At 41.4% G+C, this 133,125-nt stretch overlaps 1 protein-coding gene across 1 annotated transcript; it reads left to right on the top strand.

Annotated features, from left to right (window-relative positions):
* The first annotated feature begins 66,124 nt into the window (after positions 1 to 66,124).
* Positions 66,125 to 131,320, top strand: KLHL14 (kelch like family member 14). Its single transcript, XM_040550305.1, is given in 10 exon segments — positions 66,125 to 66,229; positions 67,801 to 68,524; positions 68,527 to 68,779; positions 84,100 to 84,221; positions 111,333 to 111,422; positions 115,872 to 115,950; positions 124,254 to 124,444; positions 124,575 to 124,733; positions 127,515 to 127,672; positions 128,169 to 131,320. Coding segments are annotated over 9 exon segments (1,872 nt in total). The 5' UTR covers positions 66,125 to 66,229; positions 67,801 to 67,845; the 3' UTR covers positions 128,310 to 131,320.
* Positions 131,321 to 133,125: the final 1,805 nt, after the last annotated feature.

The raw sequence follows: 133,125 nt of genomic DNA, 5'->3' as shown, positions 1-133,125 counted from the left end.
TTTTTTTTTTTTTTTTGAGATATCACTGTATCAACTCAAGGATAATGGTTGTCATTCTGAGCTAAGGTTGCCAGTCTCTACTAAGTAAAAACCAAATGTAAATGAGTACAGATTACTCCCAAGGACAGATTTTTGAATACAGAAAATGTTATATAATTCCCCAAATGTTTTGGAAAATCCCATTCTCAATTCTTTTTGGATCTCTAAGCAGATGATGGCACAATTTTTGAAAGACTAAGTTTTTGTTGAAGTTACCAAGACCATAATTTTTCCCAGAGCATGACAATTTAAATGAATGTGGATCAGGCCCCACAGTAAACTTCTGGAAATACATTAAACTCCCTTTATTTCATTAAGTGATAACTTATTTATTCAGGAAAAAATATATTGTCATGAGATGGAAGAATTACTTACATAACAGTTTGGATCCCTTTTGTAGTGATTTGGATCTAAACTGCATTTCATGGAGGTTTTCAACAGAAAAGAGAAGGTAAGAACAGAACCATCTATAGAAAATTAAACAGGTTCACCCATTTCCTGGTTATGGTCATTAACAGTGGTATAATTGTGCATAATCAGTGGTCCTATTCTTAGTGTACATTGCTAGAGGCTGACTATACTTTGCATCTGCATAGAAATTAAGATGCAAATATGAGTTGTGTTCATTGGTATGACTAGCGTAAAGTAAACAAAGGGTATTTCCATTGTATATTTAAGGTTGAGAAACCTATTTCATGAACAGCATGCTATCAGCAAAGACTTCACAGTTAATAAGTAACTGCAAAAAGACGTGGTCAGGTCAATGATGGGTAAGGAAAAATGAATATGTAAAGAGCACAGTGGTGTCAGGATACTGGTGGGCACTTGTAGTAGTCTCCATGTGGGAAAACTGCAATAATTCTCTGTGTATTACTGTGTTTTAAAAAAAAACAGAAAGTGTTGGGAGGGGAGGAAAGAGGTGGTGAATGCCAAGCAGTAATTTTAGGATGAAGAATGCAGAAAAGTCAAAGCAAAATGGATGATTTAATTTCTCATCATTATTCTACTGAAGAATTAAATTTCCAAGGTCATGTTGAGGCTTATTCAGTCAGAGGCATATCAGTGAAGGTAACGGGATTCAGATGAGTTCCCATCCAAGAGATATTTAAAGAAGCGACTGTTCTCTAAATATATGTACAAATCAGTGTTGTCTAGACTCATGTTGCATGTTAAATCAAAGCCTGGTTTCCTGCAGTTAAAGGACCTTATTTTAGGTTCTTATAAAAAAAAATAAAATTTAAATAACCCAAGTTCTGAAAACCACCTTCCCACATTTACTTTGTAAGATATCACTGTATTATATTTGCTATGGCTTGCATGTACTTCATTCCTTCAGTTCTTTTTAAAATTCTCTACCAATACCTGTAACAGCAGAAATATGCTTTATATAATTCCCATGCTTCACTAATCAATAATCATGGTAGAATGGACATGAAAAATATTGGTTACCTGTATCAGGCTTATGCATTTACTGAACATATTAGATGAGTACTTTCTCTAATTCACATATTTAATATATAGTTGTATTTCAGGTGTGCTTGCAATTGAATATGGAAATGAAAATTTTGAACATGGAAGAAAGGAAAGAAGGAGAATGGAATTACTATAGAAAAACAGGATAATTTTTGAAAATTCTATACTGTAAATTATTTCAGGTGCTAAAATTTTTTCTCTTTTAACATACACCTTTTTATTTTATTAACTTTCTTTAATTCTGCACTGAATTTCAGAGAAAGATATCATTTTAGATATTTTGAACTACTTTAGAAATGTCTGACAGCTGTTTTTGATTGAATTCATTATTAACAGCTGACAGCCTTCCTTTTAGAAATCCAACTGTGATATGTAAAAATGATATCTAAGTTGTTTGCGGGGGGGGTGGTATTGTGTTTGTTTTTTGTTTTTATCAAACACTTAATTTGCAGAGTCTTAAATGATTCGGTTCCTCCTTTTTTTTTTTATTATTTTTCTTTTTGTTTTGCAATATATAGAGCACACCCAGACTTTTTCTTCTTTATCTTCCTTCACTGGAAAAGTTTTTCAAAACAATTCAGATTGGCCTCTGAATGAAAAGCAAAATCTGTGTAACACTGAAATAGGTAAAAGGGGAGGTATCCATAAAGGTTGTTCCCTTGTAACATCTCCTACTATGCCCTCATATGGTTAAAAATATATACACCTTTGGGATGTTTTGTAGAAAATAATAATGAATAGACATGACAGCAAAAATGTCGCTATTTCTGTAACAGGAAGAAAAGCTCCCCCCTTTTCTTACCCATGATTCAGCAATTCAAATATTTGTAAACCTCTGGTTTGATCATTGAGGAAACATCTGGGAAAAAAACCTGCATTCTCCAGCATGAACTCTTTCAAGTCCTGTAAGCTTCAAGAGCTTCTTAAATTTTTATTTAAAAGAGGTAAACTACCCTGTCCACTACATAGCTCCCTTCCCCTCAAACTGTTGCCACTACATCAATGTTCAGAAATAGTTGGCTACTTCTGGAAAGTGACTTGATCAAACAGTCAATCTGAAGTTTTTATAGAAAACATATTAGGCAATAACTCCAGTTCTACAAAATCCATGCTTGTCTGTGAAGAAGTCATATGAGAACTGCCCTCCCTTTCTCCTGAAACTGCTCCTTAAATCCCATGTGCCTTAATTCTAAGGACCCTTTGTGGCTCACTTTTTTCACATATGTAACATATTTCATCTACTGCATCTCTACATGTTAATCTCTTTAAGACAGAGGCTCAGTCCTTTGCCTTATTTCTCTTTTTGTATGTTGTAGCACATGTGAAGGACACACTGCAAATTAAAAATCGTAAGAAACATACTGAACAAAATTAAGACCTTGTGAAAGCCATAAACCACTGGAGTGGCTTATTAGAGGCTGGCTCAGCACCCAAAATGCAATTTTAATACAAAAACTTAAACACCATGCTGGTATTTTTTTTTATCAGCTAGATCATTTTATTCTAAAAATACCACTTTTAGAAAATCAAGAGAAAACAGAGGGGAAAGAGGAATTCTCTTTTGGTATGTAAGTTGAACCCCAAGAACAGAGGAAATATTTATGACACTAAAATGTGGGAAAAAAATAAAATAAATCACTGTGCCTGTGAAAAAAGACTGTCTGACAGCAGTATCCCAGCTTAAGGGGTGTAGGACTTTCCCTTGTCAAGGTCAGATAAACATTTAGCAAATAGTTTTGAAAAATAAGCAGTTGTGAAGGATACAGAAAAGAGAATGATTCCACTCCTTCTGATGCCATGTGCATCATGAAATTTAGCTTGGAAATGGTGAGGGGTCAATTTTATAAAATTAAACAATGTAAAAAAAATTTAATCTTAAAAATGCTATGCCTATTTTGTCTCGTATATGGGGCAATCTGGCTTTTTATTTCTTTTAAAGAAAAATGAAAACATGGAAGTAGGGTTATAACAGCTTCTTTAATTTTTTCTGTATTCTAAATTATGCTTATTCACCCATACATTCCCTCTCCGAGTATTCATTTAGAAGGAAGGTTTTGCAATAGTCACATTTAATTTATCAGGGTGCAATAATTTGTGTTTCCCAATCATCTTGCAGACTTTGGTTCATTATACTATTGTTTCACATGAGTAAGTTAGCAAAGTTTGGATTGATTGACTCTAATTAACTAAAACTGGTTCCAGGCTGTGCATCTATTGTCATGGTAGCTAGCCACAAAGCCCCAAACTGTTCAGTAATGGCAATATAACGTACTATCGATATGAAAACTCCAGCAAATATTTAATGTTGGGCTTGTCAGCAAATGAAAAAAGCAATAGCGGAGGAGGGAGAAAGGGACATTAGGACAAATATGTCTCAGAAGGCTTTGGGGAAATGCAGCCTTCCAGAGCTGCTGGTGCCCTGATCTTTTTACTTATTGTCATCTGGGCCTCCAACATGGAAAGAAATGCACACGAAGCCAGAGATGTGCACACTGTTCTGTGAAAGAAAATTCCACATATTTTGATGTTTAAAAAACCTTGAAACGTACCCCAAACTCTAGGCTAAACTAAGATCTTCTAGAATAATATATGTGGACTTCTTCCTCTGTATTTTTTATACTCATATTATTCAAAAAAAAATTTTTTTTTTGTTAGTTCACTTGCATGAAGTCTGCATCAATTCTCTGTTTATTGTCATCAAGAGAATCTAACCACTAGTTAAAGCATCCCCTCACACGTCACGTTGGAGAATCAGCTGCATTGAAAGCAGAGGATGACAAACAAATCTTTCATCTCTTGGCCTGTTATTTGAAGTCATTCTGAAATAAAGAAAAGTGATGAGGACCTCAGAGGACAAGCTGCCTCTGCTGCCAGTGGTGTGCAGCACCTTGGCACATCCAAAACATGCAAATCTGGAAGTGTAAAAGCTTTATACCATAGGCTATGTGCTCTCCAGAGCACTCTGTACACATTACATGTGAAAGTACAGCTAGGAGAACTCCCCTTGAAGTGCCAGTGTCAAGCAAAAAACTGGGAAATGCCAGGACCACTTTCCTTTGCTTGACCTGCCCATGTAACTGCACTGCTGCCATCCCCAACGCCTTTCTCAGGAGTTACTGTAAGACAAGACCTGTCAGTGGCTTGGACCAATTCACCCAAGGACCATTTCCTTAGGGTGGCGCTTAGTCCTTTCTATGCAGCATGGGTCTGCCTCTATTTTTAATGCATGTGATTCGGATCATGATTCAAAAACAGTTACATCATTCATTTCTATGTTGTCTATGTCCTGTAATTACAGGACATGTCGTAGCTCTGCTCTTCAATGTGGGGAGTGCAGTCTCCTTTTATGGGCACACATTAACCAAACTTTGCACTAATTGCAGCACGAAACCTCAAACGCAGCCAGTTTCACCCTGAGGCACCTAGCACCTGGGGGCAGTGCAGAAGAATCACCCTGTCGCCCCTCTCCCCGGTGTCCAGGGCTGGGGTGCCCAAGCATCCCAGCAAGGGCAGCCTGGCTGCCTCCTGTTTTCAGCCTTTATTCAGGCAAATACCTTCTGGGTTTTCCAAATCGGCATGACTCTTCATGGGCTGTTTCCAAGGAGATCTTTGTAGTTTCATTTCTTCCCCAGCCTGGACGGAGGGATTCAGAACAAGGCTCGCAGGTAGGAGCCGTGGGGGGCTCTTCGGTCCCATCGGGTGTGTGCACAAAGCTCCCATCAACTTTGGTGCAATTTACATTCCTGGGAGTGATGGAATTGGGTCCTGGAGCCTGGTGCTGGCCCTGCTCTGACTCACTGTGTGCCTCTGGGCAAGTCATTTAACACCAGGCTGTGATACTTCTCATTGAACTACACATTACACCAAAAAGGGTCTCATGGAAGTCAATGGAGCTACTTGTGGAGCACTTGCACTTAGTAAGTGTGTCACAATCTGGCCTTCGCTTAAGTTTCCCCTTTTATAGGAAATTACAGGCTCATTTCCAAGGTTGTGGGGCTTAATTAGTTTATGTTTGCAAAACACATCTTATTGCTGGTGAAAGGGAATAACCATTATTATTATGATGATGTGTTCAGTGCATGGCAAGGTCTTGGGTCTGTTTAGGCTTTGCTTCATTTATTCTGTATTAAAAAAAAAAAAAAAAAAAAAAGTTCTTCCTTTGCAATCATTTGAAAACCTATTTCAAGGAATGGTGTACTCATTCTTCTGTCAGAAGCATTAGGAAAAAAAAGTACGCAAATGCTTCTTGGACAAAGTTCCCTGGTGCCTGAACCCACGGCACTCATCCTGTAGCTACGGCAGGACAGTGGGGCCCGACCAATGTCAGTAAATCTGTGATGTGAGTGCAGTTCTGATCAACTTGTTGGGTAACATCTTCCAAACACAAATGTAATTTCCCTCCCCAAGCTCAACATATGTTCTTCTTTAACCCAAGCATGTATCATACCTTTAAAACCTGGCATTAGCAAACAATTTGTTTTTTTACCAGCTGTAATCAGTTTCTTGAATTTTGTTTTTTGTTGGGGCTTTTTGTTTTTTTAATCCAAGTATGGTTCTCATGGTGTAGTAAATGACATTAGGCTTTTGTAAATTCTTGCAGAATATAACAGATCATTGGTTTTATAACACAGTCACTGCTTTTGCATTCTGATGAGATTATTAGTAGCAGCCTAGAATACAACATCCTTGCATACTGTTAGTTAAAAAAAATAAAAGTTTACTAAATGGTCTCTTGTCAACTGTATCTGAAAATCATTATAGTTCCTTTGGTTTCCTTTAGTTGGAGGGGTTCTTCAGTGAGCTGGTGGGTTACGTCAGTCTGAAGTTACAGAATTATTGTAGAGATGCTGTTTATTTCTCCCTAGCACTGTTTGTTTTTCTACAGAAAACCATTTTTTAAGTATTTATAAATTGATTGTAAAAATTGTTCACATGCTCCAGACATGCAATATGGCATCTGAGCTCAGTAAATGTATTCTTCCTTTCATATTTTAACTGCAATTACATTAGACATTTTTATCTCATGTCAAAGCAAATACAAATCGAGCAGTTTTCTGATCTTTTCACACATCCTGTCTTACAGCCCTAAGGCAGTTTCATTTGCCGATGAAGACACGAACCATCTGATCCTTTCAGGCCAAGCTCCCTCTCCTCCGCCCTGCATTGCAGCTCCCTGCTGTACATCTCGTGTGCACAGGGCTGCTGACCCACACACAACCTCGACCCGGGGACATGCCTCACCCCAGCTCACAAGGCAGATGGGAAGGAAGAATTTTAGCTTTAATATATTTTTAAAAGGTGAAAAATGCTGGAATTAAGGGCTGGATACTAACATGCAGCATTGTCTCTACTCCCATACTGTTATTAACATACATCTGTATTAGCACCATGACAGTCCACCCTACAAATTGATACAATACCAAATAAAGAGCCTGCACTCTGCACCGTAACAACACTACAGGAGCCATTACATCTGATATAGTCAATATTATACATTTTTTAAAAATGTATAAACGCATATTTTACTGAGAGATCCGATCTGCTCCAGCAGTTCTGGTCTATCAGAAACATAATATGCATTTTAAAAAACTGCTGGCATACATTTTACATTTTTACCTGAGAAGCAGAACACTAGGTCACATACAAACATTTTCTTTTCTATATCTGCTCAGGGCAGATATGTTGTTTGTTTCAAAACAACAAAAATAAGAGGGAAAACTGGTGAAGTGCTGGCTGTCTTGTCTGGCCATGCAGCCACCAGCTTTCTTGTCCCCCCAGAGCCCAAACCAGCACCCCCTCACTTTGCACCTACCTCCTGCAGATTTTGTTTCACGTCCTTAGCACGGTGAGTGGGTGCATTTGCTTTCAGTACAGCTGCAAGGATTGCCCCACCTGCATCCCAGCAGAGCATAAGGAACATCGCAGGGCCTCTGCTGATTTACACTACTGCAGCTCACAGCCGTGCCACCAGATGCACGCACCCACAAACATGCTAAGAAATCCAGGGCGAGGAGGAACAAGATGCCACCTACACTCACAGGCTACCTGAGCTTTGCTGGGAGGGAAAGAGAGAGGAGAATTCAGCTGTAAAATACCAGAGGCTTTATTTCTCTTTTGAATGGGATCATAACCAGTGGTTTTCACAGCATGGGGCATGTTGGAACAGGAGCAGCTCATCTGGGGACCTGATTTTGGGATGCCACAAATAGCCTCACCCCAGACTTGAGCATGGGGCAGCTGGAGTTTTTCCCACAGTTTTTCATACTTTGCTGGTGGGAGATATTAAGCAGTCTCAAGCACCCCCAGCTCCTCCTGAAGGTGCTGCTGTCCATCCCGTTGTGGCTGCTGGCCTGACCAACATTTTTCGAGTGTGGTGAGCAGAAGGCACGCAAGTTCAGCCATCCTCATCAGGAGAGGTGGGTCGAAAAGAAGGGCTGTGGTAAAACATCACCCACAATATGAAGCAGGCCACAGTTAAATTTTGGAAAGTTACCAACATTGCCAGATGTTGCCAGCCCTATCACAAATTTTACCCTTTGATTTTCTCTTAAAGCACTAATTCCTGGAGTCAGGTGATTATATGAGCAGCTTGGGTTTCTAAACAAAAATGGGCTTCTGTGACACGCCATTGTGTGAAAACATGTAACATAAAGGCTCTAGTCTCACAATATTAAGAATCAGATATGCTTAGCCGTGACTATATGGAGCAACATGAAGAGGGGTGCGTGTGCACATCTTATGGGGCGCATAGAGGTAATATGTATATTCAGTCAGCAATGTAGGCTGGTGTAAGGTATGCCACATCAGCCCTTTGAACATATACGAAGGCATATTTCAGAACAGCCTAGTTGGAGACTACAGCTGTAACTGTTTCAGGGACTGTGGGTAAGTGTGAATTGCAGAGAAGTAATTAGTGACCATGGGAGCAGTTTTGGATGGAGGTGCAATTTCTTGTACCCTGCATTTCTTCTGCTTCCTAGGCGAGAAGGTCTAGGTGCAATTGCTATTGGGGTATATCCTCTTTTAGTAAACTATAATAAACTACTAATGAAAGAGCTGAGTGTTTGCTCAGTGCTGTGAAAGGCCAAAAGGTGACTGTCCTTCGCTGATAGAGCTGGCCACCAGTTTAAAACAGTGAGCAACTCAGGACAACAGAGAAGAAAGCAGTTTTAAAAACAGTCCCTGATCTTACAGTTATCTCCTGTTCTCATATCAGACGAGCGATTCAGTGTGCAAATATTATTAAAGAAGAAATGTATGAAATAATGAAGAACCATTTCTGTCAAATGGATATAAGATGCTAATTGGTGATGTACTGAATCCCAGAGATGCTTGACATTCAAAAAGTGAGTGAAGTACGGCAGAGCATTTGTATAGGCCATCTGGAGATGTACACCATACTCTACACTTGATGAGAAAGTGGCATTAAACTGAAATTTCTGATTCCAAGACCTAAATATGCATCACTCCAGGCTTCAAATTTCATAGATTGCTGAGAAGATCGCAGATAAGCAGCAATCTGGCACATCTCCGACTAGAGGGAGATGTATGCCACTGAGAGAAATGCTTCGTGCTCCATTCCTTACAAAATTATTAATGATTTGAAGAACTTCCATAAACTTAAGAAGCAAAAACTTCAAAGCTCACATTCCTATTTATGTACAGTTCTGGCTCCTGGGTTAATTAGACTGCAAAATCTCTGTGCAGACAGGGATATCCAAGTTTCATACTAGCAAACTCTGGTACTGTTACAGAGGGAACAGCATGCAAAGCATGGCCAGAGACACCATATAAAACTGCCCTCTATTTTTTCATGAATTCAGGATTTCCCTGGTAAGAGAACAAAAATGTTGTAAAAGCAGGTAGTAGCAGTAGCTATTCAACATCCTCTTTTTCTAGTTTCCAGGTATCTGTAACTTATACCACTGTAGAATTTCTGTTCTCCCTAAAGGTCTCTCTTATTAAACATCTATACAACATTTTAAACCTTAAAGTGATCCACTTATCAGTGTTGAAGACATTACGCCACAACTGTACACACTGCTACTTCGTACATTACCATCAAAAGAAAATATTACCATCATAGAAAACCAAAATTGTCTGGCCAGGGGAGACAAACAGGAGAAGAAGAGAGATGAGGCAGGGAACAAAGATAACCTTTTGTAGGCACCTCTGGATAGTATCTGAAAGAAATGAGAGAGCAAAAGTGAAGGAGGGGGTAACAGGAAGAGGAGCTGAGGTACATTTCAGAAAAGTGGAAACTGTCGATGGTCCTGGGACATGGGGCCTATGGGCTAGTTATACTTTAGCCAAAACAATCTGCTGTTTCCCTACAGTCAGGGGGAAGGCATGCTGGCTGGGAGTCGTTGGGCACTTTTACCCTTCTTGCATGCTTGCTGCAGTCACTGTGCCACCTCAGTTCACTGGGGTGAGCTGCAGTCACTGTGCCACCTCAGTTCACTGGGGTGAGGAGTGGGGACATAGCATAAGGGAGAAGAGAAAGAACTGACCCTAAACAACTTAATCAAATTACCTGTTCCCTCAGATGTTGTAACTGTAAGAGGAAAGGTTCATCAGCCAGTCAATCTAGATTGCACAGAAACAACCCAGTGACCGCACAGTAAGCAATATAAGTAGATAATAGTTTTAAAGCAGATAATGTAAAGGCTGCTTTCAAGTTCGTAGCTGCTCTGATGTGTCCCTGCTTAGCCAACTACCTTTTCACTGTCCTCTCTGATTGTATTGCAAGCTTCCTGGCTGAGGTTCACATCTTCAATGTGTTCTGCAGCCTGGCTTGTAAAATGGCTTCATATGGGGACAAAGATATAAAATATACTTTGCACTGTCTACACTGATTGCCAGAGACAGAAATCCTTCAATCTAGAAAGACATTCTTAAATAAACATAATAAAAGCATGGCATGAAGCATTGCTAATCTATGCTAATCTTCTGAAAAAAAGTGAATGCAGAAAGGACAAAGTGTGTTTCTTAAAGGATAGTCCAAGGTCAAGGACAAAGTGCTCAGAGCATTGTGCTGGTGTTGGATGTAGGCAAGTTGGGGCTCTCTGACTCAGAGGCTAGAGAAAAGTATTCTGGAAAGTATTTGGATATATGCTGGATAAACACCACAACACAAAAAGGCTGCACAGTCCTTCTCATCTTCGCTATACTTGTAGAAAGCTGAACTCAGGTAAGAATTAACTATACTATACAGCAAAGCAACAATTTCCAAGGAACTAGTCATAAAGGTGATGTTACATTTCATCAGCCTGCTACCAGTAGTGTGTGAGTGATGTGGTCTCCAAGTTGCACTCAGTTCCTCATCCCTCTTGATTACCCAGGTGGCCTAAAGTTTCCAGACAACTGGCTCATGCCTGTCCTAGGCAGCAACACGGCAATGACTGATGTAGTCCAAAATACTTCACCACACCTGCAACATGTGCAGCAAAAGGAGTCCCTCCTTTTATCAGGGTCCGCCCTCAAGGGTATTCTGGGTGGCTTCCAATCAATTTAACCTTTCTGCTTGACAATATTTGCCTGGTTACCTACATCTGAAGTGATGTGGTGTTCATAATTACATTTTATTCCTACCTTTACGTCAAACCCCCATTTGCAATGGCCACGTTTCTTGGTGAAAGCCAGTGCAGAGCAAGCAGTGTTTGGATGCAGGGTATTCTTGGTGGTAGGTCTGTCAATCTGACAGTGGTATTGCTGTAGTTACAGTGATCGAAAGAAATTAGTAGATCAAGATCAAGTAGATCTTAGACCAGCTGATATATTCTGAATAAACAGCCTCCAAGGTACACAAACCAGCTCATTCTCATTAGCCCTTCCTGGAACAAATCGTCAAGTGTCTTCTCATGCAGCTCCTGGCATGTTGTAGGGGATCGGTATCAAAAGAGTGAGAGATATTTTACTTCTCCAAACTGTTATGGTGATTGTTTATCCTGATGAAGCAGTTTCACATCTGGTTCCAAAGTATTTAGAGCCACAACATACCCTCCATGATACAACATACTCAGCCAGCTAAAGCTCATTCAGTTGCTTCACATTTGTTCAAAAATATTGAACACAGATTGACAAAATCTAGATCCTGTTGGATCAGGTACTTGCATATTGCTCTAATTTTATGCTGGATCAAGCAATGTTTGTCTTCATGCACAAAGCTGGTATAAACATTGTGTTGTGCTTTCAGACCAGGTCTACAAGAATGTAGTTGTGGGCTTTGCCTGCTTCACATCTGATCTGTGCAGTTTGGGGATCTGCTCCTGAATGGATCTAGGGTTAATTAATGTGAAACTGCACTCTGGCAGCAAGGACACCACACTAATAACTCAAAAACATGCCAGGTGAGAGAGCTGCAGAGATCACCTTGTCTGCTCCTCTGCCACAAGGCAGAGGATTGAAATGAGGGAAAAAAAAAAAAAAGGAAAATTTGCCTAACTTCTTCTTAAAAGTCCCCAGTGGTGGCAACTCCTCAATTTCCCTGAAGAATTTGTGACAAAGCTTCATTGCTTTTGTTTTCCCAATGTCCGAATGTAGTCTTCATTAATACCTATTGAATTTATCACTTCCTGTCCTACCAAGTAAGCTATATTCTTTAGAATTAGGTTTTGATCACTTATTGTTAACACAGATTCCAATAGATTTATAGAGTTGTCAGACACGGTTTTTGTGAACAACTTTCAATTGGGTAATTAATCATTGCGTCTGTTTTCTGTTATTGTGATTACAATTCTGCATGTGTATACATGATTGATTTTTAGGCACACAAATGGTCCTATTAAACGCAATGACACTTGTGGGTTTACAGCTGAGCGCATACTTACAGGTTTGTAGAATCAGGATTACGGTAGTAATTGTGTTGTTGTATAAAAATCCTCTTATTTCAGCCCTGAATTTCAGTTATCCCAGATCATAGGTAGTCTGTCAAACCAAAAGTACCAAAAAGTCATTAATGACATTCAAGAACTTTGAAAGTCAATAAATGTTTTATGGTTACACAGCAAAATGATTATGGCACTGTCACAGCCAAGGGGTCCTTTGACAGGCAGTGTATGTAAGTATAACTCACCAAGTATTTGAACCCTTAAAATAATATTTATAAAGATCAGCTACTAGAGATACTCAGCATCCCCCCATAATAATTGCTAATGACATTAAAACTTTTGGAAAATAAATACATTATTAAGGACTAACTTAACAAAGACACAATAATACTAGGTGATGACCTCAAATTAATAATTTTAAGCATCTGACTTCAGGAAATGGTTATAAAATATGTATTATTTTGCCCATTATGTGGATGTTGATTAAAAAGTATTCAGACTACTTAGGAAAGTTGCTGGAAGAAATTCTTAAAAAACATTTTAGCTTGATTTGAATGAAGAATACAATTCGACAGTAAAAATGCACCAACTGAACTGTCTGATCATTATGCTTTGTTAAAAACTGATAATAAAGTCTGAATATCCTGAGAATCCTAAGTTTTTAATGCTGCTGAAATTTGTCCAACTAATAATTTTGTAACAAATAATAAAATGCTTACAAGATGAAGATCCCTTGTTCACAGCACAAGGAAGTAGTAATTAAACTCCATGGGGAAAAATGAAATCCTGGAGAAGAGAAGGGGTGCACCTCAGAGCACCCCTAGTTAACCTTGTAGTGAGCTCGGTGACTCCTCAGGAAGTGCACACCCTTAAATGGGAGAATTGTTAGAAAAAAAAAAAAAAAAAAAAAAAAAAAAAAAAGAACAGTCAATTTAAAGACTGACTTATTCAGGACTTAGAATATAACCAAGAGGTTCAACGCATTAGAGGTATCTGCCAACACACACAGGAGAAGATGCAAACATTTGTATTTCTGCTATTTTTCACTTCTCCTGTTTCAGATGTACACCGGATCCTTGCCAACAGGGAAGGACAACACTACAGTATGTAGCAAGGAGCCAAGTCTCTCCTAACCCATCCCTGTGTAGCATTCAACAGGAGAACACAGCTGGGCAGTGCTGTTTTCTCCATGTTAAGGACAGGTGGCTGCAGGGGCTCTCTCACTGGGGAGCTGCCCCACTTTCCCCAACCTCAGCCAGCAAAGGGCACCAGGCAAAAGAGAAAGTCCATTTTCCTGAGTTTCAGCATGCATTTCTGTCAGCAAACAAAGATGTTTGTGCCTGTCTCTGCAATGAGCTTCAGAGAGCATGTGAACAGCATAGGCCCCCTCTCAGTGCCCTGGAGCACAGCAGCATTTTATAACACAAGGGCAACTTGCACCTCTTCTGCAGATCCAGGATATGCCCACCAGGCAAAAATGCAACATTTCTTTGCTATGAATGGGGTGAAGGATACCTCTGAAGCTAAGGAACTAGCAGGACTAGCTGCTGTTCTCCTTTTCTGGTAGCACTGACGGTGGCAGCAAGACATGCTGAAACTGGTGTAGTGGAGCTTTGGGCTGAGCTCTTCGCTTTCCTGTCAATTAGTCTGGAAACCATCCTATCATCTGCTGATCACCTGCTCCTCTTATTAACTCACTGCAGGATAAAGCCGAGGGGAGGGGAAGCAAGGAGCAAATTGTTGTTTATCTGTGGCTCTCCCCTACTACTGCCCCTTGGGAGCCCCAGGACTTTCTTTTTCCAAGCAGAGCTTAGCTGTTGGCAGGAAGGAGGGCAAATACTGTGGTGCCAAGATGACTAACCCACATAAAATACCAAATCAATATCTTGTTTGCTTTTGTAGAATGCTCTTATTCTGGTCGTGTATGACTTTGCTCACATAGGTCTCAGATGTTACCTGAACACTGCAGCTCCTCAGGTTTCTCTCTGGGCTTAGCAGAACCACAAGGGTCCTTCAAGCCCAAATGAGGCTGAAAGAGGAACATGACCCTCCATGGGCTTGGGATAGAAGCTCATGGACACACACACGTAGCCACAGGCAGTACAGGACATGTCCTGATGAAGCGGCCTCAATTCTTAATCTCTTGGTGGAGACCTCACAGTACGTCAGCTGGTCTGCAGGCATCTGCATCCCCACCAAAATGGCTGCAAAAAGGCCCACAGGAGACTTTCAGCCCCAAGCTACAGCAGCTGTGTGTCTTCTGAATATATCTCCCTGCTTTAGGTAGGGCTGGGGAATGGTACTAAACCAGCCCTTTGAAATCACTGCTGGCTCCCTGTGGCTGGGACTTCGCTGCCTGTCTGTCTGGCACTTTGCACCTTCATGTCTTCACAGGCAGAATTTGAGTCCTAATGTAAAAAAGATAAAGCTGTAGCCATTTCCCCAGCAATGTGCTCTCAGCTTTCCACAGTCCTCTGCTGAGTTAACATCACCCCCTCCGAAAGGGGAGAAGTTTGAGAAAAGAGAGTCCTGGGAGGCCAAAAAGAGAAGAGAGGGTGAAAGGGGGAAAGAAAACCAGTGTTCCCTGTTAAAACAAACAACTTAGAAAAACTATGTGAATATGACATTGAAGGTGTGAATGCAAAAGGCCAGGTAATAGAGAAGTTAGGCCTCTCACTTTTATCAAACAATAAATAATGTATTAAATTGCAAAGTAGCAATATTAAACACTGTCTGATGTGACCTTTATTCATGGATTACTTTGGAAAAAGGTCTTGGAAATTTCTGTCAACTTTTCTTCTCTCACAACCACTCTTTCTGACTTTTATGTTTTCTTCTTGGTAATAGTGGCAGGGCATTCATGTGAGGTACAAAACCAAGCAGTTTACCAGCTTTAGATACCTGAGCTCACTAATGAATGTCTAAGGTTTTTAAGTGAGTTGCACAGTGTTGTCTGTTTCACTTGGATATTTTGGTTAAAGAGGTATTTAATTAAAAAGACAAAATCTTAACAATTCTGTAAATATCACATTAATTTCAAAAGGTTTAATTACTAAATATGTATTAATAAAAGAGTTGTAAACTATATTCATAGTCGTTATTTAAGAAATTGCTTACGTCTTAAGAATAATTATACAGTTTATTTTGTTTTGTTAATATTTCAACTATTTTACAGTGAGCTCCCTGTTCATCACCAGTGATCACATTGCAGCATCTGGCACATGGCAGTCCCTCCATTCTAGTTGCCTTCTAAAGCTTTGCAATAACAAGTGCTGCTGTAACATCAACATTATCCGTCACACTGCCTGCCCACCTGCAGGACCTGCTGTAGTGCATCAGACATTCTTGGTGCTCCCAGTAGCACTGCATGGGTCTGTTATGAACAGCAATAATGACTGCTGGGTTAGGACAGGATTGTGGAGGCGTTAGTGCACCTATCCTGCTCACAAGTACAAAAAAAAAAAAAAAAAAAAAAAGACAACTGTGGCATCATAGCAAGAGTAAGGTAGTTGTATATGGGTTTCTTAATGCTACTCTGATGTGCAATCTGACACAGCGATGTCTTTTTCCAGAGGACATTTACATCACTCTATATTATATTAGAATTGTGCAATATGAATGCTGCTTGGTTCGATAGGTTAGCTTTTCAGTTCTTCAGAATTTAAGTACTTCTCTAGTAAATCTCATCTGTTATTCAGAGAAAATTCTACTGATTCCCATTGGTTTCAACCCTATTATCTTCTCCAGGTTCCACTGCTCACAGTGAGTCAGCATGGTCTAAAAGGCTGAGTGCGAAGAGCCAGAAATGAGACGTTTTTCCAGGAGGAAAAGTACATAAGCAGGTTGTCCTTTCCAGGTGCTGAGTTAGGGAATTTCATTTCGCTTAGTTAAATTCCCCTTGACGTTTCTGGTAGGTGCAAAATTCTTCTTTATGTGCTGCCATAAACTTCTCTTCTGCTGTGCACTGCTGAATACTTACATCCAGCTGTAGGTTGCATTTCAATGGTAAGCAGTGTCATATTTGTTTCTCTTTCTTTTTGTTTGTAAATGTTTTGGAGGCCATCTCCATAAAAGATGTTGCACAAAGTATAAAATGTATTTTAGTATTATGAGCACCATCACTTGCAAGAGAAGCTCTAAATATATTTTACTCTCATCTTAGTCTATCCAATTAATGTAATAATGAACATTAAGGCCTTTTACAAATCAGCTGAAGGATGCAAATATTTTTCTATCCAAATCATATAGAATTGAATGAACTGCAATGCAGAGGTGGTACACAAAGCCTCATCTTAATCAACTTGCATTTCTCTGGAGAGGTGTCCAGAGATATCTATTGGGAAAGCAGTGCAAGTGACCCCTGCACTCCTGGTCTGCCTCAGTATTCGGTGAATGGGAGAAAGAATTTTAGGTCCAAGACTAGGATTTCACCCATCTGCCCATATGGTCTATTCATCTTCCAAGTGATTTTTGTCTCTGATTCTGTGGAAGGAGTCAGGCCATTCTGTTCTCGCATCTCTGTAGCCTTGGAAAAGTCATAGCGTTCCCTTATATTTCAAAAATACAATGACCTTCAGATCATCTCACCCTGGGCCATAGTTTCAAAAAACATGTTTCAGTTTTCTCCTTCTGCAAAGTGCCTCTAATGTTTACCCTCTTCCTCACTTTTCACCTTTTTTAAACAGGTGTTGTGAATCATGAATCAAAACCAGACACACTTGCTTCTTGACAAACCACGCTGAGCATGCACTAGGGTTATTCAGGTGAGGAGCAGAGGGTAATGTTGGTGTTGGAGTTATTTGAGTAACTAGCGAGTGACTTCCTTTAGTTGTGCACTGCACCATTATGCACATATACACGGAATGTATATGCATATATATAATACCATTATAATGACCCTACCTCCTCTGTATTGCATTTAACATTCATTTTTGTTTTTTCTTTTTTCTTTTTTTTTCTTTTAATGGAAAATTCTTATGATTTTTATTGCTCTTGTTCTTTTTCTTACAAAATTATGGAAAGACAGGCAGTAGTAGTAGGTTTATGGAGTGGCTAATAAGATGGCAAAAAAAGTCACCTCTGGAATTCTTCAGTACAATCCTCAAGCACGAAGAGATTGGTTTTTTTTGTCTGGCTTGTTGTTTTGTGGGATTTATTTTGTTTTGTTTCTTTGTTGTTGTTGTTTTTAATTGTATATGTTCCATTCTATTTGATTTGAAGAGAAAAAAAACTCATCACCCATGTTTACAGCTGGCTGATGATGCATGAGTGTGTCTTTGTGCTCTAGCAATTTTCATATTCTACCAAATCTCCTGTAAGCAAATAGGAGCAACCCTCTCATGAGAGGTTGTTAGAGAATGTACAGTTCTTAGAGACAGCAGAGATTATGTTGGAGTTAGTGGATGTCCCCGGAGTGTTTCTGAGGGCCATATAACAAGTATTCTGTACCCCTCAAGCTCAACTCCATGTTATTTGCTCTGGGGCCGCATTTGTCATTGTTGAACTTGATGCACAGTAAGGTGTAGGGTTGGTTTATAACAGTAAGAGGCAGAAGAAAGCCTTAAGAGCTGTTTGGACAATATAAAGGAGGCAGCTGGGACTCAGTAGGAGCGCAAAAAAATTGTATTCTAAATAAAATATGCCATGGACTGTTCTCCAGTCCTAGGCCATCCAGCATCACACAGCTCAAACCTGCATGCCTGAGCTCTTTCTGCTCCCTTGTCCACTTAGGACAATGTAGCTACCACGAGGAACGGTCTCTAGCTCATGATGACACTTTGGGAGCTGGGGGGCTATGTGGGACAGCACTAGCTGACACTGCTCTCATGCCAGGGAGCAAGAAAAAGTGTGGACAGGAGTGGATAATGCTTGAGCCAACACCCTGGCTCTGTTTTAGTCACTGGTACAGGCATGGCTGAAGTGGCACTGTTGGAGCCCTCCTTGGTCTCCATACAGTAGCAACAGATGGTTTAGATTAGCAAAGCTAACAACGTCTGAGGTGTAAGATGGTCAGAGCTCATGGCAATGGCATAAAGAGGCAACAAACCTCTGGCAAGACTTGAGGTAAAAGTGATCATGGCAAAATAGTGGACTGGAAACAACAGGCATAAGTTGAAACAAGACATGTTCACGTTGGATATAAGGAGAAAACTTTTCCTGGGAATAGCGTGAGGCAGTGGCACAGGCTGCCCATAGAGGCTGTCCAGTTACCATCCTTGGAGCTCTTCAAGACCACACCAGAAAAACTCATGACATAGCCAGGTTGGAGAAGGCTGGACTAGAGATGTGCTGAGGTCCCTTCTGATTTATCCTGTGATCCTGTAAATTGTGTAGAAAACTTCTTCCTGGCAGAAGCAGTAACACAACTGGGTCAATAACTGTTGACAGCCACATCATGTTTATAAAAAATGGTGTCCAGTATCGAGAAGGTTTCAGAATAATTTTCTTTCTAAAGCCCATTTTTTTGACTTCTCCAAAGTTTCTAAGAAACAGTTCTCCTATGGGATGAAATGCAAACTGTTAGGAAATTGGTTTGCATAGGAAGAGGGGGACAGTTAGAAGAAAATCAAGCACCGGGTGCTCAGCAGGCACTAATTGGGTGGTTAGTTGTGAAGAAACTGCTTCCCCCAGGTGCTAGGATAACGCAGCACAGAAATGACTTGAAATATGGATGTGACCCAATACCTCCCTTTTAATTCAATCTTTTTCCAGCCCATCGCTGGAATTTACACAACGTTTTATTGACTATGGTATCAGAAGCTATCAATTTGCTGCAGCCTCATAAAAATAAAATAGTGATACAGAAGAGAAACTGCTGTGTCAGACACACTTCAGCTATTCCCAGCTTTCCTCGACCCCTTCATCTACCCTCTCATCATAAACATCACTATTCTGTTTGCCTCTTGCTTCTCCTAACCATCAAAACAGGGAGACAAAACACATAGCCCGGAAGCTACACATACAAGACCCAGGAATGTGTCAAATATTTGGACTCTGACATATTTGTTGGTATCAACCAGTAGGAAGGAGCATACAAGCAAGCATACAGCACAGAATCAGGTATATCTGTGGGTAAGAGAGACATAGAAGCAAGGCTATATATTTATGATGGAGAAAGAGTGTTGTATCATACCAAGATTGCTGTGGTAATTACCCATTTTAACACATATTAGTGCAAACAGCTGTGCAAAGTTCATACAAATAGTGAAACATAAGTAATATGCTTTAATTAAAAAAATACAATGTTGTTTTTCAGAAAGGGTAAGTGTATTTTGCTCGTATTGCTCAAACTCTTATGACATGAATATCTCCCAAGGAACACTAACAGGGGTGCACAGCAACCATTTAGCTCTTGGTTGAATTACACATTCATACGTTAATACAAGGTATTAAAAATACCTTTATTTGAGGGGGTTCGGTGGTGTGCTTTGGAACAATACTTTCCTTTTGGCCCTGACAAGCATGGGCCTTCCGGAAGGCGTATGCTGTTTATCATACTTTATGCATGGCCACCCATGAAAACACTTAACAGAACATAAAATATCTTGGTTTGGGGGAAGCTATAATGCTTCTGTTGTGACCGTGAAAAGTGGATCTGGTAAAGTATATTGGTAGCTACAGGTATTCAGGCTGAAACTGTCGCTCTGGGTGATTTAAAGCCATGAAGAACCATGACACATAATTTTCTGTAAAGAGACAAAAAATGTTTAGGACAAACCATAAGATCAGATCCTAATGTGTGTGATCCCATGCCTGCTAACAGCTCAAGGGGAGGCCCTGGAGTGTGGAACCCCTGTCAACCTCATCACCCAGACACTGGAGCTTGCAAACTTTGCCAGGAAGTTTCAAGTGCTTTAGTGCATGCATTTGCTGATGAGAATTGTTCCCTTAAGTATGTGCCCAAAGAGAGAAACTTTATGCTGTATGCCAACTTTATGACGTGATAAAAGTTTGTGTTTGAGGTACCTTACTGATTATCTATTAGGTGGAAGAAAAAGAATAAAACAACCAATTAAACAGTAGCTCTTGTATCTACATCTTAGCTAACCTGGTAATTGAAAAATGGCCCCCATTTTTCCCTCCCCCATCCATTTCCACGTAGCATTTCAAGAACTCTGTCCAAGAATATCACTATATGAAAAAAAAAAAAAAAGAAAGAAAAAAAAAACATCATCTCAAAATTATTAAAATCTCTGTGGGAATTCATGATTAATTTTAAGGCCTGGCAGATTAAAATACATTATTATGTACACTCTAGTGCATCCTTTCAGATATTTTCAGAATCTGATTTTGCTCTCTTGATACACACCAATGATTCTACATGTATCTAGTAGATTGCAAGGAATAGATTAGCATTAAAGAGGCAGTATTGTGTTGTTAGGTTGTTATGTGTAACTTGTGCTCATACATTAAGAAAAATGTAGCTGGCATTCCCTTGGACATGACCAGACCCCTTAAAAAAAGAGAGAATTATTAATAGTTGGTTGTAATGCATTTGTAGAGCACTTCTGAAATTTTGACCTTTAGTACATTAACTAGCTGTTTTTATCCAGCTCCCAGGCAGAGTAAGATCTACAGTAGCCCGCCTAGGAAACAGAAGTAATGGGCTTGTTAGCTGGACTTGTTAAACCTTCAGTTCCTGAATAGAATGTCTCTTCTACCTATACGACTGGACGTAGCTTTGCAATGAATCTGCTGCTCTAGACAGCAAAATTAATAGCATTCAACATCAAGAAGGCAGGAAAAATGGTGTGGCTTTTTTCTGTTTGTTTTTGTTGTTGTTGTTCTTGTTGTTGGTTTTTTTTTGTGGTGAGAGTGGGAGGGGTACAGACTGACCAAATTGATCATTACTGCAAAGTCATCCATTCACAGTTTAATTTCATAAATGTTAAGGCTCTAGCTCCAGCCCCAGCAGTTGGTGCCTATTGCATTTCTGACCAGAAGACAGAGGACACATCTAGCATCAGTTTTCCATCCTCTGGAAACGCATCCTATATCCTAACAAGGGAATTAAATACAGCTCCTTAAGCTTTTTTTTTTTTTTTTAATTAAATAATTGATTTTCTTATTTATTACGCTGTTTTCTAATGTAATACTGATGTGATTATCTTTGACACTCTTTTGTAGTCCACTTACAGCTTGGTATCAACCTGTCTGAACTGTGGGTACAAAAACAAGATACAGGATCATGACAGCACTGACATAACCAAATCTCTCTGTTACTACATAGTCTCCTGTTTATACTCTCAGAGATCACATCAGATGCAGGGTCAGACTGGAGCTCATGCTCAGTTGAACATCCTTTTATATGTCTTCGTTATGAAGATGTCTCCTCTTTTTCAAATATTTTCCCCCATATACTGCACAAACTGAAGTTATACTTTTTGTGCCCATTGTCCTAGTAATCAGACCCCTCTGTTGCAGAGATCTCTCCAGTTCATTATTTAACATGGCCCCAAATGTCATGTCATCTACAAACTTTATCATAATGATTTTATGTTTTCTTCCATGTCACTGATAACGTTAAATGATATACAGCCAAGAACCAATCCCTGCAGAACCCCACTAGCAACAAACACAGTCAGTGGCAATTGGTGTTTATAATTACATTTTGAGGCATATCATTTAACAGACTTTAATGTATATAATGTGGGCCACATTGTTTTTGTATTGTTGTAGTATTTTAATCAAAGTACTTTGAAGTACAATGTAAAATACTTTACAAAAAAAAAGTATACTCTATCAATATAGGTATCAACCAAATTAATAATTTCATTAAAATGTTAGGAAGTTAGATTTGCAATACTTATTTTCTATAACACCATGTTATTTTTCACTAATTACATTATATTCTCTATTATCAGATCTTCTACCAATGATCCCATTTCAAAACTCTGGACTGACATCAGACTAAGAGGCCTGGATCAAATTTTTATTATTATCATCAAATCAATTTTTTTATTTTTATCATATTTATTCTTGTTTTAATAATGGCACAAAACTGACTTTCTGTTCCTCCTCTGCAACATCCAGATTGTTTTAAAAAATATTGAAAAGCAATGTTAGCAATTTAAAGAGCTCCTTGGATAGCTCTAATTAAAACATGTATTTGACATGATGATTTTAAATATCTAACCTTAGTCAGGTTAACGCCTGCCTTGCATACTGTTGGGAATGCTGGGAAATATTTAATCAGCAGTTTCATACCATCTAAATGTATAGCTAATTTTTTCCTCAAAAGCAGAAGAGAGAAATTTCTTGAATGCTTTTGTTAATAAATGTTTACTCTATTTCATTCATCTTCTTCTTTAACAGCACCCTTCAGCTAGGACCCTTTTCATTCTTCAAAGCCTAAAAAGAACCTATTATTATTTTTCCTTTAACTCTCTTACTGTAAATTTCTTCTGCGTGTCCACTAGCTTTATAATTCAGCTTTCTGTTTTTCCTTGCTTTTAATATATGTTCATTGCTATTGGGGTCCCATTCATTTAACTCTTTTTTTTTCCCCTTTGGTATTTATAAGTGTATATGTTTCCATGCTTTCTTAACTCATGCAGCCTTTCTTCTAGACTTATGTGAATTTGGGGACGTAACTATTTCTCAAGCAATTTACAGTTATCATTCATATTTTTCTGCTTACATTATGTGACCCAGATATTTTAAGCTATGTAAAATACAGCCCTTCTAAAGCACCAGATAGATGTATTGGGGGTTCAGGCTGTATTCTGTTTTCACATCATAACAAACACAGCCAATTTACAATCCTGAGTGGCTGTCAGACATAAATGACTTCATACATAAATTTTTAAATTACTTCAGACATAAATTTCTCTTCTTTTGTTAGATGAGCTCCGATATAACTTTTCCTATGTTGGACGCAATATATGTGGGTTTTGTATTTTTCTGAAACTTATGAAATTGTCATCTACTCTTTAAAAAAAATCCAAGGACATTTTAGTTCTGCCAGCCAGAGACTTCCTGTTTATGTCAATCAGACAGACGTTTGCTTCTCCAATATAGCATTTCCCCCCCTACATCTTATATATAGAAAGATGTTTAAAGGACTGGTTGTCCTGTTTTCTTGTGTGATTTGGTAGACCAGAGAAGATGTGGATTGTTACTTCATCTTGTTCCTTATCTGTTATACCTTTGATAATAAGCAATTGAACTCATATCCTTTGGAGCTGTCAATGACTCAGAAGCAAGTACTGGCATCATTTATACAGTGTTCTTCTTTCTACTCTTTTGCTCATCTGATTCTTCCTTAAAAATAAATAAATAAATAAATAGATAAATAAATAAATGAATAAATACATAAATGCATAAATAAGCGTGCCATTTGTGAAGTTCTTTCTATCTCATAATAACCACTGGGTCAAATAAAGAGTTAAATCTGTAATTTGGTGAGATGACTGGTGTTTAAAATCATGGGTTCTCTCACTGTTGATTCACAGAAACATTTGCTCCACATCTTTACTACTTGTGGATTCGGGACATTCCCAGTTCAGGGGGACTGTCCAACATGTGCTTTGGTCTTCTTGCACAAAGACATAAGCAATAGTAAAGTGCAAGACAATGCAGATCCGGGTTAAGTGAGAGTAGGTCACACAGTGTTTTATTTTCAAAAGTAGTGTCCCTCTGAGAGTGCCTCAGCCCCTGGTATCTGACTGCAGCAGCAAAGTATCTGCACACAAAGGCACTGTACATCCTGTCCCCAGTGTAACTTATTAAGATCTCTGAAGTGAAAACTCGGGCTGGACTTCACTACCCCCTCTCCCAACTTTAAATGTCTTCAGGGTAGAAATTAAACATTGGCCACGTGAACTCCACCTCCAGCGCCTACTCACAAACCCTAACAAGAGACCCAAATAAGAGCCTGTTTTTGTTACTGTGGCTATTTTTTATTTACTCCCTATATTTCAGTGCATTGGCTTCTATGAGGCAGAAATGGGTATAATAGCGGGCACGTAGAGACAATACTACGAGGGCTCTGGCATCCAAAGGGGTGAGCACTAAAGTATGGTTATGGGACATGCTCCCACAGCTTCAGCAGTGCCTTCTGAAAAATGTATAATGTCATCACCTGTTATGAAGGCCAGGAGAGCTGATGACACTTAGCATCTTGCAGGAACTGACATATTGTCACCCCCATTTTTTTTTTCTCTCTTTTTTTTTCTATTACCTTGGGGATAAGCTATATCTGTGTCTTACCTATGGCAGCTCTGAAGAAAATCTGTATTTCCTCTGCCTTTCTAATACTCTGAATCTTGGAGTAGCCCTAGAATTTTGGATGATTCCTACAGCTCTGCAAATATAAGGGGTAGGGCAGCTTTATATCCTGTGCCCCCCCCCCCCCCCCCCCCCCAGTGATTAGGTTGACTGCACAGGCAAAATGAGGGAAATAGCCTGCACCTCTTCAATAAGAGAAATAATGTTAGAACAAAATCATGACAACCTGCTCACTACCCAGACCTGAGACTTGCATCCTTACCGCAGTTGTTAAATGAAAGGCTGAACAGCAGGGCGGTGTGCAGATGCAGTATCCCGAGCCACAGGGCTCATCTCATCACCTGCAACCACGGGAGAACTAGAGAGATGGGGAAAAGGCTGAAATGGTGGGGCAGTGATAGAAGGTTAGTTTAGACACAGGAGGGAATACAGAATAAAGTCCATGAACAGATTTAGTGGTCACTTCTTGGGACACATCCAAAGATCTGCTTTCAAACTATACTGTAAACTGAAAAACTCCCTACATTCTTTTTCTGCTCCTGGTTATGTGGGAGAGAAGTGGGTCAGACACTGAGGAAATTTTTGCAAGAATGTAAGAGGGAAAACTGAACACAATCAGTCATGAAATGGAAATGAACATTTGTAAGAGAATCACGTGAGAATCTGCCAATAAAGCTCTTTGATTTATAAAAATAAATAAATAAATAAGAACAGACATTGGTGTATATTTTGTTGTCTTTGATATATTTTATAGATTTTTTTTTCTTTTCTTTCAAAAAGAAAACTAGAAATCCAAATGTTTTAGTAGTGAGAACCCAAACGGTTTGCAGTCTGGATTCTTTCCTCCACCATTAAAACGTCTGAATTTTTTTTCTGTGTAGGAAAACCCAAACCAAAATACTGCACCTTCAGTCTGCTGCAAGTTCAGGACTCTCTCCACTTTGAACAGACCTCCTCTTCTTGCCAAACCTGTGAGACGTCATCTTCTCCACCAACCTGTCTATGCCAAGGTGGGAGGTACCATCATTTTGTACTGTTGCTCTGCACAAAATCTGAACCTCAGTTTCACCAGACGGGTGGGAAGAAAGAAGTTTAAATATACAACATCTGCAGTGACTCAATAGGTGCCTTTAGTGTTTAGCATTTTAAATATCTCCACAAGGAGTTTCATCCCGGGTACTTATCCGTCAATGACCCAAATGGACTAGAGAGGTGGGATTTGAGTATGGAAGAGGTCAGGGGGTGGAAGTTATAGTACTCGTGTCAGGAGGTGATCAGAAAGCTGATGCTGTGCACTTTCCTGCTCCTCAGTGAACTGATTCACTTTGAATGGTTCATTTATTTATGTGACCATCTAGGGGGAAAAAGTCTTTAATTGCAGGCTCCATAATGTGTTCTTCACATTAAATTCCAAAGTGCTGATTTCAGTTGATTCTGTTTAGAGGTCCATATAGTTTCGTTGGTGAGCTGTTCTCGTGCTTTAACTCTTCTGGTTTTGGTGACATTATATTCTTTATAAGAATACAAATCACCTTTGGAAGGTAGCTAAGTACTGCTAACCCCTTTGAACAGGGGAAAAAAAGAAGTTGTAAAGTTGTTTTTTGTTTTTGTTTTTTTTTAAAAAAAAAACTAATGTAGATTTACACCAGTACGACCAGTGTGGTATGTAGGGATAAAATATAACTAAATATAGGAATTCTTTATTTTGGAGTAGAGATCACCTTCTTAAGCCCTAGTGCTCATGGAGGAAAATCCATATTTATGCAAATGGAGATATATATTTCCTTCTCTTTTCATGAGCCCAGCTTGGACACAGTACACAAGATTTGCTTCTCAAAGGCAGTCTAAGTTAGTTGCTACAAAATTCCTCCTATGAAAAAGCTTGAATATCCAGAGACCATGCAACACCATTTTCTCACCTGTCTTTTCACCCTACAGCAAACTGTTTTTTGGACTTCTGAAGGTATTGTTTTTCCATGTCTTTCCACTGCTCTTGCAGCAGTTCTTACAACAACCAGAAACACCTGTGCAAAAAGGCTATCCAAACACGTTTTTTTTTTTTTTTTTTTTTTCTCTGTAGTCAGAGATCAGTTTCCAAAATGAAAAGAGACCTCCATGAGGAATAAAAAAAAAAAAAAAAGTCCAGTCTTTTCGCAGCATTAGAGGTAGGTTCTTCAGGAAAGAAAAACCTACAAAGGATTGTTTTGAAACAAGACTTTTTATTAATGAGCAGACTCACCCACATGTCTTTTCCAGAAACCCAAACATTATATATGACACGTGACCCATCTTCTAGGTTGTGAATTACTTTTAACCCTCTTTCCAAGGTGTTAAACTCAAGGGAGAGAGAGAGGAAAAAAAAAAAAAAAAAAAAAAAAAAACCCACACACAAAAAGACCAAAGCAATCTTGCCATGCAGCTCAAGATTTTAAAAGCATAACAACTGTACTTTTTAGATAGTCAGGACTTAGTGAACCATTGAAAGTGACCCAGTTCATTGAGCGGAGCTGAACAGATGGAATTCCAGCCTTGCCATGCTTGGGTGACCCTCTGAACAATACAAAATCTTCTTTCAAAACCCTCCCCACCAAGCTTCCTGTTTCATGCACGTAACATTTGGGGATGTTCTGGTCGCTTTTCAGTTCAGTTCACTGTGTTTTGGGGTAGAATAAATAACCAACTCTTAGCGTTGGGCTATTGCTTGGGGGGGGTTATTAGGGCTTTTAAAACTACTGCTGTTTTGTTTCAGACTTGAAAAAAAAATCCTATAGAATGGTCTTTGTTTATTGGAAAATGTTTCACCACACTCTAGCCACAGAAATACGTTATTTTCCTCTTTCCTTTTGACTTGCCTACCACCAAACTTTGTCAAAACATACTCAATGCATTTTTGTCATTTTCAGTAAGCCTCCCCCATGCACCTTTTCACAGGCTAAACAAATTACAAACACCTCATGTTTTTCTTAACCTTTTAATTGGCTTTTAGTCTACAAAACTTCATCAGTTTCTACAAGGCTTTTTTAATTTAGGGAATAACAAAGAAAAAAATGTCATTTATAACATAAAGCATTTCATTTAAAATATCTTTATGAATAGTTTTTATATTTTAAATAATATTCTTACACGTTTACCTAAATTTGTTATCAGTTTAGATTGCCTCACCAAAAACTGAGTTCCTTGAATTTAATATTTGTCCTTCCCTTGTCTCTTGTTCTGATTAAAATTTTGATAAATGCCTCTAGAATTGCAAAATAGTGCATGAGAGGGTTTTTAAAATAAGTTTAATATTTGTTTGCTAAAAAGATAACTCTTAAGGAGCAGCTCAGCCTTTCCATATCGTGTGTGTGTGTGTGTGTGTGTGAAATCCAATAATTTTTTTTTATTTGCTTTAAAAATTTTCTTTCATAAATGCAAACTTGCATAAAAAATAGGAAAGGAAATATAAAAGGAAATTAAAGAGGTGCAAACGATATAAAAAACATCCTGGTTTTATTGTCACTGTTTCTAGTAAATTAGAAACAAGTTTTTCTGCTCAGTCAGGAAAAATAAAATAAAAAATAAAAAAAAAAAAGATTTTCTCACAGTCCTAATTTAGAAATCTGAAACAAAGGTTAAGAAAGGAGTATGTATTATACCTTTTCTCTTTTTCTATGAATGTATATGAAAAGACTTTGTAGCAGTCAGGGTAATGTGGATCTAAAGTTGAAAACACAGATGTGTTGAGACAAGGAACGGTTGTTCACACTCATGTAAAGAGCATATAAGTTGCTATATAATTAAAATGCAAGTGTAAGGTAAATCACAGATCCAGAATCTTTTATGAGAAACCATACCAAAGGTCAAAAAAATCACATAAAGGTTCAAAAAACTTCACTGATTTCTATATCTAAATGTGCCTTTAAAGGGATAGCTTTTCAGAGTTTTCAGAATTCTCTACTAAATCATCCCATAAAACAATATAAAAACAGTAGTATCTTAGCAAAAGGCAGCAAAACAAAATATTTGTTTCCTTTGACCTAAGCTACTCAATTCAATTATAATGGTGCTGAATCTACCTTTCTCGGCTGCCAACTGAACAGGGGCTCGCCCCAGCCCTTGCATGGCTTGCCTTGCTCCCTCACTTGACATCCCTCAGGTCAGCATCTCCAAGGGATGTGGCAACCCCATGGCTACCAGACAAAAACCACCAGCATCACCTGTGAGCTGCCTGCTACAGTGGGGAGACAAGGGGGAAGATAAAGTAATTATGGGGAAAGTAAGAATAAATGTGACCAGAAAGCTGCCATCGCTTCCTGTGGGATGAGAACAGAGAAAGAAGATAGATGGAAGGCTTTAGGTGAGGTATTGATTTGCTAAATGAGTGCTGAGCTGTTTCAGACAGAGACCTCCTCTTGGAGCTGTTACATTGCAAGTCCTCCTAATAGCAAACCACCCAGGGCCCTGGTGATCATGGACTGACAAGAAGAAGCGAGCTTGGATGAGGCAGGCTTCAAGCTAAAAGCGGGAAGGTGTGCACAGAAAGACTATAAGGATTTAATCTTCTTGCATGCCTGAATAACTTAGAAAACTGGCTCTATTTCAGATTCATTTTTAAGTGCCCTTAGCAACCTCTTCACTTGTCTTGGTTAGAAAAGTCTTGGTGTTTGTTTCTTTTATAGTGAACTGGGAGCTTGTTGATTAGAGATAACTTGGTAAGAGAAGGACCTGAACGTACCAGTACACCAGAGGGTGACTATGAAAAAACAAAATGCTAAAGCCAGGCAGCCTGGAACATATCAGGTCAGCCAGCTGTGGCACAGATAGGGAAATATTCATACCACTGTGCTAGACAAAGGTCATCTGAAAGCATCTGAAATAGTGAGGTGATTGAATGCCAGAAAAGGAGCATGGACTGGGCAGGTGCAGAAAAGGATTGTGAGGCTGATCAGGGGAATTAAGATCTTTTTGAACAGGAGACCAGAAAGTATTTGTTTGCGTAAAAACCAAAGCCTCTGACGAGATATGTTTTCTCTGTGTGTATGTATCCACAAAGCAAGAAAAAATATAAACATGGGGGTGAAGAGCTGTTTAATCTAAAGGAGTCTGTAGGCATAAGCACAGCCTGATCACGAGGGTTGCTGGCCTCTGGAAGCTGATTCTGAATCACGGAAGGAAGGCCACCGTCTTAGTGCTCAACGAGGGCAAGCAGGGCCAGCTTGAGCTCCGTGGGTATATCTGGCATGGCTTCACACAAGGAGAGACGGCCTGACCCAGGAGACCTTCCACTCCAGCCCTTGAATAAAGACACACACCCACCAGTACCTAGCACTTGGTATTTCTCCTAGTGGAAAGATGTAGAAGTGAGACAAAATCTTCCCTCTTTTCCAAATTGGCTTGACGGCCCACCAGAGAGGCAATGCAGACCAGGTTTTGTCACTGCTTCTGCTATAGCCTTTCACCAGATGAAGAGTTGTTACTCAAAGGCTTCTCACCTGCACCAAATTCACTGACTTTTTTTATAAGAACAGGTCCCTAAAGTCTGTCTCTGTGGTAATAAGAGACAGTAGAGGTACCTGTAATCAAATTAACTCCTGAACCAATAACAGTTGCTAATAACCTCGACTAAGTCCTTGACATACGGGCAAGCTCCTAGCCTCCTGGAAAGGTTTTAATCAGCTTGTGTGTGTCTCCTTCTCCTGTTCCACTCTGTGCATACAGCTAGGTTGCAGCTAGCTCTGCTATGTGCAAACGGCTGCAGCCACATCTGTAACTGCACTGATCACACAGACTTGGTCAGCAGCCCCTCCTCGAACAAGCACTCAGTGCTGAGTCATGAGCACATCTTCTATTTTTGGGGTGTTGGCAGAGATACCTTCTGTATTACCTCCTGTCTTAACCAAAAAGGGAAATTAAATGTAATGAACTTATAAATCATCAAAAACTAACTCATAGGAAAGGAATCTCCTCTGGTAGCCGCAAACACTGAAGGATACTCCAGTGCCTGGATGAGATTTATATTCATACCCTGAACCCACAAAGTACTCCTGTTTGGAGCGCTCCCGGATTTATAAGCACTTAGGTGAGCCACACCACAGCCCTATACCAGGTAAGGCTCATAAGGGTTTGTTAGCATACACTGCTCCGTGGTAACTGCTCTTTGGACAGACCCAGCAGGGATGTCCAAAGGCTGGAGTAGCCTGACTATCCCCTTGGAGCCCTGTTTTCTCTCCTGTCTCAACCAGGACACTGGACATCAGGTTGTCCTTGCTACACAGTTCCCTTCATCCCCTGAACCTTGCAGCACGCACCCTGTGGTCTGAGGGGTCAGGCATCACCTGTCCCCCACCACAGGCATGGGTGGTGTTCAACCCACTAGCTCATAGCACTTCAGATGTGCTTTACTTGCTGGACAGAGAGAGGGGTGCATTGCAGACCACCCCTGTCCAGACCACCTATCCCTCTTGGAAGCTGCAAATTCTCTTCTGGAGGAAAATAATCTTTGCTAAGCCTCTGCCCCAGACACAACTGACAGAAAGATGCAAAAAGCAAGCACCTCACTTGATGCAGTGGAAAGTTGGATAAGGAGAAACTATCCCCAGTATATTAATGCCTGGCATGAGCCTAGTATGTGTTATAATTAGGTGGCATTAATTAGTGCTGGAAAAGACTGTCATGTTTTATACCAAGCCTTTGGTTAAAAGACAGGAGCAGAATACTTTCCTTGAAAAAATTCCATGTATATTTTCTTGTTTTACTAGTAGGGATTTTTAATCAGTTGAATGAACTTGTATGTACTAGTTAACTTTGCTGGAGTTTAGTGGTTGTATTTAAAGCAGATTTTATCCTAGAATGATATTAATTTGATAGGATCCCTGATCTGTAAAACCATTGGTTATCTTGGTCTCTCCTGATAAGAAAAAAAAAGTGCCGAGGGTTTCCAGTTGGTGAGCACATTTGGGCAGAATCTTTCACACGTCACAAATTGCAGATGGGAGGCAGTGATCTCGAACATGCAGTCACATTGCGTGACCATCTGACACCTTCCATTTAGAAAAATAATACTTTCCTCACAGCATACGCTCCCTGCTGCAACCAGCACCAAAAATTATGCCTGGGAGAGCTGTTCCTCCTAGACTAAGGTCTTAAATATTTCTTAGGCTGCTTTTAAAAGATTCATGCAGCAGCACCACCTCACTCACATCTTGCTAAACCACAGAAAATACTGAAATTCTTCCCCAGACAGTGTTAATCACAAAACAGCTGAAAAGAACAAAAGGGGGAAAAAGACAGCAGGAAAATTATATACTCGCACTAGCGAGGTGAACAATGGAAGGCTCCTGTTCTATGTGTAATTCAAACATGCCCATGTAAAACATTGAACGGAGTTATTTCCTATTGCCACCAGCTCCTCAGCTGCAGAAAATCCCACAACTGTGGGGAAGTTCAGCTTTCAAGAGCCCTGTTTTGTGTATAATTCCTTTTGACAATGTGGTGTACTGACATGTGTTCATTTGAAATAGTAATGACCATTTCAGGGTGTCCTTTGCTATATATCGAGGTGTCAGTAGTGATAGAAAAAAATCTTTACTGTTTAAGGACAAAGCCATGTGAATTTAAAGGCTGACATCTCACGCCAACCTATTGTGTCCTGCCTGTTACCATGTCCCAGGAAATAATAAAAATTAACCTGCGTGCTTTCTTTCTACCCAAATTACAAGATCGTCTCAGCTGACATTTTTTAACCCATGAAATTATCAGCAGTAGGGTGGTGTGACCCGAAACCAGAGGCAGCCCCTGCTGTCCTATCTGACTTTACCAAGTGTAGCTATCTTAAAGACCGGTCCATGTTTTCCCATTTGTCTGCTGAGCAGTTGTGCCCCAGCAGCCAGGCCAGCCAAGCGCTTAATTTCTGCAGAGTTCCTTCCTCCCCACCTCACAGCATCATCACTTTGGGTCTGCTGTCACCTGGGAGCTTACTGCAGCAGGCACCGTGCCCCAGGGCTGGAAAATCCCTTTGCAGTGGAAGCAAGGGAGGTTTTTGGTGCTTGTGATCTGGTGGGAGCTGGACAGACTGGTGTCAGGATTAGTTATCCTGAGTGGTTGTGAAGGGTGCTGCCATGGGTGCGACGTGAGTGGAGGCAGGGTCTCACACACCACCCTGGAGGTCTGGGCCAGGCCCCGGAGCACATCTGCTCCCAGCACCCCAGCAGACCTCACCAGCCTCCAGGGATTTTAATGAGAGTTTCATCTGACTGCAGATTTCTGGCCGTCAGGGCTTGCCGGAGCCCATTAAGCAGTGTTACAGGTGCCCGTTATGCAGAAATAGCAATTAGTGCTTGCCACCAAGGGCCAAGCTTGAGCTCACGGACCAGATGAGAGAGGCTCTGTCTTCTCCATCCTGACATGGCCTTTCAATGCCCTGAGACCTGAAATGTCCTTCAGCCTCTTTGAAAGCCGAATTCCTCTAAGCTCCCATCCCAGCGCAGGCCTCCATATACTTGTAAGAGAAGCAATGGCTCACGGAAGACAGACAAAACCAAATTGAGGAAGCTGCACAGCTGCTTAACAGCTCCTCTAGCCCCGGCTGTGGACATGCACACCTCTGTGGCTGGTGTCAGCACGTCTCTGTGCAGGCAGGTCCCATTCTTCTGCCCCTTCTACCAACCCCCATGCCACATATGCAGCTTCTTCCTAACCCCATAATTATCTCCCCCATCTACTTACATGTTCACAGGACTGATCAAAGGGTCCACATGGTGAGCCAAGACAATATTTCTTCCCTTGGGGCCCAAAGTGTCAGACAATGGTCAGACACTGATGTATCTCCCTTCTGGAACAACTTAAGCAGAATATGGACTTCAACATTTTGTTTTAACACTTTGTGGGTACCTATTGAGATCACCGCAGCCCATGACTGTTGCCTAGCAAGGATTACAAGCCTCAGGTTTAGTTCCCAAAAGCAAAGGAGATCAGGAATTCCTCTGGTAGTCCTAATGCATGTCAGAGGAAAAGAAGACCTGATGACTCCCCAGAATGAGCCTTCCTCGCCCCCAGTGGCACCCCTTGCAGGAAGGAGCATGGGGAGGCTCAAAATGTGACCTGAATCTTCCCTGTGGCTCAGGGCAGCCTAAGTTATTCTGGGGCAGATAACTGGATACCTGAAAACTCAACTTTGCCCTCCTGAAACCCAATTTTCTGACCTGTTAGCTTAAAAGTTGCAACCTGCTGCTTATATCTCATCTTTCTGTCTGCCAGGAGTCATCGCTGTGTCTGGATCAGCAAGACTGGTGAACTTGTCTCATTATCTCCTTGCCGAAAACTTACAAGCGTTACTTATTCTTGGATACTTGTAGTATTTATGTTTTTCCTACCCAGAAGATTAGCTCAGGCATAGCAGAGCTCAGAACACAAACCCATCTTTTGGCATTAACATAGCCTGGGCTGGCTGTCATTTTACAGTAGCTGCACAAAAAGAGTAACTATCAACAGCACTTACAAATCACAGATTATATTGTATTGGTTTAGCTCATATTGTTTGCTTTAAATTTATATTGTGCTTTAAATGCCAGCCGTTAAAATTATTAGGGCAAGGTTTGCCCTCAGTTTACAGCCCCTCTCCCCAGCAGCTCATAAGAGAAGCTGCCGCACAGTTGTCCTGATCTCTGTTTAGTTGTGCAGTAGAAGTCACAGAGAGTGTCCAGAGACTCATAACACAGCCTGGAGCTGTTTCGCTTCCAGGCAAGATTTTCATCTGGAAGTCCAGGTACAGAACCAAATGAAGGGTTATAGCAAGCTGCATTTCATTTTCTCCTCTTGTTCACCCCACCCTAAATCCATGGCATCTCTCTGGGTGCAATGATACAAAAGGGAATAGGGACTAGGCAGCCCCACCTTGTCTTTGTCAATAGATTATTCTGGGTTTCTTTCTAAGCCTAAGGAAGACCTTTCATTTTTCTAGGAGACTGCTTTATTAATGTATTCTTTTTGACTGTCGTTATTCTCTCTCATGTGTTGCTTTGCATTTTTCTAGTCTGTCCTCACACTTCCTGTAAAACATAGTTTTTAAATAACTTCAGTCGTGCATACAGAACTTTCAGTGGATGTTCTTAATCTGTGAAAACAAGATTTGTAGCATAGAAACTAATGCAGTCCTAAGCACAGAGATGAAAGTTACACTTCTTCAGGGCCTTAAACTGATGAATACAATAATATTTTGACTTGTGACAAATCCCAGCAATGTGTCAGCAGAAGTCTATCTATCATGGGCAGTGCAAAATTAACCCTCTCCAGCACCACTGCCAGGACAGAACACAGCTATTGTGTCCTTCTGCAAGCATCAAACAGGCAGAAAAGAAGGAAAATGGGAGGAGAATTACTTCCAAACACCTACCTGGAGAGCAGAGACCCTGTGAAGCTGACCACACTCTGTAGGGTGCGACAAACTAAACAAGACATGACTTGCTTGACAGTTGTCCTAGGCAGAGTTTTCCAGACATGCCTGGTGAGGGCAATTACAATTTGTCCAGAATTCCTTAATGGAAGCTTGAACCAGAATCACAGCAATCTTCTAGGCTCAATTATTTCTAGGCATTACATGTGATGCCTAGATCTCTCAGCTTCCATAGGATAGTTTTTGTCTTAGATGAAGTTGTGTAACATTTCAGTGGGAAACTTGAAATATACCTTGCTATGTAATTCCCTGAGTGTTCATTAACAGTGCACTTGGTTATCCAGGGACACAACAGCAAGACATAGCCCACTGTTGGGAGTGTGTTGCCCGAGCTGCCTGAGCCAGTGGGTGGCGAGACAGCAAGGAGACATGAGTGGTAGAAAAACATTAACATGTACCTTAGGAAGAAGCATGGCAAAAAGATCTGGAGATTCAGTGGTAAGAGAAACACTGGAGGTGTCTAAATGAAGAGAGCTGAAGGCGTCTGCAGGAAGCAAAGCAGTAGGTAGCAGGTCCATTGGTTTTCTACATGAGGTTAAGATAAAGAGGCAAGGAGGAGAGGGAACAAGTAAGATGTTTTACGGAAATGCAGGTGAGAACTTTTTGTAACTGTGAGCACAGAAAAAGCATATTGAGGAAAGAACTGGTTTGGGGGAGTATCAGAAGGGATGAAGGAGTGGAACTGGTCCCTGCATAGAGAGAGCAGAGAGAGGACACCAGAGGTTTGTACAGTGGGGATACACAGGGTGATGGCAGCAGCCCAGGTATGCTGAATAAAATTTCCTCTGTTCTCTCATGCCTTTTACAGGGGATGGAGATGGAGCTCTGGCAGTAGCTTCAGCTGGAAACTCTGCTGGAAAATCACAGAGCTGCTCCCGCACTGCAGCAAGAGCAGCTTGTGAAGTGTGTCACCCTGAGGTCAGGCGGCAATGGGAGCAGGGGATGCCTTGCACAAAGCAGGGAAACTTTGGGAGGCAGGAAGCCTTGTGCAACCCTGACATTTTATTCTTGCTAACTTAATTAGCTATAAAGCTGAATTGTAAAAACAGGCCAGTTTAGAGATTATTTAGCAATACATATATGTGCTTATAGGTTTTGCTGCTTTTTTGTAGGCTTTGTTTGGGACAATGGGGATTGTCCAACCTAGCTATGCTCAGGAAGCCATGGTGTTCACTGCACTGGTCAGGGAGGAAAGGTGTTTATGAGGAAAAATTGCTTAGAAATTCAGAGTTACTATCCTGTCTTTTTCAGAGACTTTATTACAGCATCACCATCTTTCTTCTTCCAGTTGTGCTGAGCAATTCCAGTTCCTGTGGAAGTTTAGGGTAGGTGCAGGCATCTTTGAAAATCATGCAGTATTATACTCCCCATGTGTGCTCTGTCCCCTAATGCTGTATGGACACAACTCCTATATGCCATTTGAAATGCAAGCTGAATCAAACACAACCATTAAAGGCAGTTTAAGTATGGCCTCTGTGTCTCAGCACATGCTTTAGCAAAATGCAGATATGCTCTTTACACCAACAAGTCAGATAAGGCATGCATAAAGCTTCATACCCAATGTAAGACAAAAAGCCAAAAAATAGCAAAAAGAAAGAGAGAAATTGCAATAGGAGGGCTGACAAAAAAATGGATACGGAAAGTAGAATGAGTATATTGGAAAAGAGATCACCTGAAGTGGGGTGGAGGAGAGGCACAGATAAGGGGCAATATGGTGCCAACAGGATCTGGCTGATATCTCTCATACACTTTCCCCTCCACTGCAGCTCCTCCAGTGAGCAGAGTGGGTGACATGGGGCTGAAGTATGTGGCCGAGGGGCAGAATGGGATCACCGTGGGGAGCCACGGACCCCAGCTTCACCTGCTGGCTGCTGCATGAGCAGAGCTTCCCAACGGAGTTGGGTCAGGTGATAACTCACTCTCATGGGTTCATTATATTGTGTGGTTGCATATATCAAAAACATGCAACAGATCCAGTTAGTGTTCTTCATACTGCATGACGTCACAGGGAAAAAAAAAAAATATGAAAATAAATGTGTTATACTGGGCACGGGAGGGGTCTGGATGTTTCCTTCCTGACACATTTTGCCTCTTTAGGTTTCAAGTACCCTTTATATAGAGAGAAACTGTAGTCCTGTTCCTTAGGCTTTTGGGTATCCAGACTTCCCTCTCCTTGCATTTTGGTCATTGGCTGTGCTCCTCAGAGGCCATTTTGTCATGTTGTAAGGTAAGACAAGGATGTGACCCAGATTCTGGTCTCTTGGGTGCTGTGGCTCAGCTGCATATACTAATGTTGCTTGGAGTTTCACTGTTTCTACCCTTCCTACTGTTCTTGTAAATTTGATTTCCCACTGCAACACATAAAAAGCAACAATACATGCTCCAAGGCATCGTCTCTCACCTCTTCATCCTCATCCATGAGAAAAAGTCCCTCTTAAAAGCACTTTGCTTGCATTCATTTGGCTTCTGCTCTTTTTCATATTATTTGATATTTTCACTGCATTTCTTCTGTGATTCTTTCCCTAAAACCTTAGATAAAGCACAGAACACTAAACAGAGCTGTAGCTGCCTCCCAGGACAATAAAAGCAAAGGGTCAAATGAAGAAGAAAACATCACTTCAAGGTGGCCCTATAAAATGTGCATTTCAGGGGCAGTGCGGGAGTCTATGGTGCACATTTCTGACTAACAGCTGGTTGCCATGTCCTACAAATGCTTTTCCTGCTGCAAGCACATTGGAAGGCATTTTAAGGCCAGTGCTGGCTGAGGAGAATTGGCCCAAAAGGCAGCACTGAAAGATCGCAGGAATTCTGCATGCAGAATAATTCCCAGAGAAGGAGTCTTTTGTATTTAATGTATTCCTCAGAATTTTGTGGTGCTTTACACCAAATAACAATATGTTATGCATGTGTGTTATTCTATATTTCTCACTGGTTCCTTAGGGGGATGCTTCGCAAGATGGGTTTGAGCAAAGTTCAAAGACTGCCTCTGTCCCTCTCCACTTGTTTTCTCAAGGGCAGGCAGCTGTTATTAGACATCCCTTGTGCTCATCACTCAACAGAACAAACAATTGTCTGCACCTCATTTTGGTTACCAAAGGAGCAGGGAGAGCAAAACAAGCATAACACCATGCACGGCCTTGGAGTAGGATCCCCCTCTATATAGACACAGTCAAAATATTTATTGTCATGAGAGACAATAACAACACTCAAGATGAAACAGACAACACAAGGATGACAAATTTAGCTCCATTAAGCAGGCATAAAGGTTTTTTTAAGATTCTAAAATATTTTCCAAGGAAATCACTTTGCCCAAAACAGAAGTGTTGCAGCCTCATTGGTAGGACACCACAGCTGGGGAATAAAAGCTCGCTGTCTCACTCCAGTGTCTTGAAGGGGCATATGACCATCTGATTCCATTTCAGCAAATCATCTCCTATGCAAAGCTTGTATCTATTTGTTTTTTTTCTTCTTAACAGCAGAGGAGAGGCTTCTCAATGTATGCGCCTGGCCCACACTAATACTTTTAAAAGGCTTTAAGGTTTCTGCCCAACACCGTCTCAGCATGAAATCCTTCACGCTTTGCAAACAATACTTTGCAAATATTTTTTATTGCAATTCCAGTGGCCAAAGTGTAGGGAGCATTCAGAAGGACGTGGATCGCTGGACTGTAGCGATGGGGAGGGTGGAGCCCAGCCCTGGGCATGCTCCACTGCTCTGTGCCCTGCCAGGCTTTCTTCTACCTGTCCTCTTTGGAGCTGCCCTGTGTTTGCGAGTTAAAAGAAAACCGCAGCCACATTACGGAGGCCAGCAGCATGAAAGTACAGTGCAAGAAGCACTTGTCACCATGAATAAACAGTGAAATGCATTTTTTTTAACGTTGCTAATTCCACTTGGCATTTCTGAGCTCAGCATTGGAAACATCCATCTTGTTAAAAAGTGATGTCGTTTGTGACAGTACTAGTATTAGAAGAGACTGCAAATGAGTTTTCAACCTGCTTTAATAATGATTTAACAACCAGGAAAGTAATCAATATTTTAGGGATAAGTTTTCCACTGTGCCTGTAGCAGACTCCATGTGTGCCCATACTGAACCGTGTCTACGGATCTGCAGGTGAAAATACCTGAGTGCATGTGTCAAAATGTACACGTGAAATATTATACCTGCAAAATTTAGAGCCCAACACGATGTTTGTATTTTGAAGTATATTAAAAATACCTTCATCTTTCCCCAGTCTCTGATAAAACCAATCCCATCTATCTCTCTGGTGATTCTATGAAATAAACATTTATAGAGGTTTTGTATGACATATTTTTGTGTTTAAAAACAACAGAAAAGCTGGGAAGATTTTGATAATGCACAATATCTAGCACAAGGCACCTGAATGTCATTTACTGATAGAATTGGATGACATTTGGATTTCACATCCTGGTCACAAAATGAGATTATGGTATTCAAAACTGCCTGGATAATTGATGTGCAGATATTTTCTTTAAGAAAGTGCATAATCCAAACTGATTGGTATAAGAAAGAGAGGAGGGAAGGAAGGAAGGAAGGAAGGAAGGAAGGAAGGAAGGAAGGAAGGAAGGAAGGAAGAGACAGAAAGAAAGAGAAAGAGAGAAAGAGAAAGAAAGAGGAAGAGGAAGAGGAAGAGGAAGAGGAAGAGGAAGAGGAAGAGGAAGAGGAAGAGGAAGAGGAAGAGGAAGAGAAAGAGAAAGAAAGAGAAAGAAAAAGAAAAAGAAAAAAGAAAAAAAGAGAAAGAGAAAGAGAAAGAGAAAGAGAAAGAGAAAGAGAAAGAGAAAGAGAAAGAGAAAGAGAAAGAGAAAGAGAAAGAGAAAGAGAAAGAGAAAGAGAAAGAGAAAGAGAGAGAGAAAGAGAGAGAGAAAGAAAGAGAAAGAGAGAGAAAGAGAAAGAAAGAAAAAAGAAAGAAAGAAAAGAAAGAAAGAAAGAAAGAAAGAAAGAAAGAAAAAGAAAGAGAAAGAAAGAAAGAAAAAGAAAAAAGAAAGAAAGAAAGAAAGAAAGAAAGAAAGAAAGAAAGAAAGAAAGAAAGAAAGAAAAAGAAAGGAAGAAAGAAAGAAAGAAAAAGAAAGAAAGAAAGAAAGAAAGAAAGAAAGAAAAGATCTCATGTTTCTTCATTGTTGATGCTGATTCATTCTAGGGCTATGTCACTGAAAGTGGAAGCTTTTGAAATGGATTTATTGTTGTTTTTTGTTGTTGTTTGGTTGCTTTTGTTTTGATGAGTGAATTATTCTTATTGCTCTCCTACACAAGAAATATTCTTATAAGATTATTTAATCATACACAAAGTTCCTGGAAATGTCACAGGTAAGTATGGAATCTACGTCCTCCCTCTTAAGGAAAAATAGAATAATATTTTCTGAAGTAGTAGTGAGATTATTTAGGGTCTTAAGTTAGCCTGTTTTATTTTTGGTTTTGTTTTACTGAATAGATGCTCTGAACTTCCCAAACCTGAATCACTTGAAATCTCTACTCCCTTCAAAAAATCTTGGTCCTGCAGCAAAATTCTATCTATGACTTCATTTCCTTACAAGTCTTTTTAACATGTCACCAACCTAGAATGACCTGGCTTTAGGCTCCAGAATACTCATGTTATTATGGATAGTAAGTCACACTAATGCTAATAGTCACTTAATACTATTTGGTCTTTTATAAGAATTTTTAAAAAATATATTATATTAGTTAAAATATACTCAAAGGGCCAATTTTTGAGGTCCTTGTTCCATGTATATTCAATTCATTGAGTCACTTTCCCACTTTGAAATTAACAGTAGTCTCTTTACCTATAGCACTGTAAGATTTGACCGAAGATCATGGGCACCATGCACATCTCCATTGCTACGTGATGGTCAGCTTTGTGAGGAAATTCGGTGGGAGGAGCAGGCATCCCTCACCTATGTTACAGACGTCACGTGGAGCAGCATGCTGGAGCAAGTGGGGCTGCTAAGTGGGCAGAAATGAATAGGGTGGTGGTAACAGGCTATGGATAGAGTGCAGACTGCAAGTGACACCAAGAGAAAACTGGAATATCTGAAGACTGGTATTTTGCTTAAAGGACAGAGTATAGTAAAAGCTAGCTCAGGTGGGGGGGTCCAAGATAGAAGCGGACAGTAAAAGAGTCCCATAAAGCTAAAAGTTTTTCTATTTCCTCTAGTGTTTACCCTAAATTTATCTCAGATTTCATCTGAAACAGGAACTGTATGGAAAGAAATATCCTTTCTCTGACTACCTGTTCTCCGACTTTCACCAATCCTCTGAAATGAGAGCAGTGACCCTATTATTCATTCAAGATATTATTGACTTGGGTGACTTGTGTGCCCATATACATGTGCGCATGTATGTGAGCAGGTTTGTGAGACAGTCTGTACTTCCATCCCCAGTACAAAGCACCAGCCTGATATTCTAACTTAACTTAAATCTGGGAACCTGTGAAGTAGAGAAAACATTTTTCTTGTGTGTGGTGCAGAGAAACCCTTTGGGGAAGTACAAAGCTTTAGGCAGAATGTCAGAGGTATGAAGACAAATGTTTCATTCTTCTGAGCCTGTTTCCAGCTGTACTGTTGCAAAGAAAAGCCTTCAAAACCTGAGGCAGGCAGTGGCACTTGCTCCTGGCAGACACTCTGGTGCAGCTGCTGGGAAGTGTAGATGGCCCCAGCCCACGGTGCAGGCTGCAGCATGGTGCTAGTTTGTCCTGCTGCCCTGGGCAGGCTCAGCAGCCAAGCAGGGGGGCCCAGTCCATGCTTGGATGGGAGATTACTTGGTAATCCTCGGTGCACCATGACGCTGAGGAAGCTCCAACTTCCCATCGGATGCAAGAGGGATGCCAGGTGTTGGGTGTTGCTCTGGTGGGCTATGCAAGCCATGCACAAAAAGGAGAGGCCTGATAAAAAGGAGTCTTGGCTCTCCACACTGGGCTGGAGGGGCCATCCAGCCAAACTGACACTGCAGTATGATGGTCCAATTGGCTGGTAATGGTGGAGTCTTATTTGTCACCAAGAGCATTGGAACAAGGTATATTGAAATGAACCTGACCAACATTCTCTGCCAGAGCAGGTTTCTGTGGGAATATATTACTTCCATGACTTGGCATCCTCCCATGAAATGTGCCCCAGTGGTCTTCACTAGCCTTCCTGCTTTTTTCTGAATGTGAGAGCCCACAGCCTCACAAAGCTACCCAATTCCCTATATTTTCTCACTCTACTAGGTGAAACACCTGCAAAGTACTTTGCCAAACCAGAACTTTTCCAGAATTTCTCTTCTGCAAGAAACAAAATAACCTAATCCCACACTCTAGTTTGGAAATTTTCATTTTGGTTTGAAATAAGAAGTATTTTGAACACATAAGCATCCCTGCATGACTCTGTTGCCAGCTTGGAAGCAAATGATATTTTAGATGTTCCTATTTTTAACATCTCTAATGTACATGTGTCCAAGAAAGAAGCAGCATCATATCACAGAGGTCTAGGGGTTCACTGAAGGGCAGAGAGCAGCATGGTGAGGAGAAAGTCACTGGACTATGCAAGCATATAACATTAATTACAGGCTGCAAGATTCAGGATGGGCTTCCTGTGGTCTGATTTTTTTTTTTTGAAGGTGTGCTCAAACTTTGTAAGTATGAGAAGTACAGGAGCAAGGGGTGACAAACTTTTTAATGATTACGGGATGGTACGCCACTTCACATGTTCTTGGTCCTTGGCCTGACCCAACTCCTGACCTGTTATGTGACAGTTAGCAAATTCTTCTGCTGTTCCAGTCCAAATCCTGCTGTCTGCATCCAGACAAAACAGTCTCTGCAATAAAATTCTGTCTTGCTGAATGTTCAATGACTAACCACAATAACACCATTTCCTTCCTCTTGCCCACAGCAAGATCTTCTGGCACCATAGTCCCCTGAGGATTGAGGCTAAATGTGGCACAATTTGGTAACAGGCTGTGATCAAAATCAGATCTGAACACCAGTGTATAGCAGTAGTGACCCACTTTCACTCTTTATTTCCTCCTCTCAACCATGGTTCTCGAAAATCACTTGCCTCTAGCATTGTCACTTCTTTAACTCCCAGCCTAGAAGATCTGCTGTGCCAGAGCACCCCATGACTCAGAGAAATCCAAAAAGCCTGAGCTTAGCAGCATGCCTACTGAACTGAGACAAATAAGATGAGCAGGTCAGTCTGACGAGCTAATCAGAACTCTCCTCTAGGAAAGATTATGCTTCCAGGACATACTCCACATATTGCAGGAAGCACGTGGAATAGAGCCAAGGCAGTGATACCAACTCCAGCATAACCCACGTTCCCTCAGTCTTGCACATCCTCAAGGACAGTTTGTCTTTTGACCTAACATTCACAATCCTTAAAAGTACAAAATCCTTTCCCTTCCTTCTTAGCAGAGGGGCCTTTCTTATCTAATCACTTTCTCTATCTGATTTTGTCCAAAAACTGGGGATTCTGCAGGTACTGAAAAGTGCCCAAGACAGAGTAAGTACAAGACAGACCCTCTGAGATTCTGAGATTCCTCACACCTTCTCCACATGAGCCCTTAAGGCTTGTATTTATGACCCTAGTGGGTCTTGGAAGGTGACTTAGCCATGACAATAGGTTTGAAACTATTATCTCTTATGTGTTTCAGGCAGGAAGAGCACATGCTGTGGCACAAGAGCTATAGATGGTACCTACTGAGTCCACACAGCTTCATGAATGTCTCTTCAACTTCAAGTCCAGTAATATTGCTGAGTCAAGCGTTCTCAAGTCTGTAAGTGATTGGCCCTCTAATTTATTATTTTTTAGACAACCCACAGCACTTTTATCAGTCTTAAAAGCACAACAGAAGATCTCTGTTGAAGAAGCAAGAAAGCTGCCCATCCTTTCTGATCTAACCTTATCTAGATATTCATATCAACACACTCTTTTCCAGTGACCTTGTTCAAATATCAAAAATATAGTATATAAGCTGAAGGGCAGGATAGGAGTGTCCCACCGTTCATACATATTCCACACATGGTTTAGCCTTCAGTGGTTTCAGAACAACGGCAGATAAGTGGTGAACAGCAGCCCCCCTCTGCCACGATTGCATAGTGATCCACAGCTTTATCTACCTCCAGCCAGTGCATTCATGAGCTCCTCAAACAAACAAACAAACAAACAAATAAACAAACGTCTCTCAGTCCTTCTAAGAAAAGCCATTATATGAATTCCAAAGGTTGCTATTTTGCTTTGGATCACAAATGAAACAGCTTTTTTTAGTTCCATTATTCTTTGTATTTTTGTCATTGGACAGGAATAGTAAGATTTTGCAGATCAATACTTACAGGCTAAAGGAAGATCTGTAAGAAAAATAATGCAGTTCTTATCTGTAATATGCCTTTTTAATAAGAATAACCAAGCGCTGTTCTTCACCTCTTATAGCACCAAATTCACATGTAGGTCTAACACTGAAAATAAATAAGCAGTGACTTACTCTATATGTGTTTTTTTGTGTGTGTGTATAGTATGGCAGATAGTGGGGCAGATCGTCAGCTGGTGTAAATCAGACTAGGTCCATTGACTTTAATGGAAACCTGCCAACTTACCCCAGCTGAGAATCTGATTATTGTTTTGCAAGTTCTTGCATTAAAGATAAGCATTCACATTCTGCTCTGTTACACTGGTGTAAGTGGGAGTAACTTCTCTGGAGTCTCTGGAGTCCTGCTCAATTTACATTACCTAGAGAGCAGAATTTCATTTGAAATCTTAATGACAGTTAAAGCAGTTTTTACCACTTTTCATCTCTTTTCTTTTCCTTAAAAAAAAAAAAAAAAAAAAAAAAGAGAGAGAGAGAGAGAGAGAAGAAAAAGAAGAAGTATATCAGTCTGTCATGGAAATTCTCAACTAAATCTTTTTTCTCTGACTCTCATTTGCAGGCTTTGTGCAAATAGTTTATTTGATTTGACACCTACCGCACAAAAGGTTGCCCCTTCTGTTCTATCAAGACTGGTATCAAGAAAAGAGAAAAGAAAAATCGCACAGCTGGTACTACAGAGAACCCAAAAATATACAAAGACGTACCAGAGGGAATAGTCATCAACATAAAGTGAACAAGCACCCAGACTATTGATTACATGCTGCTCACAGAACACCAGGCATTTCTGCCAACTTCTTTCCACTCTTACACTGAGCTGCAGACAGCATGTTGTACTTTGCATCATCAGTTTTGATGAATAATGCACTGATAAACACTGCAGCCAATATTCTGGAGGAGCTGAGAAGCCAGATGTCATCTGGACCTCCAATAGTTTTAACCCTAGGTCTCTGACAGACACAGAAATAAACAGTAGACACGCACCACAGAATGGGCAATTCCTAAATGTGAGGTTAGGTACAATGTTAAGCTGGCAGGCACATGAAAAATGGACGGGTATTGTAATTCCTTCACAAGCTACTTCCCGAGGTGCTGAGACAGTGAGAAATCTCCCTGGCATCATCTGCTCACTGGAAAGACCTGCCAGGTGTAATGTCCAAGTTTAAGTTGGGGTACCCAGACAAAAGAAATTATGTTAGCTGCATTGGCTCGGCTCTGAAAGGTACTGCCTGGCTCCATTCCAGAGTGAGTGAAAGGCTCGGAGGACTCAGCACCTTGCAGAATTGGGACCCCTACTTGGATGAGTGGGTGCATTCATCCCATGGCCATGGTTTTGATGCGTTAGGATGGCAGTCAGCTGGCTGTTTTAGTGTTAGACCAGACCCTTTCTGCTCATGGGGAGCAATGTGTGGTGATGTTTCTCAATCCTTAAACATCATTTGGTATTTATCTTACGTGTATCCTCAACAGTGAGGCTTGCCTTTTAGAACAGCAGCCTGTGGGTCCCCTAGATACCCACTGATAAGATTTGTGCTGAGGGGACCTCAAGGCCTGTGAATGTTTCAAAAGTGAGTCCTAGCAGCACCAGCTGCCGTTTAAAATTTCACACGCTTTAGTAATATCATCACTGAGATTATGCAGTTTTGGAAGTAAGCTATTCTACGCACCCATCTCAATAATCCAATGTCTCAGCATGCCACATAAGAGTCAAATTTATTTTTTTTTTTAATAAATGAGGGAAAAGGCTCTACCTTCCCCAGAATTACAGTGTAAAGGGCTCATTGCTAGCTTGAAATTCTGTTTAAGAAAGACCTGCTTATATAAAAAGCCAAATTAGGCTCTCAAAGACTCAGCGTATGCCTAAGCAATGGAAGAGTAGTTTCTCTCTGCTGGCACTGCAACATTGCTAGGGTCAGGAAGCCCCCTCATGGTTTGCTCACCAGGAGGAGAGATGTATTATTTGAAGCATCCTAAATGTTCTGCTTTATTTTACCACCAGAATTTCCCAAGAAAAACTGCATGTAGAAGAGAATATATATAGCTTAAATATCAGGAGAGTGTTTTCCCTCTACTTTCTGTACTTTCTTTTGCCTCTGAGCAACCATTCTTGGCATAGTTGGCAAATGTTCCAAGACATGCCCTACTCCTGCATTGAAGAGAAATCCAAAAATAGGCAACATGCTCCTTATAAATGCTATTTCTTTTTCATTCAGCTTCTCAAATAACTGACAAATGTGAAGCATGAATAAGGACCTCTTAAAGGTATGAAACAATCCAAGAAGAAAACCAGCATGCACCTGGGAAGTGGTTAAAACAAGGTAGTAGATCAGGAAATGCTTACATACATAAGGGGTAAGCTGCAAAAAGGCAGAGGCAGTGACTATAGTGTAATTTCAATTATGCTGACATTGATGGGCATAGCAGTAGTGGAGTCATTAAGGATGGATGCGTCTTTCTGAGTGTGGTACCAAACTGTTTTTTCAGTTTGAGGAGCAATCAACAAGACCAGGGGCTATTTTGGACTTAGTCCAAGGAAATGAAACTAGGTGAAATGAATAATATAGAAGATAATAAACCCTTAGGGCTAGGTTATAATATCATCAAATTGGAAACACTTCTGAGAATATTTGTGAATGGTTATAAAAGTACAGTAATTTTGAGGACGGAATGAGTTGAAGAAAGTTGATTGGAATCAACTGTTTGTGGACAATAATGGAAAAGCATGCAGTATTTAAGAAATGGAGAGACCGCTATTTCTATTCAGTTTATTAGAATCAAAGTCAAAATGATAGCAAAAACGAGCTAATGTGGCCTCAAAAAATGCAATAAAGGTATCAAAGTGCTTCCCTTATTTAAAAGGCCAGGCATCCTTGAAAAATGGGAAGGTTTGGCAGTTTTATAATGAATGAGAACAACATCAATAGAATACCAACAATGAATAATATCCATTAAATATTTCAATCAAGACTGAAGCCAAGTTGCTCAAGTGTATGCATGCAATGTAAATGGTAAAAAAGAAGAAGAAGAAAAAAAAAAAAAAGAAAGGTGATAATGAAACATGGAGCACATGTTCATATTTATTTCCACAAATTAAAGGACCAGTGTTCAGGTTGCAATTCCCATGGCTTCAGCAGAGGCATGATACAAGTTGGGGCTCTTCAAGGAGTGGGCCCTAAAGGAATCTGATGGTTGCTGGAAAGCAGGATAACAACTCCTGTACAGTAAGGGTCTAATGCATCTCTTGTGATGCTGAAAACCATTTAGAAGAGGCCACATAAGAGTCATTACAGGGTCTAGGTTGGCAACGAGATGATTATTTTCACTTGTCATGACAACCTGGAAGATTCAAGATGAAGCCGTACATCTTGATCCATTCGAATTAATCCAAGGGCACGGTCAAATGTTCAGAGAGGTGGTTCAAGCACATCCGTTTTATTTCTCAGGGAACAACCTCCCACACACATAGACAGGTACTCTGCCTCAGCTGGGATGGCCGCAACTTCCAGATGAGTGAGGCAGTGACTTCTCCCAGTAAGCTACCTCAGTACTTTGTGATTTACCTATGTTTTCAGCTGCCTCTTCTGAACAAAATCTTGGTATCTTCTCCAGAGTGCAAATGTGTGACATCAGAGAAGACCTTTTTTTTTTTTTTTTTTTTTTTTCCTGCTCACCTAGCAGAACAAGGGCCAGGGCTGCCTGGCTAAATCTCACCTTAGGAAGGAAACCGAAGACATTGCCTCATAAGAATCTCTGCTGAGAGGTGGGCAGACAGCAGAAGCTTGAGAAAATAAGAGGCCATGTGGTGGGTAAGGGGAATGTGCTGAGGAGGGTACTTTGTCTCTTCTTGGGGAGAAAGAGGATGATGTCCTTGGTGAGAGCGTGCTGCAGTCAGCAGAGAGCCCGGCCGGGCAGAGAGAGGGCTGGCCATGCCTGGCTGAGCAGCACTTCATTCCCTCACGGGGACGTGTTGTACAGTTGGCAGCATCTCCTGCTGCTGTACAGAGCCCGTGACGGAGATTGCTGCTTTCCCCAGAAAAGGAGGTGCCAGAGCCTTGTCACTTCCTTCCCCACATCTCTGCACTTCTCAGCCCAGATCACCAGCCAGACATGCCACCATGTCACCAACAAAGACAGGCTCCAGCCTTTGCTGGTGTCCAGAATGTCTGGAATTACTTATTTCCTTTCAACCTTGTAAGATGGAAAGCCCACGATCCCAGCTTGCTTCTTCTTATCCCAAATTTCAAAGCAGGCCTCATGTCTAGCACCCAAGTTCCAAGACAACTCTTCTAATTTTCCAGCATGCTTAAACTGAAGGTTAAAAGGTGAATTTTCCTGTGCTGCACCAAAGACTCACAGTCTCAGAACCTAGACAGGAAACAATTTAAGTGAATTCTTTTCTTCAGCTGTAGATTTTGTGCTCCATTTTCACCAGACATCTTCAGAATACACGGCCACTGAAAAAAGAGAAAGGGCTCTTTGGGAGACATACCAGCTCTCACATGGGTGAACCTCCCTGTAAAACACAGAAACCATGTGCAGATGAATACTGAAGACAGCTGTTTTCCGGGTTTTGTGGTCTGAGGAACCTCTAATGGCTGAATCTCACAGCTAGCCCCATGCCCAGATTTCCACAAAGACCAAATGCAACAGACTGAGGAGGGGCATGGCAGGTTTCTGGACCATGCTTCCATGGTTCAGTGGGAATTAGCAGCAATATCATATTCAACAGAGTTTTATGAATGAGTAAACATGGAACAGGTCAGAGACAAAGCAGGCAGTTAACCCACTGAATGGCAGAAAATATGGGTTTGGCTTAAAAGATAAAGATGAAAAGCAGATGATTTTTTTTTTTTTTCCAGTTACGTGTTCTGGAAATGAACCCAGTTCAAATTAAGCTTAACAAGTCATCCAAATTGTAGATGGGGACCTTGTAATTATGGGCTGGGTTGTTAAAAGCATCCAGATATGAGCAACATCAATCCTTTGTGTGCCACCTTTCACTCACCATTGAGACACCTTGGAGGTAGAGGATGATCCTGAGTGAAACTGGAGTTTATTGTATGAATCCTCTCCCCTCAAGCATTTTGGCATGTGCCAATCATCCCCCAGCTGTCCCCACAGCCTGCCTTTCCCCACAGCTACTGCATCACCGGTTCACATGGCCCTCTGGAGTTCACAGGCCCCCTGCTGCCCTTTACTGCAAGTTGACCTGGTTAAGCTGGTTCAAACTGTGTTTGAAAAAACCCACAAAACTCCATGGAAATTTCAGCCCTGCAATAGTGATTCAAATTTCCATGAGCCCATAAAAAAAAAATGAGAGGGGAGAGTACAAGATCATGCATACCTGTGCAGGATTACTTGTTGCACAGGCATGGAAGCTGCGAGGAGGATGTAAAGGAGCAGGAATGAGTGCAAAAGCAGAAACAGAGGGGGCAACATCCTTGTCTCTGGAACATTCAGAACTATGGAGGCACAAACACCTGTTTCCAAAGTAAATAGATATTATATATATATTTTTAAATGAAGTCTGGAGAAAATGAGCCTGTTGGTGATCCATAAAACCCTAGAAAGTTCAAATCAGGGTGTCCCTCTTTTTCTCCAAGCATCTGTAATAAGTGAGGAACAAAGAAAGGATTGCACGAGTGTAGAAACCAGGGTAATTTATTTTATTTTTTTCCAAATCCTACCACACAGCCTGCTTGCAGAGAAGAGCAAGCCCCAGCCTTTGTGACGGTAGAACCTGCCACATATTTGCCCTGGGTAATGAGCTCAGAGGAGGAGATTTGCAAGAAGACTTTGCATTGTTCGTGGAGGCTCTCGAGCAGAGGGAGGGTGGAATTCCATCTGTTCACTCCAGCGCGGTTCAGTGAGCTGCCTCACTTTTAATGGTTCACTAGGCTGTGACACCTAGCAGAAATTACGGTAAATGTTTTTTAAAACCTTTACATTATCATTTAAGAAGCCTCATGACAAGATCACTGAAAAGCTAACCCTTTGATCTCTGTCTCTTGTGAGGCTTTTTGTCTGATAATGGGGACAATGTAACTTGTGCAGTTGAGGTTGGGTAATGTCTTGGTGTGCTTATGCTCATTTCACCCCCTACCTTCATGGCATTCTCCATGGTTTTTCTCACAGTCAAACACACGCACAAAAATAGATTATTGCTCTTAAAATCTATTGTCACTTCAGCAGTTCCCATATAGCTCTTCATGTACTAGGAGAGCTGAGAAGCAGCTCATATGCCAGCTCAGATAGGAAGTACCCTATGTTACCGATCAGGTGGAATTCCACTTTGCCTGCTTGAGAGACTCTTTGAACAATGTAAATCATTAAGTAAGTCTTTGAAATGGTGCAGAAGGGTGATGGGGGAAGGGAATTCTCTGTCTGGTGCTTGTTCAATGCAATTTCAGAGGAAGTCTGTTTATTTTCCATAAACCTTTGAAGAAAAACCAGTGGTAGACAACAAGGCCAATTTAACTTGAAAGATAGGAATGGGAAGTCACGGTAAATTCTTGTGCACTTTGGGGTTTAATCAACACTTAGGACATTTTTTCTCCCTCTGTTTTCACCTTACCTTCACTATTTCAACACTTTGTTGTACAAATCTGTCTATGCCGTCCGCAGGAAAGTCTATGGAGTGTCTACAAAACTTGTAGGGACCATTTGGATGTCTTCATTGCTGTTGGAATTGGCCCTATAAGTCCCAAAAGATTTATTTTTTTTTTCTCAGAAGAAGGGAAATACATATATATGACGTCAGATTACCTACAAATCGCTGGCTTGCAGGGCTTTCTGTAGCCTTTGCTCTAGTCTAAAGGAAAGATTTACAGCTTCTTGAGATAGATGACCCCTTCTTCAACTGCACTACTCAGGCAGCAGGTATCAAAAACCAAGCATTCTGAAAAAAAATGGAGACTACATATTCCAGTCATTCTTACCTTCTCCGACCTTCAGGAATTAATTACTAAAGCCTGTTTTGGTGTTAGAGGATGACTGTAAAGTACAGATTCAGATCTGTCTTTTTTTCCATGTATAGCAAATTGTGTCTTATCCAGGCCATTGGTTTAGGCATGAGTTCAAGCACTTCTTTAAGAGAAGACACCCTCTAGGAAAGAGGTACCTCTTGAGGCTTAGGTTCTGAACTAGGATGGTGTCCATAGAACTAGGTTCATTTTTTTTCTCACAATTTACTGAGGAGATCAGTAAATTGTTCAAAGATCATCACGCTTTACAAACAGGATTTTAGCCATCATAAAGGAAAACTCTGAAGTAAAATGTAGTTAAGCAAGACCAGAGAGTTCTTGCTATAGCTCTGCTATTGTGTTGGCTTTCTTGCTGAAAAACATCTGTTTTCCTCCTATAAGGTGCAATCTATGAGAAGAACAGAAGGATGCTGAGACCATATATGAGAAAGCTGGTAACTATTCACTGAGAAGAGACAGAGAGGTCATCAGAGAGGGACAGGGAGAAGGAAGCGAGGGCTGAAGATGAATTTCAAACAGAAGAATACGATACTTTGGACAAACTAGTGGTAATCAAGAAGAAGAAAGCAGAAGAGCTGGTTGGGATTCCAGTTGTGAGCAGCATCATGTAGTCCCTTCTAGCTGCTACTTAGAGTAAGGCACTACTGACCTTGACAATTTGCTTGACACCTAATCCAGCATAAATAGACTAAAAGCAAGCAGCTAAATACAGGCACTAGTGATGTGTTTTGCACTGTTCCTTGTATCATCTCCATGCTGCACTCTGCCCATGCTCCCGGCTCACCTGCACAGCTCAGGAGCATCCAGGCCAGGGAAGCCCTCACATCACATCACTCAAACACTGGTTGCCTCTGGCTGGCTCTGACTTGGCTCAGGCAGGAGCAGAGATGGTGAGAACCACCCCTCACCCTCCTCAGCTCTGCTGAAATTTAAGTCCAAATATTTCCTTTCAAGCAGTGCCCAAATCCCAGTCTTTTTTTTTTTTTTGTCTTTTTTTTTTTTGTTTTTTGTTTTTTTTTGTCTTTTTTTTCCCCTCTTGGGGATTTGCAAAAGCTTATTTGAACTCCAGTGCCACTGTACCGGTGCAGCGGCCAGTGAATGCTTTATGTTGCAGGGACATTCTACCTCTCAATCTAAAAGTGGAATTCTTCCTGCAGAAATATCCATATCTCATGAAGCTGGAAAAGCATGGCCAATATAGAGCAAATAAATCTATCTGCATGTGGACTTTGACTGGTATCAAACTGGCTCATTTATTGCCACAACTCTTTGCTGGGAGATTTTTGTTCTGCTGTAGAGCTGCTAAATTCCCCTTGAGTACTATTAGTGTTGCTGCTTTTTATGTCTCTCTCCATGACACTACTCAATGCAAGTTATAATTAACTCAGAGGAAGTAGAAGGGGATGGACTCTGTCTGTATAGGGGGAGATGCATACAGAACAAGACAAAATAATGCCGAATAACCTTTTGGCTTTTTATTTTTCCCTGAACACATGGGTCTTGGTTATTTTTAGACCTCACCTTTCTACTCAGAGGCAGTCCAAAGTTTGTCAGCCACAAACTACAGCAATCAGGACAGATTTGGGGGGCCAGGATAGGTACTCAAGTGACTTCACTTATAAGACCCTTGTACTGGCCTTTTGCACAAGACTGGTTTTAAGCTTTGGAGAACTACAGAAGGCATCCTTGGCTGAGATCCCAGTACCAAAGGTGAAAATGTGTCTGTTTTTCAGCAACACTGGACAATCCGGAGAACAATTTACTGTTTAACTATTAAAGATGTAAATGCCAAATGCAGGCGCTGCCACGACTCCCATAGAATACCACATTTGTACATGTACACACAAGCTGGAGGGCGATTATGGGGCTGAGGCATGCAAAGGCAAGCTGAGAGAGGGTAGCATAGCATTTCTGAAAGTACACACATTTAAATAGGATCCTGGTGAGGTTTCTTGAATTTTTGTAAAGTACTGCATTGTGGAAGAATTAAAAGGTAGGAAAACCAAGAAACTAGTGATCACATTGCACATGATTTGCTCACAGGAATTATTTCCCCAGCAGCAAATAGCGAATGTTAAATAGCACCTAGTGAATACTAGGATCTTACCATCAGCTCACAGAATTTTTGGAAGCTGACAAGATAAAAATAAACCGTCCTGAGAAGTTTACTGACTTTGACATCCCTCCTGCAGGTACATACAGCCATAAGTAACTTTGTACAGTTGAGTAAAACTACTGAGTTTAGCAGGACCACTCACATGTGCACATTAGTCACCTGGGTCTCAGTAATGTAAGATCACAGTCTAAATAGTTCGTACTTTTGAACTATTCAAAAAGTGAATTTCTGAACCAAGAAGCCATTTGAATAACTAGTGTGCTATTTTGATCTGCATTCTCATTTGAAAACTCATCATTATTTACATGATAAACATAAATGGTGCATTTGGAGTTGTTATGGTCCATCATGTAAATCTGTATTTAAGCATTATGAAAAAGAGGATTTGTGACTCAGTAGATCATATTAGCTTTAAAGCAGCTATTCCTGTTGATCAAATCTATTTTCTTACTGCCCAATGTGCATCAAGTCTGTGTGATAAAAAATCCTTATGACATATTTACTGCTGTGTGAAATGATGTGGTCATTTCTAATTTCTTTGTATTTTTCCTATAATGTTCTAAGCAGCTTGGCATTCTCAGAGGAGAACAGCAGTCTTACTCCAGGTGGACCTAGTTTGAGCTCAGCTAGGTGGCAGTGAGTGATGAGCTTCCACAGGTTTAACAAAGGTTCCCCAAGGTATTTCCCCCCACACTCAGTGATGTCTGTGATGCTCTCTGGACATGTTCCCTTCACAAAAACATACCAACTACATAAACTCATTTCCTAGTCAGAAAACATCAGCTCCAAACTCCTGTTTCCCCTGGTTTGAGCCATTATCCCACTGATCCATCACACTTCCTCATCCCAATGACCTGGTAGCATTTAGAAGCATTTAGAGGTGACCTCCTCATCCAGTGTCTGTTTTTCAAAACTGAATGAGTAGAAAAAAAGTTGGATGGTCTATTGTCACCATTGCCCCCTGTGGCGCTAAGCTCTCCAGCGGACACTAACCCTCCAGTGGTGGCTTAGCTGAACACCAGCTCTGCTCTGCCATAGGGACAGGCAGTCAGAGGCAGACTTGTTTTTCCTTCTCTTCCTCAGGTTGACAGTCCCACACAGGCAGATGAAGGTATCTCCCAAACCCCAGAAAGATCTCTACAGCTGGTGCTGTAGGGAGAGGCACAGGACCTCTCTTGTGCATGGCAGTACATGTTTTTCTCATTTCATGCTGGGCCAAAAAGACTGTTTTCATACTCATTGCATCAAAAACATGCAATCAGAAAAAGCTGAAAATGTAAACTGAAGAGATCAGTCTTAGCATTTTGTCATGAGCAGGAAATTTTCCTGCTTGTCTCCAGCTGCAATCAAAAGATTATCTGCAATTATCACAACCTTATTTATACTGCAGAAAATTTTTAGGGACTGTTAACAAGCTAAAGTTTTGAGGGTACTCTTAACTGCCACCATCTTGTGTATATTCTCTATGTATGCTTGGTGGGGAGGTAAAGGCAGATATTTGTCCCTCAGCCTCCTGCAGTGGCAGTATTCTGTATTCTTTCTACTCTCTCCACCTAGATCACAATTTTAAGGCTTGCTTTGCTGAGAGAGGAGAAATAAACTTCAGTTCAGATCATCAAAGATAGAACAGAAACTGATAGATTTAAGAAAGCTGATGCTTTGTTATTAAAGCTGAGGTTATCTTTGCAAAACCCCAGTGGTTGTTGCCATTAGCACAAGCTTGTAGAAGACCCCACAAATCCAGTTCCCGTCTTCAGTGAGGACATCAAACAGTGGGGTGCAGCTGCGCTTTATTGACCTTCTTGGATGAAATCTGTTGCAGTCTGAAACTGGGGGATGAGTCAGAGAGAATTAAAGGAACAAGGGAAAGGTAAAACAAGTGACATTGCAAAATAAGGGCAACATTCTACCTAGCAGATGTTCTGTGTTCCTACAACTTGTTACCTTTGTTTAAATGTTTGAATCAATGCTTTTACCTTGATAAACAAAACGGATGCAAAATTTGCAGGTAAGTGTTAGGAGTGAATGTCAAGGCACAGCGAGCGATCTGCATATCTCTCGGGACTGTGTTTTTTGGTCCAGGATGGGAAACCTGTTGTTAGAATTGTTCCCAGATTATATCCCACTGGCCCTGATTACCTTGACGTTGGGGAAATGTCTCAAGGGACTTAAATTGCCTAGAATCATCTGAAACAGCTGCCAGCAACTGTGATTCTATGTTATTACAAAAGCAATCTCCCTTCCCAGGAATTTGATTTGCAAAGATAGAGAATTAATAAAAATAGAAAGACAGGTTTTAAAATAAAATCAATTGCCAAAAATCAGGTGCACTGTGCTGGTACCCTTTCTGACACAATTACCCCTTATGATCTCAAATGGGAATAACTACAGAAGTGACTGCCACAAGATGGTACCTGCTTACGAAAAATAAATTTCTCCCTTGAATTTAGGCAGGCTCCAGTCAATATTTCTTGCAGGAGAAATCTCTCCTTTAAGCTCAGTATATTTTCTGGAACAATGGATATTGAATTGTGTCTGTTAATATAATCACTTGACATCTACCGTTTTGTATATTTCGTGTTCCAGTGAAACCTTCCCTGTATGGCTAATGAAATAATTTTTTTATGTTCTCAATAATCATTATTCTCTTTAATGAAAAGTTAGGGCAGATCTTTCAGTCCTTACATGTGGGAATAATTTCTACCCTCACATTACTTTCTTGAGTAACTTAAGCTGACTTGAGTGAATTAAAGTTTGGTAGGGATGGATTGTTCATAACTTAAGTGCTAATTGACATCTATTTCAGAACATGACATTCCAGAATAAACCTTACTTTAAGACATTAATGCAATTATGGTTTTTATAACAATTGGTATAATTATGTTTTGGGTAATAAATGATAAGTCGTTGTAGTGGAATATAATGTAATGTTTCCCGCCAGCTGCCTTCAAAAATTCTCTGTCAGAGACAGTGAGAAAAATCTGTACTGAGTCACTGAAAGCATCTCCCACAAACACTGTGAAATAAGAGAACAGGGAGCAGAATACTTCTGCCTTTTAATTTTGAGGCATGACTAATTCTCGTGCTTGGAAATTTTAGAGTCTTACTATAGCAAATTAAACAGATTTTGCCTCATTTCAACGTCTTTGCATCAGAAAATGAGTCAGGTCCAGATACAGAACTCTGTCTAATAGGTGATTAATAGCTAAAGTGAGCCGCTGGTGCTTTATTTCCTATCCCCTGCTCTGTCTCCTCTTTAACACTCAGGTAACTGTCAGAAATGGACCTAGCTATTACAGACGACAAGGGGTAAATGCCTTCATGTTGTCCTCCAAAGGTTAAGGTTTACCAACCTCAGTTGGAAGCCACAATCTCCAATAACCATTAATCCACTAAACTCCAGTGCGAGTGAACATATTTATGACTGCAGTCACTAAAGGGTGAAATAAAGATTAGTTTTTAGTTAGGAACGCAAAGCTTTTTAAATCAATACAGACCCACTGCTGAAATCAATCTAAAGTTTGGAATTTTTAAGTAAAGATTTACTAGGCTTCCTTGTACAGTTAATTTTCCAAAGGGGGAATAGTCTCAGAAATGTTACATAGTAATCAAATTGAGTAAACACTAGTCAGTTCGTAAACTGACCCCAGTTATGCGCATAGCAAATGAGTGTACAGCAATAAAAATCCGCCATAACGTGGACAGTAAATTTGCCAATAAACAGGTAAAGCCAAAATGCACATATAGAATAACATGATAAAATATTAGTAGCTACATTTGCCTATTTGAAAACATAAATAATCAATAGACATTAATAATGAAGTTGTTCGTGCGTTTCTTTATTACCGTGCATATTAAGTGTTTCAATTATTTCTACTTAGTTTGATAGATAAATGTATATGCACATTTTATGCCTTGAAAAGGATATGGGATTACTCTTCAAAACAAAAGCTACTGTTTAGATGAAAGAACAAGTGGACTGGAAATATACTGCTTGTTATACCCTTCTGCCGTTCATGTTTGATGCATGTATACAATTTATTATGCAATTTCTTGAGATTTGACAAAGTAATTGTCTGGCAAACCATAGCTTTAATGGTGGTTTTTCTGCTTCATACAAAAGGTCTGAAGGTAGTGTAGGAAAATGACTTAATAGATCAGTGTCTATAAATGCTGTTAATGTGTATTATATATATATATATGTGCTGTGGTAACCCAAGTTATTTTCTGAGTTACCGCACAATATGTTGTGAGATTCCATGTGGTAAATTCATTTTTTTGTCATCAGAGCTACTGCATGAAATCTTATATGTTGAGCTGTAACTTCCAAAATAACTCGGGTCACTGCCGTAGCTTCAGTCTTGGTATCTGTCACTGGCAGTTTCTGACGGTGGACCAAGGGCTGTGAAGAAGCCCAGATGTAATAGTATCACCATGGTAGCTTAAAAAGCCAGAATTTCCATTGTTAATCCCATTTTAAAGGGCTTGTCACCTGGCAGTTAAAATCCATTCAGGTCTGAAACCAAAGTCAAGGTGCAATATATAAATTTTCTTTTAATCATATTCGTTTTAAATCATCACAGCTATTCTTGAGATAAGGAGAACAGAAATCCTAAAGTTTCATTATTTTGAACACTTTCACAGTCTTTCGTAACTAAAATATGTCTAATTTTAAAAAATGAAATTTCTCAGTAGAGGGATGTTTTTCATTTTGCCTGTCTCCCTGTTTTATCATCGGTAAAAGACTATTGGCCAGATTCATAGCTTGTGTGAGCGAGCACTGAGTCCACTAGGACCATCCCTTTACATCAGCAATGAACCTTTGTCTGCTGATGAGCGGTCCTTGAATGAAGTTAAAATGGAGCCCCTTTTTCATTTCTCTCCAGTGTCACTTCTCAGCCCGAGGATATTTGGGATGTTTATTTATACCTTGGTGTAAATGAATAGGAAGCACTGGGCATTCAGGAAGATGTTATCTCATGAGCAATAGGTACCTGAAAATCACCAAGGCAACTTGAGCCAAAGAAAAAAAAAAAAAGAGATGAAGTTCTGGTGACTGGGCTCTGACACCAAGCATCGCTTTATTCTATTTCATCTCCATTTCTTAGAATTAATGATACCTACCCTCATACTAACTTTTTTTACCTCCCATATACAGCTCGTGAATAAGTTTGATTGTTGATAACGGCAAAGACTAAAGTCTCCTCTTAAACCTCTAGTATAACAGAAATAGAGCTAGTATCGACTTCCTCACATTCCCCATTTGTCACCATGGAAATATTTGAAAAGGTGAGGGGGAACAATTTCCAGCTGTGAACGGTTGGTATTTCTTCCATGCCAAAGCAGACCACAGATGATCTGCTTGTATTCCAAGACAATGTCACTCAGAGCCAAATACAAGGACGTTTTTATTATGTGAACTAGATTCTGGACTGAAACAGCTGGCTGGGGACACGCAGGGCCTTGCCAGACATTCCGTGATGACTTCTTTTTGGTTGCTACTGCCTGGGCCAGATTCGAACCAAGAAGCTGGGCACAACTGTCCATTTTGCTGAGAAGCAGAGAAACACTCCAGCAAAGTAAAGGGATTATGTTCCTGCTCCCATTTTCTCCCTAGGCAAAGTATCTGGTACCAAAGTTTTATCTTTCCCGAGCCTGATGAAAAAATATATATTTTCAGTTCTGTTCCTACCCCAGTTTGCTATTCTGCAGTTGGACCTAGTGGAGAGAAGACAGAGGTCCTTGTTTGTCTGGGTAGATAGTTGTGCTAGGTCTGAGCCGTTGCTGGAGCTCACCGAAAGCACAGTGCCCAACTCGTGAGGGTCAATGTCAGTTAGGGGAATAATGCTTGACCTTCCCCGGCCACATGAAGTTAAAGATTACCTGGTTTTAATCTCGTGTAGCTCTGTCTCTAGGTTCTGTTTTGTTTTGTTCTCTCAGCAAACTAGCTAACTTGAGTAAGCAGTTTCTGACTCTAAAAATACATTTTGGAATACAGGGGAGAAAGACCACAGGGAGAAAACAATATTGACTGTTTTCACAATGGTTAACAGCTCTGGTTACTGAGAAAGTGATACATCATCTCCATGGGGAGAGCTCTCCTTCTTCCCCTCTGCAGCAGAACAAGACCACATTATTTAGGCAGAGCCCTGTGGGCAGCATCCAGGTCAGGAGGTGTTCTGTTATCTTAGAAAGATGGTGTAAAGCAAGGGGACACCATAAAACTTAACTTGCATTTCCTTTGCTTTTTTATACTTTTGTTCATCTTTGCCCCCAAAATCATGCTAATGGAGAAATGTCTGGGTAGTCAAAGTCAAAGCTCCATTTTATTTTAATTCATTGGGGGTCAACATCCAATGGGTCCTCTCTGCTACATCCAAAGGAAGGAAACTATCTTGGGGCAGTGGAAAGGGAGTACTACGGGAAAGGTTTCTGTCCTCTGCATACTTAGTTGTGATGGAGAACAAAAGTCTTTGTCAGCAGACTTTGCTTGAAAGGGAATTAAAAATTCTTTGCAACTCTTCTTTCCCTTAAAAATGGTTAGTGCTCCTTTGGGGCTTGTGAGAGCCACGTTAAACCTATGGATTATGTATTAGATTAGTACAAAAACATGTTCTAAATCTTGCCACTGCAATCCAGCTAGTTCCTGTTGCTCTGAAACTTGCCATTGTTTCTCAACATGCTGCCTCAAGAAACCAAGCGACTGAGAAGGAGCACTGTCCCACATGGAGGCTGCTCCTTACAAAGCCTGACCACGACTTTGGAGAGGTTGCAGTGCCACTTACCACCACCGTGTCCTCCTCCTTGTTTTGCAGTGAGTCCTGTGTGCACCAAGCTGGGAAAACTCAGTCAAACTGAGTGGTGAATGCAGACACGTGTCCCATGTCAGGAGAACACTCCCTTTCAAGAGCACACTTAAGAATACACTTTGAGAAATGCTTAAATGCTTTCCTGAACAGAATTGGACTTAAGCACAAGAGGGTATCCTTTAATTTGGACTATGGTGCAGACACAATCTCTAAAGCTCGTATTGTGTGTCTGAATATCAAGTCCCAGAGCGTAAGCTCTTCCGAGTGATGGTTAAAGGGTTCCTAGTTGTAGCACGGTTCTGTACAGAAGGATTTGCTTAATCCACCTTGCTTTTAGATTGCAATTTTCCCAAGCTTAGCTGCTTCTTTTAACAGTTCTGAGTTCTGCACCCCCCCAAGTTATTTTAATAATTCTTTCAGAGGCAATACCTTATATTCTGATTTTTCAGAAGCTACCGGTTTTCTACAAATTTTATTCATGTCATCTTGATTGCACAGCATTGCATTGAATGACTTTATCTTTTTATGTGGTTCACCCTGTTTCCTTTCTGGGGATTGGGAGAGGAAGAAGAACAGTTTGTCTTTCAGCACTCTTTGGATCACTCATGTGGGGTCCAGTTTAGCATCTCCCACTCCACCACCACCAGAACTTTGGGTAAGCAGGGCAGAAGTCTGAATACCTAATGGTATTCTGACACTTAGTTGCAGAAAAATTTCTGCTCTGCATACATTCAGGCATAGAAACAATCATTCAGGATATGGCTATGTGCATAAATAAAACCAGCCAGCATTCCTGGAGGAATCTCAAAGCACTAGGCAAGCATCGATTAACCAGGGCACAACACAGGTTATCAGGATGCCTGTGACACCTCTGGTGCCAGTTGCGCCAGACTCTAGAGCCACACCATTGCAGCAGACATTGGCATAGCAAGCGTAATGGGAAACATTCAGAAATTCCCAGCCGGGGGTGGAGCTGGACAGATGCGCTCAGTGGGGCAGATAGACCACAAGCTGGGAGAGCCTTGGACTGCACTAATGAAAACCCTTTTTAGCATTTGTTAACTGAAGCATGGAGATATTAAAGGCTGCACCTGGGTCAAGGTTGCTACATCTATATTACTAGACCCAAGATAACTTCTGATTTCAGGACTGTCTCCCTCCCAGCTCCTTGCAAGTCCTCACAGCTCCTTGGTTTCCATGGAACTGACCTCCTCCAGGAACAAGAAGACACCAGTAAGCACAGGATGATTCCCAGGTCCAAACCCCAAAATGTGCAAACAAGTACGGGTACAATCACCGTTCAGTAGTGAGAATCCAGAAGTCCAGATTCATGGGCTCTAACCTCACTGCAACCTCCTGCAATCTTCCCCTCCTGTCTTGTTCCTAAACACACTACCTGGCAATGGATTAAAGAAGTTTGTCTATACATGGGAAGTGATGCCAGCTCTACCTTCAGAAGGACAACCTTATGAACTTCCACATCAGAAACTCCACAGTGGATTATACAACAACATTTGCATGAGTAGCAACATTATTGATAGCATCCAATACTCATCTATTGCTCATCTATTGTTGCTCATCTACTTGTAAAATTCTTGTATGACAGTAGGGACCTACACACCCAGAGATGTCCTAACAACTAGTATGGCATGTTGTACAACAATGACAGTGCAATTTATTTGTCATCTTTACCTCTGTGGAAGGTCCCCAGAATAACTTTTTTTTCCTGTGGGTAGAGACACCATCCCCGTGTGGCTGGTTCTGGTGAGCACTATCAACCAGTCATGTCTTTCCCATTATTTGAAATGTAATAGTGCCAGAAATGCAAGCTGTTGAGGGAGTTCAGCAGGCCAGAAGATGTGCAGAAAGGTGACTTCTGTGCCCCAAAGAGTGAAGCCAGCTGAAACTCTGTTCCTGACAGCAGCCTCAGTGACAGAGGGGCAGGTGTTCAGATCTGACATCTATTTTTGCTCTTAATAATTAAGATCCTGTGCACAGATCTATTCTCCTTAGTCACCAGTGATAGGACCTGCGGGAATGGTGTCAAGCTGAGGCAGGGGATGTTTAGGCTAGACATCAGGAAGAGGTTCTTCACAGAGAGGGTTGTTGCACACTGGAACAGGCTCCCCGGGGAAGTAGTCGCTGCACCAAGCCTGTTGGAGTTTAAGAAGCATTTGGACTGTGCACTTAGTCACATGGTCTAAAATTTTGGGTAGACCTGTGTGGTGCTAGGAGTTGGACTTGATGATCCTTATGGGTCCCTTCCAACTCGGGATATTCTATGATTCTATGATTCTATAACTTGTTGATTTTGGAGCTAGGCTGGGGTATCAATCTCAACGTATATGGCAACAATAAAATATGCAAAAAATCCCCCCAAACATCAATTGTACAGAGGTATGTTTCATATTTCAAGCACAGATAACATAGAGAGGTTCAAAACTTCCTTTTTTTTTTTTTTTTAAAATATGATTAGTTTTACTGAAAAGCATTTTCCTTGCTTATTTACTGTTTGTTCCTTGGGATTTAAAAGACAAAGCCTTATATTTTCTTGATGAAAAATATAGGAGGACCTCTTGCATGAGGACCTTTTCCTTGAAACACAAGATGTGATTTAGTTCCCTTTGCAGTACCGACCTCTCTACTACAAGTCTATGCAATGAGGCTTCAGTAACCTGAGGAGTCTGCAGGGTAGAGAGGAGATGAGTTGAGGGAAGACAAGGCACAACAGTTACTAACATCTGGTCTCCAAAACATGAAAGCATGGGATACTGTCCTCCATTATGAGGGAATCCTGCTTAGGGATAGAGCCCTATAGTATGATAGGGAAGGCTCAGGAGCTAGCAAGAGTTCTGTGCCTCAGGGAGATGCTCTTTACTCCCAGCATTTTCCCTCAAGTCTGTGATGCCCTCAGGCTTATAAGCTAGAGACATAAAGTCCCCGTTTAAACCAAATGGCAAGTACATCTAGTTTAGGTCCATAGGGAAAAAAAAAAAAAAAAAAAAAAAAAAAATCATTTTACATGGCACAGGTCTGGGAGTAATCAGAGAAGAAAGAAAACACACAGAATTTTCTGCTGACAGCTGCTGCCTGTAAGAGGTAAACTTTAATCTTCTACCTTGCAGATATAATGTGTAAAATTTTGAAGAGCACCCAAGTGAGTTAGAAGCTCTGAAGCCTCCCTTCAAAAGTGCCCAAGTCCATTTTGAAAATAACAAACTCTGGACTTTTGGAAATGTTTACCCAATGTGGTATAATTCAGAAAGCTTTGTGGCAGAAAGTTAAAAATCTGTAATTCGTAAATGACCACAAATCATATCCATAAGTAAGACTGAATTTTATTTTAACTTCAGGTAGTGTAGCAAAGTTAAATGAAAATTAGACAGGTCTTTGCACTACTGTGAAAATACAAACCAGTATGCTAGTCCCAGAAACTTGCTACACATTGACACAGACATATTTTGGCAGCTTACAATGGTGTAAGAGTGTGTGACATATCACTCAGTGGAAACTGATACAAAACCCCTTGGGGATTATTTACAACCATTACAGCAGTAAAGTTCAGCAGCAAAAGCATAACATAAAAATTGTTCTTCTCATCTACCACAGTTGGGAGACACCTAACATGACTGAAAACACCAGTGAAAACACTATTAAAAAAAAGAGGCATCTTGTTCACCTGAATGGGGCCAAAATCTGGGTGGCCAACATGGTACGGCTGGGAGGAAGGGGAGGCTCAACAAGAACAAAACAAAGAAAATGGTTTTAGACAAAGCATATGATGGTGTCATTCTTTTGGGAAAAATACCATGCCCTAAAACACCAACTGTCTAATTTCTATTGGAAATGTCTTGCAGAAAGAAATGACCTACAAGGGAGGAGGAGGGGAGCTATCTGGTGAAGCAAAAAGGAAAGGTATGGCAGAACTTCTTTTTTAAGGTCACCAGAAAATAAATAAAAACGAAAACTGCCTTGATGCCTTTCAGTTTCAGTCCTTTGCATTTCTGAGCAATCTGACTCTGACTTTGTAAATGTGCTGGCATCCTTGGCCAAGTAAAAGAGAAAGACCATGAGACCTGGCATTCAAAGTCACGCACTCCTGGTGTGTAATTTAATAGCAAGAGCCTGAGTATTATCTGGGAAATGGGATGGGGCTTGTGGATTTCACATCAGGTAAAACTTTGCGTAAGTGTTCACTGCAGCCTTCTTTCACGTGCATGTCATTCAAGGGCATACATCCCACCTTTCTTTTTCTTTTTTTGACCACTGGAGGTTTGTCAACAGAAGATCAGAGCTATATATGTGAGGGTCCAATATATCATCAGATAAAGTGTGGAGAACACGTCCTCTACCAAAACACCCCTTGGCGGAAAGCAAAAGCTCAAAGTGCCTACCACGAGATTCCCTCTGCTTGTTACAACTATGAAGGAGCAAAAACCAAAGGCAAAACAAAGCCCCAAAGCATGGGCTGTGCATATTTCTAGGGTATCAGATCTGGCAGAAAGTTGAAAGGTTACGTTTGTGAAATAGCAGCTGCTTTCCTGCCATTTGATTCAGGCTTCTGCATTGCAAAGTCTCGAAACTGAAAGACAAATCTGACAATATGCTAATCTTCCAATAAAAAAAATGTGACTTCTGAACCCTTATCTGTTGAAGAGCTGACAGTGAAGTTCAGAGACGGTTGTCTAACCAGACAAAACGATAGAGAAAATATGCCTTCAAACAAGATCATAAATCTTGAACAGTGCAGGGGAACAAATGTAAAGGGAACATTTTACCACTAACACCATTTAGTAGCCTCACTTTCTTTCTCTCCCCTCCACCCCTCCAGCCTCATCGCAGTTGCAAGGAAGGAGGATGCATCCTGTCGGAGCAGTAATGTAAATACAATGGGGGGGGGGGGGGGGGGGGGGGGGGGGGCGACAATATATCCAGTACTGAAAACAGACATTATCTCCATCGCATCCCGGGGGGGGGGAGAGCAGAGACACAAAACAAATCCTGTGTAACCTGAATACAACAGACTACCCCCCCAGCAGCACACACACACACACACTCACCCACAAAAAGTTTGCATATTGCACAGGGCGCTTGAAGATCATAAATCTATGCATGAGAAAGATGTAGTGGAAATTTTTTGGGGGATTAGAGTTTATTTTTGTCATCTCTGTGAGACAGCTACTCATTCATCCAGATCACAGCTAAGAAAAAAGCTGGTCACAGAAATTAGCAGTTTCAGCTCAGCAACAAAGTCGCCAGCCTGTGAAGGCAGAGAGAAATTGACTAATTAGCAATGCGCACTAAAACTTGACGGTTCTTTATAGAGAGAGAGAAGAGAGAGGGAGAGCGAGAGGGAGGGAGGCAGAGAGGAGGGGGGGGGGGGGCTCGCTTTTTCCCCTTCTTTCTTCCAAAGATGTTTGAAATCGCAGTCATTTACGCTCGACAATTTTTACAATAGCCTTGAGCCATAATTTTGCGAGTCTCTCCAGCATCCATCCCCCTGTATGGTCTCTCTCCACTGGCCATGCACGACCGTTTCTCTCCCCAACCGTGGATTTCCTATTACTCTCGTTACGACTCACTGAGCCCCAGGCCCAAGGATAATGATGTGTTGTTTCTTGGTAGCATAATTTGTCACACGTACATTTTTTCTTCTTCTTCTCTTGCAGAAAGCTCTGCGCTCTCTCTCTCTCTCTTTCTCTCTCTCTCCTTCTCTCTCTCTCGTACATTTTCTTGCTGTTGCTAATTCATGGTGATCAAATGATGTACGACAAAATAAATTGTAAAGAGTGACTGCTCCGAGTTGGGAACCAGAAGGTTTTTTTTTTTTTCTTTCTTTCTTTTCTCTCCCCTTTTTTTTTTTTTTTTTTTTTTTTTGAAGGAACGAGCAAACCTTTAAAAAGGAAGGACAATTGATTTTTTTGGGGGGGGAGCTTAAGTGAACCTTTACTTTGGCAGCCTGGTTGTGGAGCAGGTAAGTTTCCGGCCTTGTGTCTGACCGTCTCCGTGCATTTTCTTGTGTCTCCCGATTTGTTTGTTGTCGGGGGAGAGGAGCGGGGTGTGTGTGTGTGTGTGTGTGTGCTGGAAGTGTGAGCGGGGGGGGCAGTTGTGTAACAAACGCGTTGCCAGAATAAACTCCCAATTGCGAGAAACGGGCAAAAACGAGGAAGAAAGAAGGGGAGGGAGAAAGAGGAGGAGTGTGAGTGTGGTGTGTGTATATGTATCTGTGTGCATGTATGTATGTGTGTGTGTGTGTGCGGTGGGGAGGGGGGGGGGATTGACCGGGTCCGCTTAAAGGGGGAGGCTCCGGGAGGTTTTCTCTTCTCCCGGCGGCGGGGAGCGGGGCTGAGCGGCGCCGGGGCAGGGAAGCGGCCGGAGGGAGCCCCCCAGCGCCGATAAATGGGGCGGGGGGGCCAGGGCAGGCGGCGGCGGCCCGGCGCTGGCGAGGAGCGACGGAGCGCGCTGCAATGGCAGGAGCGGGGCTCGGCGGGATCCCGCTGAGGAGGAGGAGGAAGGAGGAGGAGGAGGAGGAAGAGCAGCGGCGGCGCTCCCCGGGGCGGGATGCGGCCAGCGCGGGTCGGTGGCTGCGCAGCCCCCGCAGGTGCGGCCCCGCCGGCCCCTTCCCCTCCCCTCCCCTGCCGTCCCTTCCCTTCCCCTCCCGGGCCCGGAGCAGGGGCAGGAGGGGGGCTCCCGGCCGGAGCGGGGCCGGCGGGCAGGGCCCCCCCACGGTCCTTCCCCCAACTTGAACTTCACGCAGTTACCGGAGTTACGGCGGCGGCGCCGTCTGCGGCGAGGCCGGGCCGGGCAGGACAGCCGGGCCCGGAGGGGGGCTGCCTCCTCCTTCTCCTCTTCCTCCTCCTCCTCCTCCGGGGCGCGAAGTATCGCAAAGCCTCCCTGCCGGGGCGGAGGAGGGGAGGTGTGGGGGGCTCAGCTCCGTGCCCCCGGCCCGGGGATGGAGCGGGTCCCGGCGCCCGGAGTTGCCAAAGCCGGGAGTGGGGGGCCGCGGGCGGGGAGGCAGGGGGCTGTCCGCCTTCCCGGCGGAGTTTCAGCCACTTGGTAGTTTCTCCGGGCGTGCCGAGGAGTTCGGGGGGTTATTTGGTGTGTGTTGATTGCTCGGGTTTGGGGTTGGTTTCCTTGTGGCTTTTTTTTTTTTTTTTTTGGGGGGGGGGGGGGTCAGCTTTGCAAACGTCCCCGGCTGCCTCGCTCCTCCCCTGGAGAGCAGCCCGGTTTGCACCGAGAAGGGAGAAGAAAGGGGTGGTGGTTGTGTGCGTGGGGAGGAAGCCCCCAAATAAATCCCCTCTGGCCCTCCCAAGCTGTATCCCCCCCCGCCTCCCCGAGCCAGCCCGTAGCCGGGGGTCGCCGCCCAGCGGGGGCTGCTCGGCCGGCAGGGGATCGTCCTGCCCCTCCAGGCGTGCCCAGCCAGCCTCCATGTGTCCTGCAGGCCTCTAAAGCTGTGTGTTTATTGTTGTGTCGTGTGTCGTCCCGTCCTTCCCCCCCCCGCCCCCAACACCCCACCCCGACCCCCCTCCCCACCCCTCTGCCCAGGTTGGAGGAGGGTTTAAAAGGCAGGTGTGCCGGAGGCCGCTCGCCATGTCCAGATCCGGGGACAGGACCTCCACCTTCGACCCCAGCCACAGCGACAACCTGCTGCACGGCCTCAACCTGCTGTGGAGGAAGCAGCTCTTCTGCGACGTGACCCTGACGGCCCAGGGCCAGCAGTTCCACTGCCACAAGGCCGTGCTGGCCTCCTGCTCCCAGTACTTCCGATCCCTCTTCTCCAGCGGCGGCGGGACCGGCGGCCACCCGCACGCCCTGGGGCTGGGGCCCGGCGCCCAGGACGGGCTCGGGGGGCCGCCGAAGGAGCCGCCGCCGCAGCCGCAGGAGGAGCCCGGCACCCCGTCGTCCTCCCCCGAGGACAAGCTGCTGGCCAGCCCGCGGGCCATCAACAACCTGGTGCTGCAGGGCTGCTCGTCCATCGGGCTGCGGCTGGTGCTGGAGTACCTGTACACGGCCAACGTGACCCTGTCGCTGGACACGGTGGAGGAGGTGCTGTCGGTCAGCAAGATCCTGCACATCCCGCAGGTCACCAAGCTGTGCGTGCAGTTCCTCAACGACCAGATCTCGGTGCAGAACTACAAGCAGGTGTGCAAGATCGCCGCCCTGCACGGCCTGGAGGAGACCAAGAAGCTGGCCAACAAGTACCTGGTGGAGGACGTGCTGCTGCTCAACTTCGAGGAGATGCGCGCCCTGCTCGACTCGCTGCCCCCCCCGTCGAGTCGGAGCTGGCGCTCTTCCAGATGTCCGTGCTGTGGCTGGAGCACGACCGGGAGACCCGCATGCAGTACGCCCCGGACCTGATGAAGCGCCTCCGCTTCGCCCTCATCCCCGCGCCGGAGCTGGTGGAGCGGGTCCAGTCGGTGGACTTCATGCGCACCGACCCCGTCTGCCAGAAGCTGCTGCTGGACGCCATGAACTACCACCTGATGCCCTTCAGGCAGCACTGCCGGCAGAGCCTGGCCAGCAGGTGAGGGGCGACACGAGGGGACGGGGGGGCTCTGCCGACACCCGCGGCACCCCCGGGGCGATGCCGGGGCGTGTGGCGGGGCCGGGCCGGGCCTGCCGAGGGGCCGCGGGGTTAGGAGGGCCCCGGCTGCCCCGACCCTGGGGCTGGAGGGCGAGAGGGAGGTGGGGGCCTGCTGTAACGAGCCCTCACATGCAGATTTATCACCCCCCACCCCAAATTTTTAACAAGGAGTTGCATCTCCAGGGCGTTCTAACCTACAACACCCCTGTCCTAAATCCAGTTAACCCTTGTCTTTATATGCACATGCATAAATAACTGCGTTATCCGCGCACGCCCCGTTATTGCTGGTGTTCAGGTGATGTCCGCGTTGTGCGGGGAAACTTGTGACTTCATAGTCCGGATGGCCACGGCCTGTCAGTTGTTTTCACTTAATAAGGTGATGAATCATGATGTCAGAGATTGGCAAGATGAGGTTGGTGTTGGGAACTGAAAGCACAGCATAGAGTTTAATGAATAGTAAATACACCCGAAACGAAAGAGGATTTTTTTTCTCCTCCGTTTAAAATATGTTTATACTTCATTTCATTCAGAAATGGAAAGATAATACCATCTTCCAAGTACAGTGTCACAGTAGCGCAGAAATCAACGCACACTTTGAATGTGATATTCAGCCTTTTAACTAAGAGGTGGCTACTCTTAATGACTTAACAGTTGCAAGAAAATATAATATATTATCTAAAATATTTAACAATGTGCTCCCATAGCATTAATGCAGAGGATTCTTTGTATCTTCACGTAAGAGGTACCCTGATGATCTAACTTCAGAAATGCTCTGCCTTCTTTTATTATCTCTAGCTAGCTGGCTCTGTTAGTGTTTTGTCATGCTTATCACCTTGCTCTCTAACCAATTCTCACTCCTAAACCCCACAATAAAAAACAAACACCAGCGTTTTGCAAGGTGAAGTGTTGCTGAGACGCTGCTGTTACAGCTGGCGTGTACCCTCTGCATTTCAATATTCAAAACCATCGACTTTAAAAATGCAAAACCCGCCACCGACTTGTTAGTCAAGATTCTGCACGCCACCTGGGGCATGCTGGGGCTCCTGTCCTGGTGGATTGCTGAGATACCAGCGTGCGTGGTTCAGTGAAGATACCTTCCAGCTTCACTGGTCCATGTCATTTGAAGGATATGTAGTGGTGTTCTGACCACTGAATGCTTACAAGTGTCATGGATGCTGCAAGAATCTGATACTCCTGGTGCTGGAAGCTGGCTTTTCGTAGGCGGGAGCGCACATAAAAGGAGCGTACTTGAGACCTAGATTAGATTCAAAGTTGCGTTTACTTAATGGCTTATGGGAGAGTCCAAATACCACCATTATTTTTGTCATAGGTCTGCATGTACGTGCAGATAATAGTATTTCAGGAGACCCTTAACAGCGATAGGTGGTAACACGCCATCACCTTTGCAACTTTAGCATGCGTTCAATGGCAGCGTTGTCACTGGCTTCTGGTGCCTGAGTTCTTTGGTGTTGTTGAAACTGAAGGGAAAGCATGCAGATTTCTGTTTTTTGTAAACAGACATTAGAACTTACTCAAAATGTTAAAACATTGGAGATGTTGAAATATTCGGTGATACAAAATATAATTGGTATATTTTAATTTGAGGTCCTGGGAATTTATAAAGGTCACGAAGGCCCATTTTGAATCTTAATTATTTTAAGATTTAGTCGGGCTGCCTAAGTGTACAAATGTCTTCTTAAGCATGAATGTAAAACAAAAAAGCATACCCAGGACTATAGAAATTTCCCAAATTGTGTTTCATGTTACCCATGCTGTCTTTAAAGCTGCAATTCTGACAGGTTGACATTTGATAAAATTTTATTGTAAGAAAGAAAATCCGCAAAGAGGTTCTTGAGTTACTAATTTGCAGAAACAAATCTTAAAAGTAACTGAACAGTTAAGTACCTGTGCAAGTAGATAAAAATTATTACACAGAGAAGGACTTTTAACTTAGATTACCTGTTCTGTGAGCAATGATGACCTTGGTAATTTAGAATTTTGTTTTATGAAGTTTAATGAAAGGTCATTCACAAAAGGTTCACATATCTTTAGAAAGAGATAAATTGTTCCTCTTGTACAGTATAATATATGCTGCATAGTACAGTATGTGTTAGTGAGAAGTGCAAGCGGCACAGAGCTGTAGTCACCTGCTGACAGAGTATAGAAGAAATTAGGAGAATTGCACTCAGAATGAGAATTTGCTAATAACTTTTCTGCCTTTTAAAAACTATATTATTATTTTTTTTCAATGTGCTACTTCAAAAAAAAAAAAAATTGTACCTGTGTACAAATCCACTACCATTTTGGGGTACTTTGGAATTTAGCCTACTTACATTTTTTAAACAAAATGAGTGTAATGGGAAGCTTGATGCAAGGTGATTCTCCTCTGAAATCTAAACAGGAATAGCACTATTTTTTTCTTTTGAGCTTGTTCTTTATGTGCTAAATCATGTGCTCACTTTCCTGACAAACACAAGTTTTTGCTGTTGCCAGGGCTGAAGAACTATGGGCAGCAATATTGGATCATAATCCCATCTGTGCGCTGTGAGCAGAGTTATTCATAAAGTTTGTGTTACAAGCGCAGATCCTGCAGTGCTAGGAATGCCTGGACTGGTACCAGTGTCTGGTTTGTCTTTTGTGCTACATTTGTGGGACTCTGTCAAAAAGAGAAAGTGGTATTTACCTGCAGGGAGAGCAGATTTTTTTCTGAAAATTCCTGAGTGAAGGTAAATGCTTGAATGCTCCCATACAATTTTGTAAAAACTATTTTTTCAAATAACAGCAACTAAATGATTGTTGTCTTAAAAACTTGAGAATAACATTCCCAATTTCTGAACCTTGCCATATACTCTTGAGTTTAGGACTTCCTCATGGAGATGGGTATTTCAGTTACATCTGGCATTTAACTCTAAGCAAGTTAGTAATTCTGTTGACTTTGCTCTCCCCTTCTTGGGTTTATGCTGGAACTTTCTGGCTTCTGTGATTTCCACCTAAAATAGGCCTCAGCATGTAAGCTCTGCTGCAAAAGCTTCCTGAGGCATACTCAGTTCTAAGATCAATTGAAGAAATTCCAGTTGACTTCAGCGTAGAACAGATTGGGCCCGTTATGGTGACCATGAACATAGGACTGAAATGGTTTTGGCTAAGCCTGAAAGACACGGGTAACTGTGCTGTGATGTGTTTTCTGTAGTTCTGAGAAGAAAAGGCATTTAGAGAGAACGTTCGTCTTCTAGTTATTTATTTGACTCTCAGGACTTCACTGGAATATTGAGTTGATTAAAATGTCTCTGTGGTTTATCATGTAATACAATACATTTTGTATAATACACTCTATATGTTTTCAATTTTTAAAAAGTTCTGGGTTAGAGCATTACAATGTTGCTGGAAATAATTTCACTTTTAAAGATGAGTGAGCTAATGAGAATTACTATTGCTTCATTGTTTACTTGCAACAATGAAAATGGTTAAAAACACATCTCTGGTGTGAAGTGTCTAGTTTTTACCTTTAATTTTATTTGTGCTAATGCATAATATAGCTGTAGACAGAAAATGGAGAATTATAGAAAAATATTTAAATTACAGAGCTTATCATTAAATGTTTTACATAAACATTGTTGCTTTCTTATAGAACATTGTGATGATATTATGGTTTTACTTGCTTGTAACTATTTACAATTTTTCCTGTTTCAGACAGACACAATAAGGTACTCTGGGAGGGAAGAGGCAGCCTGTTATAGCCCAGGAGTTGTTTATCAGTCGCAGAACACATGCAACTCCTATTGAAATCAATAGGAATTTGGGCAGGTTAGCTCCTGTATGGATTTCCAGGAAGAGCAGCAGAGAGATGTCTGTATAGCTAGATCAGGTAACTGAAGGCAGAGGAGAGTGGTGAAAGTAAAACCAGGAGGGGGGAAAAATACAGAAAAAGAAAGGAATTAGGACACCTCAGGGGAGAAACAGGTCCTAAATAAAGGAAGCAAGAAAGTACAAATGAGGGAGGGAAGAAGGGAGAGAAGTACAGCTGGGAAGGGAGAAAGAATAGCAAACCAAACAGGGGAGGGAAAAAAAAAAAAAAAAGGCAAATAAAAAAGAGAGTGGTTGAAACAAAAGGAAAAAAAAAAAAAAACAGGAGAAAAAAAAAGCAACTAATTCTTGGCAGAAACAGCAGCTGTTGTCAATAACAGCTGAGCATTTTAGTTTCTGGAAAACCTATTTCAGATGTGGGGGAGGAAAAATGGATGGGGATAAACCAACTGACCTGAGATGGAAAAAGTCATAGGCAGGAAATATGGAATTAGAGAGTGAAAGAGAAAGGAGGAAAATAAAAAGACAAAGGGATAAGAAGGCTAAGCCTGACCATGCTGTCTGTTTTCTGGGTTCAGTGAAGTCCCAGAATGTACAGACCCAGCTGTTTTTCTATACTTTTGTTCCCTGAGTTACTAGACCTTCAAGAGATTAAAAGTGTGAATTCTGATCCTACCGAAGCTGATTGTAGTGGTTTGTATTTTTCTTTTAATTTCAGCAGAGAGAGGGTGTCATCCAGACTGTTTTGTATTTTGTCATATTAGTGAAAATGTCAGGAAAATTAAACTGACAGGGGATGAAGACTGTGTGACCAGTTTTCATTCAGTAGAAAGGTGGTCACTGTTGATGAAGAGGGAAAACGTAAAGTGAAGAACAGCATGAGACACTAGCATTTATGCAGAAGACGCATATACCCAGTCTGTTTTACTTTCTACAGAGGGGAGATTAAAAATCTGAACAAACTGGTTGTCTCTTGGCAACTAAATAATTTCCTTCTTGAATGCACTATTGTCTGCGTATTTTATAGTTCAATTTGACTTCTTTTCCTGCTAAGATTTTCATAGGATCTCATTGGGTATGTTTGATGGTTGTAAAAAAAATAAATAAAAATTGCTTGTTTGTTTCCCTGAAATACATTGTCATGTATTCTAGTAACTAGCCACCTGACTAGATCCCTTTGTGATCCTAATGCCAATATTTGAATTTTTAACTAATATTTGTTCTCATGGTTTATTGCAAATGAGAAATATTTCAGACTCCAAATTAATGTCCGGATAAAAACCCCACCTTAAAATGTACTTGAATTACTAACGTTTGCATTACAGTGTGAATGAAGTGAACGTGAGGCTCGGGTTTATTTCAGTGGGCTTTGGATCAGGTCTTATGTGCCTGAATTAATATCAGTAAATTGTTCCTGTGCCAGGACTCTCTCAGCTGAGCTGCAGAAAGGAGACTGACACATTAGAGGCTGCAGGGAAGTGAACCACAGAACTGTAGTCAGTTTAATCCTAGTTAGTCTCACCTACTTGCCTTACTTGCCTTACGTGCATTTATTTGCCTTTGCAGCCAGGCTGGCGCTGAAGTGCAAGTGGAGAGATGTCTGAATATCCAGGAGGAGGGAGGACCACTGCTGTGGGTCAGTCCTTTGGAGCCTTCCTAATGGCATGTGTAATCCTCAAGAGCTATGGTAGCATTGGGAAGAGCCACTTTCTTGGCCCAGTTACAGTACTTGTTAGGAGAAAGGGAATTTATAAAGAGGATTTAATGGTCTCTCTTATGGGCAATTGTCTTTCCAGCAGCTGTAGATGAAGAAGGGGTGCCAAGTGTCATGTGCGCCCATGTTCTGGTCAGAGGTACCTGGCTGGAGTTTGTAAACTGCCAGCCACTCCTGATTTATCTCCGTGGGCAACACATGGTCCCAGTATCTCTATATCTTTCCCCATCTCTCTTTTCTGCACCAGAATTTCAGTTCCTTTAAAATCCCCTGCTTCCAAGTCTCTTGAACCTCCAAACTACTCATTTTCCCTTACCAGTCCCCCTCATAGGCTCCTCCTTGCTCCCACACCGCTCTCCCAGGTGGGACACCTCCCCACATCCATCCTACCTGAGCTTCACCTTCTCCTGCCCCATCTCTCAAATCCTCTGCTGCTGTCATCCCCAGCCCCTCAGTGTGCCTTTCACCAGGCTCCCTACTTCTCACAGACTGATGCTGTCTGCTCCACATCTCTCCACTCAGCTCTCCTGCTGCAGCTGGTTGGGCTGTGCTGCTCCTCGGCTTTCCCTCACCCTGCTCCTTGCGGCTTCCTCCCCCTTTCTGGCTGCTGTCCTTCTCCTTGGGATCCTCCTGCGGGAGTGCCGCCTGCGTTTGTTTCTTGCAGGGGGGGACAGAAATGCAGGCACAGGCTGCGTTTATTAAAATTCACCTGACAGAAATCTGAAGGCAGAGCAGTAGAAGATGGAAACCCCATCCTGGTGCTATTTGCACCCTTTTCTGCATACATTGACACATGCATATAGATATATCTCCCTGTCTAAACTTTTTCCAAGAGGGGTAATAATTCGCTGGAAAAGTCAGGGGAATTCTTCCAAGCCCCCTTGTTTTAGAGGGAAAATGAAGTTAATTTAGGAAAAGAAAACAAAACAAAACAAAAAAAAAAACACTCAAGCCACTAAACCACTCAAACTGAGGATAAAGTGATGGAGAAAAAGGGAGCTTCCTGTACTTAATAAATAAATAAATAGATAAATAAGTAATGCCACTTTCCACGATCTGCAGCACTCTGTACAGCTCATTCACAAATCCTATGGATCCCTGAAAGAGTGGAGTTATCTCTCGCAAGGTCCTGTGCTGTTCTTGCCCAGGCTTTGGCAGCGCAGTCCAGAACTGTTGTGACAGGGAGAACATGAGCCACAAATGCTGTAGAGACTCCTAAATAAGGGCATTCCCTATCAAAGCCCTTGTAGTGTGATTTGGTTGTACCACTTACAAATTAGGATCAAGGTGAACATCCCACACACCTTTTTTTCAGATGCCTGCATGTCCTGTCTTGAAGCTTTTCTGTCCTCTTTTCCTGACACACATTCCCCTCACATGGAGAGGGGAGAGAGAGAGGAGAGGGTCATGCAGACCCTGTCTGCAATCAGTCTTTGAAGGCATTTTGTTGCCTTGGATTACTGTAGTTTATCCCTAGAGTGGAAGAATACTGAGGTTCTGAGTCTGTAGCTACTGACCAGTAAATGAAGCAGAGGTGGAACGGTGTAATTATTTCAGTTTACACTCAAAGAGAAAGTACAACAAGCCTTGAGGGCAAGGGAAACAAGGAGAGCAAACAGAGCACAAAATCAAGGCAAAGTATTTTTCCAGAAAAAAGAAAAAAACGGTTCTGTTAAACACACCTTATGGAAAAAAAAATGCTCATACTCTGTAGAAACAGCATTTTATCTTTTCACACTATTCTTATGTTTTAAAAATCAAAGCAGTTTCATAGCTAGCAAAGTAAGTTGTTATACTTTTGCAAAGTATGGCCTGAAAAGATTAAACATCAGAGTTAACTGGAATCCTAAATAAAAGTTTTTGGTTGGCCTCCACTGCTCTGTAAGCTTCCCTTTCTGTTGTTGCTGTTGTTGAAGAAGATCCTGCCTGGAATTACAGGTTTACCAAACTACCATCTAAAGAAGTTAGAGAATATGGGAAGTAGAAATTCATTACTAGACCCTTTCTGGCATCATTTTTCATATTTGCTGGCTTCCTGAAATTTTCTTTAAAGACTGCCATGCCTATTGCCATTAGTAGTCAACACTTCTTGCTGTATTCTTGGAAAGCAGACAATGAACTTTGAGCAAATACTATCAGCTGCCAAGTTCAGTGGAAACAGACGGTTTGCACTGAAGCTGGAAGCAAATAGAGGTTGATGCCACAGTGGGTTCTTCTCATCTTCCCCTGACTGCTGCCTCGTTTCAGGAAGGAAAAAAAAAAAAAAGGTAACCCATCATAGTCATGTGAGGCAGCAGCAGGTTCTGCTGCTTCTCCTCAGCTTCCTAAAGAAAAGGAGGCTCAGCTGGGGAGAACACAACCTCTGATGCGGAGACCTCCTGTAGCCATAGACATCCAATACAGAATCAAACAAAAAAGGGACATCCTGACTTCTCATGGTCACGTGAAGTTGCATGTCAGTAAAAAGAGCTGATTGAAATTTTTCAAGAGAAAAATGCGCTTGACCACCCTGAAGGGTTCTATAAACATTTCGATTTTACCACCTCTGTCTAAAACAAAAAAAAAAAAAAGAGGAGGAGGGGAAATCAAATTTCAAAAGTATTTAGCTTTGATGTTTTCTTTGGTTTTATTTTTTAAAATACTCAGAATGAAGGGAATTTCTTTAAGATTCTTCAGAACTGCCAAGAGTATGGTAAATCAGTTGTTTGCATAGTTTTGCCAATACAATTCATGACATGGGAGACTTTGTGACTCAAGTGCCAGTATAAGATTTGCTATTAAAATTACTGTGATTTAGGTCCCTTATAATGCTTCAGATATTCGCTGAGTTGCTAGTAAGGTTAGCTTCAGCATTCGGCTCTTGGTGAATTTAAAGATGTGTTCAGCTGATCTATATGTGTGGATGTCGTCCTTATAGGAGGTGTAGAAGGCAATTAGGCCTGCAATTGCAACGCTGGAGCAAGGGTTCACAATAAACTTCCACACAAAGAGAGTTGGTTGCAACCTAACTGTGGTGCAAAGGGAGTGATACATTTGATAAAGGAAATGTTCAGGGAGATAAGCTTATCGCACAGACGATGCATCCATTAAAGCCTGTCTCAAGCTGTAAGGAACAATGGTGTCGTGTAGGGATAGAGCAACCTTGACAAAACTCCTTATGGGAAAGCTGCTGCAAACCTTTCTGAGGAAGCGGTACCAGTCTCCTGTCAACATGAAGAATAGGCTGGTGATACAGGGAGACAGAGATGAAAAGGACATTCCTCTGGGTTCCTCCCAAAGAAACGCTGATGATAGATGCCACTCTTCCAGGAAACTGGCCCACCCCTAAGACAGCTAGTGGATCAGAAGATCTTACTCCAAAAGGAGGAGACATTCATTTCAAATATTTTCCAGCTAAAAAAAATACCCTAACTCTTTGAGATGTGCTTAGAGACCATTCTAAATTAGTAGCAGCAATGGGATTGGATTCATAAAGAAAAATCAGGTATTCAGAGCTCCAAACACTTTGTAAGTTATTTTAGTGCAAGGAATGGAAAAATGCTTAGCAACTGTAGATATAAAGGCATTTAAAGCAAACCTTAACTTGTCATGTAACTTTTCAGCAGTTCATATGGCTTGTCAGACATAAGATTCACTTACGTGTAGAGTTTTGCTTTTTAGGTGGAGACAAAAAAAATTGCTTTTGGACCTACCAGTGACTCGCCTTCTTTCTCATGCAGTGTTTTTTTTTTAATAAATAAAATGCACTAGAAAATAATAATAATAAAAAGAATCATTTGAGTAGATTCATAGGAAAAAAATAAGACATCTATGTCCGCATCCCAGCTTAGTATTTATGATCCTAAAATTTGGTCTGTTGTCAGTCAGCAGGGCTTTGCAATATATAGAAAACAGGCAGCAGAGCCCGTGGGTCTTGGGCATCACCAAATAATGCTTATTGGAGGTCACTGCAAGCTTTGCTGCAATGAAAACGTGTACTCTGGGTTTTCTGTTAAGCAGGTTTATAAAGAGAATGAAAAGATGAAAACAAGAATCTTCATGGCACTAAAGTGAACGGTCAGACTGGCTTTTAGGTATGATATTAATAGAGTGTTTTTTCCTTTGGGTGGGCTTTAGCAATAGATGTGCCTTAGAAGAGTAAGAAAAATCAATTAATGAAGAAACTTATGTTCAATGTGTTTGTGAAAATATTTTGAACCTAAGAGCTAAATAATTTCTTGGTCATAATTTGCAAAGAGACCTATGTAATCCTCAGCATGCTTTAGGTCCTGACAGAACAGATGTTCTTTTAGGTCTGTCCATTGCCCACAAGAAGAAGGATATTCCCCGTGGGTCAGAGTTGCAGCAGAACTCCATGGCTGCAAGACTTGGTCTGATGACTGTGGACGGTTAGGTCCTTGCCCTGGCAGTGCTGTGGGGTTGGGAAAAGATTCTGGATGCTTACTCACCTACAGATTGCAATGTTTGTTAATTCACTGACATGCTAACAAAGCCTCACAAAATGTCTCTGTCCAAAATAAAGCTTGCATTCTGTCTTACGGCTTTCATCAAGTTCGTAGTTAAACTCCTGGATAATGATATTTTCTGTCTATTAAACATGTGTTGCTAATCATGGCTATCTTTGCAGTCAACTGCGGAAGCCAAAATCCATTGAAAGAAGCAGTTTTCATAAGATGCTGTTGTTGTACTGAAATGCCTACCCAGGAGTGAGGAAGATAATTGCTAAAGATCTCATAACATGTTCTGTGATGGCAAAACAGTTTCTTCAGTCATGGGTAAATGCATGCCTGCATCATCAGTTCAGATTTGCAGACAGCGACTGGCTTGTCCATTATATTTTTGTTGGACACAAAACTCCTTCAGAGGCCTTTTTGGAAGAAAAATTTTGCAGAGGACCATGCTGGTTTCTGAAGGTTATATTAAGCCTTTAGTGTTAACACACAAAAGGTCGGTAACCGAAATGCTAAGGACTGTATATTTATCTGTTTATTATGTTGAGCTTGGTTTCCAAACATTACTGCAATACTTTGTTTCTGCATACTAGCACAGGCCAGTTTTCCTGAGGTTCTTGCTACTTGTTTTGACAGTATCACAATGTGTTATCCTCCAGTTTCTCAAATCCTTTGGCCTGCTGAGATTTGTGGGTGTGCTTTAAATTCACCACCCATTCATGTGGTCTTGCTGAATCTGAGCTGGTCTTTTGGCAGTTGCACTCGGGTCCCAGTTCAACGAGAAAACATCTGAAGTTTGGTTTGCCTCTGCTGCATGAAAGATCAGAGCTCAAACAGGAGCGAGGCAACCCATGTATGCGAGTTTCCTGGTCCAAAGAGCCACCTGGCTCAAGCCATGGTGACAGTCTATATTCAAGGAGCATGTCCAGGTATTTGACTGTAGTCCTGAGTTAAGAGGAAATTAGCTTGGAATAGTCTTCATTTTTTTCATGGATTACCAGTATCACCTCTATGTCTAAGATGCGGTTTTCTTTCTGATGTAGCACTACACAGAATGAATGAAGGACCACAGATTGCCATTCTTCATTTTATTCTCTTGTGTTCTATTCTCTGTGCAGGCACCAATGCAGAAAGGGGAGCTTTGCTGCATTGTTTAAAAAACTGAAAGAATCTGGAGCAAAGCTGTCATGGGTGGGGCTTGTTTTGTTGCCTGCCTTTGCAGAATGAACTTCTACTAAGTGCCTAGATGAGGAAAACCCAGCAGTGCAAGATTGATGGATATGCTAATAAAGAAAAACAATGTACAAGAAGAATATTTCCCATTAATGCGTTTTCCATTAACATGAAGCTATCAAGGTTGCAAAAGAGCTTTGGGTGGACAAGGCTGTCAGGATTATTGAGATCTGTCACTGTCTTTTCTACTGATTCTTCATAAGATGATAAATTCCCTTGGGCTCAGCATTTTGTCCAGTGTATTTGCAGTTAGTTTAGACTGTAGAATAAGTGACCTGAATTTTAGAGCTGATGCACATCTCCCGTGACCTTGGAAATCAGCAGCATTTAGGTATGTTGATGGGTATTCAACATCTCTGACAGCAAAGTCACTTATCTGAGTTCTCAGATTCCTAGGTTTGTGTGCTTTGATGAAACCATATGAGTTGGAAAATGTTGACTTTAAAATATATTTTGTTTTACAGCCTTGTATGTAGACAAATTTCATACTGCATGCGGTACCCAGAAACTTAATTAAGGTGAATTAAGTGTTCTAAAATCTTTGCAGAACAAAAACTGCAAAGTGTGTGCAGAATAATAACGTGTATGTACCTCAATGAGAAGTAGAGTTTTGCATTCTTGGTAGAAGAGATACTTTGGGGATAAGACATTGGTAAGTTTTTCTCAGCTTTTTGTGTGACATCAGCCTTCCTGTTCATGGTTAACATTATTTTAGCCTTCCCTGACTGAGACCTGCTACTGTTAATTGAACACAAGATGATCATAATAGCCTTGCTAGGGACACTGTGAACCACAGTATGCGACCAAGCAGTGTATTACGCTGTGAAGTAAGGACTATGAAAAGAGACTGTTTCAGATACAACGGCAAGTGTTTGACGGGGTAATATCGAGGTATCCAAATAGCAAATATGTAATAATGCAGGAAGGGAGAAACTTTACCTTACACGTATTTTCTAGTTCTGCATTTATCTTAGTGTTTCACTGAATTACATTTTTTATTAATGTTTGGAAAAGGCTTCTGCATATAAGCAGTGATCGTTTCCATGTCTTTCCTATTTTAATATGTGTGTTAAATGTATATTAAGATTTAACAGGACTGCTCAGTGTGATATCAAACACAGATGCAATGCAATGTAATAGAGTAGAGAAATTTTTATTTCAAAACCTAAAGTGTGGGGATTCACACCAAAACTTAAAAAGCAGAATTGTCTCCAAGGAAATAAATCAATTTAAAACATGCATATCTTGTCACCGTATTATCTTTACGTGGCTCACTGGAAAAGCTCTCAATGTAGGTTGGTCAGATACTGTACGTTTCTCAGTGAGACAACTCATCTCTTGTTCATAATGTGAGAATTCCCGGTGCTTTTGGTAGAGACTATGCTAGCTATTAATTTCATATTAAACTTTAATTAAGGACTTCTGTTCGTGCTATTTCCCATGTAAAATACTGAAAAAATATTAAATATTTCTAAACGATCCCATATAGCAGTGCCAGTCCTTCTCAGGGCATAGCAGATTCTCAGATTGTTTAGCTGAGGAAGTAATGTTAAGGATAGTTGCAGCTGCCAAAGTCTGGAAACTCAGAGTTACATCTGACATTTCATTCTTCACCTTAACTATTGAGCCTTGGCCATTCATTGGTTTTTCACAGTGCTTTGGAGTTAGAAGGGAGTTTCACAGATGAAAGATGAAAATCAAAATAAACTCCTTTATCAAGTAAACCTTGCAAGGGCATTCTGGATTTTTCAATACACAGGGAGTTGATTGTGATATAACGTACAACACAAGGGGGTTGGAATAAACAATTTATTCTCTATCGTTAGGGATGGCCATGCATAACTGAGTTATGGCCCTGGTTTGCTCTGCCACTTGTTACATGTGCAGTCATCCCTAACTTGTACCAAAAATAGTTTATCATGCTCCTGCGTTGCGTAGTTTTTATCAAATGCTCTCTCATTAAAAACTTTACTGGGGAGATTGAACGTTTCAAGAGGCTGGCAGTGTTTGTGAAAGCTTTCCCCAGAGCTTGGTCTCACCGCGTCGAGTCCGAGCTGACAGCGATCGCGAGACGGCTCCCGATCCCATACCCAGACATAGTCTGGTGGGCAGGTAACAGTCATCATCTGACAGCAAGTAGCAGCTTTAGTACCGAGGTCAGAGGCTGGCTTGTCCGGAAGGCTGAAGGGCTGCAGGGGCTCCCCACAAGCTGGGGGCGAGGCGCGGGGACAGCGTGGGAGAGCACTGCAGTGCCACTGCCCGTGCGGCGTGACGCCCGCCCGCCACGCGAGAGCCGCCGCTTCCCCCGCCGTCAGTTCGGGACCTTCCGTGAGTCCTAAATTTGTTTAAAAACAAACAAGGCCGTCTGCCAGAGAATTCCCTGGCCATCCTTGTGATAGATGGAGCTGCAGTCTGTCGCTGTCCTTTGCAGAGCCATTTGAAAGGTTTCATTCCTCAGCATCGTCTGGGTCAGGTATTGAGCTGCGTGCTCCCTTCCTGAATTAAGTTCATTTTGGGTGGCTGTGCACCTCTAAAGCACAACTCAGTTCATTTTGGTGCTTGTACAGATGTGGATTAGTCTGTTGCTGGCGCTCTTTCTCGGCAGTAAGTGGCGCTGAGCCGCTGGCTTGTCTCAGCGGCCGAGCATCCTCTCCCGAGTGCGTTGCTGAGACTGCAGCGCTCAGGCACCGCACAAGGCTGTGCTCATGGCTCTGCTCAGTGGCCTTCTCCAGCTTTTTTTTGACCAGGAGGGTTTCCTACAGACTGAGGTACAGATCACGATGTTGCTCTGACTGGCAAAACATTGGTGTTTGGCAAGGGTGCTTTCCACCAAATGCACGGTCCTCCTGCACGTTCATTCATACTGGTGCAAATTTTCCAGGCTACGACACCTTCCTACACAGCAGGAACGCTTTGAGCGTAGACCTTTATTTCAATGTTACCACTCTGGAGCTTAGTATTACTGACGGAAGTTCAATTGTATGTGAAGTGACTATTAAAGCACCGGGACTCATCCGGGGGTCTGGGCCTGCCCTCCCCTTTTTGCTTCCAATTGTGCTCAATCCCTTAATGTTGCGAAGAAATCGCACATTCATCAGGTAGAGTGTTGGAGGCCAGGGTGCAGATAACCGCTTTTACTGCATATGAGACATTGCAGTCCTGTTCTTAAGAACTGCCAGGCAGATTGGGAATCACGGTCACGGTTAATAGCAGCGAATTGCCAGCTCTTGATGGGTGGGTAGTCACTCCTTTCAGTGGTTGCCCCCTGGGGGAGAAGGTAGAAAAACAGAGGGAGGGAATTAGAGTGACTTTGCACAGTTGAGCAGGTTCATGCCGCTGGATCAGTGGCAAGCATTGGCAGGGCTCCACTCTGGGGAGGCTCACAACAACATCACAGTCTCATTTTTACCAATTGGTGTTGCTATAGCCAGTGGTGCACAGGGGGAGAGCACGGGAAAGGGGGGGAGAGGTGGGGGAGAGAGAAAGCAAGAGCCTGGACTAAATTAAACAAACAAAAGTGCTTGTAAGGAGCATTTAACCCATAACCGTTAGCCCAGTGCTGCTAATTGTGCTAAACTACGTATCCGAAGTTCAGCGTGTGATTAAAGAGTTGGCTCACAAACTCTCTGCATAACCTTAATTTTTTCAAGGTTCTTTGAGTGTAGAATGGCTTATAATAATGATTTTGACTAATACGATTTTTGACATGCAACTTTAATGCTTAACCTTAGTACAACTCCAGAGCATTTCATGTGTATTCAGCTGTAAAGAGTGATGATTTAAAGGGATAATATAAGAAAAAGGTCGTTCTAGAATGAACCTCTAACAAATTGCATAAAGGAAGCTTATTATTCCGTGAGTAGAGAGATATGCAGCTTTTCTGATCATTTTTCTGCTTGGTTCAAAAAATTGTTAAGATACGATTGGGGAAAGAAACACAAAAAATGAAATAGAAAACTGCAAGCAGTGAACATTCTTTTGATGGTTATGATTTTGTTGCCACTAAAAATACTCTTCAGTAATGTGGTTGTTCATCTTTCCTCTTGTTTTGGGTGAAGAATTCGTTCCAATAAGAAAATGCTGTTATTGGTTGGAGGATTGCCTCCCGGACCTGATCGGCTACCCAGCAATTTGGTTCAGTATTATGATGATGAAAAGAAGACGTGGAAAATACTGACAAGTAAGTGGTTTATTTTTGTGCAGTTGTCTTGATGAATTTAAAAACATGGTTAATCAAATTAGACACTTTATTGATTTGTTTCTCTTCAGAGATTTGTTTATGTATCACAAGGGGCTTCACAATGGAGCAATAAATTGAGATTGCAGAAGATGCTAATTTTATAATAGGATAGGCCTAAATTAACATTGGCTTAAAATCATTCCAGTAAGTTTTTTAAGTAAACTTGTAAGTCTTTCATCCTGCAACATGAATACATGCATGTTTATGTATATGTGAATAAAATCTAGTTTAGGAAAAAAAAATACAATTCTTGGACCGTTTTCTCTGTCAGATCTGTGGTAAGCCATCGTACTAGATAGAGCACATCTTCAATTCTCCTCTGCATCTTCATTTCCTTCTTCCAGCTTTATCTGTTGTCCACAGTCATTAAAGAAAGGTTTCTTCTCTGCTGCTTAGAATCCACTACTGACAGAAGCATTGCTGGAATATGTCAGCTACAGGAAACAGTGCATGGAGGCTTTTATCACAAAATTCTTTCCCACCTTCTTTTACAGGTTGGTTGTGTTTTAGAGCAAGTATTTTGCCTTGAGCACTGAGATTTGGAACTTAGTGTTGTGTTGGTTGCGATTCCCAGTCTAACTTGGTCATGGAATCAAATCATAGCTTCTTGAGTGCAGCAGCCTATGTGTGCATTAGTCCCTTTGTGGCTAAACTGGCTGCCTTGGTCAATAAAACTAAATTTTAACTGTCAAAATTGCCCAAAGCAGTATAGATAAAATAATAAATGAGCAATTTTGATCCATAAATCAAAGCCATACTTCTAAAACTGGACAACTGGTAAAACTTGGATTTTCTGATAGACCTCCTTTTTTTTCCCAATAAAATACCTTTTACAGAATTCTGTTCTTCATCACTTATCTCAAACCTTTTGACAGGATGCATCCACCTTTACGTTATATGCACAGGTTAGGATGAAAAAAGAATTAAAAAGACTGGTGTGATGCAGGACTTAAAATATGCCTCTGCAAATTCCCTTCTCCCACGGAAAATTTAGGAGCCTTTCTGAAAATGCTTTAACATAAAGACTTCCTTGATTTAGATGCCTGGATTAATAGTTGAGGGCATTATGTAAGAAAGGCAATTATAAAAGGTTGTATGAACTATTAGAAATGTCTACAGCATCTATACTATGGGATATGCTACACTTCACATTTTTCAGAATCATGAAATAGGATACTTAACTATGTAACTACTGTAAGAAAATTCTAAAAATGGTCAGTGAAAAATCAGTGATACTATGTAGGACAAAAGTGTTTTGTAGTTTTGAATTTGTTGTGTCTAATCCAGTGGCTCACCCTGATAGGAGAAATGGAACTCTTGCTTCAAGACCTGAGCCCTCCACTGAATTAAAGAAATAACTTTATTCTGAATTAGATATCTACAGATATGTAAGATTTTGTGAGAATGAAATTTATTCAGTTCTTGGTTACATACAATGTGATGCTATCTCCAAAACTTTGGGAAAATGTACCTGGAAGTGTGATACCTAAATGTTGTGGTTAAAAATACTGACTTGAATTCATAGCTAGTATTTGAATAACACAACCATTTATGGTGGTGTTAAAAGGTGTTTGCGAACCATTTTGTATAATTTTATCAAAATAATGCAGTCTTTCCTGGTTTACTGTAACAGATAGTAAACAACAATTCTCTTTCCATCCTGTTTTTTTGTACGATACTTTCTGTGCTATTATTAAAAGGTACTGCATCTGCTGCAGTCCTAGCTAGCTTGTGTTCAAGCACTTGTTGCTCAGCCCTGGATCTGTTTCAGTCTTGGCTGAGACAATGACTGTAAAATACACAGCCCTCTCGTGACACAAACAATTATGTTTTTACAAAAACATCTAGGAAGGGATGCCCTATTGGCCTGGGCTAGGATTGTAGATACACTGCGGAGAATGCATGTCTTCTCACAGTGAAAAAGACTCAATGTTAACACAATGTTAACAAGCATGATTTGCTGGAAAATACTGCTATTTGCCAAATAGTAGTAATAGTTTTTTTGTTGTTGTTTTGTTTTGTTTTTAAGATGAATTAAGAGTTTCAAGTACGCAGATTTTGTATTCTCCTGCTTTATTTTCTAACTTACCATAAAGGAGGATGGGAAGTGGGGATTAGTTGGCATAGAACTTTTGTCCTGTCCTTTCCGTAAGACATTGAATGACTCTGTAGTGTAGGAGTGCTTGGATTTAAAGATACGAACTGTGATAGAGCTGTTTTAGGGACGACTACAACCTAGTCACAGTATAGCCTGGTAATAGTACAGTGCACTCCTGGTATTAAATCTACATACTATGACATTTAGTTGATATGTGGGAATTTGGGGACATTGTGCTATCTTTGGTTTTGATGTACTTGTTTGCAATTTAGGAAGAAGTACATTTATGTCCACCCTTTATCCTTTGACTGTTAGCTCTGTCCCAGTCAACAGTTTTGGAAAGTAATTGATCTGTTTTTATCCTACAGTCAGCAGTGAGGGAGGGAGAGTTTTTTTCTGTTTGTTTTTCACTTGTTTAGCGCTGTTGGTCCTGAGGTTGCAGATCACTCCCCACTCATCATGGTAAGTGAGGAATTTCCTCCTGGTGAACGGGGAAAGCCATGTAAAAGCCATGTCCTGCTGGTGAGGCTCTGTGATGAAAAGAAGTCCTTACAGTCTGGTACTGCAGGGTGTTCCTATCTCATTATCACCTGAGGTGCATTTCATTTCCTCCTGTACTAGCAAATGTTTTGTCTTCCATCTGAATTACTCATGTTCTGCTCTCTGTGCCAGTGGCACTTGGGGATAGTGAAAGCGGGAAAAAAGCTCGCAAACTTAGTCCTGTGTGCAGGAGCAGAGCCACTGAGGCGGAGATTCGGCTCCTCTTGTCACTCTCCACTGAGAGGAGCTCCAGAAGGTACTCAGCAAGGTCTGCAAACTAGTGTGAAAGGGAGCTGCTTGCCTATTGTGTTTTTTCCTTTCTTCTCTGTGTGGATGGTGGCTGTTGAAATGAGAGTGGCTCACTTGCTTAGGGCTCTGTGTCCTCTCTTGTGCGATGCACAGGGAACACGAGAACATCAGCCACCAGAGCTACTGCCTCCATGTAAGCTGTGGCTCTGTACTTGGAGCCGTGAAGACGATTGCAGGTGGAACAGCACAAGCTATTGAATATGACAACTCAGGAGAGTAGCAATCTCATTTTGTTCCCACTGCGAGACTAGATCTATTGGCAGGGGATACTGCCCACCTCTCTCTGCCTGGCTACCCAAAGCACCAAATGCATCAATACTAATGGGAGTAATTCTAAAGGAATCAGGAAAACAACTTGCCTTGTTCATAGATCCAGAAGAGGAGGGGAAGCACGCACCCATTTCCAATTTTTTAATGTCATCATCTGTAGGCAAGAATGCTATGGCTCAAGGGATCAGTAGATTTTTCACAGTCTACTATTACTGTGTATTTTTCCTGTCTGGTGTTTCTCATGGAGTTATTTTTTCTATGTTGGCAACAAAAGATAGAGACAGAATCAAAAAAAAAAAAAAAAAAAAAAGGAGAAAGCAAATGGCATTTCACAAGCCTAATTTTATTTGATGGGGTCGCAGTCCTAACCTAAGACTCATAAGGTGCACATCGCTGTACAAGTTGAAACATTTCTTACTGCACAGTCATGCCTGAGCAAAGTAGAGAATTTTATAGACTGTATGGCCAAGGAGAGTGAACAGCTCTTTACTGCGTGATTTCTTTTCAGTCTTGCTTACACATACACAACCCCAGGTTCATTTTTTAACTGGGTGCTACCTAAGTCACATAACAGCACCAGGCTGCTACTGGCAGTGACACAAACTGAAGCTGATGGGTCCTTATTAACAGTGAAAGTTCTGCTCTGTTAAGGGATTTTCATTATTCCATGATGTTTCGCAGTCCTCATAACTACTTACTGGATTTGGAACTGTTTGGGGGTCCCCGTGTCACAACCTCGTACCTCCCTGGCCAGAACCAGCTACTGCTACTTCTCTTTTAATTTTGAGCTACGGTTCTGATAGGAATCCTTGTTTAATTATGGAGCTCCTTTGGTTGTTTGCTTTACCTACAACGTTTAAGATTAATTAAACTTGAAAGAAGTGAAGCAATGTTTGTTAGAATTATTCTATAATCTTTGCAAGTTTCAAAATTCAGAGCCTATAAAGATTTTTTGTGCTCAGAATTGCATAGCTCTCCCAAAAACCCTACTGCTAAGGCAATGATGTATTACTTTCACTTTCATTATATGTTTTTAATCAGAGCGTGACTTCACACTAGACAAAGCGATGCTTTATGCATGGTCTCCCTTGTTTTTTGCTAAAATCTTCTGACATGATTAATTTTACTTTAATGCTTTTGTCTTGTTGTAATGGTAAAGATGATGGGTATAAACCAGGGCAAAAAATACATGCTTTTCTGTCATAATGCCTCTGAGCATTTAAAAATATATTAAATGAAAGAAAAAAATATCACAAGAGACTGATCCAACTGGAATTAGATTTCTTGCTACCTGAACAGAGAATGAAAGAAATAAATAAAAATGATGCAGTCATTGTTTTAGTTTTTTTTTTTTTTTTGGTATTTTTTCCATCGCAATGTATCCATCTGTCTGATTATAAGTGTTAAGTAGGAGAGAAATTGTCTCTTACAGATTTTTAGGTATACAGTGAATCTTCCTCTCAATGCAGAACTTTTTTTTCTATGTAAAGCACAAAGGGGTAAAACGCTTGGAAATGTTACTGAACTCTTACACGGCACATTCATCATGTGAAGCTGCAGCAGTTCTTTCTTCCATATCAGTACTTTATTTTTTAAGAAGATGCTAATTGTAACATTCCTTAACCTCCCTAGATAACCTCATCATCTGTGTAAACCATGAAGAGGATTCAATAAGCATTAAAATAATGGTAAATATATTTATAGGCGATAATGTATTTATGCTTAGGTAGTGCATTAGATTTGGATTTTAAACTAATGTAAAAGCCATTGGCATCTTCCAATGAAAAGTATAACATAGGTGACACATTTGGTTAGGAAAGACAGGGAAATGTCTTGAAGGTCACCAAACTGAAGAGTTTTGTCAAAATAACCAGCACTCACTTCTGGTTACTTCCTTTCCTAGTTATCCCATAATCTTATTTTAATCATCTTGAATTTTGTGAACTCCCTGCTTTTTACTAGGTTTATTTCAGTCTGCTGTGTTTGGTCAATGTGTAAGGACAAACAGTGAATCAAGCACTTCAGTTTCCTTCTCCACCTCTTTCCATGCCAGCAGCAACCACGTAGTATCAAGGAGTTGTCAGTTGCTTTGTCTTCCTCTGACTGATCTTAACAAGTAGCCAGTAACCTTTTCATGCATGATGCCCTCACAAAGGTGGTCCATCTTCCTTCCCCAGGTTAGCTGTGTTTCCATTTTTACACGAGGCAGTCCTCACTTCAGGTAGTCTTACCTGTATACAACATTATTTTTGCTTCTGTCATTTTGACTTTTCAAATTTCCCTTGAATGCGTTCTGTGACAGTGCAACCTCCTGGACAACAGTCCTGCATCTTCAGTAACAACATTTTGAATGTCAAACAGCACTTACACGTACTGGTTCTTCTACAAAACCTTTCAGAGCTGCAGAAGCATTATTTCTTACACATTTTACCCACACAGAAGTCACATGAAAGAAAGGTAAAATGGTTTGATTCATGTAGTAGCATCAGAAAACCTGGGTCACTCCCTTCCCATCCCAACCATTTCTGCAGGGATAGGCGGTATTTTCTTCTTTCCTGCTTCCTCTGGCAATTCTGTAACACATGGTTGTGTCAGCTATTCCTATGCAGAATGATGCTCTGTCCTTCCTGGACAAGTTCATAACAAAACCTTTGCTCCGCTGTTTTCCTGAAACGGCTTTGGCACCACTAAGAGTTCCTTAGTCCTTCCTGTGTTTGAGTGCTTTAACCAGTTTTCCCTAAAAACTCCTCAGTATTTTCTTTTCCAAGTTGGTTAACTACAAGACAGACAGTATGATTTATATGCGTACATCAGAGGTTCTTGGGAGACATTTTCAAAAGCATAAATGTCAGTTTAAGTAACACTAGATGCCTAGCACATATTTTGGCTTTGGAAATGTTTACTTCTTTTAAGTATGAAATTCATCCACTGTAGAAGTTTTACTTTTTAAAAGAAGGTTAGTGTGTTAGAAGCTGGAGTTTCCTCCTTCAATTTGCCTCTAATCAGTAGGCAAACTGAGTAAAAGAAGTGGTATTTGCAAAAAGTGAGTTGAGTCAGATGGACTGGTTAAATCTCTTGACATATGCCAGTTACAATCTCTTCACCCTTTTTTGTCACCTATGAAAATAGTACACACTTATGTTAGTCAAAAATGTGTCTTGATGAACAGTTCTTGGCAGCCCTAATAAATTTCCCCCCTCTTACTCCATTAATGCAGGAGTCTGGAATGCTGCAGCTTCTCCTTCAGTGCTGTGTCAAGGATGGTTTCAGCACTGCATTGAAAAGCTTGAGCAAGCATTAGCATATTACTAAGGCAGAAGAAGTCTTGATATTACCTACTAGACAGATTTAATAAACGTGGCAGGTATGTGTAGAAGCTGTGCAAGTACGTATACACATATGCACATGCTCATATTTGTTCTACTTTTTAGATGCACTGATTGCATTAAAAGCTAATTTTAAACATAAATTCCATCTGTATTTTCTGTCCCTATATTTATCCCCTTTTAAAAAGTTAAAAAACAGGAAGTAAGGTCACAAAGTTGACTGACTGGTACAACTATCCAACTTTAAGCCTGGATTTAGGAGATTTATTCAATGTGATCAGACGCACTGCCAATAAGACATATGATTTTCACGTATGGAGAAGTGAGAGCATAGTGGTGAGAAGCAGAAATTTAGTAAAGAATATATTTTGCATGTGACATACTAGAGGTTAGCCGCAATTCCTGTTCTGAGGATGATGCATGGGAATTCAACCATGCAAGTGCCATTAATGATGCATGCCTGCGTATCTAAGAGCAAGACAGAGCTTTAAGAATGAGTGAAAATGTAGCATGTTCTCACAATGAATGCTGCATTTGTTAAATATTATTTTCTTGTGCAGTACCATTTGACATAACTTTCAAGAAATGTTAACCCTTTTTCTGTGTATTTTTCTTTTTTATTACAATGTTGTTAGCTTCTGCTTTTACACAGGTTTTTTTTGACTATGTATCTTGTGATAACTTCCGTTTTCTGTGCTTGGCTTGACCAAGCAATCTGTTAACTTCATTTTGCGTTCTTTTAGCTGAAACCCTCAGGGAATGAAGGGCTAATATAAATTATTCACTTTTTTTTTTTTTTTTGTAAAATTTAAAGTAAGTCTTTCTGCTTATTCATAAAGCAGATTTTTCTGCATATCCCCCCTTATTTATAGGCGTGGTGGTGGTGTATCTGGTGTATCATAGGCAGTGGATATCTTTCTCTTCCTATATTCCTAGACACTATATATTTTTCTACAAAATATCTTTGAAACAGCTAGTCTTATTATCAAGTCTTATTTAGGCCAGATTAAGTCTGTGCTAAAGCTCTCAACAGTCTTTCAGCTTCTGTTGGCTGCTTTCTGCACTCTATTACAGATTTCTAAACACCTACCTTTCTGGAAACATGGATATATGAAATACTTCATTTTCTTTTGCATATACAAAGATGCCTTCCAAGATGTTTATTTTCTTTTGTATACACAAGCATGCCCGAATCTACTCATCTTCATCCTCAGAAACTCCACCAGCAGTTATTTTCAGGCAGAGTCCAGAAGTGTGACCTGAATGTCCTGTTCGCTGCTTGTGCTCAGCCAGGACCATTTGTGGCTGAAAACCTGACTGGGACAGAAGAACAGGACACAACCCTGTTCCAAAACATCCTTAGGCAGGGGATTGAGACAGTGCAGAGATGAGGTGTGTGTCTCGAAGTTAGAAGGTGGCAGGTGTAAGACAACATGAATTATCAAATGATCTGTGCCATTTCCACAGTAGATGCTGATGTCAAGCTTCTGTGGGGATGTCTTACAAAGAAAGCTGCTGATACCTGGAGACGTTGCTCCCTGCTTTATCCTTGCAAGTAAATCAAAACCTTTGACTCAAAACCTTTCTCCTGGATCACAGAACTTAGCTTTTTCTACCTCATCTTTCAACTTGAGTTACTCATCTTTACAGATGGCTTGAGGATGACAGTTCCATTTTGCAGCAACTTCTACGACGAGCTCCAAAGTAAAATGAAAACAAATTCCTTCCTTTATTTATTTATTTGCAAAACCAGAATTGTATCAGAATGTCCTGTCTCACATCAACACTTCTTGTGGGGCAGGGTAGAGGCAGCCAACTGAGGTTCAAGTTCCTGCCTTGCCCAAGACGTCACAATTTTTTTAACTTGAGTCCCTCAAATATGTTCCAATGGGTATTTCACAGCCCCACCAGAGAGAGCTTTGACCACAGTTTGTGCAAAGCTAGCTGTAGACCAGAAACACAGATACAAATAACGAGTTACCATGCCTTTACCAGTAAACCCAGGTGGGCCGCACAGCATGGTTACCTGGGCTTAACGTAGTCCTAAAGGATCTGCAGCATTTCAAGTTATCTTAGCCTGTGGGCATTTTGTGTCTGCTGTAGATGCACATGCCGTGGTCCAGGTAGAGTAGAGATTGGAAGCTATGCAGTCCTGTCCTCTGTCCAAAGAGTACCCCATTTGGCTAGATAAAGATTTCAGTAAGGTCACGTAATATGTACTGTGAGGAACTATCACCAAAAATGTTCACACAGCACTATGTATGTCCCTTAAAGCTATTAGGCCACTGTCTCTAAAAAATGAGATATCTGGAACAGCTACCATGCAAAATTGTGTGGCATTGTGTGAATTTAGAGCTCTCTGCAAACATGGCTTTCTGTTTCTCAGATGATTTCAGGTAAAATTTATGAGTTTATTCTCATCTAGTTTCACTGGGATTTATGTAGCATTAATGGGAGCTAGGCATGTATGGAGATGAAAATGAACTCTGGTATGTTCCTATTTGCTTACTTTAGAAAGCAATCCCTTTCCTGGTATCTAATATGACATTTTATTTATGTACAAATGGGTTGCAAACAGGATGGCAAAAGCACCACTTGCTGGGCAAAATATAATCATAAACAATTCGCATAGAAATCCTCTGACTTTCTGAGAAATAGATACATGCTTTACAAATTTTCTCCTTTCAAATGTTCCTAAAAGAAAAGGCAGAGTCATTCCAAGAAGTTTTGTACACATTTTTTTGCAATACAGATTTCAGAAACCTGCCTTAGCTTTCTCAGTTTCATAACTGGTATTAATGGGAAGAGGTGCACATTTTGCATCCTCAGCTTTATTGTTTTCACTGTTGTATGTTCCAGTTGCATTGTGGTGGCTTACTGTTTGTAGGAAGTCATTCTCTTTTCAATTTTCCTCTATTTTTTTCACAGGTGGATTAAATTCCTTTCTTCCTTCCCTTCCTCATCCCTCCTGCCTTCCCTCCTCCCTTCCCCACCCTGTACCTTCCCTCCGTTAAGGACAGAAATAAAATTTATTATGGACTTGTGAGGGTTTTTTTCTAAGCTTTCTGTCTCATACCAGGTGTTGTATGAGCTACTGCTTTCATTTAACTGAATGCTGGAGTAAGTATCTGCAGGAACAGACTAATATTTCTTTACAGAGATGGTTTTTGGTATGTTGTTTTGTCATATTTATATATTGTGATTCTATTCCCAAATGGAGATTGTGCTACTATAGGGTATGCAACTGCAAAATGACTGTTCACACTGAGCAAAAAAAGTGTTAACAAATTGAATAGTAATGAATTAACCTGCAGAAAAAGCATTTTGCCCTAGTACACAGAAACCCTGCATAACTAGAGCATATAATTTTAAATGAAGCAGGCTCTAGGAATGCCTCAATGGGTGTGATGTCGACAGTAGCTCATAATTCATGGATATGAATTATGGCTGAGTATCTGGAAAAAACTTCCTGACATTGAGATCTATTAGGTTGTGGAATAATCCCCCACGGGAAATGGTGGAAATCCCATTGCTTAAAACAAGACTGAGCACTGGGAAAGGTGCAAATCCTGGCCTAGCCTCAACCTTTTGGGGAAAATGAATTAATGTTTTTAAAATACGCCTTTCTGACTATCTAGACAAGTGATGCCCTCCAGTATGCGCTGAGCAGGAGCAACAAGGGCAGGTGTAGTATGAGCTACCCTGCATTGCCCCATAGCTGTGCCTCATCTGCTAGTGAAGAGATCACCCCCAGGGGTAAAAAAATAAAAAATAATAAAAAAATAAAAGTTTGTTGTGGCTTCAGTTCCCTCAAGAGCTGCCCTGGAGAATCACTGGGTTGACTTCTCAGGGGCCTTGGCTTAGGACCTTGGGCTCTGCTGTTGGGGGTGCTCATACCTACCCTCCGCCTGGGTCTCCTCCAGGGCTGCCTTAGGACATTTCACTGCTTTCAGGAAACATCTTAAGTCTGTGTGTGACAGGGTGGGAGGCTGCTGTCACGGTCTCCCTGAGAGGTCTCTATTTATAGGGCACCAAGGCACAGTGTTGAATGCAGTACGTCGTGTAACGAGAGTGTTTGTGGGTGCGCGGCCTACTTAGGGAGGCAAGTGGAAAGAGCCCGACATGGGGTGGCCTTGTCCATAGCATGGCACATGGCAGGAGCCAACACGATTAAATAAATCAAGCTTGGTTTCCTGTGTTTAAAAGCTACATAAATGTGAGCGAAGCAACTGTTTTGCAGTGATGACAATAACCAGCATCTTAATGTAAATTGGTAGGCCAATGCTTTCAGTTTCAACTTAAAACAAAAAACACAGAAGGTTTGACTCCAAAAGTTGAAACTAGGAGATGGTAAATACTCTTCCTTGGGTTAAGCAGGAAAGGATGAAGTGAAAAAGAGTTGCACTTCATCTCTTCACTTTCAGGTGGGGAGGCTCAGCAAATGATGTTAATAGAAATCATTAAAATAGATTTTAATTGAATTACCATGATAAGTGATGTACTAGCCACATTTCTCCCCCCAGTTTTACACACATAAGAACAGAACGTATGGGTCTAATCTTTACTCACCAGCAGCTGCTTGCTTACCGGTCAGGAATTATAGCTGCTGTATGTGCACAGCCTTAACAAGAACATACACCATATGTAAAAATATACTTTTCTGATGGCAGTAACATTAAAGGAATACCGAACAGTTGCCAGATGAGAAAGAACCAGATTTTTTTTTTTTGTAGATGAATCGTTAAAGAGTAACAGAAAAGTCCAATTAAAGGTCATGGAGCAGTTTTCTGCCCTCATGCATGTGAATGGCGTTGTGCAGGCATAACTAAGGCACAATTTGACTCCCAAATTAACTCATTTGCTGGATGCAAAACTGAAAGAAAATCCTTATGACCAGCTTATAAGCGTATATAATGAAAAATTACAACACCAGAAAAATGTATTCGTGTCATATCTCTAATTCAGCAAAGTATTAATCACACTGATGTTCAGCAGTGTGTTTAAATACATGCTTAAGTACTTTACTAAGTACCGACTGTAAACATCTCTATACGACTGCGCATTATCATAGGACAGAGATTATCTATCTACTATCTCCAGAAGACTAATATTGTTTTAAGAGCTGTGGCAGACAGGAATACAGAGCTGTGTCCACAGCCCAGCCTTCTGGCCAGTCCCCGTACAGCCCTCATCTCTCAGCTGAAGGACCACTCATGTCTGCACAAGCTCATTTAAACTGTTTTATTCAGCAGAATCACAGCTGCTGGGATTGGCTGTGCATTTACTGGCTCCCAGTAACTTCAGCTCCAAGAAAGGAAGACATGTCCGGGGCAGAGGTGTCCCATATAAAGGTTTATATAGTGCTCAAGCCTCCAGCTTAGGTCTTGTTTCAGGGGCTTTCTGCACCAGGGCCAGTTTCACACAGCAAATTTGGAGCCACTGTTCTCCTACCAGCTCATGGGCAGTCTCCAGCACACACACATAAATAATCATTTAAAGCACTGAGAAGTTTGATTTTTCTTAACTGCAAAGATTTACAACAGCAATAAAGCCCTTTTCCTGGAGGAAAGATTCAGCTTCACCCCAACTGCTTCATTTTAACAGCCTGGCCTCTTCTCACAGAGGAAGGGCTGCCATGGAAAGAGTTTTCCCCCAGGTAAAACACCACTAGTGCCTTCCTGAAGCAACTGCGGCCACTTGAGGGCTTTCATTTGAAATTTTTAATATTAGAAAACAATTCATTGTGCTCAGAGAAAGTAACTGGTTCCTTAGAGAAAAGTACTGTAGTTTTACACAGGCACAAAACAGCAGTGTTTGACAGAAATGAAGATACATCTTTAAATAACAGAATAATTTGTTTGAATAATGCTAAACTTGCTGTTTCATGAGAAAACATTTTTATACAGAAAACTTCTATTGATCTATCAGCTTCTATTGATTTTCACACACACAAAAAAATCCTTCGGGACTGGCCATTTACCACATAGCACCACAGTTATTAGCTTCTGCTTCTGAAGTCACTAATTACCTTTTTGCAGTACACAAAATGCACTCCCCAGAGCTCTGAATTCCTCCTTGGCACTCATGAGAAGGCTCAGGTGGAAGACGATGCTCTGTGGGGTATGCCAGCAGCGAGGAAGGAGCAGGGTCCTGGGGCTGCCCATGGGTGCTCCCATGCCTGCTGCTGGGCTGGGACCCCATCACTGGCACAGGTGCAAAGTCTCTTCCTCTTTGAAGAAAGAAGGTTGTAAAGGTAGCACTAAAGTACTGGAAGACTGATGAGCACACAATGTTTCTGTGTGCAAGGAACCTCCATCAAATGTGGAGGTATGATGTACTAGTCCTTGGCTGGACTCATGCTGCCCCAAGGAGGGCAGATCCCAGAGCCACCTTCTGAGTCCCCAGCTGGAATTGCTCAGGGTAGGTAGTAGAGACTGCTGCAAAAATAACATGCAAGTGAAAAAAAGCACAAGCACGGGAGAGTCTGAGCTTCTAAAAGTAAGAAAAGTAAACTGTATGCACCAAATTCATACTGCTGAGTGAAATCTGTGGATGAAACATACTTGATGATTTGTGATCATCCTCTGGAGCAACCCAGAGACAGATACTAAAAATCTAGAAAGAAGTACTTGATTTGCCCATCTGTTGATTGTTTCTATATGCCTTTGTAGCATGTTGTTTTTTGCCACCTATGGTTACAACATCTATTAATTAAACTCAGGACCTGGACTGACTGGGACCTTAAAACAAAGAAGAACCTGAGAGTACACTAGTTAGAGCTAAGTCAGTGACACAGAATTTCTTCAGATAAGCTATACCATAACAATTTTGGTACTCACAGTTCTACCCTGGGAGCATCCCCTCACACAGCAACAATAATACTGCCCTTTGTCATGAGTCTAAATAAAGCCTGAGAGCCTAATTCTGATTATTTAAAGGAAGTTGCAGCTGAATTAAATTAGCAGCATTGCCAACAATTTTATCTCTGATCTTGCACATTTAGTGTATTAAGACAAAGCTTTGCAATTCAACTGATTGTTTTTGAAATGGGAGGTTTTGATCTTATGGTTGAAAATTAAAAGTAAATTGAAAGTAAATTGAAGAGGTATCAAGCATCTGTAGTGTCCTGCATTTAGTGGTCTGGATTGTAATTTTTGAAAATGTTCTGAGTTATCAGCACTTGTACCATAGAGTAAAGAGCAAATAATTAAGCCCACAAGATTTGTAATGTGATTTGAAGACAAAATTTTTGCAAAAATGAGTATTAATCATCTTTATCAAACCTATATACGCCCTAGGTAGTGCAATAGGAATAAATGTGTTTTTGAACCTCCAGTGACATTGATCTCAGCAAGTGTCCCAAACAGGCTTTTGTAATTGCTCACATTTTTTGTAATTGTTTCTTGAGATATGGGTAGTTAGTGTAAAATTCCAGTGGTTTTGCATTGTACAAATGATGTACACTAGCATGAGGAGTAGGCTGATTTCACTAGCTCGTTTTCAAAGTATTTGCTATCACTGCTTGTTTGTTATCTGTGGATTTTTTCTAAGTCTAAATCCTTTGTAATTTTGTTATGGTCAAAGGATTGCAGGAGATCCTGCTCAACTATTTTTCTTCAAGGTAGCAGCCACTAGTTGAGCCACAATACCTGTTAGTGGTCATGCTCCTAGGTGGTTACAAATGTAAGGTAAAATGTGCTCTTTTAAACAATCTAATCAGAGCTTTAAGGTAGTTTAAGCTAGTGTCTTTTTCTAATTGTTAGAGTCTAGAAGCAATTACTGCAGTTCAGCTGATAAGTGCTGACTTTCACAAGCATTATGCTAAACCAAAGCAGTTGCATTGATCATCTCTTTATACTCTATAAGATGAATCAAAACCATTTGTATCAGTGGTAATGCATTTTTGGTAAAAAATATTTATTTTAGCCAGATATGGACCAATGTCCATGTGAACATATGCACAGTATTTGGGATTATATTCTGTTTTTAGTAATTAATGGGAGAACTGCAGACTTCTCAGGGTCAGTCTGCTTTAATATCTGATAATGATGCATGTGCATTTTGTCAGTGTTTTTGCAATGAATTAAAATAAAAGAACTCAAGCGCACTTTTTTTATTGTATTTCCTTTGTGTTTCTTCTTCTGCCCCATTTTTCATCTGTTTCTCTTTGTGAAAATCCAAATTCATCAGGGATGAAGCTTGAGTTGAGTTTTCACCTGCAGGGCATGTGGAAGAGGACATGCTGTTGGACAGCACAAATCTGCTCATGCGCGTGTCCCAGTACAAAGCTAGGGTGCAATCCTGCCCTTAAAGTGCTGTGTTGCCACGTGGGTGTACACCTATGTGTGGCTCTTTCAAGATTGCTTTTGAGACACTAGCATGGATCTGGGCCAGCACAGGGCCAGCTGTGCCAGGCTGCAAAATGCAAGTTATCCTATCGCAGGGGTAAAGAGAAGAACTGAGGGTGTGCTTACCCCCGTCCCTATTGCAGCTCTGTGGTAGGGATCCCCAGTGCCCACCCTCTGGTACATGTAGCCTTCCTCTGCTGAGTGGGAAGAGGAAGAAAAAGAAAAGACTGACTTCAAAATGATTGTGGCTTTTTGTTCCTCTTCTCTTGACCATGTAGGAGAGGAGTCTGCAGGAGCTTACAGGGCTGCTATGGGACATGGTGCTGGATGTGGGATCCAGGATACCTGCATTTTCAGTGTGCGCACAAGAAAATACCATTCCTTTTCCACATTCCTTATGGAATGGGCACACTTCAGCTTTTGAGTGCCTTAGCAAAAATGTTCTTAAGGGAGGTGAGAAGCGAGGTGTAATATGGCTACCTTTATGCAATCCAGTTTGGGATTAACCTGGAGGACAGGTCCATGTTTCATTGGAAAGGAGTGACTATCTGAGAGGGTTGGGTTTTGTTTTTTTTCCTCAGCAATTCAGCAGGTTAATTTTTTGTCTCACAGTCTCCTTTACAGCCTCTTTCCCCTTCCTTACTCTTATAATGAGGAAGCACTCTCTTTGTCAAAAGCAAGCATGTTGTTTTACCCGGCTTCCAGATCATTATTAAAAGAGAGAGAGAGGGGGAGAGATATTTGGCGGTGTATTGGCAGCAAGGGAACTGTGCCTGCTATATTTCACTGGGACTGGTGTGTGGAGTAGAAAAGCAGATGTGTGTGGACTGCCAGAGAAATCACTGACTGATTCTCATGCAGTCTGGGTTCGGGGAGCTGAGACAAGATGAGGCAAAGCAGGTATGACTGATAATTGTGCCAAAGCCTGAGTGCTGCTGAGCACTCCTAGTGCCCATTGCAGCCAGTGGCAGTGGAGGGGCTCAGCATCTATCAGGATCAATGCATAAAGCATTTGCTTTTTTGTCTGTACTCCATTTGATTTCTTCCCTTTCACAATGAACACGAGGAACAAACAGAAGTTAACTGCTTGGGAGGAAGCTGGCTATGTCTTTTTTTGTGCTGTGTTTCACCTCTTTGTTTTTGGTTGGCTATAAAACCTAAAGCCAAAATATGATGGAAATGCTTTCCCAGGGGGAGGGGGAAGGCGAGAACAGTGCACACCATCTAGTGGCTTAGCATACAACTACCGGCCTGAAGGGAGGCAAGAAAGAAACGTGATAGGAGGAGGAGGGCTCCAGCAACTCTTGCCATGAACTAGGTAGGCGCTTAGGTGGATACCCAGAAAAGCTGGAGCAGCTGCAGGATACAGAAGGAGTCAGCTGTCTGTCAAACCAAGGGTGTATCACACAAAAATGACTTGCGCTGAGCACAGGTCGCTTGAAAAGAACATTACAAGGCTGGTGACATCAAGCCCTCTGTAGTTAGGAAATGTGAGAATTAAGCAGCTTCTGCAACCTGAATTCGGCCTCTGTTTGCGTAAGCATTAAGATACAATCTCTGCTGATAACACACAGTATTCTTGGTCACGTGTCAGTGCACAGAAGGGACCGTGCTGAGTTTCTGCTCACAGTGTTTCTTCTCTGTTGTCCAGCAAGTAGATCCAGTCTATCACATGCAACTAAAATCTTCTTCTGAAGACAGATTTTTTCCCAAGGTTTCCTTCCCAGTGTTCACAACAACAGGGTCTGACTGCTTCACTGGCACTCGTTACTCTACTTTGGCATCATCCTCTTTGTATAGTCTGTCACTGTTCCCATTTTGCAGATAAGGAGCAGAGGTGCACTGATGTCCAATTCAAAGGTATCCATTATTTTGGGGGCCCATTTCAAGACCTCCTCAGACCTTGCTTTCCCAGTTGCTTCTCCCACCTACTTCACAGACTGCCCCAGCATATCAAACACAAGGATCAGACTCACATAGTGTGTGTTTTCAGAAAAGGGGAAGCAGGTTGCTGTGGGAAAAGTCCACTTAAGGGACTTGTCTAGCACCTCAGTAAGAATGTGTGGCAAAGGCAGGGACAGTGTCCCATCCCTTCAGAAGTGAAGCAGCATCTTTTAGTCAGAAGTCTTTTTCAGCATTACCTGGTCCATTCATAGGGCAGCCCCATCCCTTGCATGGGGGCTGTGGTTATACGGTAGATAAAGCTGTTGCTGTTTCAAGTTTCTTTGCACTCAAACCCCATCCCATGATCCTGTCTCCTCAATGTCAGTGCTGGAACTTGTTCGACTCCTGGGTGAGCCTGCTTAGGGCAGTAAAGCGAAATGAAAATATACTCTCTTGTTTTCTGGGATATTTTTCTACCAGATTATTGCTTTGAAAGGGCTCACTGAGGGGTGCCAAGGAGAAACTGTGCTGGCACGAAGAAAGCCTTAGATTGACTGGGCTGTGACAGGGGCAGGACCACAACAACGCTGGATGAGGTCCATTTGAAAGGTTCGGTATCGTGTGCTGAGGGTGTAGTTTCACATACTTCTGTCCTTCCCTTCTTCTCATGGCCTCACTCCTGCTCCGTCGCCCCCTTGTCCAGTTCGTCAGTCCAGGCAGTGAAGCTTATTGGCAAACAGATCTGGGTTAAACTCAATGCACCCTAATAAAACGATGTGGTTGCCTTCTTGTTTACTGCTTAGCTGCATACATGCATTAACCATCATGAGGAGTGGTGCAGTACGTGGGGCCTGGGGACAAGAGAGGACAGGAATGTTTCTTGTGGTGGCAGCTTCTGCAGGTCTGTGGTGTTTGTGGGACTGAACCTTCAGCAAGATGGGCAATTGGGAAGTATCACAGTTAGCTGTAAAAGGACTGTATCAGCATAAATAAATAGGTACTGGAGGAAATGTGCACTGCAGCCTCTTGTAGTGGTAGTCTGTAACTTGACTGTCTCACATCTCGTCATCATTTATATAGACCTGAAGGTGAAATTGCCTTTTCAAGGTATGCTAAGAAACAGGTGCATCCTATAGACTGGTGTTATAGATCTGCTGTACACATCTCTGATTTCTGTTTTGAGGCTGTTACCAATGACAGTGGGTGCTATATGCCCTGGGAACCAGAGAGTGCAAACAACACAAGTTTTCACCAAGAGTTGCTGACAGCAGAGGAGGGTCAGGAGTCCAGGATCAGGGACTCTGGATCAGTACGTGCAGCTGTGTTTGCAGATATGCCATCTCTTCTTTTGTTCTTGGTCCCTTTTGCCACATGCCCTCCAACCTGACTTCTCCCTTCCCTTTCTGTTCTTTTCAATTTCATTCATTTCTTGAGTTTCATCTCAGTCTCTGCCAGCACCTAGTCTAAGCCATGGCTACCATCAAGTGAGTCCTGGTTTCATTCCTGTAGTCTCTGTGTCTCAGTCCTTGCTTCCCTTCACCAGACTGACTAAAATCATAGTTTTATGAACAAGTTTGCAAAATGAGCTTCTTCAACAAGGAATGTAAGCCACATGAGGATCCTTAGCTATGTATTTTTCAAGTATTTGTGATTAATCACAGAAAATGACTTTAATTTACTATACCGTGTGTGTCCAACCCTGCAGTCCCAGCATGGTCAGTGATTTAAATTAACCTAACCTTTATCCTATTTGTCAACAGTCCGTGACCATGCACTAGTGTGTGATTTGTGAATTATTGGTGATTCTATGTGAACATGGTTCAGTCCATGAATTTTGACACCACTTGATTTAAATAGCAGCTACTTGTGCTGTGATATTCAGCCTTGGTATTTAATTTTAAGAAACCTTGTTTTGCTTGTTTCCTGACTGGAAGCTTTCTAAATCCATACAGAGTCTTTGAGGTGACAGAGCACAATTTCTGGAATGAATGCTTATATGCAATGAATTTTTCTAATCTTCATGATTAGGCATCACAACACATTTTTATAGCAGTTTTTCTGAAAATGTTAAACAGTGCTGTTATTATAGAAAGCAAAATAAGGTTAATATAAATTTAGTCCAAATCTGTTCATGGATTTTTTCAGATATACATTCTCATTTCTTCTTCTCTTTTACAAAATAATTGGACTCAGCCAATTTTATCTAAGTGAGTTTGCTACCCACATCAAATTTCTTTCTCTGAATTATCCATGGGTCTGCCATTTTGCCACCCTTTGGACCCCATCTGGGGGGAGACTTCTAGGAGAGCAACATTCCTACCTGTTTTCTGTTGGATAAAAGTTTTTTCCTTTTCCCCAAATGTGGTTCGATTCCTGTACGTTATTCTGTATTTGGTACAATTTAGAGTGGGCTCTTTATCCATCCTGAGCAAGAAGAATATTAAAAATTATATTTATTTCCGTCTGACATGAAAAAGTGTCAAAAGTAAGACACTCATTTCCTGGTGTTTGAACCTGATTTTGATAGTGATGAGAACATTATGTTCTTCCAGGCCTTTTTTTCTAATGGTGTGAGTAGGGATGTGCAGAATCAGGAGAAGGTCTGTGCTGCAGTCCTTGCTCAGACTGAAAGACTTCTGCTTAGGGGGTATGTGCCAGGGTGCAGCGAGGGCTGGCGGCTTCAGGAGGACAGGACATAACATGAGCCCAAAGTCCACCCAGGAGACAAGGCTAAACATGGAACTGGAAACAGGCTACCGCGTACCTACACAGGCTCCATCCAGGACACGGGCTACCTACAGCATAGGTCTGTGGTCCGTCTAGGAGACTGGAAGCAAGCACACTGACTGCGAGGCTCAGGTCAGATCTGGGTGCCCAGACCTGAGTTGAAACGAGGCACCTCCACCCATGGGCAGCCATACTGGTGGAGACCCCAGGCTGTTTAGGGTCAGTAAGTCCAATTGATGCCCTCAGCTCCCTGACAGTATGTTGTCTGAGTGGCCTGCACATTAAAGATGAACTCAGAGCATTCCTGTGGGCTGCTGGCAGGGATTCCTGAACTGTTTTTAGGCAGTCTAGGTACATAAACGAAGCTATGTAGATGGTTCCGCTTCTGCATACAGTGCTTGGGCATGCGGGAAGTTGAGAATTTCAGACTTTGCTTCAGATAACTGTAGGTATCTGACTTCCCGAAATTCTTAGCAGTGCTGTTCTGAAGATTTCGGTTTTAACTGTGATGAGTGAAATAAAGTGTATGGAAAACGCAGTGCTAATATGATAAAACAGCAGCATGCCCCTCTCTCATGTCCTCTTCTCTTAGAATAACTTCAAGATCTAGCAGAAAGAAGAAAATGTAAGTTCTTTTAGAAAAAGTGTTGATAGTAAGTGAAGGATGGGATAGGAAATACTGTACGTATCTCAGGTCAGATAGAAATTGAGTCATGAACAGGTGCAAGTGGACACAAGGGCATGCAAGTGGACAAAGTTGGGCATTAAGCTACCACTCCTGGTCAAGGTCTTTCTTCCTGAGGCACTGCTAGAAAAGTGAGTGCATGTCCTTGAGCAGCTATCGTGGAGGATCTGAAAGCTTCCAGTGGGACAAAACAGTATTTCTTTCTGGAGCTTTCTGGCAACTCTGCTGTGGTTTTATCCCATCAGGGACTATTCATCATTTCCTCCATGAGGAGATTTTGTTGTGCGAAATGTCACACATGAATGTTTCATCATGAGACTATTACGATGTGACGAGATGTCATTCCCCAGTAATATATGTTGGGCTCTACTTCAGAGACCATAAATCCAGGCCTGAGTAAGTATACAGCATATTCTATTGGGGAACAACCGTCACTGAGGTAACATTGCATAACTCATCGTGGTGGACAAAAAGTGTCGTGTGATAAACAGCCTGCCGCCAGGCTGCCTGAGTCAGTGAGGGGACCTGGGTGGCCACAGACAGCCTTCAGCAGGTCGGCGTGTAAATAGGGGATAACAAAGCAAGAGAAACCGCTCATGGTTCCTAAAACTGTCATTTTTAACGTTCCCGCAGGACTGTACGTTATATCCCACCGCTCCACTTCATGACAAGAAGTGTGGTGTATTGGTTTACGTATGCTTCTCAGATGCTGCATCGGCAGTTCAGCTGCAGGGAGGTACTTCATTCCAGAGGGAGCAGAGGGGCACTGCCTCTGCAGGCGTTTGGGAAATGCTGCAGAGCGAGGATTGGGTCAGGACTTTGGTACAGGAACAGTTACTAAGGTGGAAGTGCAGTATTTTCCTACTTTCTCCAGACAGTGTTGATCCGAGTAGGCAGCTTTATTTTATTATTCAAATGAAATACAAATAGCTTTCAAAATATATGGATAAAACTTGATCTTCCAAACAATCAAATATATGTGCTTCTGAAAACCCAGTAAACCTTTTTGCTATAGGGTGAATTTCACCCAATGGAAGTAGACAGTTCTGTCTCCTTCCCAGTAGAAGTAGAAAGCCCAGAACTTGCATCCAGGTAACTTGAAAACAATCTGTTTTGTTGGGAGCTGTGCATGCCAGCTATTCCTGATGCTATGTTTGCTTGATCTGGTGCTTCAGCATGAATTTAAGTGTCTTATTTTAGATGCTCACTTAAGAAAAATTTACTCTGTTAAAACCATTAAACTGAGAACCCCACTGAAGAAGCCTGGCTAGTGTTATTCCAAAGAAAGTATCAAAGTAACAACCTGAAATTTGTGTGAAAAAAGCTTTCATTAATGTGGAATAACTTTATAATATGAAATATCTTTGTTAATATGAAATATCATTCACTATGTTAAGAATGGTTCCAAGGACTCCCACCTACTCAGATAACTTTTTCTTCATGCTTAGGTTATCTTGAAGTGAAGGTAGGTTTGGGTGGCATTTTACCTTTGCTTACTTGCTGCCTCAGTTGAAGTAGGGGTTGTATCCTAGATGAACTGGTCTCTGCCCATCTTATCTGTGATGGTTTGAAAGCAGTTGGTGCAGAACTGGCATGGGTATGCAGAGGTTGTGAAGTGTCTAGCTGAACTGATGGAGCTCTCTGTGGTACGGCTGGACTATAGCTATTCATGTTAGTTTCCCTAGAAAGTGACTTTGAGGCACAGTGCTTCCTGATCCTGATGATCTTAGGATTTCTGCTTTTGGTGGCAGCTGTTGGATTGTCCCAGGCTTCCTCCACTGAGTTAAGCTCAGAATCAAGGTTGGCACTGGTGTGTTACTGGAAGAAATACTTACAACTATTTGCTTGAATTCAAGATGGCAGACTGCAATTTGACCACAGGTACATTAACAGAGGTATTTGCCATTTACTCTTGATTATTCTCCTCTTTTAATATTTTTTTTTCATTATATGTTGAGCAGAAAATACCAGTGGGTGAAAACCCGATACCTTTAAAAGCAGTTCACTGAGGCTAGAATTTCATACTTATTGTGGTCAGTCTTTCCCCACAGTTATTAAATAACTAACAATTGAAGTGAGCAATTCTCAGAGGAATTCTAGCATTTATTTATATAACCTCCTTGGTGAGTAATAACAAGTAACATGCAGTAGTAAATGTATAGTCTTTGTGCAAATGATTTATGAACCAAAGACAAGGCAAACAATATCTGATACTCTGCTTACAGTGAATAATTGGACAAACTGTACTCTGGCTAACATTTTGGGGAGACAGTTGGAAATGAAATGTCTCTGCCCTGAGGAAATCAGTCTCCCAAAGTGGGTTTGTAGGTGCCTTCTGTACTGGAATGAAACATCTTCTCATGTTACCCTGCCCGCTGGAGAGCTGTGAAATACCCAGTTTTTAAGCAGTAGTAGTTGAATATTATGTTGCCAACAAGTTAGGCAGCTAATATTGTGGAAGGTCATTATTGTTTCCTTATATCTTCTGGTAATGACATCCTGGTCCTGGAAACACACTTCTCTTGTGTCATCTGCACAGGTCATTAGAGATGGTAAGCGTGACTTCTTGGTGTGTGCTGAGTCTTGAAGGAGCTATACTCAGCTTTGCAGTAGTTTAGAAAGAGATTTCCTGGCTTTCATCACAGTACCTCCTGTATCCCAAGCAGCTGAACATTTGAGGGCAGGGAAAAATCTATGGATTTTTTTTTTTTTACACTTTGAACAGCAGAATCAAATACAGTTTCTGAAAGGAGTTTTTAGCAGAGCAGGGGAATGGCTGCGGACCGTATCACAACTTTCAGATCTCCTGGGACCAGAGCTAATCCTTCTTTCTGTCTCAAGAAATGCTGTACTGTCTTCTTCCCTGCTAGTTAGTGTTACGGTGAGGATAGACGGGAGAAGGTGAATTGTAGGGAGATGAGGCAATCAGTGACCCCTTGGGTAATGTATGGAGAACAAACAGGTGCCATTTCCTAAACGTGCAATTGTTGGCAGAAACTAAATAAAAATGGATAAGGCAAACAGTGCACGTTAATGTTTGTTAGCTAAGTGAGGTATGTCACTGTCCTCGCCACTCAGAAGCTGGAGGTGCCTTTGGAGCATCATTGCATCTGGCTGACCTCACAGCCGTTATGGCTGAGAGGGTTTTCTTTCATGAGTGTTGGGCTATAAGCTGTAGGCTCTGTTTTTGAAAGTAGGTCCCAGGACATTATCTGGTGCCTTTTATGAACTAAGGTTTGGCATATGCAAGCAGTTTTTGCCTGGGAAGGCCATCCTTCTGTGCAGAGTGCTGCTGTGAGAAGGGGGCTGGTGGGGACGGTGTCTTTTCTGGGACTGCTTGGACTTATTTCTACTCCTGGTCCAGGAAAGCACAAGTTTGCCAACTGCAGGCCTCCAGCTTTGGAAGGTGTGTGAGGGGCAGGGGCTTAGGAGAGGTGGTTTCTGCCTGCTCCTGCTAATCCGTGTATGTCTGTCTGTCTCAAGGAATTCTCTGGCGCCTATCACCTTGGTGGCTAAGCATGTTTCTCAGATGACCATGTCTTTTTTTCATCTTTTCCCCTGTTTAATAGTCTTCTTCCTTTTAAATCGGTCTTTAATAAAGTTGAGAATTCTTGCACAGGGTTTTATAAACACGTGTTATTAAATTTTAAATCTGTTTTGAAAGTGCCTCTATCCTACTCCCTCCTAGTAAAGTGACCTTTTTAAATGGAGGGAAGTGGGTTTAGATGACAGTCATGATAAATGCGGTCATGTTCACTCAATAAAATAAGGCCCAGTGCATTTGAGGATAAATCAGTGAAATGTACAGCCCCACCTGTCTGTCTCCATCATTCATTTCCACTGTCACTTTCACAGTGGCTGATGGATCACAGTTGCTGTAAAATTAGACAGCCTTTAATCTCATTTCATCCTGATTAGCTTCTCCTTACCCTTTCCCTCTAACTCACTGACTGACACGCTAAAAACTCACACTGGGCTGTGTCTGAGCGTGGCGTACAAACTTCTCTTCAAATACCCTTTTTGCGGGGCAGGCAGGTGTTCCACTGGCTGGGAATCGAAAAATGAGAGTATGTGATTTTCACATGATTAAAGCAAAACAGCAGACAAAGGCTCATATAAAATTAATGGAAGAAGCAATCTGGCCAGCGTGCGTGATGGGCCAAATTCTGCCCGTTACACCCTGGCAAGCCCAGGGAGTTTGTGAAGATTGTCACTAGGAGAAGCTGAATTTAGCATGCTCATTGCCATGTAATTTTGATTGTAGCTATGAAAAGGTGGGTCCTGTACAGATGTGTGTTAATAGGGAATTATGACTTACAACAGAAGTTTTCAGGCACTTTCATTTTATAGCAGTCTTGTTCACTCCCATAGTTTTGATTGCTGTGTGTAATTCATGATTGTGAGGGACCCTGAAAATGATCAAGGGGAAAGGCTGTGCCGTTGATGATTTCACCATTTCAAAGCAGAAACTCCCTGCTAGGTGCTCACAGCATTGCTCCGTCCTCTCTGCTTTGCCCAGCTCCCTCCAACCTGTTGGCAGTGGGCAGATTCATGAGACTGAGAACAGAGTTTTGCCCAAAACTCTGTAAGAAGCAGAGGTCATGATAAAGGTCTGCAGGATTTTATTACAGTCACCCTTCGTCTCAGGCCTAAATACTACCATCCTGCTTTGGGCAAGCTTCCCTTTAGCTTCCCTTTGAGGTACAGAGGGTGGTTCAGGTCATCTGGGCCTCAACCTGTATCAGTGGGAACATTGCCATCAAGTTAAGTAGGAGCCGGGATTAAGCCCTTAGTTTTTGAGGTTTAATTATCATCATAAGTGTGAGAGTCTTATTGCATAGTTTATATGCATGGGAACAGCAGAAAAGCTTAAAATATAATTTCTTCCTCTGCTGGCCCTGTTTGTGTCAATATGGAAAATAAATAAAAGTATCTGCAAAAAATGGAGACACAACATGTGAAAAATATGGATGTGTGCTGTCTGTGCAGGGTCTTTGATAAAAGTTGTCTCTTCAAATTGACTAAAAGGAAGAGCCTGGCTGGGGGTTCAACCCCTGTCTTGGACCTGATTTGAAAATGTAATACAGCATTGGATTAGGTAAGAACTGAAGGTGCTGCAGACTGATCCCGGGAAAACTCTTCTTGAGAGGAGGGGTCCAAGAAGGCATCAAAGGACAACAGCACATTTCTTGTGGAAGACCCACATTTATTCTATAGTCCAAGCTTCCACAAAAGCAATGCAAATTCAGTGTTTGAGAGAGATTTCAAGATGGGAAAATGTTTGAGATTAAAGAATGAGAGAAATGTTGTGTGGGAGCTAGAAAGGTAATAATCTTATTCATTCTTTCATCCCATTGTAGGAATCTGCAGGTATTGTAAATTCTTATGCATTGCCTAGTATAGGCTTACTTCCCAGTTATGTAAAGTTTATCAGTAACAAATAACTGTAATTAATGAACTTCCACTGTACCTGGCTGCTCAATTTAAGAATTGCTTCACTTACGTGACTTGTAAGAGCACAGACTATGAAAATGATATTCGACCTTTACTAAAAGCGAACCTTACTTATTCATCATTGCCTTGGCAAAAACTTCAGTAAGAAGCTTAAATGAGCCCACTTGATCTTTAAGAAAATGTGTCCTAAATAACAAAGCTATGCGTATTTCTTATTATTATTATTTGCATATGCTATACTGCACAACTGCATTCTGAGAAAAATAAAAGATAATAAAACAAATGAAATGAGAGATATATCACCCAAAATAATCCAAGTGTGAGATAGGCTGCCTTTTTTTTCTTTTTTTTTTTTTTTTTTTTGGCATTGGCAAAAGAGCACAAAGTAAGAGCTGGCCCTGAGTCATATTGATTTCCCACTGCACTGGTTTCCTAAGTGCTCTGTTGATCCGTGTCAAGCAATAAGTTCCCTGCCTGTACATGCACATCACCTCCCCATTTGTCCTCACCTAGATTTAAGGTGCCCATATGATGAGCTGAACAAGGACATCATTTTTCCTGCTGGTGTCACTGGGCCAAAACTACTGTATGTGGTATGATAACTAATGCTGTGTAAGTTTACATTTACCATATAACATCACAACGGTGCTGTATGGCACAGCACAATAGTAACTGCATACTCTGTATACAAAAGCCCTTGTTTTTATGTTTTAATACTTGCAGTGGAAAATGTAAATTAAAAAGAATAGATTATTGCAACTGTGGTTGGTCTATAGCAATCCCAATCCAAAAAAAAAGGATATTGCAAACCTAATGCCACACTTTTGATCTTTGTTAACAAAGGATTTCCTGATTAGATGAATAGAAAATGTGTGATTGTGCTGCTAATGACATTGTACAGGAAATTAAGCGTATACATTTGGAAAAGGCATTAAATCAGCAGGACCTTAATTTAAAAACTTAAAACTGTATGGAAATGCAGCTTGTTCATTGCTGTGTAATAGAAAGCTACTGAACACATTGACTCTTCTTGTGGAAACATTACCAACAGAACAAAGCTGGGCTGAGGTTTTTTTAATGTTTCCTAGCATACTAGGATCCCTAGCATCTGCTTATTCTCAAGAAAACATGAGACAACTTCACCCATTTTTACAAGTTCTTTTTAGAGCAACATATATGCCAGTTGCCAGAATTCCAGATTTTTCCTCGATTACCTGCAAGGTCAAATAATGTGAAATTACTAGTTAAGTGGCTTTTTCTGCTGTTAATTCACTGGGTATACATGCATGGGGTCATGCATTCCCCCCTTATTTTGTACATATTTAATGCCAGTGTTGTGTTCTGTACCTTTGAATTTTTTTAATGGAATTGGAGCCCTGAGCTGATAAAGAATTCTTGCTTTGCTTGCAGTTATGCCATACAACAGTGCCCATCATTGTGTTGTGGAAGTGGAAAACTTCTTGTTTGTGCTTGGAGGAGAAGACCAATGGAACCCTAATGGTATGTATAGAATATTTAAAGGCGTGGGCAGCATCTTCCTTCCTGTGTCTGTCTGTCTGTCAGGTCAGCTGATGTGGTCATTAGTAAGTGATTTTGAGGACCTGTAGCCTAATTACTAAACTACCAAAGGCTACTTTTAGATGTTGATGTAATAAATACCTGGTACTTCAGCATTAACATCTCCATCATTCATCAGCTCCCACATCCCTTGAGAAATGCCACAGGCAGCAGAACAGACTCTTTCAAGTGCATGCATCAGGCAGCAGCTGTTAAGAATTTTAACCTTCATTTCCAGTCTCCTTCCAGTCATAATATAATAATGCAATTGCGGTAGATGAATGCTTCCTTTCTATTTTCAAACCAGATACTCGCAGCTAAAGTTGTTAATGTGTTAATTATCTAGACTGAGATTCTTAAACTGGTCCTTTTTTTAGTCTTGTGCAAGAGCTTCTCATATAGATTATCTGCTGCTACCTTCTTTGATTTGATTACTTCATAAATTTACCGCAAAGAGAAATTAAACAATTTAACAGGCTTCTGAGCAAAGCAAAAGGAGAATACCATGCCTTGCAAAATTCACAAAATTGTCAAGACATTGTTAAAAAGCTTGCACACGAAGAAAGAGTTGTAGTTGTAGCAGTCTGTGTAACAGAGATAATTATGACTGAGAAACCATAAAACAGCTTGCAGGTACACATTTTTACTTTAAAACACCAGAGGATCCAGCTGAAATTACATATACTGCATATATTTTATTGTGAATGCCCCATTTCAGCATCTGCACTAAACCAAATTATAGAAAATTGTTACATCTGTTCACTTCCTAAAACCTGAGACAAACAATCCAGTCCACCCTATAAGCATATTTCCGGTGTGGTTAAAAATATCACTAAATGTCTTAGGAGAAGAGCCCTTCAATTCTGTTTTTTGAACCTCCTTTATATTAAGCAGGAGGTAGCATGGTATCGTTAATGACAATTAGCAGTAGTAGTATCAGCCTCAGCCAGCAACTGAGGGCCCCTGTTGTGCTTGGTGGTAGGCGCATAGATAATAAGAGGCAGACCTTGTTCCAGACGGTTTATAATTAAATAGCCATGTCACATGAACGATGAAGGGGAAAAGAAGTATAATTATCCACAATTGAAAGGTGTGGAAACTGAGTCACAAGTTAACGGAGAGACGTAAGGGGTGAATACCCTGTAAATAAGACAGGACTTGAGCACAACAGTTTGTGAGATGGACTGGGCTTTAATTCTGAGGCTGCCTAGACAAACTCCTGAGCTGAAGATGTTTGCAGCAGACATCCAACAGCTTCCTTGATCTGTGAATACCAGAGAGCTGTGGTTTGTCTGTAGAGAAGATATGAATGAAAGAGGTAGGAGCATTACTGATACCGATCGCTTCAGAGATTTACCCCAAGTGAAATGGATCCTACTTGTCATAAAAAGTGGACCTGAAAATCACAAACTACATTCTGTGCTGGAATAGTTCTTTCTTGAAACTGATTTGCTCTAAATCTGCAGCTACATGGAAGCAACTCATACATACACACTTATATTTCTGTAAAGGCCCTTGCCTGCTGTCCTTGTAGTACAGAAGAGGCTTCAGACCTAACTAATGTGTTTTGCAAACACATTTCAAAGATTTCAACTTGAATGAGAATGTGCCAAGTGTTTTGTTTTTTTTTCAGTGAAAAGTATTATCTTTGAGGTGGGGGCAATGGAAGGTGCATTACGCATTTCTTTAGGGATTGTGCTGATTCTCAAGAAGCCGAGTCGACCACAAGGTGTGCCCAGGCACACTCCGTGCTGCTCCTTTGACTTCCTGACAACCTAGAGAGCATGGGAGACATTTTTTCTCATTTTTAACATCCTCCTATGACTTTTCCTTTCCAGTCACAAGGGATCCCTGAATGAGTAAATATTGATGAGAGCAGGTCGCAGAACACTGGCATGGATTTAGGACAAACTTTCATAACCTTCAGAGCCCTTCACCTTTTTGGCATGGGTGCAGAGACCTTCTTGTAGAGAGCAGAGCAGCATCTGCTTCCTTTTCTCCCATTATCTTGATTTGCTAATCCTGATTTTTGTTTGCTTCTCACATTTCCTACATTCTGACAAGTGCTTTATAACATGTGCAACCTTCCTGACTGAGGAGCAAGGCAAAATAATAGATACAGTTGTCTTTTAAACTGAATTCCAAAATGAGATTGGAATAAAACCAGTTATACCAGGCAGCTTAAGGAGGTAATCAGGTCCTTTCCCTGCCATCACAGGCATCATATAGTCCCATTTTTAAAATTTTCTAAGCTCCATTTGAAAAGCAGTTGGATTTTTAGCCCCCTCTACTGCTGTTGGAAAGCTGTTACAGAATCCAATTGCTCCCAGTGACTAGGAGCCTTATTCTAATTTCCAGTAAAATGTATTCTTTGGCTGTCTAAATCACCTTGTTCTCATGCCAAAGCTGGCCTTTAGCTTAATAGTTTTTTCCCTCCTGGATATTTCTTCCTTTCATGTATTATATGCACAATTTCTGTCCCCTTTCAGCTTTTGTTTTGCTGGGTGCAACAAGCCAAGTTCTTTGTCTCCTGCAATAAGACAAACTTTTAGTTCTTCCCATCATCCTAGCAGCTCTTCTTTGTGCCTGTTCTAGTTTGATTTCATCTCCCTTCCTGTGAAGTCACCAGATCTGTATCCTGTATTCCCACTCTCTTCCCACTAACATCTTCACCTTCTACCCCATGCTGTACAATCTTCTACATACATATTTGTAGCAAAGATGTGTATTACACACACTATGTTGGGTTGCCATGGTCCCCAAATTAGAAGTTTGTGAGACACCAATGAACAAGCTGCCATGTAACCAATGAGCTCTGAAGCCCTGAGTAACTCTGAAGATGCAGTAGATATAGCAGCATTAAAACCATCTCACAGAAGTCCAAACTTTTGATTAATACTTACATTGTTTTGTAAACTGATTTTTACAGTTGAAATAGATTAATAAACAGTGATACCCAGAGCCAGTCAGTTGCCTGCTGTTTTACTATGTATTGAATTTCTAGCTACCAATGCCAGTTCTTCTAAATTGCCATTATAGATTAAAGGAATTCAGACAGGGACCAAGAGCAAAGTCAAGCTTCTCTAAACCCAGTGCAAAATGCCCAGTTGCTCTTAGCGTTTGGGGCTCTCACCCTGTGTCTTGAGATGTGTTTGAGCAGTGCTGATCATGCAGAGAGTTTGGTCCTCATTAGGCGCCACACTGGATTTGGAATGTGCTTATACATGGCAAGAGAATGAGTTTGCTTCCAGACAGAGTGGTCAACAGTTTCTTTCTCTGCTTTCTTGTGGAGCATGATCTTAAATTTTTATGAATACAAATTCTAGTTGTATCATTTTTTTTCTTCTGTCCAGTCTTGATGGTCTATTTATACATGCTGAAGTAAGTGTAGAATGAAACAAGCAAAGCGAGCCAATCCAACAGAGGCTTTTCCAATGCAAAAATATTCACCTTGTAGAATACCCAGTGACCATCTGTAGAACTGTGACATATGCAGTTGGGTTATTCTGCTGTCCTTTGAAGCCTCTAATTCAATTTTTTAGTCACACTTACATAAACAAAGGTTTCTTTTTCCGAGGTCCTCATCTGTTGAAGTCTCAGGTGTTACAGGAAATTGCCGTACACTCTCTTGCTTCAGTTTTCTTGCTTTGATGTCAATCTGCATGTAAAATAAGATGAAATCTTAATATCGTGAAGACATGAATACAGTTCCTGGGCTTGACAGCATGGATAAGCTAGTTAGCTGGCGTATGTTGCTCATGTTTCGTATTTTAGCTAACACACTTGGAATAAGACTCTTAAGAGTGTATTCCCCCTTCGATGCACATGTGTAACTCCTCCTAACTTGCACTGAAAGTATATGGTAGAATAAGCCATCTAGTGCAAACACTGCATACCCCATGCTGATGGCTTATGCAGCTTCTGATTATTTGCACAATGTTTTTTACTGTGTTCATCTAGAGGTGAAGTGAAGAGAAAGAAACGCACATGTTCTACTATGATTTTTTTATGTGACAGAAAATGCTCTAGCCATAAAAATACTGTGGGGATGCCCTGTTTGGGGCAGTAATTTTGTTTAGTGCTGTGATTTATTGTGGCTGTGAAAGTTCCACAGCATCTATAAGTAAATTTAAATACACATTTTCAAGATCTTATTACAGAGAGCAAGAATAATCTCTATCTGTTTTTACTGCTAACAATTGCTAATTCAAACCTTGTAGTGCCCCATTTGTTGAATTATTACTGTACACGTAGCGTAAACATACATTGTTGTAAAAGGGGGAACCCTTCATAAAAGCTGTCAACTTGTGAAATATATGCAATATATATTACAATCATGATGTTAAATACATGAAACAAACAGCTGAGTGTCAAAATAATCTATCTTTACAGGGAAACACAGTACAAACTTTGTTAGCCGATACGATCCCAGGTTTAACAGCTGGATACAACTTCCACCCATGCAAGAGAGGTAAAAACCTACTACATGTTTTTCAATATATGTTTTATCATCCTAGGAACAACAGAAGTTTGGCTTAGTTCTGGGAGTAAGAAGGCCTACAGAAACATTGCAAATACTGAGATAAAACTGCAGCATGGAGTTGCTTCCCATTTGTCTCCTAATTTTTTTAAATATTCCAAATTCAAAACTCCACATGCCAAACCCTGCAGTGCTAACTCATGCAAAATAACTATGGACTTTGTGCAATTACTGGTTGCCTGAGCGCGGTTTGAAGGATTTTTTGAAGTCTCCATAGTATCCTGTCATGTTACACTGAAGCGTCATGATGAGTTTGCAGTAAACAGGCAGTAATTATAGTCAGGTTTCTTACAGAGAGAACTGAAACCTCCACGTGTTGACTCCAGCCTGTTTCACCACACCAGCCATGAAAAGCTCCCCTCAACATGACTTATCTTGTCAGAGGACTCATAATCCTAGGTGGTCTTTGAATGAAGTTGCTGTCAGCCAATGCGAATTAGAGTAGCACACATTTTAATCCTGCTGTGTATCAAAGAGCAGAGCTGCATGTGAACTTGAGCGATGACCTGTAAAGATGGCATAAACTTAACTCTGGATCCCAAGTCCTACCTTGATAGGAAAAAAGTCCCCCAGACCTGAACTGAATGATGTGTTTCGTAGGAAGAGTCTCACAGGCAGAAGATACAAGGTCATGTTGTTTTTATGAAAAAATGCTCACACGACTGTCCATCCTTCAGTTCAGCATCCATCTTTTCATGGATCCAGCATACAAGAGATCTGACACTGCTTCCCTGAGACACTCTCCTGATGCCCTTTTCTGACAGTATTGTCCTTTTTTTGTCATCTGCCTACAGTATTCGGGTGTCTGGCAGTCATAAATGTATTGAACTCAGTGCGACCCTGTGAATGAGATGTGTGTTAGGAGGTGCATGGAAATGTGACTGTTTTTTCAAATTTTCAGAGGTAAAATATCAGTCTGTAGAGTTTTTGAAAGGCCTGTTTCCAGGATTCAGTTTGATTGACCTAGGTCCATGTGCAGACCCGTGCACAATGCTCGTCACCAAGTGCTGCATTGTACCAGTGCATGGAGAAGCCCAAGTGGGACAGATATGAGTCAGCGCCTTGTTGGAGCTGAGTGAACTGATAAAATTAGCCATATAAACAGAGACGGAACAGACAATCACATTTCATTATAGTCTGCTTTTATTAATAGCATCATCCTTTAAAAATTCTGCATTAAAATACTTACTTTTTTAGTCGATAGCAGGGCTAGGCCAACAGCAAGCTCTTGCTATTGAGGTAGCTGTGCTTTGGCAGCCCTCAGCCTATTCCCTCCCTACTGCCAGCACTGTGGGGTGACCCCACAGCCAGGCCATTTACCTTACAACACAGAGGACCTTCCCCTCTGGTTCAGCTCCCCAAACCGAGTCACTACCAGCCCAGCCATTGGCACAGGGAGAGCAGGAGGTACGGGTGAGATTGCATATTGCTATACAGGTCTTTACCAGTGAACCAGGGGACCTGACCAGTGGTTTTATGGAGGCTGAAGCTCTTCTGGAACTTGATCTGTGTCTTGATTAGGCTCTGTGATTATCTGCAAGCAAAACTCTCAAGGGGCACGTGTGGCTGGATGAACAGTTGGGTTTGTTTGGCTGACAAAGCTCAGAAGGCAGAATTAGGTGGTTGAGGGTTGGAGAAAGCAGACAGTAGGATTTTTTTCACCTCTGCAGTGTCCAGTTGTGTTGTACTGGAAAATACAGTTTATAATCCCAGGTGCTGAATACAGCTTGTTTCTGGTGGAAGCTGCCACCTTCAGCCGAGAGAGAAAGTCTGCTGAGCTTTATGATTGCTTAGCAGCTGCCCAACAATAAACTGTAATGTATTAACATCTTGGCACATTACAGTTTTATTTCATTATAATGGTCCACTCGTACATAGTTCCTTCAGCTAGGGGCTCTACTGTGGCAACATAAGTTGTCACCTCTTTTTTTGTTCAGGATACATAGCTCATAGACTTGTCCATTATTTTTCTATAAAATATTTTTCCTAAGCATAGGGGCTGTTGTTGGAAAACAGGGATTTTCAAAATCCTGAAATGTTTTTAGAGGTTTATTTGCTCATCCCTAATGACTTCCTCAGCATTGTTGCAGCCTTTAGAGGTAGGGTCTGGCCCAGGCAGTTTTAAGGAGATCATACAAACAAGAGGGAGCTTTTATGCAGTCTCTTTTCCCAGCTCTTTAGTCAAAGTTTCCATTAAAGTCAATAGGCTACTTCCCCCCCCAGGAGTACAGGGTCACGCCCTGTGTCTGCTGGTATAACGCAGGCACCATTGACAAGACAGACTGTTTAATGGGTTCTTCTGAGTCATTATGGTCCATCAAGTCAAAACCCACTTAGGAATTTTAGTCTGAGAATAATTGGCTGGATAGACTATAATAGCTCCTTTGAAATGACTGTCAGGTAAATGTGGGTCTCATTCACAGGCAGTATATTCTCAAGTTGAAAATCTGTATGAAATATTTGATGAGTAAACTTTTATCTCATAGGCTAAAATCCATATCTGATTGATTTTACTGTTTGAGCTATAAAGAAAAGACTAATCCCATTATGGATTCAGAGCCATCAGCGTATTTTTCTTTAAAGCCAAATTCGGTTTCTTTTGATTTGAAGCACATCTCAAAAATAGTCACCTTTGACAAGTTTGTACTGTTTTCAGGTGTGTGTTGTTGAGAGAAGCAGCAAATGATTTACCAGCTATTGAAATATTTACCAGCCTAACCATGCAACAGTGCTGTTGCTGTTAACAGTGGGATGGTTTTTGGAAAGGAGCTCAGTTAGGCTAACATCTCTACTAAATGATTGATCCCTGTAGCAGACATACCTGAACTTCTGGATTGAGCTGTAGCTAGACACCTTCATCCAGTACTGTCCCATCACAACGGGTCAGACCACAGCTGGACAAGGGGTGCAGAACATTTTTAAGTTTCTGTTTTTTCTTACATTCCAATTTAAAGGGTTTTATTTAAAGACCTGCAAAAAATACTGCATTGCATCCGGGCATAAAGAAGCACAAGTTGATCTGAGCAGGCCACCTTCTTTATTGAAGCTGATTGAACTGATACAAGAAGCCACGGAAAAAAAAAATGAAAAAAAAAAAGAGATAAAACGATTTCATATTTTATTTTAGCCTCTATTATTTAATAATAACATTAACCTTTATTAAGATGACTTTAGTTTTTTTTAAAGCAAAATGAACACTCTAACAGTGACCACTGTAATAAGGTCCAGACACCATGATGATCACTCATAGCATTCATAGTTTTAAAACTAAGACTGGTATTTCATGTTTCAGGGCAAAAAATCATTTTCTGTGGAAATTAGAAAGAAATGTTAGAAATGATTCCCTTTTTGTTTACTTATGAGAGAGTTAGTTAGGTTGATTATTGAGTGAGGGGTGGTGAAGGAGAAGTATTTCAGAGACCAGTAAATGTCAAATACTTACATGCTCTGAAGAAAATCCCAAAGTAATTGTCTTATTGTCTATATTCACATCCTAAGGTGCATTCCAGCTATCTAATTAGAATGGATAGTCTCTTCCCAGTTCTGTGGGAAAAGTTGCCGTGTGAGGACTGTTATATTTTAATCTGAATCATATTTTACAGCAATTTAAAAGGTTTTCACTTAATAGCACATCCCTCACACTCTGTATCACCGAAAAGCTAAAACCCAAAAACCTGAAAATATTTGTGGCAGGAGCTACTGGCTAAAGAGTCACGTCCACGCAGAAGAGTGAAGCATGCTGACGCTTTCATTTTTGCTCCTTATAGTGACACTGTGTGGATGAAACCAGGAGTACACATACAGAGTGATGTTAACAAAATCATAGTTAAAATAGCAATGCCTGTCAATTGTACCTATCTCTGTTTATTAAACTTGACTAAAAAATGAATTAAAAGAGAGAAATTGCTATTCATATAGAATAATATATATCTTTTTAATACAGCAGAGTTTGGTTTTGAAAATTCCTTTTTTTTTTTTTTTTTTTTTTTTGCACATTTTATTAGGTTTATTACTGGAAATCTGACTAAAATATGTCAAGAGCTGTTAAAATTTGAAATCCTCAAAACTGGCAGCAAATATCTCCTATTCCATGTTGCACACAGCTCAGTAAAGCTGCTAAACTGCTGTGCTGCAGGTTGGGAAAAGAAGGGGCTCCTAGTGAGGTGTTCACTGATCAGCAGCGTTGAGGAAAGACCGAATAGTTGTGCTGAGAGCAGTTTGCTCACGGGTTTGCCAGAGGAGGTGGGTGAGGACAGACAAGTGGACACATGAGCAGCCCAACTATCACTGCCAGGCACCCTGCAGGTTTGTGCTGGGCATAGGAGGGTCAAAGGAGATGTGAGCTGTGTCTGAGCATTCCTCAGCATGTTCAGGCTCTCTGATGTGACCTCTGCAGCTTTTCCTCCTTTTGTGGGCAAATGCAAGCTATTTTGCCTGTCATGTACTCTCAGGAAGCATATAGGCACTTGTTTGCCTCTAACACATTTACCCGCCGTCAAATTAGAGTGAAATCAGCCAGCAGGTTTTTGTTGAGGGAACAACACTCAGACAGACATGGATGCACATACAGTGTAATCAAATAAGCTTTGTTTCCATAGAAAATTGGGCTAAAAACATAGATGCACAATTTGCTGCCCGACCATGCAGAGCAATATATGTCATCAGCTTCTATCTACCCATTGACAGATAAATTAAATGATCTTATTTAATTTGCCAGTTTAGTTGGAGGCATTTAGCAGTGTTCCTGTCCTCCTGTTTTCATCTTTTATTTCTGTAGCCTTGTTCCTGGGGCAGTGTTTCCATTCCTGCTCAACAAGGTTTGCCATCCTGTTCCATCCACATTGTCCGTATGCAGCCAAGGTGAAAGCAAAAATACAGGAGGTGCTCAGTAACGCAGCTCCTCACCAGCCAGGGCACTTTCAGGTATGCACTGAATCTAGAAATAAGGCCAGAAATAGGCAGCATCGCATCAGATCTGCTCCTTGAACGCCCAGCCAGCTTCCTGTTCCCATGGATGTATCTTCATATACTTTAGTAAAGCTTTTGACACTGTTTCCCACAGCATTTTCCTGGAGAAACTGGCTGCTCATTGCTTGGACAGGTTTGCTGAATTAAAAACTGGCTGGGTAGCCAGGCCCTAAGAGTCATGGTGAATGGAGTTAAATCCAGATGGAGGCTGGTTACCAGTGGTATCCCCCAGGGCTCAGTACTGGTGCCAGTTCTCTTCAATATCTTCAGCAGTGATCTGGACTAAGGGATCGAGTGCCCCATCAGTAAGTTCACTGATGACGCCAAGTTAGGCACAAGTGTTGATCTGCTTGAGGGCAGGAGGGCTCTGCGGAGGGATATGGACAGGCTGGACTGATGGGCTGAGGCCAACTGTATGAGGTTCAACAAGGCTAAATACTGGGTCCTGCACCTGTGGCACAACAACCCCATGCAATGCTGCAGGCTGGGGAAAGAGTGGCTGGAAAGCTGCCCGGTGGAAAGGGACCTGGGGATGTTGGTCGATAGCCAGCAGTGTGCCCAGGTGGCCAAGAAAGCCAACGGCATCCTGGCTTGTATCAGGAATAGTGTAGCCAGCAGGGCCAGGGAGGTGATTGTCCCCCTGTACTCTGCCCTGGTGAGGCCGCACCTTGAGTACTGTGTTCAGTTTTGGGCCCCTCAGTACAAGAAGGACATCAAGGCCCTGGAGCATGTTTAAAGAAGGGCTGTGAAGCTGGTGAAGGGTCTAAGAGAACAAGTCTCATGAGGAGCAGCTGAGGGAGCTGGGGTTGTTTAGTCTGGAGAAGAGGAGGCTCAGGGGAGACCTTACTGCTCTCTACAACTTCAACAAAGGAGGGTGTAGTGGGGTGGGGGACAGTCTCTTCTCCTGAGCAACAAGCGATAGGACAAAAGGAAATAGCCTCAAGTTGCACCAGAGGAGGTTTAGGTTGGATATTAGGAAAAATTTCTTCACATAAAGGGTTGTGAAGCACTGGAACAGGCTGTCCAGGGAAAAGATTGAGTCACCATCCCTGGAAGTATTCAAAAGGTGTGTAGGTGTGGTGCTTAGGGGCATGGTTTAGTAGTAGATTTGGCAGTGCTAGGTTAATGGTTGGGCTGGATGATCTTACAGATCTTTTCCAACCTAACTGATTCTATGATTCCTGTCTGCCTGACCTCTCCTCCAACTTATAAACCATCAGCCAGTCTCAGACGCATTTAACAAACTGGGAAATCCATCAAAAGTGTTTACATGAAACAAATTTTGCAAAAATGGGCGGCTGGGTAAAGGAGAGAGATCCTATTCATGCTTTCACTGATGGAAATGCTCCTGAATGTATGCCTTGCTAGGTAGCACGTTGGAGGTACTGCATACAGGCTTCATTAGCTGACCCAGCCATGGTACAACTGTAGGGAAGCCTGTGGAGGAGTTGGGACGTGCAGGAGTTGTTCATTGCTGGGCGTTGTGCTCTGTACATCCACTGCTCATCCTCAATGCCTTGAGCATTCTGCCCATTCAAGCCCTTGACAGTGCAGGTGACCATAAAGACCCTGAGATTTACCCAGTGTGATTCAGAAGATGGCTGGTGCGATACGCAGTGGTTCCCCAGTTCAAATTTGGGTGTCTGAGCAGGAACTAGAGAACACTGTGTTAGCTACAGAGATGGGCTTGTGAGGTGTCAGACCTAGTAATGCCTGACCTGCCTGCTAGGCTCTGGGCTCACACACAAATCACATTTTCCCCAGGAAAGTATTTTAGGTTTGGGATCAACCATTTTGCACCTTGAATATTGTGTTCAATTTTGGGCCCCTCACTACAAGATGGATACTGAGTTGCTGGAAGGCATTCAGAGAAGAGCAACAAAGCTGGTGAAGGGACTGGAAAACAAGACTTATGAGGAGTGACTGAGAGAATTGGGGTTGTTTAGTCTGGAGAAGAGGCTGAGGGAAGGCCCCATTCTACAAGGAGGTTGCAGTGAGGTGGGCTTTGGTCTATTTTCTCAGGTGACAAGTGATAGGACGTGAAGAAACAGCCTCAAGTTGTGCCAGGAGTGGGGAGTTACACTGGATATCAGGAAGAATTTCTTCACAGAAAGGGTGGTTAGGCACTGGAACAGGCTGCCCAGGGAAATGGGAGACGCCATCTCTGGGGGTATTTAAGAGGCATGTGGATGTGACGCTTAGGGACATGGTTTAGTGGTGGACTTGGTTATGTTAGTTGAGGGTTGGACTTGGTGATCTTAAGGGTCTTTTCCAACACAGATGATTCTATGATTCCATTCTAATTTTTGTCACTCAACATTTTGTACAGTTCTTCATTTAGCTGTGCTCTTTTTCAGTATTCCTTCTCATAACATTGCAACTTAATATTAAAGGCCTCTACCCTAGGAAATCTTTCTACCACTGAATAATCATGGGAGCACTCCCTGACCATGGATTACACCAAGTAGTGTCTCTCAAAATCATTTTCTGCTCTGTTTTTACTTCAGTAACAGACACCAGTAATTTTGGAGTCACAAGGAAGACAAGCTGTTGTGTGTCTAGTAGTCTTTACCAGAAAAAGTAATAATTTCCCCACATACCTGAGTTGCATGTGAAAACAAACAGGTGGCTCAAACTTTCCACAGTTAGCTGAATGGAGCTGGACCTTTTTTTTTTTGAGTTAAAGGGCAGAAATGTAATATTGTGCCTAGCTTAAGGAAAGTTGTTCTATTTGCAGTACTGCAGAAAGAAGAAAAAAATGATAATTGAAGAAAAATTTTGATGATGTGGTTCTCTTAGTAAATTGGGAACAATGACCCTTGAAGGACCATAAAGAAAGTGAATGTCAAGATAATTTATTATTGTTACATTATCTACCTCATTTTTCACGTTGTCTTACTGAGTTGTTATATCCCTTACAAGGTAATACCCCAAACATTAATGAGCACCTTTTTATCTTTCATGGGTGTGAAAAAGCAACCAACAGCTTTGAAAAAAGGTATTTTCTGCCAAACTTATGAGTGCTTAATTGTTCTGACACCAAAAATGAAGTATTCATTTGATGTAGAACAAGTATTTGATTAGCAAAGTAGACACAGTCTTTAGGATAGATGTAAGCTTGTGAAGCTTCTGGAGACTTCTGTCTGAAGTAGCATTTGGAGTAGCAGCCATCTTAGTTTAGGGAGTCAGCTGGATTAAAAAAAATGGTTGAAGTGGCTAATTGTTTGTTGTTGGCTTGTTTCGTTTTCTTTCGCCCTGTCCTTCAGGAGAGCAAGTTTCTATGCCTGCCGCCTGGACAAGAACTTATATGTAATTGGTGGAAGAAATGAAACTGGCTATTTGTCCAGTGTGGAATGCTATAACCTGGAGACAAATGAATGGCGTTACGTGTCTTCCTTACCACAACCTTTGGCAGCCCATGCAGGAGCTGTTCACAATGGCAAGATATACATTTCAGGCCAGTATCTTATAATTCCTACCATACATTGAATACATATTTAAAACAAAAAAACAACGTGGAGCTAAATTCCTGCTGGAGGGCAGTGTCTTTATTTACATTAATTAACAGAGGTACATTTACTTTGCAGGAGGTGTTCATAATGGAGAGTATGTTCCCTGGCTGTACTGCTATGACCCTGTGATGGACGTCTGGGCCCGAAAACAGGACATGAACACAAAGCGAGCAATCCACACTTTGGCTGTAATGAATGATCGACTGTATGCAATTGGAGGAAACCATTTGAAAGGTCACATTTTTAATAGCAAAAAAGCATTTTAGTGTCCCCCGTCTCCTGATAAAGAATATTTTTGTTAGACAGTCATTGTTAAATACATTAAAAACCAGGCAACACAATTTAACAGGACACTTGAGCCAGCAATTTTAAAAACATTTTATGCAAATTATTTTAAAATTATAACAGTACATTAAATATATGAGTAATGAATGCTTTAGATAATAAAAATGGGAGCTTCCATTACTCAAAGGCATGGACAATTTGTCATTACCAAGAATTCAATGAAACAAACAGATTATTCTTTGACCCGAAAGTACCAGCAATATTTTCCTCTGTAAATCATTTTCCAAAATGTGCAGTTAGAGAGAGCTTTATTCAGGGCAATGCACAAAAACAAGCTCCCTATTTAATGAAATAAAAAAAAAAAAAAAAAAAAAAACAGCCATTAAATATTAGGACTAGGCCTTTTAGTTCCCTTTTTAGTATTAAGTATAGCTTGTTAATTATAATTCTTTTTAAAGGTCTCTTATTTTCATCTTCTGAAAAGGTCTCATATTAAAATAACTACTGCTTAGGCACCTGGTATTTTTGTCTTAATACTTACGTGCTGTTGCTATTCCTGCTAAAGTAAAGAGTTTCTGTTTAATCCAGCCAGTTAGGCAACAAGCACAGCTCCTGCTTCTTTGTCCTCTGACAATATTTGACAGGTTATATTCTTTTTTTTTCTTTATATTCATTATATTCTTTTTTTGTTAAAAAAAAAAAAAAAGGGAAAAAGAGCCTCACACTCACAACAACAAAAGAGAAGATTGTAATGCAAAAGGAAGAGCGATGTTAACTGCCAGTGATATCATGCCATGTGTCTGAATGAATCTGGCACCCAAATCCTAATGAAACTCTGAAATCTTGCTCTGCCTTTGAAGATCTGAGTGTCCATGGTGCTTATAAAGGACAACGTCTCAGATGTCAAGTTGCCCTGTTAAATAGCACTGGGGCATAAACCCTCTCAGCTGGGCTGCTGTGCCTCCATTCCCCACACCCAGTTGTGATGGGTGTTCCTGGACTGGACTTCAGAGAAGAGGGTAAAAGCTGCTGACAGCACATCTGCAAATTTTGTAGAGGTTGCAGAGCACCATGGTGTTGGCTTCTTCTCCTACTAAAGTAACAAATTTAACACATCACAGCTCTCTGATAGGTAAAGCACATGCCTCGGTTTGTGTAGGCTTGAATTGCTTCCATCCTGCATTCTCCTTTCTTCACCCAGTTTCACCTAACATCCTCTGGGAAAGAAGGGACTTCTAATAAGCATTGCATTGTTTCCTCTGTAACTGCTGCCCTACATGCCTTTGAAGTGTGTGCCATTGTGAGAGGTATTTGACATCTAGACTTCTGGAAAGTCTTCCGTTCTCTGGAAGAAGGGCTGTTTGGGAAACTAGTTCCTTCTGTAAAGTGAAGCAAGGACAGGAACTGCAAGTTAAGTGAGCAGAGAGGGGGACTCAAGTGCAGATGAAGTAGTAAATTCTCCACCAGGTGGGAATAGCAGGCCTTTCTGATAGCTCCATGGCCAAGCAGTCCTTTGTGAAGCTGGATCTGTATGCCAGTGTCAGCAGTGCATTTGCTGCAACACAACTAGTCATGTGTACACTGCAGTTTATTACAGAGCTCGTTGACAGATTCTGGGTGTGCAGCAGTGGCCTCTCTATGGCCCCTTGAAAACTTTCCAGCAACGAAAAATTATTTCATCACGGCTATTCATTCCCATCATAAATAATACTCTTACAAGCAGCTTCATTTCGAAGTACCAATATCACCAAATGCCCTTTTGCAGAAATTCAAACTTCTATTTTCCATTTTGACCTTAATGAAGAAGACACTAATGTCAAGTAAAGCATCTGAGCAGATTAAGAAAGCCATAATCTTCTTGCAGTGCTCTGATAATGAAGGTAGTTTGAGATACAGAAATGTCTAAATATTTGAGCAGGAACCAGGACTCGCAGTTCTGTGTCTGTGTTGAGCTCACTTATTTGTTACTGAGTGTCACAATTTGAGGGACTTGAGACGTATCTGCCCGTTGGTGATTACAAAGCAGCTGTTGCTTGGAGCCATTTTCTCTCTCAGATGGGGAATTGTCACCACTGTTCTTTTGATCACATTTCTGTTGCCATAAGGATGTTGTCACATCACAGGTGCGTGCTTAGGGTACACCTTAAAACAGCTTGAAAACTGAAATTGGTCCTGAACATCACATACGTCATGCTAAGCACCATGTCCCTCTGGAACCAAGTGGCACCAGCTGTCTAAACTCCACCTCGACTTGGGAGATGTTGATTTCTAAATGAGATTTAATCTGTTGATTTTTGAATAGATGAGATCTGCTGACCTTTGAGAAAGACTGCCAGGACGGCCTGTTCCTAAATGTTCAAACTCGTATTAGCACTGATATATGAGGAATGTAGCTTGAACTTGCTTTCTTCATTGTTAGGGTATTACTGACTGTTACTGTTTGATCCGTTCAACTTTTATATGGACTTGTATTTGTGATTTGTAGAGGACTGTAGAACTAATGGTAAAAACTTTTAATAGATTTATTTGAACTGAAATAATGGGATATTAACATTACAGAAGATGGCGTATATAGTAATATTTTCGAGAAGAAACTTTAACAATGATGTTATAATTGTAATAATGTAATTTTTACTGTAAGTTAATAAATTTAACAGTAAAACAAATCATAAAATATCTTGAAATGGTATGCCATAATGCACATTCTCCTTTCTCAATGCCATTACCCAGGTTTCTCTCATCTTGACGTAATGCTGGTGGAATGCTACGATCCAAAAGGCGACCAGTGGAATATCCTCCAGACTCCTATTTTGGAGGGTCGCAGTGGCCCTGGCTGCGCAGTCCTTGATGACAGCATTTACCTTGTAGGAGGCTACAGCTGGAGTATGGTGCGTACCTGCTCTCTGCAGTGACCCTTCCATTCCTTCTGAGCTCTTGCAGCCACTGCGTACATTACTCAGATGGGACAGAGGATGAAGTAGTAAGGGGTGAAGTAGTTGTAGGGGCAGGCTTTGGTTTGGTTTTCAACTTGTGGAGAACACGTAGGTTTTTTTTTACCTTTGTGCTTTTCTATTTAGATGAGTTATTATCAGATTGTACTCATTGTTAAGGGGTAATATATAAATTAGATGCGATTTGGCAGAAGTGATTGATGGTACTGTATGCCCATAGCTTTGCCTATCAGGCACTTTGTAAAGGAGCCTGATTTGCAGAGGCTGTGTGCTCTGCCCATACAAAAATCAAACCTCTTTAAGGGCTGTTAAATCAGGGCCCAAAGCCAGGGGTTACTTGTGAAAAGAAGTGGCTTTTCATCTTCAGTGCTGATGGGTGACTTGGGCTTCACTTTGGCCAATCTTAACATGACTTCTTTTATTTTTGTTACAGGGGGCCTACAAATCTTCCACTATTTGCTATAGTCCTGAGAAAGGGACTTGGACAGAACTAGAAGGAGATGTTGCTGAGCCACTTGCAGGTCCTGCTTGTTCAACTGTCATACTGCCAGCCTGCGTACCGTACAACAAGTGATAGTCAAGGAGCACTGACATGAACACTGATTGCATTTGGGAAAATAATGACGGGTGACGTAAATATTTTATTAGAACAGGATTCCTGTTAACACAAAGCTACCATAATTGACCCCTTATCCCATACTTACGCTTTAGGAGCAAAGTAAAAGAGAACAAAAACGAAGTGTTGTCCCATCTCAGATAGATGCCGGTGTCTTATGAAGCAAGTAGCTAAAACACACCGAATATTACATGCTGACAGACTGCCATTTCAGACTGATTTTAACTTTTTCCTGCTGCAGAAAGATTCCTCACATCAAATTTAACTTCAAAAATATGAAGGCTACATGTTCAAACACAGCCTGAAGAGACAAGATCAGTATTGTGCATTGTATCTACCTGCATGTGATCTGTGTTGAAGTCATGAGGATGTTGTTGTCATGAATGCTTCAGAATTCAGATAGTGAAAAGCTCACTCTGCATTGCAGAATTGTCTCCTCCTCTGTAATCCTAACCTACAGCTACTTCACATGCTCTGCAAGCAACCCAGGATCAGAAGATTATAAAAGGTAAAGAAATACTGTTTTTGCACAGCTTGGCATCTAATACACTCTGCCTTCAAAGTCCCCCACATGTAAGTGTAGCAAAGAGTGGACTACAAAGAAATCCGTGTTTTACAGAGCACTTCTTGCAATAGCAGTTTAGAGATTAGGATCAAATTCTTCTAGTCACACTTGTGTAACGTCAGAATAGTTTCACCAAAATTTGGTCCTACACCGTAAATTCTGGGTTCCTACAGTAAGTTATTTCTATGACGACCTAATGAAGCACCAGAACCCTTCCTTACTTTTCACTCACCTGTTAGGTAGAGGCATATGTGCTAGTTGCTTCCAAAGACAAGAAGGCTGCACTTAACTGTAAATGTATTACTTTGGACTCTTAAATGATTGCACACAATTTTGGAGAGACACTGTTAAGTAGTTAAAGTACTCCTGTGTGATTGATCTTAAAATGTAGTGTGAAAGATTTTTAATACTGATCCAAAGTAATATGAGGCTAGACTTTCCACTGCCTTACAGCTTGTGTAATTATTTACACAATGCAAAGTGAGTTCAGAATGCTACCACGTGGGTCCGGTTGCGTTTAGGATTCGCTTTATGAACTCGTAGTTGCTTGCACAAATCAGGCTGTCCATGTTTTAAGCTTACGTCTTTCTGTGCTGGCACTGCAGAAGCAGTGACAAAATCTGAAGCCTGATTCATCACCACCTTGTATTTAACATAGTCGTCTACACTCCAGCAAAGTATATGCAGAATTCTTCCATTGTGGTTTACTTGTGCTGCATTCATTACCCTCAGGACCATCTTTTTTGCTGGAGTCATTGCTCCATTGAAGCCAACGAGCTTCAGTGTACTTCTGGCTTATGTCAGCTAAGAGTCAGGCCTCTAATTTGCTTAGTTGTAACTGGCTGCACCAGATAAAAGGCACAGCAGAATCAGATCCTGCATTTTCAAGCTTGCGCATATCTTTTATGATAGACTTAATGCTAGTGCATTAAGCAAGGAGCAGAAGACTACTGGAGGTTGGTTTCTACTGCAGAGGCAATAGATGGGAGGAAGAATTCATTATTTGCTTTGCAAAATAGAAAGAGGACGAATGTACTCAAAATTACACTATATATTGAAGCTTGAGAGCAATATAAATAATGGAGAGCAAATACCATGGGACTGTTTCTCCCTGGCATCAGTCCAGTTTTATTGCAGTACAACTCCTGTGCTTGCAGCAGAATTACACAGTTATAAAATCGGAGTAATGCAGTAAAGACTGATACCATACAAATGCAATAAACCAATTGATGGGGTAGCTGCACGCGTGGAAAAAAATTGTTTTAAAAAAAATAATCATCTGAAGATGCTAATATTTGAATGTGTTGTTGGGGAGTTTTCCAGTGAGCATCACTAAGGAACTCATAAAGGTGGAGTGTATATCCTGAAATCTCAATCCATTTCTACTATATAGTGCAATCTTAGTTGGTTTTGTATTTATTTATATGGTTCAGATCCAAGGGATCCCTTGTAAAATATATTTGGTGCAATCATGACTTTTTTTTCCTGTTGAAAGTATATAAATATAAATATATATAAAAAGGAAACTGTTAAGATACTAAATGAGGAAACTTCGACTGACATTTAAGATCAGGATAAGGTCTGCCATTGAACACTGACTGTCACTCGTCTCTACTAAAACGTACCATTTGTAAAGGATATTTGTTGTCCTTTTAAGTGGTTCTTTTTTTTACCAAGATAATTTAAAGATTTATGAGGACTGTATGTAAATCTTTCTATCTTTCAGGAAGGCATGACCAAGGAAAGTGCAAACTGAATAAGTCACACAAAGAATGTAAATTTTGTACAGTATTAGGCTGTGTAAATGAAGCTTGCTCGTAGGGGGAAAACTTTAAATAAAACTTTATGTACTAATTCAACTGTCTGCCATATTCCTACTTATAAAGTGTATGTATAAATAATATCTACATTAAATTCTTTGGAACTTTTTTTATCATGTAGACGTGTAAACTTCCTTTGTTCTGTGGCCGTACATAACAGCCTCGTTGTGCTCCAGGTGTCACTACTCCGTGCTTGTCGATGCAGGGGCGCAGTGACAATGTAGTGGAGCAGCATCCTCCCCTGAGCGCGGGCAGGGGCAGACCTCGGGGCTGCAGGTGTTGCTGTGCACCTGTGGAAAGCGCCACTTGCGCTGCTCTGCCCGCGGAAAGGACGCTGCCTGGTCAGACGCAATCATACTTTTGGGGGGGATAATGCTAGTCATGGTGGAGAAGGCAAAGGTAAAGGCATTTAGCAGCAAGCGGGACACTATCGGCTGTGCTGTATGCATGTATCTTTGCCATGGACTGTGGCCTTCCTGTGCAAACCAAGCAGGTACACTGAGCAAACACAAAGGCAGTCCTGACCCCCTTGCTTGTAGCAGGTAAGATGTGCTGGGGCATGGCTGGGGGCATAACAAAGGAGTTTGAAGTGTCTGCACTAAAGAGAGGGGATCAATCCCGTTCGGATCTCTTACAGGGAAGGAAGAGGCAAGCCAGCAGCAGCTACAGTATGGCAGCACAGTGAATGGGCCTTTCTTTAATGAATTTATTTAAGAAGGAAGAAAGATCAATGCTTATGTTTTAAAGTAATGTGGGAGAAAAAAAGAAGAGGAGAAGCTAGAACCACTGGGCAGAGATATGATTTAGAAAGGGAGGGAATGAAGTGAGAAAGAAGAGGTAAGAATGAAAGTTAGAAAATGAGCGTGTAAGAGGAGAAGCGGGATGTTCCCTGAGTCTGTGGTGCCCAGAGTGACATAAGCACCCAGCTAAAGCCAGCATCTGCGGCAAGGCAGGAGAGCTCCCTCTGGCAGTAAGACACAAGAAGAGCAGATGTGTCTCAAGTCTGGGTCTCAGCTGGGCTGGAGGGGAACATCTTTTCTATTTCTGGTTCATAGCTGAGAGTCTTCTCTGGGAGTTAAACACCTGGGTTGCTCCTCTTGTGCTCCTCCTGCTCTGTCGCTACTTTTGCCAAGCGTTAATCTTCTCCTCTTCCTCCTCAGCACAGCAAACTTGCCTAAGTACTTTTGTGGAGCTGGGTTTTTCTAAACCATAGACTAGTGAATGGAGCTGTCTCCCTGTGCCCGGCTCTGAGCGCTGCTCCCATCCACGACCCAAGAAGCGTCAGAAGGTCAGGTTGCTGCTGACTCGGAATCCATGCACCTACCCTTAAGGAGGGCACAGATTGAGAAATATGCCTTTCATTGCTGATAGCATTGTCTTCAAAGGCACTGTGCCCCCCACCTCCCAAAAGCTGGCATTGTTTTCCTTCACGTTTGTCCTCCTTCATGCTTTTAATACAATGATATATTATGTTAAACTGCATTTGGGAGTCAATTTATGAGAAAAATCCATGCCAAACCTCATTATATATACCTCTTTATATTATATTATAATCACTCACCAATAGAATACCACAGTTGCCTTGTTTCTAAGGCACAGACCGTGTTTCAGCTTCCTATTTACACTGAGCTTTCCAGGTAGAGACAAAGGAGGCAGAAATCACAAAGAGGTGACTGCTGAAGACGGCAAGATGATAATTTTCATGAACTCCTGAGCAGTGTGAGACACTCGTCCTCATTTCTGTCGCCAGTGCAGCAGCAGGAAAGCGTCAGCATTCCAGTCCCACACATTCAGACTGGGGAAGGAGCGATGGCAGCACTGGAGGTCAGAGTGGTTAGCGGGAAGGGAACGTACACTAATGAATTCTGGAGGGGTTGTAATGCCATAAAAGATTCAGTTAATCTGCAGCATAGATGTTGATCAGCGAAACTGAACCTAACTCTCTGAACCTTGTCAGATGTATTCTGTGCATGTCAGTGTTCCACACCAATTACAGATTTTAGAAGATGCTCTCATGCAAAACTATATGCCCTAATATATAAGCCAGCTCAGATGTAACTAAAATTAAAATCTGACTGTGGCAAATCTCTGTGATCCTGATATATGAAAATCCAAATAAATGATTTGTTCCCAGAAATGAAAAATAACTTCAGCAGGAAATTTCAAAATTACTTATGCAGGATTAATCCAGTTCAATGAATGCATCTTGCGCTGATTAATAAAGCGTCCCTGAATTGCAAAGTAAAACGAGAGGAGACTTCTGGTGCTGATATATTTGTGTATTTCTGAAGCTAGAGAGAAATGTGCGCTTACAAGGGATGTGGTCAACCAGTGTAAACAGAAATTGAATACAAATAGTGATTTTCTAATTGTCTGTTTTCTCCCTGCA

The sequence above is a fragment of the Cygnus olor genome, chromosome 2 (assembly GCF_009769625.2).
Source record: "Cygnus olor isolate bCygOlo1 chromosome 2, bCygOlo1.pri.v2, whole genome shotgun sequence".
Lineage (NCBI taxonomy): Eukaryota > Metazoa > Chordata > Aves > Anseriformes > Anatidae > Cygnus > Cygnus olor.
The sequence above is the reverse complement of the archived record's forward strand: the minus strand, read 5'-3'. Positions and strand labels throughout refer to the sequence as shown.